Source organism: Schistocerca serialis, chromosome 7, assembly GCF_023864345.2.
Source record: "Schistocerca serialis cubense isolate TAMUIC-IGC-003099 chromosome 7, iqSchSeri2.2, whole genome shotgun sequence".
Classification (NCBI taxonomy): domain Eukaryota; kingdom Metazoa; phylum Arthropoda; class Insecta; order Orthoptera; family Acrididae; genus Schistocerca; species Schistocerca serialis.
The window spans coordinates 410,670,470-410,814,648 of NC_064644.1; the positions used below are offsets into that span (position 1 = coordinate 410,670,470).

The 144,179-nt window shown below is 40.5% G+C and overlaps 1 protein-coding gene across 2 annotated transcripts; it reads right to left on the reverse strand.

The window, feature by feature from the left end:
- Positions 1-8,441: 8,441 nt before the first annotated feature.
- Positions 8,442-80,545, reverse strand: LOC126412340 (integrator complex subunit 3). 2 transcript variants are annotated; one of them, XM_050081888.1, is made up of 16 exons: positions 80,381-80,545; positions 78,864-79,294; positions 77,086-77,357; positions 75,285-75,430; positions 64,789-65,020; positions 63,816-63,895; positions 57,676-57,868; positions 53,583-53,855; positions 52,652-52,778; positions 45,347-45,493; positions 44,981-45,145; positions 36,285-36,375; positions 26,879-27,246; positions 21,973-22,309; positions 16,775-16,954; positions 8,442-11,745 (listed from the first exon to the last, which is right to left on the reverse strand). In XM_050081888.1, exons 1-16 carry the CDS (start codon positions 80,453-80,455, stop codon positions 11,671-11,673), a joined length of 3,192 nt encoding a protein of 1,063 aa, XP_049937845.1. In that variant the 5' UTR covers positions 80,456-80,545; the 3' UTR covers positions 8,442-11,670. The 2 variants fall into 2 exon arrangements, with proteins under 2 accessions (XP_049937845.1, XP_049937844.1); XM_050081887.1 differs by having other exon boundaries at positions 57,619-57,868.
- Positions 80,546-144,179: the final 63,634 nt, after the last annotated feature.

Genomic DNA, 144,179 nt, shown 5'->3' on the forward strand with positions numbered 1-144,179 from the left:
AACTGAACACAGTCTCCTCATGGACCTTAACATTCTTGTACTTGTGTGCCAATACATTTTTTGGTACATATATTAGGATTTTTATCTGTCAGTTTCCAGTTCTTTATCTTATGGCGATGTTTATTATCGCGAAAAATGCCAAGTTGCGATGTAGTTTGGAGTCCACATTAAGCTGTAGCACTCCCTGTAACTGGCTTGATCAGTCAGTTCAAACGCTGCAGTAAGGCACACCACACTTTATCACCTCCAACAGGGCCACGCCAAGTACAGCACTATTATGTTTGAACCAATATTCAAGTTGATGACAGTTTTACTTTCTTTATTTGTGGTGAAATGAGTATTTGTGAGTGAAGTCAGTATGACGTTGAAATTTTCAACCACAATTCTAGAAATAAAGTAATTTCACAATTATTATTTTTTTTTCATATTGTGGGGCCACAGTCATAATATATTTCTTTAAAGTCAGTACTGCCATTAGACTGTTGTTTATTTACAGAGTAGTATTTACACTTACACAATCATGATTTCGGCTTCAAAGTGCCATCTCCTACACAGTATATCTCTCATGATAATGGCACTTTGAAGATGAAATCATGATTGTGTAAGTGTAAACATAACACAGTAAATAAAAAACAGTCTAATGGCAGTACTGACTTTAAAGTACTTTCCTTATAGGCTGTGTATGTCAGCACAGAATTTTATATTTTGACACAGAAGTCTTTTAACAGGTTGCTGGCAGACAATAGACTGGAAAACCTCAGATCTGGAGTAAACAATCAGCTTATTAATATCTCTATTATTTGTAGCACTTGAACTTCACCAGTATAAAGGAAGATGACACTTCTACGTAAAGTTATGTAAGTGTTTAATCTGGAGTAACAGATAAAAACAGTGACATAGTAGTGTAAGATTAAGAGCAGCAGTTTTCTCAAAGTATGTCCTTTTCTGCTTTTAAAGTAATTCCCATAAATATTTTGCTTCCAGTGTTTGAGTCCAACTGTCCCATTCACGGACAAAAAGGGGAACGTGGTATATCCTGATTGTGGTCCTACAAGCATACCCAACACTTTAAAATCACCACACACCATCCAATTGTCAAGTGTAGTAAATAATATCTTCATGATGGCATATGTTTCCTTGAGGTGCACTGAATGGCCGGCCGCATACACGTTACCATTGTGCAGCAGAACTGCCTTCTTTAGATGAGTCAATAAAGAGTCTGCAGTCACCTGGCGCAATGTTGAACTGATCCATAAAACCTTGTACAATAATGCGGTATACTAACAAGACGTTTTGAGCAAAATACTGTGTAGATTAGATTAGATTAGATTAATACTAGTTCCATGGATCATGAATACGATATTTCGTAATGATGTGGAACGAGTCGAATTTTCCAATACATGACATAATTAGGTTAATTTAACAACATACTTAAGTTAATATAACAACTTTATTTTTTTTGTGTTTTTTTGTTTTCCTTTATTTTTTAATTTTTTTATTTTATTTTTTCTTAATTTATATCTAAAAATTCCTCTATGGAGTAGAAGGAGTTGTCATTCAGAAATTCTTTTAATTTCTTCTTAAATACTTGTTGGTTATCTGTCAGACTTTTGATACTATTTGGTAAGTGACCAAATACTTTAGTGCCAGTATAATTCACCCCTTTCTGTGCCAAAGTTAGATTTAATCTTGAATAGTGAAGATCATCCTTTCTCCTAGTATTGTAGTTATGCACACTGCTATTACTTTTGAATTGGGTTTGGTTGTTAATAACAAATTTCATAAGAGAGTATATATACTGAGAAGCTACTGTGAATATCCCTAGATCCTTAAATAAATGTCTGCAGGATGATCTTGGGTGGACTCCAGCTATTATTCTGATTACACGCTTTTGTGCAATAAATACTTTATTCCTCAGTGATGAATTACCCCAAAATATGATGCCATATGAAAGCAATGAGTGAAAATAGGCGTAGTAAGCTAATTTACTAAGATGTTTATGACCAAAATTTGCAATGACCCTTATTGCATAAGTAGCTGAACTCAAACGTTTCAGCAGATCATCAATGTGTTTCTTCCAATTTAATCTCTCATCAATGGACACACCTAAAAATTTGGAATATTCTACCTTAGCTATATGCTTCTGATTAAGGTCTATATTTATTAATGGCGTCATACCATTCACTGTACGGAACTGTATGTACTGTGTCTTATCAAAATTCAGTGAGAGCCCATTTACAAGGAACCACTTAGTAATTTTCTGAAAGACAGTATTGACAATTTCATCAGTTAATTCTTGTTTGTCAGGTGTGATTACTATACTTGTATCATCAGCAAAGAGAACTAACTTTGCCTCTTCATGAATATAGAATGGCAAGTCATTAATATATAATAAGAACAACAAAGGACCCAGGACTGACCCTTGTGGAACCCCATTCTTGATAGTTCCCCAGTTTGAGGAATGTGCTGATCTTTGCATGTTACGAGAACTACTTATTTCAACTTTCTGCACTCTTCCAGTTAGGTACGAATTAAACCATTTGTGCACTGTCCCACTCATGCCACAATACTTGAGCTTGTCTAGCAGAATTTCATGATTTACAAATTCAAAAGCCTTTGAGAGATCACAAAAAATCCCAATGGGTGGTGTTCGGTTATTCAGATCATTCAAACTTTGACTGGTGAAAGCATATATGGCATTTTCTGTTGAAAACCCTTTCTGGAAGCCAAACTGACATTTTGTTAGTACTTCATTTTTACAGATATGTGAAGCTACTCTTGAATACATTACTTTCTCAAAAATTTTGGATAAAGCTGTTAGAAGGGAGATTGGATGGCAATTGTTGACATAAGATCTATCCCCCTTTTTATGCAAAGGTATAACAATAGCATATTTCAGTCTATCAGGGAAAATGCCCTGTTCCAGAGAGCTATTACACAGGTGGCTGAGGATTTTACTTATCTGTTGAGAACAAGCTTTTAGTATTTTGCTGGAAATGCCATCAATTCCATGTGAGTTTTTGCTTTTAAGCAAGTTTATTATTTTCCTAATTTCAGAGGGAGAAGTGGGCGAGATTTCAATTGTATCAAATTGCATAGGTATGGCCTCTTCCATTAACAGCCTAGCATCTTCTAATGAACACCTGGATCCTACTATATTCACAACATTTAGAAAATGATTATTAAAAATATTTTCAACTTCTGACTTTTTGTTCGTAAAGTTTTCATTCAATTTGATGGTAATACTGTCTTCCTCTGCTCTTGGTTGACCTGTTTCTCTTTTAATAATATTCCAAATTGTTTTAATTTTATTACCAGAGTTGCTGATTTCAGACATGATACACATACTCCTGGATTTTTTAATAACTTTTCTTAATATAACACAGTAGTTTTTATAATTTTTGATAGTTTCTGGGTCACTACTCTTTCTTGCTGTCAGATACATTTCCCTTTTCCAGTTACAAGATATTTTTATACCTTTAGTAAGCCATGGTTTGTTACAAGGTTTCTTACGAGTATATTTAACTATTTTCTTGGGGAAGCAGTTTTCAAATGCATTTACAAAAATGTCATGAAATAAATTATATTTTAAACTGGCATCAGGTTCACAGTACACCTCATCCCAGTCTAACTGCTGTAGGCTTTCCCTGAAATTTGCAATTGTTAAATCGTTGACTGAACGTACTACTTTGGAGGACTGTTTAGTATTGCTGAATGGAGCTATGTCATATATTGTAACTAGCTGTGCACCATGATCAGAAAGACCATTCTCAACAGGCTGAGCATTTATCTGGTTAAACTTATCTTGGTCTATAAAGAAGTTATCTATCAGTGAGCTGCTATCCTTTACCACCCGAGTAGGAAAATCAATAACGGGTGTCAAATTGAAAGAACCAAGTAATACTTCAAGGTCATTTTTCCTATTACCCTCTTTCAGAGAATCTACATTGAAGTCCCCACAAATAATAATTTGCTTCCCCCTGTCTGACAGATAGCACAACAAGGAGTCCAATTTTTTCAGAATTAGATGAAAATTTCCTGATGGGGACCTATATCAAGTCCCTTTCTTTGTAAAATGTAACAGATGTTCCAGCTGCTAACAAAGGTCTTTCATATGGTCTTGATCCTAGGAGCTCTGCTTTATCCTCTATCAATACCGGATCATGACCTAAATCATTTAGATCCGGCTGAGTGAACAGAAGAGTCTCATCTATGCCTACTTCAGTCAGTATCATCTGTCTCTTACACAGTATCTCTGTCATCCGTATTTGATGCTGTGGAGTCCGTGGTACATGTATATCCACCAGGCCCAAGGAACAAGACGAAGTGCTGAGCGAATGTTGTTTGGATACTCAATAGTCTTCTTGTTGAAATGAGTAGTCTTACATGAGCAAACGTAGGAGCTGTTGGTACAATTCTGTTGCTCCTGCTAGATCATAGTGATGCCAAATTGTAATGACTTATTTCCTGCCATCCAGCTTCTACACACATGCCCTGTGGAGCCCATGCTTTATTGCTGTCATCTAGTTTCACTCTGAAATAGGCATGGTAGACCACAAATATAACAAAACGTGTTAGGAGAATTAACACAGCATCAGCTAGACATTGTACACTAACACTTACTTCCTTCCATAAACACAACACAGTGATGGACAGACAGCGCCATTTGCAATGTGACAGTTTGCTGTGTGTCACTAGAGTAGAAAGTGTTGAACAGTTGAAAGCTACACACCGCTTTTGAGCTCCATTATTGAAAATGTGCATGACTTGTGGGAAAACAATGGGTGATATGATATTTTGAGTATCATTTTAGAATTCAGGAGGTCAAAATGCGCAAAGAATGCCTACATTTAAAAAAATGATTTTTGTGATCTTGCAGTTTGTTGCATTGTGTTATTGTAGTGAAGGTGAATGTGAAGTCAACACCCTCCACAGTTGAAACCCTCTGCAGATGATGGAGAAACTGAAATCATGTGTAATGAGAGAAACGAAATTACTCAGACAGTCAAAGGAAATGAAAATTTAAATGCGATGGGTGAATGGAATTTGATAGTAGGAAAAGAAAGAGCAGGAAGAAATGTAGAACATGGACTGGGGGAAAGGAATGAAAAATGGCACTGCCAGAACATTTGGTTTAAGAACTATGAGAGAAGGTTGTGTATGTGGAAGAAACTTGGATATATTAGAAGGTTTCAGATTCATTATATAATAGTAAAGACACAAATTTTGAGACTGGGCTTTAAACTGTAAAACATTTCCAGAGGCAGATGGGGACTCTGACTGCAATGTATTAGTTATGAACTATAGGTTACAACTAAATGTATTGCAAAAATATATCAATTTACAGAGATGGGAGCTGAATGAACTGAAAGAACCAGAGCTTCTTGAGAGCTGATGAGGGAACAGTAGCAATGTTGGACTGTAAGAGGGGAATGAAATTCAATAGAAGATGAATGAATAGCTTTGAGAGATCAAATAATGAAGGCAGTCAGGAGCATGTGGAAAATGGCTACGCAGAAATGGCTGGTGAACAAATGCAAGGCTGTAGAAATGCACATGGCTAGGGGAAAGATAGATGGTGCCAATAAGAAAATTAAGAGAGCTTTGGAGAAAAGAAAGTGTTATGCAAAAAAAGAAAAGAAGACAGAAATACATAGAAGGGTTATATAAGGGAAACAAATTTGATGGCAATCTTATGGAAAGAGAAAAGGAAGTAGGTGAAGATGAGATGGGAGATATGATACTGTAAAAAAATTGTGACAGAGCATTGAAAGACCTAAGGGGAAAGAAGGTCCTCAGAATTGTTGAGATCTTTGGGAGAGCCAGTATTGAAAAAACCTCTTTCACCTGCTATGTAAGGTATATGAATAGGCAAAATAGCGTCAGACTTCACGAAGAGTGTAATACTACGAGTTCCAAAGAAGACAAATGATAATAGATGTGACTGCTACTGAACCACCAGTTTGACAAGTCCTGGTTCCAAAATACTAATGTGATTTATTTACATAAGAACACAACTTGTACAGAAACCACAGTGCAGTTATTTGAGACAAAGGAAGCTGTCACCAAGAACGTGGTGGGTCAGGGTTGTAGCCTATTTTCCACGTTAGTCAATCTGCAATCAGTAAAGGAACCCAAGGAGAAATTTGGAATGTGAATTATATCAGAAGAAAGATTTATATTCATATTAAAATTGTTATCTCCTGTATCTGACAACAGATTGTAGCTACCTAATATTCTTTATTTGAATTGATAGTTTTTAGCATGGCTGGATTCTGATCAAGCTGTGAGACACATCCAGTTGCAGTTTGGGACTGGAGAGGGCTACTATTTTTTTTTCTTTTTTATTTTCATTTCCAGGTATGGAGCTGAATTGGGAGAAGCCATTTTTGTTATTCCCTGGTGTGTTCAAGTAGAAATTATGTTTCATGGGTGAGTCTTCTCCTTCCTGGGACAATGTCATTTCTTAGTGCAACGAATTTAGAGATGAAATAAATATTCTTGGGTGTCCAGTATAGCTACTAGCAAGGTTAATGCATTTTGTGTCTGGAGAATTACTCCACCTGAAAGCATATTGAGTGTATCCTTAGAAGTGTATCTCTCAATTTCTTTGAGCCAAGTCCTCATTATCGAATGATGCTCACGCTGTACAACTGATAATCAAAATACTCCGTATTTTGAGTTCTCTCAGCAGATGCTTCATAGATTGCCATTTCAACAATTACAATCAAAATCTAGTTCTCCGGTATTTCTGTCTTTGCACAAAAGTGAAGGGACACAATTCACAGAAATTACTTTGTGTCCTCAGGTGTGACTGCCACTCCCTTTTCTGGGAGAAGTATCATAGAGATAACGGTACTAAAATCTTTGAAATGTTGCAACAAGATGACACTTTAAATCTTCTGAACAGTCATTGTACAAAAGCTTAACAATAGACTGCCTGTTCTGACTTGACCTGTTGTTGTCATGAGTAAAAGAACATTTACTTGAGTAGCATAGAAAAAATTGCCAAATTTAGTACTACGAACGTCAGCAACAGTGTTGCCTCAAAAGTCGCTGCATGCTGTCATGATGTAACTGAACAAATGGCATCATCGCAAACAATCAATGTGTGAACTACGGAACATTGCATGCTACTGAATGACTAAGTTACTGCAGCAATGCTTATACATCAGGCTGACCTCAAGTGCTCACATTTGTGCAACAAGATTGAATAGAGTCATTTGTAATTGGTAGATCATAGTGTAATCCAATAAGCTCAACTTCTTGTTCTGCAAATAGGCAAGTCTTATCATATGGCAAGAAACAGTGGAGAATGAACGCATCAGAATTGCTGGTGACAGGACCAGTATGTGATTGAAATACTACAACATAGAGGCAATCTTATACCATTCTTCGTTCCCTTAGTCTGTGATAAAGTCAATTTTGCAGTGTGTACAATCTCAGTGGCTCATCTACAATGGATAGTATAAAGGGCAGTGTAAGATGTCTAAAAGAAAATGTCCAACAATTCTTGTAAGGACACAAATTATTTATTGTAATTGAACTTATTGACAAAGCCCATTGAATAAGAAAATACTGAACGGCTAATAAAGATTCTTATTTTTTCAGAACTGTCATTCCATTGAAAGCAACCGAGCAACTACATGTCAAACTTCACTGTGGCTGTTCTGTGAATTACTGAGAGACAGCCTGCCCCCTCCGTCAGCTACAGAGTGTAATTTCAACAGCTTCATTCCACATTTATTACTATTTGCCAGCAAAAAGTGCTCATCTACCTGTTGTTCATGCTGAAAACTGGGGCTACACTGTAAATTAAATAGCAGTGTAAATAATGTATTTTGACTGTGCAGAGCAATGCATTAATAGATCATGTTTGCTATTTCTACCAGATCAGGGGCTTAAGATAATGCACATGTAGCACAGTGTATTCTGTTCATTCTGACACACAACTAATCAGTACTATATGCTGACCATCCAGTTCTGATTTTGCTCTCACAAACATGAATAATAATTGTTGAAGAGCAATGTATGGAACCTGTTTTAAAATACTGATTGTCTATTAGAAGGATGGACTAAAAATCAGTGATAAGTGATGCACAATGTAGTAACAATAATGAAGAACTGATTATCTTACAACGAAAACTGTATGAGTGTTGCTTTACATTAATTTTAAGACCACAATTCTTGTTGGGTGTGATCTCTTGAAAAAAGTGTGTGTTTCTCAGCTTTAAGTAAGAATGTTATTGCTGGCATAAGTAATGGCTCCATTGATTTGTAAATCTTCTGGGAGTTTTTTTTAGAAGGTGGCAAGGACTGAAAAAAATAAAGAACAAAAAACTGAAGTTCATTAATCCTATTTCACAGCCATCAGTTCATAAAATACAAAGAAATAATATAAATTTTTTATCCATATTCTGATGAACCTTTTCATCCTATAATTAACATTTATCTACATTTTGTACTATCTCACTGTCATTAAGGCAATCAATCAATAACCAAAAAACATAGTACTAAGATATAACATTTTCCTGGTAATATATGATTGCACACATATTAATTACAGAATACCATGCATTATTAATGTGGAAAAGGGTCAAAAGGCTAACCTTAAGACTATGCCACATCAGCAGCACACAATCAAAATAAACCAAGGGGCTAAGCTGCAATTATAACAACAAAAGCTTCTTGCCATAAAAGTCTTCAATTTACACAACAGGGCAGACATTCAAGGTGGATGTGGAATTTCAGAATTCAAAAATCATTAGTCCAGTCATATACGTGTTACACAGTTTTTTAATTCTCTTCAATTTTTTATACGCAATAAAGGAGTTGAGAATCTTCCTGACTCAAACCCAGCTCTTTGTTTATTATGGGCAAAGTAAGCAGAACTTCTTCGAAGCTTGGAAAGTATACAAGAAGTGCTGACTAAATTGAGCCTAAATAAAAAGGCAGTGAGTTCTGCCTGAATAAAATGATTGGTAAGAGCATTATCCACAAAAGCCAGGGGTCTGCAATCTAGTTTCTGTTTGACATGCAGTTGTATGTAACAGGAAGTTTCACAAATCTCACGCTCTGGTGCAGACTGGAAGATTAATTTTGGAAACACAGGAGATGTTTACTGAATATTTTACAGAAATTATAAATCACACCAGACCATCGCAAAACAAATGGATTTCATATTATTGTGCACAGTGAAAAGCAAGTGGTATTACATAATTTTATGGTTGTAAAAGAAATCCTACTCACAAGTAACAATTCTACAGAAAATTATCAGTGTCCACAGTTTTTAGAATCTTTTACCACATTTTATGAGTTATTTTAACCCTGTCATCAATCTGAAAAATAATAAATCAACTATTAGGTACAAAAATAAAATATGTGAAATGTGATCCAAACAGGTATCCTATTGTAATTATTTTCCATTCAAAATTAATTGCAATACTGTCATGCTGCACTATGAAATTCATTTTGTTTATCATTCAGTCCTAATAAAGTGAATGTATACCTCTTACCTGTAATGTCAGTAATATGTTCATCACAAAAAGGAGGGAGATAGGTTGACTGTAATGGAGGGCAGGGAGAACAAAAGCAAACAGTTTGTGCAGATTAACATATGGAGGCACTGTAAATCAACTGAGGCAGCTACATACCAAAAAAATTCTTCCACTTGTCATTTTTTCTGACGCCTGGCAAAAGTTTCATATATTACTCTGAAAACAAAGTGTAAGATACCAAGTTTTTTTTCATTTAGGTAATAAACTACAACTGTGTTTAAAAAATATTTTATCTTCTAACACCTGTATCACAGGTGCAGAATGCCGAAATGGAGTTTTTCACAACATTTCAAATGTATTCACAATATATTTACACAAAAGTAATGAAAATAAGGAGGTAATTAAAACTCTCTAGTTTTTGGCTGCCAAATGCAGCCATATTAAAAATGATAAAATTCGTGATCTGTCCGTGTATGACAAAATTACTATACATTTCAACAGTTGTCCGATACGAAACATTAATACAAAGATAATTTTTGATTCATCACAAATATCACAAATACAAAAATTTCACAATAATGACAAGGTGGAAAATGTACTGTACAATTTGAACAAGAAAAATTTCACTGTAATTTTTCCTCTTACTAAGTTAATATTTACAATAATTACACTGTAATAAATAGAGCTACAAGTTTCACACGGCAAAGAAATTAACAAAGTAGTAAGATCATATAAATGCAAGGTATGATCTGAATAACTTCATTTTATACAATTCTCTTATCTCACTTGCTATGAGTTCATAAGGAAATATCCAACAACTAACACAGTGCAGATAAGTGACAGTTTTAACAGGGAAGGCACACAAGTTGCACTGATTTTTTTATGATGATGCCCTCTCATTTTTATTCACATCTCAGTGGAATGCACGATTCTCTTGTGTAACTCCTCTGTCTTAATGTTACATGCATCTTTATCACAATTTAAGTTTCTCTTACGACGTTTACTTCTATTTATTCCAAATAAAGATAGAATTCTGCACATATACATGTACATATGTAGCCTTGGAACCAGTCACAGTTTGTGAGGTTTTATCTGGAAACATACTGACAAGGTAACGCTTACTGACAGCATGTTTAATTTTTCTTCATAAAATGCTAGACAGTATAGTCTTGAATTATCTCATTTCCATAAGATTATTAGCTCTTACCTGTCAGCAATGTTTAATAAATATAAACTACATCGTGGAGAAATTCTTTATAGCAGCAGCAAAAATCAGGATCTAGCACGCTAGTAAAAACTACTGCATTCTTATTTACTGCTTTGCAGTCCATGCGAACTGCACCCGTATAATAACATTGTTAAAAAAAATATTTGCAATTTCTTCAGAAGCTCAAGTTCTGAATTTAAAATGGTGCTACTTTTATTAAAGCTTGCCAAATGCTATTCCACATTCTGTCAATCAAGGCACTTGTAATGATTATTTATCTAAAGGGAATAGCTGCATGCAAATTGTGACTGTTCACATACATGTTTCAAACTTACAGCTTATATTGTTTCCGTGATGAAATGTTTTCAGTCAAAATTAACAGCACACTGAACAGCATCGTACTCCAGACAATGAAATGAGCCACTCTAAGAAGAGTGCTTGACAATGTAAATATATACAATAAACCACTCTTCATAAAATATAGTCTATGTTCACCTAGTAGAACAACACTACAAGGTGCAGGAATGAATGTGTCCTCTGGAGTGGCAATATTTTCATGCCAACGTTCTGCCGTCATAAATTGTAACTATAAAATCTGTTAACACTCTGAACACCAAATCCAGTTTTTCACTCGCACGTTACACATAAACAAGGGTCAATGTTGTTGCCGTCTGGGTCCAAAACAACACTAAGACATGAGGGTTTTCACTGACACACGAAATGGTCAGTTCATTTATTTACAAAAGTATGTTACTGTACACACGATCAAGTTTACCCTGCAAAACAACTCGGAGAGGAAGAGCACCATAAATCTATGCCCATCAAGAGAATATGAAGTCATAACAATACGCCCTTCTTTGACAACACCAACTTTATGGTTTGGCCACCAATTTGTCAGTCATACAGAAGGGCACCATTGAGGTTCTGTCACCAGCTCCAAACACTTTGTTCACCATAACTGTGCGGTCAGTCACTGTCCGAGCCTACTGGGTTAGTCTTTTTCCTCTTTTTCGCTTGCTTTGGCTTCACCACCTCCTCTTCCTTTATAAATAAAACAAAACAAAAATCAATGCATGCATTAAACACATTTAGTGAAGAAATTATGTTTTATTCTACAAAGCTTATTTACATTACCAGGAAATTGTTAATAAATGTGCTATTGCAGAAATTGTTTCATTCATTACTTGATACACAATTAACTAGATCATATGTCAGTCTACAGCAAATGAACCTGTCTTCTATATCTGGCAGGTCATCATTTATGTCATATTCTCTTGTTTCTTCTATTTTCTCACTCTTAATCAAGAACACTGAAACACAAAAATTTTCCTTCCCATTCTATCTAAACATTTCCTGCATCTCCTCCATATTCAGTTACAAACAATGACTTTTCGATGATCCTAGTTAGGCAGTCATAGTTTCTATATTATGAACCTTTATATGTTTGCAGGCCTTATGCTCTATACTCTACTGGTCTTAATTATTTCTGTTACTTTGCTATACAGAAACACAAGTAGTATGAAGCTATATTACGATTATTCTGATAACATTCAGTTTATTGATCTTTAATTTAAAAAAATTTAATTCTTGGAATAGAGAGACAGCCTATTCAGTACCCCTGAATGTTAAAAAAAATGGTTCAAATGGCTCTGAGCACTATGGAACTTAACATCTATGGTCATCAGTCCCCTAGAACTTAGAACTACTTAAACCCAACTAACCTAAGGACAGCACACAACACTCAGTAATCACGAGGCAGAGAAAATCCCTGACCCCGCCGGGAATCGAACCCGGGAATCCGGGCATGGGAAGCGAGAACGCTACCGCACGACCACGAGCTGCGGACCTCAATGTTAAATTCAGTTCACTTTTAGCCTCAGCCAACCTCCATCCCCCCTCCCCGCTTTTCCAGTCCAGGCCTTTTGTGATACCTTCTTTACTTTTATTTATACTAGCCACCATAACACCCTCCCCCCCCCCCCCCCCAAAGTTCTTATTTGCGTAAGCTTCTACTCTCGACTTTTATCCCTTTTCCTGTGTAGTCTCATAGAAGATTTTCAGTTTTATTGCGCCATTCTGCTCCTAAATTGCTACACTCTTGCTTATAATGAAATCTTTTAGTCAATGAATATCATAAACTATTCTGGAATGAATATTACAGTTTTTGCGCCATTAACTGACCTATATATACCACCATTCCACACCTTCTTGGTATATTTCAACCCAAAGTGCATCTAGTTTAAAGTTATGTGTTAACAAAGACATTATGAAACAAGTTGTCTCATGTTTTACACATGGAATACCAATACCTATCTAACATACTGACAAAGGCTGATTTCTAACCAAGAGAATTTTGTATGAAAGCAATTAAATTATTTAATCTGCAGGTGTGCTTAGAATATTCCCTGCAGAGGTTTCAGTATTCTCCTTTTGTATTTTGTAGGCATGTTACATAATGCCTGTCCTCCTCCAGCTGAGATTTTTGAATGTACTGACAGTGTGTCAGATTATAGCACAAGTGGCTTCAGTTCTCAGTAAAAGGTTGGTTGCAGTAGTAGCAGTCCTACCTGTGGCTCTGCAAGAGTGACAGGCAATCGCAAAAAAAGAGGAGACACTTTACAAATGAGTAAACAAGTGTGTTACATAACTTGGCAAAGCAAGCTGTACTCCTGGCCATGTCAGGAACTAACTTGGTCACATTACTAGGCACAGCCACAGTCTGGTTCAAAGAAGTATCTCATAGCCCAAGTACAGACTGCGAGCTCAGGAAATGCCTTCATGAGCAGCTACAACACGCTTGCTGTTAGCATCATAAATTCACTGATAATGTGATGGAAGCAAGAGTGACAGCATAGAAGGAAAAAGTGACAGAATGTGCACTCAAATGGAGTAAGTCAATGGTGTGGAAATTACATTAGGAAGGACATGACACTGAGCATAATGGAATTCAGGTATCTAGAAACGAAGTCCACATAATAAATATTCCACTGACAATATGTTTAACTGTGTTATTAGACAGCAGTTTCTGTATATTATCAACAGTGCGAAAAGGAAAGCCACCTTTGAGAATAATTCATGGCCAACAATTCGAAGTCAACAAGGAAACTCTGAAAAACAAAATTTTCGAATCTATGGGACTGGGTTTTAAAGACGTTACAATAAACAAGTCTTCATGGGTGAGCAATATGACATACTTTCCTAAAAGCATATAACATTAGATTTTTATACAAAATGAACCATCATAGTTGAAGAGGTCAGAGGTGTATATGTGTAGCGACAGTTCTACACTAGTACAAATATTAAAATGTACACTATTAATATTTTCCATCTCATTTTTCTTAGGCATGGAAATAATACACATGTAGAAAAAGGGTTAGCAAACTTCCTAGATGAAAACAAACAAGAAAAAATGATATGGGTATTATCCAGATTGTAGGATAAAGTACTTCTAATTAGTGAAAGTAGATCTAAAAATTGTCTTCCAACATAATATATAAAATATATTTCAGAAAACATATATTTTCTGCTTACTTACCTAAATACAGTAGCAAATAGATATTTTTAGTATCTCAATAGAAATAAAGGCCATTATACTACGAGGGCACCCAGAAAATAATGCCACACATTTTTCCCTCAGCACACAACAATTTTGTTAAAGTGAGACATTACGTATGAATTCTTTGAAGCTTCCTTAGGGTGAAAGCAAAATTTCCAGTTCCTCTGACAAACACTGTAGCTGCAGCAATGACACTGGTTCAAGATGTACACGCAGTATGACATCATTGAATTTCTCACTGCACACAAAGAAACTGTTGCGAATATTCAGGAACATTTGTTTTAAGTCTGTGGAGCATCTGCAGTCGAGAGCAGTACAGTGAGTCATTCGATACAGGGGGGTGAGGCCATCAGAAGGCAGTTTGCCAGAGTCCCCTGATTCACAGCAACCAGAGAGACCGTCCACAGCTGTCATGCCAGACACATAACAGACCAACATGCTGATGATCTCATTCTCAAGGATCACTGCATCACGTCTTGGCATTGGGTGGTGCTGCTGCTGCTGCTGCTGATCAGCAAATTCTCGGATACTCAAAGGTTTGTGCACGATGAGTTACATGCTGTCTTGTGCAACACAAAACTCGGAGAAAAAACATTTGCTCCGAGTTGTTGCAACATTTTGATGCTGAGAGGAGGCTTTCTTGCTCCAGACTGTGATGGGTGATGAAACCTGGGTTTACCATTTTCAGTGCAAAAGAAAACTCAAAGCTTCTGTCAGTAAGACTGTGTTTTGGGACTGTGAGGATGTGATTCTCATTGATATGATGCCACAAAGGCAGTACCAACAGTGCAGAAGCATATGTGAACACATTAATCACACTAAATGTTTATACTGACTTCAGTGCCATAACCACCCTGTGAATGTTTCAGTTCAACACAATTATGCTTGGCCTCACACAAGTTTGAGGACTTCTGAACATATCGCGAAATACTGTTGGACTGTGTTATACAGCCCACCCTACAGCTCTGACCTAACTGCCTCACACTTCCACTTTTCATACCATTAAAAGATAGCATTTGCACAAGACTTTTTGAGGGTGACAAGGACATGATTTGTGCAGTGAAGAAGTGGCTTCGTGACCAGAACAATGACTGGTACCAACGGGATGTACGTTTCCTTTTGTCTTTCTGGAAGATAGTCATAGATCTGGAAGGAGATTACATGGAAAAATTGGGTGGGTAGATAAAACAACATTATTTCAAGTGTGTAATATATAATTGTATAACAAAAAAATGTCAGACATTATTTCCTGGGTGACCCTAATATAATGAAGACAGAAAAATGTACTACACTTTCAGGCCATTAGTAAGTTAAAAAATTTCACATGGAAGTTCAAACAATGGAAACTGCAGGTTGGAATACCAACAACATAAGGAAAAGACAGATTGTTACTCACTGTAAAGATGACACATTGAGTTGTAGACAGGCACAACAAAAAGACAGTTACACATCATCTTTCAGACAAAGCCTTCTTCAAAAAGGAAACACACACACGTTCATTCACACAAGCAAGTACATCTCACACACACGACTGCCATCTACAGGAGCTTGGACCCGTTCAAGCTGCTGCAGATGGCAGTCATGTACGTGTGAGATGTTCTTGTATATATATATATATATATATATATATATATATATATATATATATATATATATATATATATATATATATGTCTAAAAAGAAAGATGATGAAACTTACCAAACAAAAGCGCTGGCAGGTCGATAGACACACAAACAAGCACAAACATACACACAAAATTCTAGCTTTCGCAACCAATGGTTGCCTCGTCAGGAAAGAGGGAAGGAGAAGGAAAGACAAAAGGATATGGGTTTTAAGGGAGAGGGTAAGGAGTCATTCCAATCCCGGGAGCGGAAAGACTTACCTTAGGGGGAAAAAAGGACAGGTATACACTCGCGCACACACACACATATCCATCCACACATACACAGACACAAGCAGACATTTGTTGGCCTTTAAATATGTCTGCTTGTGTCTGTATGTGTGGATGGATATGTGCGTGTGTGCGAGTGTATACCTGTCCTTTTTTCCCCCTAAGGTAAGTCTTTCCGCTCCCGGGATTGGAATGACTCCTTACCCTCTCCCTTAAAACCCACTTCCTTTCGTCTTCCCCTCTCCTTCCCTCTTTCCTGATGAGGCAACAGTTTGTTGCGAAAGCTTGAATTTTGTGTGTATGTTTGTGTTTGTTTGTGTGTCTATCGACCTGCCAGCGCTTTTGTTCGGTAAGTCACCTCATCTTTGTTTATATATATATATATATATATATCTGTGTGTGTAGCAGACTATCTTTTCCTTATACTGTCATATGGACATTCATCTCCCACCACCATGGTGAGAACTTTAAGAGCAGTGTACCGGGACAACTACATTAACCACAGTATTCTATGAAAAACATGCTGACAAGATCAGTTCCAACTCCAATTATGTGAGCACAGTTGTCTAGATTCACACATTAAAAAACTTTAAAATGTACAAGGTTTGACCACTTTCTTACCTCACTAGAATCTTCTGAGGAATCAGATGGTCGAGTTGCTTGCCTCCCTTTCCCTCTTGGTTTACGACCACCCCCTCCCCCACCTCCTCTCCGACCCCGGGGTTCCAGTTCCTCTACTTCAGCAAGGGCAAAGAGGTCAGAGAAACGTTTCCTCTGTGGATCACTGCACTGGGACTGTGCCTGCAATTAGAATATAGCACTGTAGTGTTAAAACTTCAACTGCATAAATAACTAAAACAACTATTGGATTATACGCTGCTCTAAATTTCTGAATACAAATTACACTACAGAAAATTTGTATTTCTTTTTGTTAAATGTGCTAATCATTTGGTAAGATTGAATGCAACACAAACAATAAACACAGTTTACTTGGTATCATCCATGTCAGATATGAGGTGGTGGTTGTTAAAATCAATCTTAAAATGTGTGTTCAACAACCTTTCAAAATGCAAAAGCACTAAAATTGACGCACTTCAAAAGAGGAAGCCTCTATCATCAGAATTATTTTGCAAGAATCCTATGAAAGCAATAAGGATAAAGATTTATCACTTTTATTGGATACCAGTGGAATAATTCTGACAATGGTGGCTAGCCCCTTTGAAATACATCAATTTTGGTGCTTTTACATTGTGAAAGCTGGTTGAGCCTACATTTTAAAATTAACACCATTTATTCTTAATCATAATAATCATAATAAATAATATTAACTACACACCACTGGAAAATGTTCATTTCATTGTATTTTAAGTAGAGCTGATGAAGTTGATGATGAAACCAAACCCAGAACTTCATACATGATGGTGAAAAATTATCTGAAATATTTATACAATGGTCATGGATACAGATAACACCGGAGTTAATAAGTGTCTTCCCACAATCTTCAATGTTGTAGTAATGTTTGTCTCCCTATCTTGGGAAACAGCAGTGTCTTATAACTGAGCCCTGTTCACTCCCCAAGCTGTATATGAAGTGTTACTTTTGAGCAAAAATGTTTAGAAAGCAGAATTTCAGTAATGCTGAACTGCAAAGTGGTTTCATGTTTATCGGTTGTGCAACCAATCTATAAGGGGCAGTCAAATGAAAACTGAACACCCATCACAATGGGCCATGGAATGGTTCCATTCACATGTAATCACCACATGTGTAACGACATCCACAACCTCATCCACTCTCGCACTTTCTTGTCCAAGTGAAACTGACGTCCACTCATGTCTTTCTTCAGCTCGCCAAAAGTATGAAAAACATATGATGGAAAACACAGAATATATGCAGGATGTTGCTGTGTTTTCCAATCAAATCTCTAAATTATAGCCTTCATCTGATTGGCAGTGTGGGAGGACGGGCATTATTGTGCAACAGAAATGGTTCCATCTGACACCATTCCTTGGTGTTTTGACAGTGCACTGACAATGGTTTCACGCTCAAGGAACTCAACAGCTGAGGACCCCTGCAGTCAAAGAAGAAAGTTATCAGGGTCTTACTGGAACTTGTGTGAATAGCTTTGGATTTGTTTGGTGGGTGAGATGTTTCCACTGCTGGCTTTGCTGTTTGCCCTTAGGCTGTTGGAATGCTGTTGGATGGAATCATCCTGTTGCATGATAATGCCCACTCCCACACTGCCCATTAGGCAAAGGCTAGAGATGAGGGATTTGGTTGGGGATCACTTCAACATCTTCCATACAGCCAGGATCTTTCACTGTGTGTTTTTCACTTCTTTGGCAAGTTGAAGACAGACATGCATGGATGTTGGTTTCAGTCTGGCGAGGAAGACAGGAGTGGGTGCAATTGTGGATCTGTCAGCAGCAAACCGTGTTCTACAAAACAGGAATTGACTGTCTTTTCTCCCTTTGTGATAAATGTCTTAATGCATGTGGTGATTATTTTTGAATGGAATCATTCCATGGTTTCCTTACAGCAGGTGTTCGGTTTTCATTTGACTGCCTTCCATAACTGTGACAGTGACATGCACAGGTGAATGTGTCCACAAAAAAAAAAAAAAAAAAAAAAAAAAAAAAAAAAAAAAAAAAAAAAAAAAAAAAGGAGAGAGAGAGAGAGAGAGAGAGAGAGATATGGAGTGGAATAGTGCATATAAGATAAGCAGAATTTAAATTCATTACACAATTTAAGTGAAATCGAATATTTGCCATGTATGAGCCTGGTACACAGCAAACACAATCCTTTCTACATATACATTTCATGCAGAGAAGAACTAGTTCACTGTGGCCAATAGGAGATTCTGATTCCAGTCAGGTGATTTCCATTTCAGTCACAGTCGACATTCCCACACAGAGGAGCAGTTAGGATCAGTTTATACTTCTTTGCTCCCTCATAATAATACTGCGTAGTACTAATATTAACAATTACTATTATGAGGACATAGTTATTACCTATTGACTGCAATTTTGGTAGAGTACTGAAACTTCTATACAAAGGACAATTTTTGTAACATAAGAGGAATGTAATGAGCTCTACCAGTCAGTGGGTGAAGTAAGAAACCTTGTTAAAGAATGGAGAGCAATAGACATTAAATTCCTATCAGAGGGCCTATGAAATTTAGATCACAGAAGTGAAAGGAAATGAATTTTCACATACCAGTATGATGCTATGTGAAACACTCATATTGATATGGAAGTGATTGCATCCTAGAGGTCTCAGCATTATGTACAAGGGCAAAAGTCTCTTTAGAAATGCAGATGGACAATTACAAATTTCTTCTCTTAACCACGAGCTGCAGTACTTCTCAGCCACACAATCTCAGATGACAAGAAGAAAGATGTTGCTAGCTTGCTGTAAACTACTTTTAGAGATGACTGGCAAAAACAACAGGACATAAGTTGGTATACATCTATCATTTACAATAGTCCCATGTTGTTCAATACAGAGATAGAGAAAATTGCTTGTGAATATGTAGATGCTTTTGGTTTATATGTTTAAGTGTAACAGTTACCACAAAGAATTGTTCTAACAACAGGAAATGCCACTGTTACATCACTGTATTCTGTTATAGGTGATTTGAAGCATTTTAAATAATTGCGAAGGAACGATAAAATCAGAACTTTTACTAAAACACTGAATATCAATGTTACAGTTGGCAGTTTATAATGTTACAGTTGGCAGTTTATAATTTTTTCCCATGATATCACATACTAAATTGTTACAAATATGATGTAGTGTAAGAAGCATTATACAATAGGATTTAAGTTGTTTTCAGAAAACAACACATTCACTTTTGGAAATCATTCAGCATTGAACATGTCCAAAATGTTTCGGCAAATGAGAATATGTCCATATTTAAATGTACTTGTTAAAGCAATATTTTCAGTGTAGACTTGGTTTACAGATATGAACTGCCTTTTAGTACAAAAGTAAAGGCATTTGCATTGCAATATGTTGTTATTTTCATTCTTACATGTGCCTCAAATAAGATTTATGTTGATTGTATAAAACTGCAGTTAGTGGGCATGTTCATCTTTGCAGGTCACTTCCTCAGTTACAAATAGGTTTCCTGTATTACCTTACTGGATTGTAACAAAGGAGATCCATAAAAACAACAGTAGAGGGACGTTTATTACACTATATATAGTCCTACGTGGATGCATCAACAAAATTGTCACCTTGGCTACGACTTCCTGAAGTCCCAGTACCAAACTAGATCCTTGCTACACATTATTTTCCTCCGATCAACTCTTATAGCTTTTCCTCACTCTCTAAATCCATAAAACCTTAAATTTCTTCTCAGTCATTCCTATATTTCTATGACTGTCTTCAAAGCGCAACATCTCCTAGGCTACCTGCTATCAATGTCTACTCCCAATTGACTCTAAATGAGCCTTATAAATGGAAACTAACAAAAAGAGCATATTTTGAAACAAAACAGCAGAAGCTGTGATTACTTCAAAATGTAGCTAGTTTTTCCTGCATAGAAAGTACTCCAGAATAATAAAGGAAAGAATAACCTTAGCATGTGCCTGTAACTGTCAGTCATTCAGCCCTAATTTGTGCCTGTTCCTCCTGCTGCTGTCTATTTTTTTCTCCCTTTTCAGTCCCATCTCCCCTTCTCTAATTTATTTCCTTTGCAAACTTCCCTCTCCTCTGCTATCTACATCTCAGTTTTTCCAGTCTTATTTTTGTGACACTTTATTTTTTATGTTTGTTTTTGGTTAAGTGACATCCAACAATAAAAAAGGGACCTGATAACCCTGGAGTTAACTGGTACCCCATCCCATCCTCCTGTGTCTCTGTGTTTCAAAACATACTTGACATCACTGTAAAATTATTGTAAGTGCCATTTTTCTAATAAAATCAGAAGGAACCTGAATTTCATAAGTAACTTTCAAGCTGTTACTACATGATTAAGTAGGTCTTAGCTATTAACAGTAGATCTTACTTATACAGAGAATTCATTGAACAGTTGACAGTACATAAAAATAAGTGATTATTATTGCTAAGCTGTCATACTTAGTTTTCCAGCAGCTAAGTAATTACCCAGTAATACTTCTGTAGAATGAGTGTGTGCTACTCTGCATACATGATTTTAATTCTTCAAATATTTATGAAACAAGACATACTGTTCATAGTGTCAGTGATTATACACTGACTTATACCTGCTTCTTTTCACAACCACAACTAATAATTTTGCAGGATTCACAGCTTAAATTTACTGCAACCATCATCAGGTCTGTACAAACAGGGAAAAATACATTACTGACTAGCCCATACTCAGAAAAATGAAGCTGTCATATAGCACAATCTGTATGTAATGTTATGTCATGTTGTGCTACATGACAGCTTCATTTTTCCTTCTCTGATGCCAGTAACATTGCAAAGTTAATTATATCACAAGGAAAATTCAATTGAGAAAACTATTAAATGAGACAGAGTTTATGGCCAGCACTTAGCTTCAGAAGGACAGCTACAGTTGCATCCTCCTCTTCCTGGAGCCTGAGTAGCTTGCCCTTTCGCAACCTATTCTTCTCTCCTCCCCAAGGAAGAAACTAATGGTTCTGAGAGCTCAGTGCAGCATCATGTACTTTTATTTTTATACATATCTATATCAGCAGTACTAAATATTTTGCCCCCTGAAGGTACATACTGGTCAGCATTCTGTCTTTTACATTACTAATTGCAGTTGAGACTGTGAAAAATAAAAAGTTATTATTTGCAAAACTTGAATTGGTTGAACACCAAAAGTCTCTCACCTGCAACAGGGCTCTTTGTACCACCTCTGACCCATACAGTCGGCAACCATTTTGTTTGCAGGATTGCCGTAAATGGTCGAGATGCCCGAGTACCTGCTCTACAGGAGGGGTACCACTACTCGGTGATGGTTTTCCTCCTGGTTGCTGATTCCCACCACCACGTTTTCGTTTCCCAGGTGATGAATTTGTTCCTCCAACTGGTGTCAGTAGCTGAGCAACAAGACGACATAACAATTCCTCGTGCTCACGGCACCAACATCGTAATGCTGACACAACAAACATATCCCCACCTCGTACTTCTCTTGACAGAATTACCCGAAGGAGTTCTTCTGTTGGCCTGGAACAATGTGAGTACAGATTATTTTCAGAAAAAAAAACAACAGAATAAACATAACACTCAAATTTTATTACATAACTCATTTACACAACACACAGTGTTCAAACAGAAGAAAAGAAATTTTAATTGTTTTCTTCTGTAAACTTAAAAAATAGTTACAGAAGAATAGGGAACTGAAAAGAAAAAAAATAAAACTTTTTTTGCAACTCTTGTTAAAAGCAAGACAATATAATTAAAAATGTGAACCATGGCAACACTTCAACAACATATTTGTTGCCTTTTAAAGAAAAATTTTGGAGAAGAGAGAAGCAGAAAACTTCAGATACCAAGTGGCAGAAAAAAGAGGGCTGAAAGGTGGAAGGAATGTATGGGAGGGCTATATAACAGAAAGTAACTTGAAGACAATATTATGAAAAAGGAAGAGAAAATAGATGAAGATGTGGTGGGTGGTGCAAAACTGTGAGGAGAATTTTTGGGTAACTGATACACCCAACTTAAGAAGGGGTGCAATACAGTTCCCTGGGACATGTCTGAAGTTACTTCTACACCTGTCAACAATTCTCCATCCAAATAACAAGTTATGCCCTCACTAGTAATGATCCAACCTTTTTTAAAAATAAACAATGATACAGTTCTGAATCAGATGCTTTTTGGAAATCAAGAAATACTGCATCCACCTTATTGCCTTGAGTCCACAATCCATCCAACCTATGAAATGTCCTTATCTCTCTTTGCGTTACACCTACTCCCACCCTTTTACCACACGGGTTATATCCCTGTGGAAGACCCAAGTGCAAGATCTGTCCTATGCACCTACCCAGCACATCCTATTTCAGTCTTGCCACAAGTATATCTTATCCCAGCAGTAGCAGGGAGAGACCTGCGAAAACAGTCATTTCATATTTGCAAGGCCTTTAATGTGGGCATGAATACAATATGTCCACCAGAACGAATGTCCACTGCCAAACTATCTGACACCCAGCAGTAACACACAATGCTGAGCACAACATGGTCAACTTCAATGGGCACAACCTGTGCCATATGGAACACCCTCTCCCACAAAATACCAGCTTCTATGAATTACAAAGATGGTAATTCACTCTCAAAATCTTTCTAATATCTAGCTCCACAAGACTCTACCCCTCTCACCTACCTCCACATCTGTGCCCCCAACTCTGCCCCATTCCATTCAGTCTACTTAACACTCACGTATCACTCTCCACATTCTCCCTCTTCTTCTGTTCCATCCCCCTTCCAATCCACTGTGTGCCGCACCTGACTCCCTGTCCCAGCTTGTGAGTGATCTGACATGTGACACATTCCTATCCCATTCCTTTGCTGACTCTACCTCCCAGCCCTCAGTCACTCTGTTCTCGTGTGCTATGGCTGAATAGTTACCTTTATTTTTTTTCATCATTTAAATCATTAGTATACTGAGTCTATACATGGCTATCATTTCAACTGATTTCTTTTCAACTGTGGAGCTGTGTCTTTTCTTCTTGATCTTGAGAGGCTTTCCACTTTTATACTCAGAATGATTATCTTATAATTCTGCTCTGCTTGTGTTTTGGTTAAGGTGTCTTACTCAGAACTATCAGAACACTGGTCATTTATTGTTTTCTGGAATACACTTGATTGCCCCTTCAAGAATGAATAATAAAAAACCTGCTAAAACTTGAAAAGTATCTTGAGGAAAAGAAGCATTGATCCCTGTCTCTTTGAATCTTCAGGGGATGCATGGAAATGATAAATCGGAATGTGAGACTGGGACAGAAAATTGTTTTCATTACTTTAGCAATGCTTTAAGTAATTTTGATTATCAGCAGCCCTGTTTATGTCAACACATAATTAAAGACAGTAGAATTGAAATACCATATTTCACTGTTTTCAAACTCTACTTTGTGAGGACCTATTGGTTCTAGAGTAGTTTTGTCTCCCATCCATCTTCCTAGATTTTCTCTCTCACTTCTTTTCTTTGTAGAGAGAGGTGTAACGCTGTTCAGAAAGGTTAAAGGTCAATAAATAATATTTCTGGAGAAAGGTAAGGGCCCTTGTTTGACTCCTGTGTAGCTTAGCTTAAAAAGTGGATTTTCATCTACTTACTTTCAATATAAAGAGAAAATACAAATCCAAGGATCTCAGTTAGAGCAAAAATTTTGACCTTTTATTTTGATTAATTATAGTGCAAATTATCAACACTCAAATTTTAAGTTAAGATGTGTTTTTGCTCTATGCCCAAGTCATTTTATGTCGAATACCAATAATAAAATAAGTCTACACATAAAAACAACAACAAAATATCACTGCAACCGTGTTTTGAAATGAAAGCCGCTTCCACCATAAAGGAAAACAAAGTTATTAAAAGCTAGGGATAAGAAGCTGCTCTATCCTCCTACTAGTGCGTGTGTATGTGAGTACGCCGAGTGTAGTGTCATCGTGAGTGTGTGTGTGTGTGTGTGTGTGTACTTAAATCAACTGCCAAATGTATTAGCTTAGGCTGGCCACTACAGGCTGCCTTCTGTGTATCGGTTATGTTGCACCTTCTGTGCAATTCTTTTGTCTTGTTACATGTGGAGTCACAAGAGTCTTATTTCCATTACTGATCAGAAGTTTATGATTAAAGCCATATTTGTGTTACTTGGATATGTTTCGTGTTCTACTTGATTACTACAGATGTGTTGATGGGTTAAGTCACATATGACCAAGTATTGAGCTGCTTCAGGTTTATGGGACAATTTAAATCAAAAATTAGATGGGGCCAAAACTACTTACCTCCTCCTTTCTATTTTTTCAGAGTTGTTCAGTTAACCATAAACTTTTCACATTCCAAGTTGGCACTCATCTTATTAATTTAATTATGAAGACTCCTTTTAAAATGAAATCACAATATGTTGGTAAGTATTGTATATATAAGCTCAACACTAGTTGCCTTCATTTGGAGCAGCTGAAGTTATTTCTCAAATTGCTCTTTTGCGGACATGTTTATGATGCTGTACAGATAACAATGAAGCACAAAAGTTTGTTACTCTTTCCCCTTCCTTATTCCTTTTCCTTATTTTCTAACATTTAATAGAGAGTGTTTTACATACAGCATAAGCACTGCATCCAAAAGCTCTGCTCACTACCTATGCTCCAGCCGACTCCTCAAAGTTTGGCAGGTGCCATATTAGTTTTAGCTGAACTAGACAAATTAGGAGCAGCCCTGGAAATAAGTTTGAGAAAAACATTGTGCCATTTAATACTTCACACTGGTGTGTAAGTAGCATCTGCACACACAGATGAGACAAAATTGAACAGAAATGTAATAAAGAAATGGTAGTGCATTGACTGACTAATTGAGATGCCAGTCCATTTGTGACAGAGAGGTTGAAACGGAAAGGCTTCTTTCTCCTGATAAAGCATTACTTTATTTCGGATCGAGACTCAAACTCGGGACTTTTGCCTTTCATGGGCAAATGGTCTACTACCTGAGCGATCCAAGCACAACTCGCAACACGTCCTCACAGCTTTGATTCCACCAGGCAGTACCTTAGATCCTGCCTCCCAAACTTCACAAAAGCTTTCCTGCAAAACTTGCAGAACTAGCACTCCAGTAAGAAAGGATACTGTGGAGACATAGCTTAGCTACAGCCAGGGGGATGTTTCCAGAGTGAAATTTTCACTCTGCTGCAGTGTGTGTGCTGATACAAAACTTCCTGGCAGGTTAAAACAGTGTGCCAGACTGAGACTTGAATTCACAACCTTTGCCTTTCATGGACAAATGCTCTACTGACTGAACTACCCAAGCATGACTCATGACCCATCCTCACAGCTTTAATTCCTTTAATTCTGGCATTACCTTGTCTTACTTCAGAGAAGCTCTCCTGTGACACTTGCAGAACTAGCACTTCTGGAAAAAAGGATATTGTGAAGACATGGCTTAGCAACATCCCCCAGGCACCTCTTGTGATACTGCCAAAGTCCAAGAAATGAGGTAGAGTGTACGTGATGATCAGAGTCTGCCTCCTCAGTATTGGTTCCCAAGCAGTAGCAGGCACCAGCACTTGCATCATACATGAAACATCCTGTACATCTGGCTTTTATCTTTTCTATCATATTATTTTTGTGACATGGTTATCTTTTGGGCAAATCTGAATTCCAGTTATTAACCAGCAATAATCTGTAGTGTCTCAGTCCCACTTATTAATTGTTTTTTTCCCTACTGCTTCCACTTCTCATTGCATTTTACCACAATCACATCAGCAAGGATTTGACAAAATCTAGACTACTTTTATGTTTTTGCAGCTACTGCAGATGGTTTGTCTCAAAAGCCTAAGATATCTTTCCCTCTTCACTGTTCCATTACATAAGGTTTCAATACATTTTTCATAGTTACAGTACAATAGAAGGACTAGTCATATGGGTTGATAAGAGCATCAACTACGTACTAATGCTGAGAGCCACATAACAGCTGATGTTTCTGGATGCGTGTAAATAATATATAAACCAAGTTTTGATGTACAATATGTAAAAAAATACAGAAACAAATAAAAAAGTGGCTGCGAATTTACAGAAAATGTGGGAGATTACCTTTCCTGCTTCAGCATTAAAAGAATAGAAGTCAAAGCCTCAGCGTGTCTTGTGAATTCCAGGCGTGGCAGAATGGGTAGTATGTAGTCAACTGGAATGCCATGTGCTGCTACAAGCTGCCACAAACAGTACTGCTCGAAAGTCTCCCACGAAAGTGATGCAGAAAGAAGAGCACGAAATCCATCATGTCGAAACATTACGAGGCGTCCTTGGAGAATATGACAGACAAGTTCCTGTAACTGCAAGGCATCTACTGCAGATACAACTAGTTGCAGCAGTTGAGCATTGCCCACGGCGACTGCAGGAAACTGTGCATATACCTCAGGCAGCAACCACACAAGTAATCTCACATCTTCTTCCTGGCATAACTGTAAGCCACCAAGAAATCAAAATTAATTGCAAGCAACAAATATCAGGAATAACATTTAGAGTAATGTGAGTTGCTGATACAACTCTGAAATCCGTCATTTACATGACAGTTATCTACAGTAAACTACAAACATGGGTACATTTCTATACAAAGTATTGATTAGGTTTCAAAAAGTATTTTAAGAAATAAAAAATTCTATATGAGAATCAAAATAATTTACTCGGTATTTATATTTTCTTCACAGTGCTATATTGATAGTGGAATTGTTAAATAAGTAGTAGTAATAATCAATACTGTTTATTAGAGTTTGCCTGAATAGGTTACTATGGGTAAAGTGTAAGAAGGAAGGACTGTGGTGAGTGAAAAGACATGTGCAGGGCACTAGGAGGTGGTGGGAAGCATTGGGAAGCAGCAGAGAGGGAGATAGATGGCTCACAGCAACCAAATTATGATAAATTCAGTAAATACTTGATAAAATCAATTATAGCATAAAATTCATTAAGCAAAAACCAACTCACACCTCTAAACCAGTGGCACCAGAAAGAGGTCCCATTTGTAGGGTCCTAAGAATGTGATGAAGCATACAAGGAGATTAAATGATAGACCTGGTGATCTCACTCAAAAGAAGGCTACATGAGCTGAGAAGCTCAAACGTAATCATCATCTCTGTTTCACACTGACATGACTTGCCAATCCGGTCACGTATAAATAAAGATCCTAAATATGGGCATAAGATCCAAAAATGTTACATTGTGGACATAAGCTGTGTAGGAAGAAGACTTGACACATTCCATGGCTTACATCTCAACAGACAAGGGAAAGATTTAGTTACAACACGGATCCAAGAAGTAATTAACAGCTAAATGAATGTGCAGTGTGCTACAGAGCCCATCCCTCTCAAGGATAAAAATAATGAATACTTGGGAGAATCAACCATGAAATGCCAGGTCAGTAAAACAATACATCAGCAGGACTAGAGCAATGTTTTTTTAGTACAATAAAACCTTCCACCAGTGCGACACCAGATGCAAGAGTAAGTGTTTCATATGTGTCTCAAACAGACTTCAGTCCACACAAGAATAATTTATCACTTTTACATTATAATGTACAGGGTTTTAGGAAACAAAATAGATGCTTTTGAATCATTTATCACAGTACTATCTCCACATGTAATAATAGTTACAGAACACCAGAAAACAATGGACAACATTCAATATTGCAAATTTAAAGGCTGCAACCTAGCTACTTTCTACTGTAGGACACACAATAAAGGTAGTGATGCCATCTACACAAGAAATTGTAAATTCACAAGCACAACAGAAAAAGTGCTATGGGGGAACAATTTCTGTGATGACAAAGATTTCGAAATTGCAATTCTTAAACTCACATTTTGCAATGTTCCTTTCTATGTCATAGGTGTATATAGATCCCCCCGTGGAAAGTTTGATGCTTTTCTGAAATCACTTGATGGAGTTTTAAGTAAATTAATGTCACACTGTAGAAGTGTAAATCTTGTCAAGTACCCACAAGAATAGCTAACACACATAGTAGTTCAATTGATCATGTTATTAGACATTATGACCACATCATTTCAACAGATGTCATAAATTGTCACCTCTCAGATCATTTAGGTCAAACACTAGTGCTAAAATGTAAAACCAAATTCAAACCAAGAAAAACGTACGAGCACAGGCGAATACTATCTGCAAACAACATTGCTACACTAAGACACTGTTTGAGCCAGGAAACATGGGAATCAGTTATGACTACCATTGAGGTCTACAATAAATGGAACATGTTCACAGAGGAAGGGCCGGAGCTGGAGTTTACAATGTCTGTCCAATTCCAGGACATATTTAGCAATTTCAAAGCATTGCTAGGTTTGCTAGTAGATTAATATGTTTACAGGTGAAGCATTGACAACTGTAGTCACATAAAGACTTATTTTTAGGGCTGGGCAAACGATACCTGCATTCAAACGGGATTGAGATTTTCCAATAAGCCACAGTGCTCTATACGGTATTGAGTATTCTCATACAATCACTTGACATTTGATGTGGTGTCGGTGACCAGGAGGGAAATTACAAACAAGCCACAACAACAAGCTATAGCTCTGCTTAAAAATGGACAGTTTCACAAAACACAGTTGGAAATAGCACTAAATCCTATCACCTGGATTCTCTTGTACTTGAAGAAATCCCCAAACAGTGTTGCCATGTATGCACATATAAATAATTACGCTGACTTTTAAGTAAAGCTACCAGTCAAAAGTAACGATGTTGTTCTTCGAAAAATATTACTTGACTATGAATCTGGTGCTATATTTTATTTAGTTATGACAGACTGTAATGATTTACCACATGGACTGAAAATGAATATTTCAATCCTTTTCCACATTTTATGTTAATGATTAACAATGTTACCACTTTTAATCAATTTAGAAACAAAATTGTAAAATTTACATGAAATAAGAAAGAAATTTAATCAAACAAGAAATCCCTAATAAACAAAATAAATCATATTAAACTGACAGTAATTTCTATCATGAGAATAAATTACAGCAGCTAGACCCATGCTACAGATAGTAGAGTGCCAGATGTGCAAAAGACTGGAAAGTTGCACAGGTCACACCAATACTCAATCAGGGAAGTACAAGTAATCCAATGAACTACACATCCATATCACTGACGTCAATTTGCATGATTCTGGAACATATACTGGGTTCGGACATTACGAATTCCCTCAAGGAAAATGATCTGGTGACACATAGTCAGCACAGATTCAGAAAATATCATTCTGATGATATACAAGTAGCTCTTTATACTCACGAAGTAATGAGTGCTATTGAGAGTGGGTCTCAAACTGATTTGATATTTCTAAATTTCCAAAAGGCTTTTGATACCATCCTTTGCAAGCAGCTTCTAATCAAACTGCATGCCTGTGGAGAATAATCTCAGCTGTGCAACTGGAAAGTCATTGAATAAAACAGAAGTGATATCTGGCATTTCCCACAGAAGTATTATAGGTCCTCTGCAGTGTCTAATCTATATATATGATTTAGGAGAGAGCAGCCATCTTACACTGTTAGGACATTATGCTGTCATCTACCATCTAGTACACGCATCAGAAAACCAAAACCAATTGCAAAATGATTTAGACAATACATCTGTATTGTGCAAAAAGTGGCAATGGACCATAAACAATGAACAGTGCAAGGTGACCTACATGAATACTAAAGGGAATCCCTTACATTTCGCTTACATTATAACACACACAAATTTAAAGGCTGTCATTTCAGATAAATACCTGGGAATTACAATTGCAAACAACTTAAATTGGAATGACCACATAGATAATGTTGTTGGCAATGCAAACGAAAGAGGTTTTATTAGCAGAATACTTAGAAAATGTAACAAGTCTACTAAAGAGACTGCTTATGCTACTCTTGTCCTGTTATTTCTAGAGCAATGCTGTGTAGTATGGGATCCTTATCAGACAGGGTTGATGGAGGACATCGAAGAAGTCCAAAGAAGAAGGGCAGCTCACTTTGTATTATCGCGAAATAGCGAAGAGAATGTTACAGATATGATAGGCAAGTTGGGGTGGCAGCTATTAAATCAAAGACGTCCTCTGTTGCAATATGAATTTTTCAGGAAATTTAAGTCTGTAACAATCTCCTCCGAATGTGAAAATATTTTGTTGACACCCACCTACACAGGAAGAAATTGTCACTCTAATAAAATATGAGAAATCAGAGCTCGCACGAAAGATTTAAGGGGTTGTTTTTCCTGCACGCTGTTCGAGAGTGGAATGGTAAAGAAATAGTGTGACAGTGGTTGGATGAACCCTCTGCCAGGCACTTAAGTGTAAACTGTACAGTAGCTGTGTACATGTAGTTATTATTGTTACATATGACCTGCATCCGAGACACTGCAATTTGTGTTTAATACAGTTATTTTTGTTAATAAAATCCACAGTATGTTAAAACAATAAGACACGTCTTGATAGAGATAATACCAACAGAAGTCACTAGATCGCAAAGTGATCAAAAGATTTGAGCAGAAAACAAGACTTGTTGAACTGTGAAGAAAATTACTCAAGCAGCCAAATGAAGCTAAAAAACACCACTATTTATTTTAAAAAAATTGTAAGGGAATGAACGGGGAACAGTGATACCAGCTTGCCTGAGAACTTGGAAGAATGTGGGGAGGGGAGTGGTGAAGCGGCACCAAATGTCATCAAACTCCCAACCAAGAGAATTTGTACCATTTACCTCAGCTTTTTATGAATACCTATCAAGTTAAAACTGTAGTTTGCCTTACCCCATTTGTAGTCTGAATTGAACTAACCTTAAAATTGGACGAATAATCAGCTATAGTATGCATTTATTTCTACAGGAGACTGTGGTGTATTGCAGCAACTAGAGTACTTCAGGAGGAGGTCAAACAGACACAACACACTAACATGGTAAATACTTAAATTTGGAAACAATTAGTGGTCATACAGATGACTTGTATTTGATTCTATCGCTGACACTTATAACATTACCATGGCATTCACCGCAGAATCAGAGAATCACAACAGAGTACAGCTGTCTGTAACATGATATGAAATTCAGAATAACTGTTCTATCTGCAAACAGCTGGATCTGTGCTATGAAGATACTGTCATCATTAGTGATGATTACTAGTATGTGCTGATTACATAGACACAGGGTGAGCAGCACTGCACTCGGACATAAATACTTTCCAGCTGTGGCAGCGTAAGGAAGCGCATAGGGGTGTGTCTACGCTGACGTCTCTGATTGATTGATGCATCGGCATTGACTATCTTTACTTGTGGTGCCATTGTGAGGTACCAATTTTCGCGTGAGACATTGTTCTGTGGGTGACACCACAGAGATGGTAAAAGTTTAGATAAGGGCCAATTGCATACTTATGTATTTTGTGCAGTAATGTTGTCAAGGTATGAAAGGAACAAAAGGGGTTGTATCACCTGCTGGTTCTACATAGACAATGAGAGAGCAGCTGGCAGATGACATGTTTGGAAGCAACAGACGAAGGAATATTGTCACACTCTCATATCAGTATACATACAAAATACCCTATGTATTCAGTGAATACAGCTGTTTTCTCACAAACTTAATCGTAATGTCAGAAATTGAAACATATTCAGATGTAACAGCTGAATATTTGTGACAACAGCAAAGAAAGGAAGGGTTTGATTTTCACCGTTGAAAATTCACTGCCTCTTTTCTCACCTCTTATCAGTTACATCAACAAATGGCATAAGTTTGGAATGGATACATTGTTAAATTTTAGGCAGGTACTTTACATCAACAAAACACTTTGTAACTTTGACAATATTATAAAAAGGATAGATTGCTACTCACATAAGATGGTACGCCGAGTTGCAGACAGGCACAAAGAGGTGGGAAGAGGGAGGAATATCAGGGTACAGGTGGGGGAGAGTCGTCAGCATCATCACTGGCTGGTGGAGCATGCAGAAACTGGGTGACAGGACAAGGCTGCCAGGTGCAGAGTCTGATGTCTGTAGGAGAGGGAGGGGTGTGGTGGGGTGAGGGGGGGTGGGGGGGGGGGGTGGGAGAAAAAGAGAGGAGCAGAGAAGGGAAAAGACCGGTTGGTGGAATGGCAGAGAGCAGTGTGCAGTGAACATGAGGGGTGCGAATTGGGAGGAGGTGATAGGACAGAGGAGATGGGAACTGTTGGGAGTAGTGTGCAGGAACAGCAGGTTACCATAGGCTGAGGCCAGGGTAATGTGTTGTAAGGATGAGTCCCATCTGCACAGCCTGCTACAGTCATCGCACAGATTTTTTATATTGATATGACTACCAAACTGCTGTCCACCAGGACAATGGCCACTACCAATTTCTGGCCAAGAGCAAAGTGGACAACCCCGGGGCACAACAGGCAGCTGAACATAACATGCTTAATTTAAATGGCTGCTTCATGACCCGGGCCATCTGGATCCTCACCTCCATCACCAGCTTTTCTGAACTGCGCAGATGGGAGTTAGCCTTACAACATATTCTCCACTCCCCAAATCATACCGACCTCAACCTACAGCACCCTACTGTCCCCATGCCATTCACCGAACAGTTTCCGCCCCTCTGTCCTATCAACTTCTCCCATTTCAAGTCCCCAACCTCTCACTCTGTGCTGCTCTCTGCCAGTGCATTCACTGGTCTTTTCCCCTCTTTGTTCTTTCATTTTCCGCTCCCTGTTCCTTCCCCCTCCCTTCCCCACAGCCTGCGAATCCCATGCCTGGCAGCTTTATCTTGCCACCTAATCCCTACACACACTGCCAGGCAGTGCTCACTCCTCTGACCCCACCTGTACAATGCTATTCCTCCCCCTTCCCCATTACACTCCGGATTGTTGCTTCTGATTGACGTGACACAGATGCATTCTGGTCAGAGCGGCTGGAGATAGTGATTACATTTACTTGCTTGTGTGAATGAAAGTGCATTTTCCTTTCCGAAGAAGGCTTTGGCTGAATGTGTAAAAGTCTTTTCATTGTGCCCGACTGCAACTCAACGTGTCATTTTTACAGTGTGTACCAATCTATGTTTCATAATACTGTTGATATTCCGACATGGACTTCCCATGTTTTGAGACTGTAATTTTGATTAGTCAGAATATGTTAGAAAATAAATTTTCTCAAGCAGCCTCTTAAGAAACAGGGGGTCATCTTATGCTCAGGTAAATATGGTATTTAGTTACTCTATGCTGTGTCTTCCAGATGTTACAGGATACAGCTTACATACAAGACTGCCAAGCTGCCTATGACTCAGGTGCAACATAGTTATGGTTGGACTCCAGAGAGGGTACACATGACAGGGACTATGTTACACATCTGCCTTACATCACACAAATAGTTCCCAACTGGACATCCACCTGGCCAACATGTGCATACATTTAAATAACAACTCTGCAATTCACATTTAAGTGCCTGGCAGAGGCTTCTTCGAATCATCTTCAGGCTGCTTCTCTACCATTCTGTTCTCCAATAGCACATGGGGAAAATGAACACTTAAATCTTTCTGTACAAGCTCTGCTTTTTCTTATTTTATTACAATTTCTCCATATGTAGGTTGGCAACAATAAAATATTTTCACATTCAGAGGAGAAAGTTGGTGACTGAAATATTATGAAGTCACCTTGCCATAGTGAAAAATGTCATTGTTTTAATGACTGCCACTCTAATTCGCTTATCATAGCCATGACACCCCCCCCCCCCCCCCCCAATTTCACGAAAATATAAAATGAGCAGCTCTTGTTCTTTGGACATTTTTGATGTCCTCCATCAATCCTACCTGGTAAGAACCTAATACTGCACAGCAATGCTCTAGCAGAGGATGAATAAGTTACTGTAAGCAAGCTCTTTAGTAGACCTGTTGCATCTTCTAAGTGTTCTGTCAATAAAATGCAATATTTGTTCTGCCTTCCCCAAAACATTATCTACTTGATTGTTACCATAAAAGTTGTTTGTAATTGTAATTCCTAGGTATTTTGTTGAATTTACAACAGACACACAGCTCCACTAAGTAGCATGTACCACAAGACAGTGTCAGGACAGAGTCTCTGCGAGCGTCTCAGTTGTCGCAAAGGAAGATCAAAACTGAACATTATGGAAGTGATGTTTGTCATCGAGCATTGGATATAGGACTTTATCGGTAGTTAAAGACAGATCAGTGCAAGTGAAAATTGAATCTTATTGTCATTTGAAATATTCATATTCCAGTAAAGTATGGTAAAACTTCTTTCAATAAGTCACTGCAAATTGTTGATAATTTGGATTACAATCTATGTTTTTGCTGTAGCTGTTGTCTAACCCTGTTTGGTTCTGTTACAAAGCTGTTCAGTTGCTGTGTGCAAGCAAGCCACCTCATATAACAGCAACTACTTCGATAGTAGGGGGTTCTCCTCCTGCCTCATTTATATGTTGACGTCAAGTGAATTTGGAGAAAACAAAGCTTTACCTATCTGTTTACTCTTCAGCAGTCTTCTGTAAGACCATATTTTCAAACTCATATTCACCTCTTATCTGTACAGCTTATCGCCTACATTTTACTTTCACGTAATGCTACGCTCTGGATAAATACTTCCAGAAAACACTTGCTATGACTTAAATTTACAGTTGATGTCAATCTCTCTTGTTGCTACTGTCAGTCTGCCACCATATCCTATTCCCTATGACCATCATCAGTTATTTTGCTGTTTAAGTACCAAAAGTCATCAAATACATTTAGTGTCTTATTTCCTAATCTAATTCCCTTGGCATCACCCAAGTTAATTTAGCTACATTCAATTAACCTTGTTTTACTTTCAAGACCCTATTCATTCCATTCTGTTGATAATATAAATACTTTGCAGTCACATACAGAATTACAATGTTATCAGCAAATCAATAAGTTTTTATTTCTTCCTCCTTCACCTTTCATTCCTCTTCCAAAATTTCTCCCTGGTTTCCTTTATTTGCTTGCTCAGTGTATATACTGAATAAAATGGGAGATAGACTGCTACCCTGTTTCACCTCCATTCTGATTACTGCCTCTCCTCCTTATCCTATGACTATACAGACTGCACCACAGTTTCTGCAAAAGTTGCAGATAACCTTTGGCTCCTTGTATTTTATTATTGATATCTTCAAAACTTCAAAGTAAACATTGTGAAAACATTAGAAATATGAACATATAATGATAAATGTGATTAAAAAATTGAACAGCAACATTAAAAAGATTATATAGTTTTGGCCTCTGTTCATACTTCAGATAGGCTCCTTCCACAATTGTGTGTCTGCAGAACAGATGTTTCCATCAGTCAACCACATGATTTCATGACAATAATGAGAAACATATCTTAAATTCACTGAAACTTTCTCAGTTGTTAACACATTGTTCATTTAACTTTAGAGATGCATGTACATATCCAACTGAATGAACAATTCATTATTTACAAACATTAAAATCTAAAAAGTGTAAAAATTGGTTGTGTTATTGAACTGTTGTATTACCCTAAGATCTTCCAGGAGGCAATCTTCGAGTTTTTTGTCCATGGTCTGGCAGAAATCCTTGTAGACTGATGCCTTTCCATCATTCAGTTTGCTAGTAACATATAAGAAGAAAATATGTTATACATTACACTGCTTTATTTCATAAAAACATTACAGTAAAACAATTAAATACTTCATAACAATCCACAGAGACTAGCACCTTTAGATACTGAAGAGAAGTATTAAAGACAATGTTTTGGCATTTTATGGGATGTATATAAATGTAATCATCTATTTTATATTCTGTTTCAGTACACAGTCACACTTATTTAAACTACATTTATTTTGCTGAGGACTGTAATTAATGCTGAATTAATTTTCTTCATCAATGAAATGTGAAAATTCCAAACAATACAATTTTGCTACTAAAAAGAGATCACAAATAACATTATGCAAACCAAGCAGATGTATGTAATTAGGAAAAAAAGGCCAGACCTGCAACTTAAAGCTTTCTACTTCAATAATTATGCTTTTGTGGACAAATGAAACAGAAATTGCACTAATATGCAAAGAATTAACTCAATTATAAATCAAATCATGTTTTGTGCTTTCTGTACTCAGTCCAAAAAGAACATCTGAAAGCTGACTATTCAGAGCTATTTAATCATGATCTATCTCACACCATTATATGAATTCTGACCAGAAACCACACTTGGTAGAGCATGTTTAACAGGATGGAAATATTTGGTATTTTCAGTGGAAATGTTGGCTTGTGCAGACTGCTTATATAATCAAACTGAAATTACACTTTAGTGATACTAAATGTGAATCTGTGGTTAATATACAGCATTGTTAACAAATGATTGAAGTGGTATCACCAATGTACCATAGCTATTTTTTTTATTTCTTTGGCTTTATATTGCAAAACTTTGCAGTCACAGTGAGAAACTCTATAAAGTGTGTCGAGAGCAATTACGTGTAAAGTCTGTTGGAAGTCACAAAGTGTGCTCATTCTCAAATACTGGATGCATAAAGTCCAGTTATTTCTGCACCATCAGTTACTCTGCTTCAAGAAAGAAAAAAAGAAAAACACATTTTCTAACAGCAATACTTATCTTACTGTGTTTAACTTTAAACACAAGCTTATACCTCTTACTGAATAGATTATGATAGCATTTAAAATTTTTAAATTTGATCATCAATTATGCAAAATACTGAAAATCAAATTTCTGTTGCCCCTGGAAGCTGTTAGACAGCAACCTACAAATGGTACTAGGTTCTGGGATAGTCACTTAGTAATATGGCTATGTACATATAAAAAGAAACAGAGAGATAATTTACTAACAGTTCACTAAAGAAATGGTCAAGAGACTTGCCTAAGCAAGTAATACAAAACATTGAGAAGTACGAATATATACAGTTCCCATATGGCAATGTTTATCCTAACAGCTGGTGAGAAAACAAGGAATTGGAGAGCTGTACTATGACCACAGATGAAGGAGCAGAAGTACTGCATTATATGCCAGCAAAATTTTAAAAGTTGTGAATTTCTGCGAAAGAAGTCCTAGAGGAATGCTCAAACTATTGGAAGATTTGGAGCTTTCTGGCAGATTAAGGCTGTGTGTTGGACTTGAGACTTGAAGCTGGGACTTCTGCTCTTTGTGGCCAAACACTCTACCAACTGAATTATCTCGGCATAACTTATGACTTGCCGTCACAAGAATACTAGTCCCACAAGGTGAGCAGGTGAACAATTTAAAATGTAGGATAGCAGTCAGCAGAGAATTTGCCTCTGAAAAGCAAGTTCTGGTCTGATGCACAGTTTGAATCTGAAAGGAAGTTTTAAATCAGTACATATTCTGATACAGAGTGAAAATTCATTCTGTTGCAAGGTTATTCATATTTTACATGTAACTAATGTTCCTTTTACATGTTCAGCATCATGTGCAGACTATTGAAAGGTAAGTGTTAAAAGTACAAGCATTGGAAATGAAAATCCATAATACCAATATTCACTGAATAACTCAGAAATCCTAAGAAAATTAAACAAATCTCTACAAATCTTATAGGTGATTTTCATTATTTATATACATGACATGTACAGAAAGGCTGGTTTGACTAGTCTCACCCAGAAATGAATAATGATTATGAGAAACATTAAGGACATTTAATACGTTTAGGCAAATTTCCTTAGAGAAACTAAAAGAGATGAAGTGTCTCATCACAGTTACAAAGGCAAAGTAAACAGAGCATAGCCATAAAAATTCAGATTCACAATGAATTAATCGAAATAGTTCAGGACTTCTCATTCCTTGGCTGTAAAAGTTACTGCAATGGGAATGTAAAATTAGAGAATCTTTTCATCTGTTTAGCCGTAATCAATTTAGAATACACAATAAAAAGTAAGGAGATCAATAACTGATCCATGTACTTATTAATCAGTTCTATCATTTGCAGAATGTGAAGGTAGAAGAATGCTAATAGATAAAATATTAATGCATGGAACTTGGTTCTTCGCGATTTTGACTGGAAGCAATAAGGGTATCCAAAACTTTTAACAAACACATTTAAGAATAGATCACACAAAATACTATTGCTGAAGGTAGGATAGTGCGACTGAAGTCCTGCTTTTGCTACTTCATAAAAAAGTTTTTCACTGTAAGGATTTCATGTTAGACATAGGATTGGAAGAAAAAAGATGTGGTAGACACCTGTAATAAAATACAAATTCCTTGTGTAATTACAATTCAGGGCATGACTATCTCGTGTTGGACACTTGTGTGGAACTTAAAAGTTGACTCTAATAGTAATAAATTCAGGAGGGTCAATGGGCAACAGTAGAAACTTTAGGGAAGTGAGGTTCAAGGTGCATTACCCATACTTTGATGGAAAAGTCCACAATTCTCAGCTGAACAAACGCAAGGACATAGTGTTTCGTGTATCTGGGATTGTAAAACAGTTACGATCCTTAGATGCCACGAAGGCATCTGGCCCAGACGGTATCCCCATAAGATTATATGTTGACTTTGCTACCAATATAGCACCATTCTTATCCATCATCTATCAGGTATCATTGGAACAGCGGAAAGTTCCACGGGACTGGAAGAAGGCCCAGGTCATAGCAGTCTATAAAAAGGGTAGAAAATCGGTCGCACGCAATTACTGGCCAATTTCACAGACATTGATTTGTTGCAGAATCATGGAACACATTTTGTGTTCAGACATAATGACCTTTCTAGACTCTGAGAAGCTCATCTGCAGAAACCAGCACAGTTTTAGGAAACAGTGGTCATGTGAGACACAGCTGGCTCTCTTTGTGCACGATATACAACAGGCTCAAGATACCGGCTCCCAGGTTGATGCCATATTCCTTGACTTTCGAAAGGTGTTTGACTCAGTTCCGCACTGTTGCTTGCTCCAAAAAGTGCACGCTTATGGTCTATCCAATGACACATGCAGTTGGATAGACAGTTTTTAACAGACAGAGAGCAGTATGTCATTCTGAATTGGGAGACTTCAGCAGAAACAAGCGTAACATCAGGTGTGCCCCAGGGTAGCGAATAGGTCCGCTGCTTTTTACGATTTACATAGAAAAATCTGGTTGCAGGTATTGACAGCGGCATTAGACTGTTTGGAGGAAAGTACAAGATGTACAACTTTGCTTCCACTGTTTGCCGATAGGTGGCGACAATGGTAAGTAGTGGTCGAAAGAAACAGATCACAGACATCAGGCAGTTTGCTTGGACTTCAGTCAACATAACCTCATTCAAACATTGTGTTTGCATCATAAAGTTCTTCTTGATTGAAAATGTCAGTTTACGAGCCTAATTCTCCTCATTTGCACGAGGTGTTCCCGTTTTGTTTCAATATGAAGAAAACAGCAGCTGAGTCTCATCGAATGCTCTCAAGTACGTATGGTAAGGACGCTATTAGTGAAAGAACGTGTTGTGACTGGTTTCAATGCTTCAAGAATGGTGATTTTAACATTGTTGACTAGCATAGGGGTGGAAGAGAGAATGTTTTCGAAGATGCAGAATTGGAGACATTGCTGAGTGAAGACTCGCATCAAACTCACGAAGAATTGGCACAATTAGTGGAATTGACAAAGCAAACCATTTCAAAATGTCTCAAGGCTATGGGCATGATTCAGAAAGGAGGAACTTGGGTCCCGTATGAGCTGAAACCAAGAGATGTTGAATGGCTTTGTGTGTTTGTGAACAGTTGCTTCAGAGACAAAAACGGAAGGGATTTCTGCATGGTGACTGGGGACAAAAAATGGGTTCATTGCAATAACCCCAAATGCAAAAAATCGTGGGGATATCCCGGTCATGCTTCCACATTGACGGCCAAACTGAATATTCATGGCTCCAAGATCTTGCTTTGCATTTGATGGGACCAGCTCAGCGTCGTGTACTATGAGGTTTGACCCCACGTTGCAAAAGACGTCAAAATGTACTTGGAAATGTTACATTGGGAAGTCCTATCCCATCCACTGTATTCTCCAGACATTGCTCCCTCTGACTATCACCTGTTTAGATCCATGGCGCATGGCCTGTCTGACCAACACTTGTGATCTCGTGAAGAAGTCACACATTGGATTGATTCGTGGATCGCTTCAAAAGATGAACAACTTTTTTGACGCGGGATTGGTACACTGGCTGAAAGATGGGAGAAAGTAGTGGCCAGTGAATGAAAATACTTTGAATGTTACACGTGTAACCAATTTGTTTCATCAAAGCCTTAAATGTTGGGGGAAAAACGGTGGAAGCAAAGCTGTACACCTTCTAGTATCACACGAAAGTTGTAAACAAATCAATGAGGATTTGCAGAAAATAAATGCGTGGTGTAATGACTGGCAGTTATCTCTCAATATTAGCAAATGTAACCTACTGCGTATAACAAAGCGAAAATCTCCATTAATGAACGAGTACAAAAAAAATGCCCAGTCTTTGGAAGCGGTAACATCAGTCAAGTATCTGGGTGTGACTATTCGAAATGATATCAAATGGAACAATCAGATTACACAAGTAAGGGTTAAGGCGAACTCTAGATTGGGTTTATTGGTAGAATCGTTAAGTGATGCAGTTCTTCAACAAAGGAAATTGCTTACAGTACTTTAGTTTGTCCAGTCTTAAGAGTATGGGACCCTTACCAGTTGGGTCTGATTCAAGAAATTGAGAAGGTCCAACAAAGAGCGGCAAGATTCGTGACTGGTACATTTAGCCATCGTGAGAGCATTACAAATCTCATAGAAAGTTTGAAGTGGGACACACTTGCAGATAGACGACACGCTAAACAGAAGGGGCTGCTCACTAAATTCCAAAATCCGATCTTCGCCGAGGATGTAGAGCATATGTTATTACCACCAACTTTCAAATCGCGCTATGATCGCCATTCAAAGATTGATCCGGGAGTGGAACAGAGAGGGGGGGGATTGGACTTTGGCACAAATAGTGCCCTCCGTCGCACACCGCTTAGTGGCTAACAGAGTATATATGTAGATGTAGAATGGATGAGATAATGACATATCTTTCACACTGCAATTATAAGATCACAACTATCCTCATCACCTACTGGAAAGAAATATACTCTGCACAGAAAGAATGTAAATTTATTCGAATTAAAAATGAACAGGTTTGTACTACAAATATTTCCTCCTTTGATGTCCTCTTACTTTTAAATTCTTGAATTCAGGAGAACACAGAACAATAACTGAAAATGAAAAAGCATTAATCAAAACTGTTATAGTTGTTGACTGTTAAAACCATAGCTCATCTGAGCCCATAAGGTTTTATTAAAAGACAAAACTCATTAATTATGATGTAACAAAATATTTTTCGTTTTGAAAAAAAAAAAAAAAAAAAAAAAAAAAAAAAAAAAAAAAAAAAAAAATTTAAAATTCAACAAGTTCATAGCAGCTGTGCAACTAAATTACTTGTTGATTACCAAGTATACATTTAGCTAAAACAGCAAATTTACATTATTATAAAGAAGAACTTTTAGTTATTACAGGGTGTCCCAAACCTTAATGATCAACTTTATATAGATAACAGAGGATACAAAGATGAATACTTTGGAATAACATGTCAACACCTGGAAATAAATAAGAGAGAACTGCTGGCCAGTACTTATCTTTACGAGGCAAAATTTGGAGTATTGCTGACACACAGAAAAGTAAAAGTGACACTCTGCCTAGCTTTCAACAACTAACATTTTCTTCCTCGGAGAGAAGAGGGAGAGAGTGGAGAAGGTTAAAAAGGGCAGGTTACTCAGGCTTGAGTATGGGAGGTGCCCACCTGAAATTAAGAAGAAGGCAGACAAACATTAAGGAGGAAGTGTCAGAGAAAGGAGGTCAGAGATGCTACACTATTAAGCAATGTGCCAGCTTCTGTCTAGAAACAATAAGGACAGAGTGAGAAGTTTACTTCTCACTCTGAGAAATGAACAGTGGAATTAAGAACTGGGGAAAATTTCATAATAAATACAAAACATATAATAAAAAAGTGTAAAGAGGGGGGGATACGTAACCAGAGATAAGTCCAGGAGGATGTCGGGCTGCAAGGATGTGTTGGAGGGAAAGTTCCCATCTTTGGAGTTCACGGAAACCAGAATCAGGTGGGAGGGTGCAGATAGCATGCATGGTGTAGAAAGTATTCAGGGCTTGAGTCACGCTGCAGAGCATGTTCACAAGCAACTGGGTGCTGACACTACTTCTATGCCTATTCATGCACTCAGTCTGTTTAGCAGTGGTCATGCCTAGATAAACTGAGCAATGGGCTCAAGTTAGTTCATAAAAACATGCACTGTGTGGGATTTACCCACTAGTAGGCAGGAGCAGGTGGCAATGGGTGGTGCATGGTGCAGATTTTACAGCAGCGTCAATTGCATGGACAGGAGCCTTAGGGTAGGGTTGATTAGGATGTTACAAAGGTTAGGAGGACAACGGAAGGATAAAGTAGTTGATGTGGAGAGGATATCGGGGAAAGAGGATCTCATATTTCGACTTGAGTTGAGGAAGTAACCTTTGCAGAGTAAAGTTTCAAATGAATAGGCCTAGTGTACTGGGTGACAAGAGGGTGTTTCTGAGATTTTTGGATGTGGAAACTATTAGTTGGAGGGTGAGAGGAAGCTGTTGCCAGGGAGATTTGGTAGTAATAGGAGAGAAAAGCCTGAGGGATGTTGTTGATTCTTGTGGTGAAACTTTTCTCTCTCAATGTGTTTTATCTTGTTGAGGGATTCAGTGTCACAGCAGGTATATTTGCTGTGCATGTCTGAGCTGTTTGGAAGAGATTGTTGGATGTGTAAGGATGGCAGCTGTCAAAGTGTAGGGATTGTTGCTTATTGGTTGGTTTTATATGAACTGAGGTCTGGATGTGGGTTTCAGTGAGGTGGAGGGTAACATCAATAAGATTAGGTCTGAGCAACCTGCCCTTCCTTTTTGACCTTCCCCATTCTATCACTCACTCCTTTGCTGGGAATGAACTATTAGTTCTGAAAGTCAGGTAGCATGTCACTTTTTATATGTATCTATTTGTATTAAACATTTTGTTTCCTGAAACTACACAATTGCCAGAAATTCTGTCTCAATAAATCAGTTTTCACGATTAAATTTTCCTTTCATACAAATAAATATGAAGTTTTTAAAAGAATCAATAACACACATTCCAACAAACTTAAGCTCATAGCAATTGCTCCAAGAGGCAAATGCCAGTCTCAATACATACCTGACAAAAACCCCTAAAAATTTCCTATAGTCTCTAAGATTTCCCTACTGTATAATGATACAGACAGCTAGGACTCTTAATAACTAGCTCTTCTTCAATTTTGCTGGTTTTTCACACACCAATGTGACTAAAAATAACCTCACAGCAAAACATCCATTGCACAGCAATTCAGTGATCACACTAGATGTGGGACAGGACCCCACCCTCCAAACCAACAATGAGAGTATCTTTTCTTCAAATGCTCCCAGATATTAATATCAAAATGAGATAGTTCACTAGCATATTGAAACCACATCATCTCCTGGACAAAAAGAGGTCCAGACTTCAATGACTGTGGCAAACATATCTAATGAGCACCTGGTAATGTGCTCCATTGCAACGGAATGGCGACAAGTAACTTTCTATTATTTTCTATTCACTGTAAAAATGTTTCTTGCAGTAAGGATGATGCATGTTGTGAAACTTTTCCTTCTGCATTTGCTTGATTTTTTTGAGCACTTCATGCTGCTGCACAATACATTAAATACAAATCAGCAAGTTCAAGTAATGAGTACTAACTATCATTGACAGCCAGTCATGAATTGTGAACAATGGTACACTTTACTGAACATATCACAGAAGACTGTGTACTGTTTTTCAAGTATTGCTACCAATGTTGATGCAGCAGTAAGAAAACATAACCAGGTTCCACACACTGACTTCAAACACACTGCTAAGTCATTATCTTGTACCAACCTTTTCCCCCCACTTCATCTCAAAATACTCAGTTTAGGAGCTTCTGTTGCATGTACCATTTTCACTCTATAGCTTTGGTATAGTACAATATAACTACAATCTTCCATTAAAAGCCAGAGCACTATCATCAGCATAATTTGATTATTGGAAGTGGATATATATGATAAACACAACTGTTTCAAAGATCACTGAACTCACAATCAATCTTTGTCACATCACTGTCTCACAATTAACATAACAACAGATGGTTGCACTCACCAGGCCTTCAGGAAGTACAGGAGTAAGTAGCCAACACGTTGTGCTTGGGGTGCCAGTTCTGCAAGGACTGCTAGCAATGGTAACCGCCTGCTATCATCTTCAGGCAACTGAATAAGATTCCGTAATAGTACAAATAGTGGCTTCCCAATACTGTCCTCTATGTTCCTGTAATGTCAGAATTACAACAGTCAATTTAATGTAAATAAAGAAAAGAACATGCAACCACAAAATTATTGTACAAATTTATTACTCGTTCATGGCTGTAATTTTCAGCATTTGTAGTATTATTTTAATTTTATTCTTTTAAAAAAAACTGTACAAATAATTAAGATTATTATGAGCATTCATTACACACTGAATACTTACTCATCATTGACTTCCTCAGGGAAAACTGTTCCTTCAAATTGCTCTTTTAATACAACAGCAAGACACTGCCCCAGAACAGCTGTGGTTTCAGAATCAATGTCATCTTCCTGGACTATCAGCTGCACCAACCGTTCCATTGCCTGGCATCTGCAAAAATATATTTTGCACTTTTGGGTTCAGGAAGACAAGGGATATACTGTATTTACTCGAATCTAAGCTGCACCTGAAAAATGAGACTTGAAATCAAAGGAAAAAAATTTTCCAGAATCTAAGCCACACCTAAAATTTGAGACTCGAAATTCAAGGGAAGGGAAAAGTTTATGGCCGCACCTCCAAATCGAAACAAAATTGGTCCATTGTAATATGAGACACAATTTAGGTCGAATGAATGACGACACAGCTGCAGTAGTTCGGTTCGAGTCGTAAGCTTAGCAGTCAAGCTTTACCAGGTAGCCATTGCTATGCTTCAGACGCGTATTTATACGGGTACCGGTATCCTTCCTTTTTCAAGTGCTTCGTCTCGTTTGATATATATATATATATATATATATATTTTAAATATGTCTGCTTGTGTCTGTATGTGTGGATGGATATGTGCGTGTGTGCGAGTGTATACCTGTCCTTTTTTCCCCCTAAGATAAGTCTTTCCGCTCCCGGGATTGGAATGACTCCATACCCTCTCCCTTAAAACCCACTTCCTTTCGTCTTCCCCTCTCCTTCCCTCTTTCCTGATGAGGCAACAGTTCGTTGCGAAAGCTTGAATTTTGTGTGTATGTTTGTGGTTGTTTGTGTGTCTGTCGACCTGCCAGCACTTTCATTTGGTAAGTCAAATCATCTTTGTTTTTAGATACATTAGCAAAACAATGGCAAGAGACTGCTATTTGTTGTTACTTACACTGCTGCTTTCTTTGATAATGATCAACAAGAACGAAATAATAAACTGCGTATGATAAAAGATTTTCTGAACGAGAGTTTAGAAAAAATTTTTCTAAATTTCAAAATCTTTGCAGGCACCTCTTTAGTACATTACATTCTACATAGAAATTAGTCATCTTAGATTTAAAAATCTAGTCAATTGCTGTGCTTCATTTCTGACTGTATCACTATTAGGCATAAGAATAATACGGATATAAACATGAAATGATATGTATGTTCTTCCGCGTTTGCTGTTGTCTCACTCTAGTTTCGTAGTTTATTAGGCAGACAGGATTTAAATGAGATAATAGCAAACACGAAAAAATACATGGCAAAATGTTTATATTTGTATTATTCTAACGGTGAAGAGAATACTGCATGTGATTCACAATTCATAACAGTTCCTGTTAGCAACCATCTCTTCTCATAGGTAGGAAAAAATTCAGAACGTAGAGTTGGCCATTTTGATTGACAAACATCCCAAACAGTCTTGCCAGTGGATTTTCGTAGTACATCAAAATGCTGCTACATTCGACAATGAACAATGCGAAATTTGTATTTACTTTGTTGGATAATGCATGAAAATGCAGTGGTCGAAACTCGGCGCGGAGAAAAAAGCTCGTCTTCCACCTTTTTTTAAAATTTATTTACTGACACACAGATTTTGGTGCCAGTATTTATCTTTGTGCCTGCATAGCATGCCTGTGTAGCGCTACATACATTCGACGGCAGATGTTAGTTGTGGCGGCACCTACCAACATTTTTCAGAACTTCCGCTTGATTTGCACTTGATTCTAAGCGGCAGGCAGTTTTTTTGATTACAAAAACCGGAAAAAAGTGTGGCTTCGATTCAAGTAAATACGGTAGCAAAAATTGGAAAAAATGGAAAATTAGACCAACCTAATAAAAAGCCCAGTACTTCTGTCTATACCTACAAACCTAAAAGAAACAGAATATAAGCTGCTACATCCCGATCACATGCTGTATTGCCTGTGTTACAGCTGAGAAATTGCCCGTCTGATCCTTTCTTCTACCAACTGTAACGTTAGGTCAGTGCTAAATTTTTTGAGATCACTAAACTTACCACATACTGAATTCATTGCCTGATCTGTGAGGTGTATGGGCTAAACATCATAAGGAGTAGATTATGCATTGCTCCCTCATTAATGACAACCTCAAAGAGAAGGCCATGAATTATGATTACAGAACCCTGGAACCATTCCCTACAGGGTTCCCAACCCTTGTTGCCTATTGAAATTTTCCATTAGACGATTATTGCAATATCAATCAAAAAAGAGTTGGCACGATCCACATCACTGCTCACAGCATATGGCTCACAGAACAATGTTTTGCACTACTTATTCTGGAACCCAATAAGTACCATATTTAGCCAATTATAAGACAAGGTTTTTTGCCACATTCATCACTTGAAAAATGATGCAGATCAATCTACTGCTGCTGTAGGCAACATTTTTACATTATTTAACAGACTGATACAGCGGCCACCTTACATTTATAAATGGAACTTTTGCTACTAAAATCACATGCAGATTTATTTCGAAGAATTTGGATGGGTAAGTTGGACAAACGATACCCGCCCATGAACAAGTTCGAGATTTCCCGATATGCTGAAGCACTCAACACGGTATTGACCTTCCCTGAACATTCAAGTGATATTTGACTAGCGTGGCACTAGCGCAAGGAATACGCAAGAAACTATGAACAAGCCACTACAACAGTATACTGATTTTATTAAAATTTGACAGTTTTGTGAAACACAGGAAGACTACATTAAATTCTGTCATCTTACGAACTATTGTTGTATTTGAGTAGTTTTGCGATAAAATTTCTCATACAAACACGGATACTGTATGCAAACATTTATACTATTTCTTAAATAAAGGTTACACTGGAAGGTGAAAATTTTGTCCTTCAAAAAATATTAACTGATTGTGAACCTAAGTCAATATTTTATTTGGTTAGATACTGTAATGATTTACCAAGTAGGTTGCAAATGAGAAATTTTGTCACTGTCCACATATTATAATACAGGGTAAAAATGTTACCAACTTTTAGCCAGCATTAGAACAGGATGATGACATTTAAATGAAAAAGACAAAAAATTAATGCAAAATTGACTGTCTAAATATGGAAAATGACTGTAATTGTTGTTGTGAGAGCAAATTTCAGTGGCAAAACCTGTCATGGAGACAGCACTGACAGACACCACTGGATCATGGGACTTTTCAGAATTGGCCTGAATCATGATGGCAATCTTTTATTTATATATTAGTTGGTGTTGCATATGACCTGTACCTTAGAAGATATTACAGTCCATGTTCCACAGCTGCTCAAGCACAGCACTAAGGAATGGTTGGAGGGGGAACAAAGATATCAGCTTTGCTGAGAAATACGATGAGTGGGGGAATGGGGGTGGTGAATAGGAAGCTAATTTCATTGTGCTGCCAACCCATGGACTGTATACCGCATATTTTTGTTCTTTATGAATGTCTACCATGTCTAAACCAGTTTGCCTGAATCCATCTGAATTGACTGGACAAATATACAATAGTATAGATTTCTGCAGAAGATGGTAAAAATCTGGATAAGAGCCAGTGACATGCTTGTTGTCGACACTCACTATGAGGCATGACGGGAACGAATGGGAGTGTGTCAGTAGCTGATTCTATGCAGCAAGGAGTGAGCAGTGGGCAAATGATATGTTTGGAAGTAAGAAACATTGTACCATTCACATGTCAGTATAGAAGCTAAGTCTGCTACATATTAGACAAAAAAGAGCTGTGTTCTCAAGTACCACCATAAACACAACCTCAGAAACAGCAACATATTTGGCAGGAAACAGCCAAATGTTTGTGACGACAAAGATATAAATTTCACAGCTGTGCTCTTAGGTTCATGGTGGTGATTAAAAATATTGATACCGCAAATGACAAGTATAGTAAGCAAGTAGGAAAATGAAGATAAAAATTAATGTAAACCACTTCTTTTTGTTTATTTTGTTTCTCTCCATATCATCAAAATACCACGAAACCCCTATTTTAAATTTTTGTGTGGTCCAGACCTAAAAAACACAAAATCGAGGAAAGTGTAGAATCAGGGAAAACATTGAAACCTCCTAAATATGAGAAAAAACATATGTGATGGTAATATACGATTAAAAATTGTAATCATCACCAATAAACTGTAAAAAATCTGTATAAGTGAAGGAAATTAAATATTCAATAGAATGATTATACGTAAACAGCCTTTCCACAGTGGTAACACTGACTCATGTCGGATCACTGAAGTTAAGCACTGTGGGGCTTGGTTAGCACTTGGATGGGTCACCGTTCAGGCTGCTGAGTGCTGTTGGCAAGTGGGGTGCACTCTGCCCTTGTGAGGCCAAATTGAGGAGCTACTCGACTGAGAAGTAGCAGTACCAGACACAAAAACTGACAATGGCTGGGAGAGCAGTGTGTTAACCAGATGCCTCTCCATACCTGCATCCGGTGATGCCTAAAAGGCTGAGGATGACACAGTGAGCTGTTTTCAAATGTGCTGCAACCATGAATTATATATCAAAAACTGCATTTTTGAGAGATGTTTCCTTTGTGCTCACCCAGAAAGTAGCCATTGGCAGTGCAGCATACTCTGGTGATGCGAGTGCAGTGACTTCTAGTGTACTGCTTGTAAACTTTTCCTTGTTGATTGTGCTGAGTAGCTGAAGTGGCACATTTTGCAGTATTGCCAATGTGTGCCATTTGCACTTCGAAATCATCGCTTGCTGTAGTGTAAACACAGCAGGTTTCATGAAAGCACATATATACACACACAAGTTTTCCATCACACATGGTATTTATTTATAGCAATGAATATGAAATAAAGTTAAGCCTGTTGTGATTTCAGAGTTACTCTGTTCCAGCAATATGTTACATTTATAATGCTCTGTCTGTACTATCAGAATGCATTAAACACCACTGAGGACTGCAACAAAGACGAACAAGCCATCACACAACTGTTCACTGAACACATCCTGTTAATTATGGTGCCCCACAAAACAAATGGAGTAGCCTACATTGGTTGCAGTCGGTAGACAAACGATATGTTCTGGATTCAGTCGACAGGTTCCAAGAAGAACTATTGTAATTAAAATTAAAGCACAATAGTGCAGGGCTTATGAGGTAAAACTCCATAAACTGAACCTATGTGGAAGCCGTGATCATTCCATTTGCTACAGACCGATCACATCAGCAGTGGTTTGGAACAAGCCCCCAAGTAAGCTGGTTTGGAACAAGCACCCAAGTAAGCTTGCTGTTTATCACTCTATATGCTAGAAGCCACTGCATTAGTGTGACGTCACCATTTGCGTGATGTCACCACACCATACAGCTATTGACTGCAAGTGGAAAACAAACATCAAGATGTTACAAACATCCAAAACATTGTAATCTCGCAGTTTTCACTGTATTTCACAGTTTTCATTTCATTGCACCATGTAGGATATAAATTTTTGCTATTTTCAAGGAGAACACAAAATGAAAGAAACCTCAAACTGCATGTTTTAAGGAATAATTTGTGGCAGTACTGTGTTTGGAAATGGCTCAATTATCTCGTACATCATTAGCAAAAGTCATAGTCGTTTAATTTACATGCCCTAAAATATTACTAGTGGCAAAACCCACGTTTTTTTTTCCTAGTAAGTCTATTACAAGACATAATGTTTTAAAAATTATTTCTTAGTTGTTCATGGATCTGTGATTTGGTTATGTTGGTTGGCATTATGAGTATTGGTAAAATTGCTACCTAGGAGGAGAAGAATGAAATTCTCGACTTTGATTTGTATCTTGTGTGCCTGTTTGTACTTTATAGTCCAGTACTTTAGGAACTTCGAATGTTTCAGAGGCTACGTTCTGTACACGTATGTATGTTATTGTGGTGTGGTGGTTGTGCGGACTGTTAGGTGATGTAACAATTCAGCAGCCAGCTTCTAACCAGAAATAGCTGTTTCTTTGAGCGTATTCTTTGAGACTCTGTGGTTGAATTTAAAAGGTTGATGATTGAGCTTGTTGTTGAATACAGTATATCAGAAGTACACGCAAAAAGACAAGACTGGATTATAAGATGGTAGCTAGTCTCCTTCATCACGTATTAGCTCATTCTGGAGCACTTCGTGTCAACTGTCCTGTTTTTCCAATGCTGTCATAATCTAGCAGTAGTTGTATCACAATTGTGTGATGAAGCTAAACACTGTAAGTTGCTCTGGCAATGCCGATTGTGGATTACGTCAGTATTTCCTCTGTCACAGCTTCCCTCTTCGCAACAGCTTAAGATATTTTCTTAACTCCACCACCAGCCTTCGTGCAAACAGTATGTCTTTTGAACCACTTTTATAAATGTCAAGTAAGAATGCAGAACTGAGGTAAACCTTACTCGGAAGAAAAGTAAAATCAGGGAATTTTTAGCATGGGTTTTTCATGGTTTATGGTTTAGAATCATGAAAAATGTAAAATCTGTGAATGTAACATCAAAGTTCCACTGTATAGATAAACAATAAATGGTCTAAGTTCAGAATAAGTATAACTTTGATGTTTTAGGTAGATACTTTATCAATAAAATAATTTGTAACTTTGATAAGTCACAATATGTTAAAAAAAAAAAAAATCTCTCAAGAAGCCTTTCAAAAAATGGAGGGTCGTCTTGTACTCTGGTAAATGTGGTAAATCTTGCTCCCATTAATTTTCACATTTTCCAACACCCTAAGAAATTACTGTCTAGTCCCAACACACACGCACACACACACACACACACACACACACACACACACACACACACACACACTGGTGCATTTTATCAACAAAGTTGGCCAAGGACTATAAGTAAGAGGAAATTATTTCCATTTCCCATCTCAGTGGCTCGGTGGATGGAAATAGGTGAACCATTAATTACATTTTAATTCAACAATCCTTTACCTCATTCTCAACTGCCCAACATTCAATCTCAGTAACAGAAATCAAACAGTATAGCAGGGGACAGTACAGCGTCTTACAGTGTGTTTACTGTGAAGACGACTTCTATGCATTACTGGACTCTCCAATGCTAGAAGGGCTCCCTTGCTATGTAATTGCAAGAGAAGAAGACATTTTTAATGCTTTGAAGTATACTGTCAGTGTATTATGAGTGACTGAAGGGTAATTTTGCCACAGTTGGATCTTTGTCTGTTCTATTGACTGCTCACAAGCTGTATGTATTAAATTACCAGAAAATTATAACTTGTGGATACATTTGTCTCATATTTAGACAGTTTACAACTACATCACAGTAAAATCATACATTCACCAACATGTATTAATGACAGTATAGCACATTTACTATATTCAAAAATTTGTTTACCTGGCTTCGTTGTCTGTCTCGGTATGTAGAGACTCTACTGCTAACCGGAAATCTCCATCCAACTGCTGAATGATATCTGCATCTGCATCAGAATCTGCAGTTGGCTTCTCTTTGAGACGAACTTTTGCTGTGAAAAAAGTATTCTCAAATTTAATGTCCAGTGTGATAATTCTAAGTGCCTTGTATAATGAAGAAAATTAAAGTTAATACACTACTGATTTTTCAATAGTATTTTAGTGTCTGAAATTAATATATCAATGTATATAACATAAAATAGAAAATCCAGGATGGCATGATGACAATATTATGAAAAGGATAGATTGCCAATCACTATATATAGTGCAGATGTTGAGTTACAGAGAGGCACATCAAAAAGATTGCTAAAAATGTAAGATTTCAGCCAAATGGCCTTCTTCTGAATTAGACAACACACACACACACACACACACACACACACACACACACACACACACACACACACACAGAAAGTGGCCATTTGGCTGAAAGCTTGCTTGTTTAGAAGCCTTTTTGTTGTGGGTGTCTGCGAATCATCATCTCCACTATTTGGTAAATGGCAATCTATCCTTTTCATAATATTGTCATTAAATAACATAAAAGTAAGGGAATCGTACAAGCAAAGTAAAGTAGAGCAGCATGCAGCAGACTTAATGCTAACCCACACAAAAGATGGTTGATATGCCTATGCTTAATCAAAGCTATAGACAATATTTTATTACTTTTAGTGTTTCATGTTGGTAGCTCAGTTGTGATTTTCAAGTAGAAGTCAGAAATTCCAGCAGGTAGAATATGAGATGAACATTTTACTTTTGAACTAACTGAGAAACAAAACCAAACATCAACAGCTCTTCTAAATTTATAGTAGCAATAACTGGTGTTAAGTTCACAGATAAGTTTAAAGTTTCATTTTTACCAAGGGGAATGTCATCGTCATCTTCTTCGTCCAGAGAGTGCAGACGTGGTGCATGTGTACGACTGAGAACTGTGGCAGGTGTAAGTACTGGAGCAGAACTAGAGCCCTGTGGATCCTCATCATCATCACTAAAGGTTGGTTCAGAGCTGTGCTGGACGCTACCTGGAGCAGTTGGCCCATCACCATCCACTGCATCATCGTGATTAGTATCCTGGTCTGTCACGGTAGCTGACTCATCCTTCACATTGACTCCAGGTTCTTCTAACTTGACTCCTGTTGTTAACATATATTTTTTTTTAAAATTGTGATGTTTTCTATTGACTGAATGCATAAATCTAATGTTAAAAACCGTGCCATAAACAAGTTCTGAATTAAGTGGAAAATGAATGTAACAAGGAGCCAGCATAAAATTTGAGGTATATCAATGTTATTTTTGATGATGTCAAATTTAAGCTATTACAAAAAGCCGTTCTGAACACTATAAATGGTTATTTGTCTGATCGACGTTATTCTACGTTACAAGAAAAGCTTTCGTCGTCCATATACATCGCCTGACGAAACACGCGAAGAACTCAGAAGGCATGGTCAGATATGAATGTAACTTCATACACAACAGCACAGGGTATGTTAATGATCACAGCTGCAATTCCGTGTAACACGTACAATGGTCACCAGAATGCATTATTGTTGTTTGTGTTTAGTGTTGTTACCAGACCAGGTATGATGTATAAGGGCCATGAACAGCATCAGATGTAAAGCGATCGCGGGGAAGGACACGGAGATGCCGCCTACTCAAATACAACAGCGTCATCAACATCTGACAGAGTTTGGAAAGAAATTCATCATTGTGGGTCTTCATTCGGCCTCCTGGTCGATTTGTAAAATACCAAGATCTATGGGGCACTCAGGTGTGGCTGTGACCCAGTGTTGACCTGCATGGGAATTTGAGAGCAGGCATACTTGTCACCAAGGTGCTGGTCGACCATGACTGACCACCAAAAGAGAGCTCATACCCCACACCTAGTACAATGTAACCTTTTCACATCTGCACCTGCCACCCGACATCAATTAACAGACTCCCTGCAACATTCCGTGCCATCCAACATCACTGGTCATAGACCTTCCCATGCATATGGTGCCATTAACACCACTACAAAAACAGCTGCATTTGCACTAGTGCTACGACTGGAAAGTACAGATTGCTGATGAATGGCTTCACATTGTGTTCAACAATGAATCACAGTTCTGAACTTCCTTGGATGATCACTGACAGCAAGTATGGCAACAACCTGGGAAGAAGTCGCATACTTCCAATGTCTTGGAGTAGCACAGTGGTGTTTATGGCTGGTTTCATGGTGTACAGGTTTGACTTCCCGTCACAACTGGTAGTAATTGAGGTAACTCCGGAAACTCAACAGTATGTCACAGATATCCTGCATCCTCATGTGTTACCTCTCATTTGACAGTGTCATGTCATAAATTTCAACAGGACAGTGCTTGTCCACACACGACTAGTCTCTATGAACTGTCTGTGTGATGTTGAGGTACTCCCATGGTCAGTAAGAACCCCAGATCTGTTCCCAATAGAACATGTATAGGGTTAGCTTGGTTGTCAACTCTGTCCCAATGCCATTATCCAGGATATCAAGGGTCAGTTACAACAATTGTGGGTCACCTTGTCTTAGGATAGGATGCAACAACTTTGTGACACCCTTCCCAACAGAATTAGTACATGCATCCAGGCCAGAGGTGGTCATACTGCCAAGTTCTTTGTAAATTTGATTCAGTTTTGTATTTGCTAAAACAACATCACACCCCTCCTCAAATTGTTAAGTTTAAATTTGTTTCTTCCTCTCCTTCTGGGTGTTTCACTTTATTCGTCAGGCAATGATATTTCAAGAACTGTGTAAGGTAGCATGCAGGAATATCTGACGTGTATTAAAAATGAATGCAAACATCCACATGCCAACCTGTGCATGATTAGAGAATGGGTAAATTTAAGTATAGCAAAGAGGGAAAAAATCAAATGGGTGAGGTCTCTGAAAGATAAACTGCAATAATGTATACATTTTTTTACATGGTGGCAACTGGAAATTTTTTGAGTTCACACTTGGTAACTATGGAGTATTTAAAAAAGTGTTTATTTAATAATTAATAGACATCTCATCAAGACAGGCTTAAGTGAACTGGGCGGAAGAGTGAGGTTTAACACCCCATCACCAATGGGGCCATTAGACATGGAGCCCAAGTTCAGATTAAGAAGGCAATTGCCTATGCCCTTTCAAAGAAACCATCCTGGTATTTGCCAGTTTATGGAGATCTCTGTATACCTATATCTGGATAGTCAGATAACAAGTCACTGTCTTCCTGAATAAATTCTGTGTCTTACCACTGTGCCATATCACTCACCGAGTGAGTTTGGAAAAAATCAACTATGACAGCTTAATGGAAAATATAAGGTTACATACTATGTTGACAAGAGAAGTAAGGACCAAGAAAGTTTGGAGCCTGGTATAGAAAAGATTTGTAATGTGTCTGTGTGTTGTAGTATTTGAAAAATGTGAATTAAAAATTGCTGAGGCAAACAGTATCAAGATGAAAGAAGTATTGTTTTATGTCTCTAAACAAATAACAGAAATACTGATGGATTTGGAGAAAAGAAAATGTGTGTGATAAACTGTTGGTTAAGTAATAGAGACAGTATGGCACTGAACTTAATGCAAGTACAGAAGGTGAAGAAAATAATCTTTAATAACTATACCAGAAGAAACGGAGTCTGAACAACATAGGACTTGTGCTGAGGAGCAGTCAAGAGTAGATCCTAGCTGCAGTTACACCATTGGAAAGAAACAGAAGTGTGTGAGATGGAACTTAATGGAAAAAGATGTGGATATCTCAAAATAATCAAATCAGAGGAAAAATTAGTACATGATCAATACTCAGAAAAGAACAGTGAAATAAACTAGACAGTGCACATAGGTATGAAACAGATGTGGGAAACTGGATAGGATAACGAATATAAAAGTGTTACCAACTCACCACTTTCTTGAAACATACCACTAAATGCACTCTTTTCTTCTCAGTGTTCCCCAAATGTCAAAAACAGCAATTATAGAACTATTTACTGTAGCACTAGCACAGAGACAGCCACATTAAATAATGATACACAAGTTTTCTCCACACAGTTAACATACCAGTATGAAGTTCCTGGCAGATTGAAAGTCTGTGCCAGAGCAGTACTCAAACCTAGATCCTTGCTTTTACTAACTGCCCTCTCCAGACACGAGTCACAACGTATCCTCACAACTTTACTTCTGCTAACACAGCTTTCCTACTTTCCAAACTTCACAAAAGCTCTCCTGCATATCTTGTAGGAGAGCTGGGCCAAAAGCTACAAATCCAACTCCTTGCTTGTGTGCCTGTCCGTTGCTTGGCACCTCTTCAATACAGTGAGTGGTTATTGTCAGTCATTGCACTGTTTATATTGGACCCAGAATTTCCATTGTAATGTATTAAAAATGTTCACATTTAATTTTTCTAGTACAGTTTGAAATATTACTGGGGCTAAAAATAATAACAAATTTTAAAACTGCAGCACAGGTCAAAATGATGTATTTTATAATATACACAACACCATTATATATATACATAGTTAATATTCTTTCCAATAAGACTAGTGTTTCTCAAACTGAATTGTATATGAACGAAAAAAGTTTCCCCACACCCACCCTCTACACTTTCATTGTGTATTCCATTGAAGAAGAGAAGGAACCCATGTCCAAACGCCACTAATAACATTTCCTAATTCAACATGGCTAACACAACACTGGCATAGCATTTTCAAAATTCATATACTTTCATCTTCTGAAAATGACCCAACAAAACACACATAATAAAACACAAAACCTGCAGCAGACTGTAGGCATCATTTGACAGCAGTCTGGATTGTAATAAATAAATTAAAAGCATAATTCTGAAGCCTGAAGCCTTCTCGGTTGTCAACGCGAGCATCTCACACAGCAGATATACCACTTGCCTGGCTGTATCCATGCACGCCTAGAGACAGAGTACAAGGAACGTTCTGAGCCAATACCTTCTGAAGAAGGTGGCAGGCAGAACTCCCTGAAGACATCGTGGACCATAGCACGCAGCTCTCCATCCAGTTTGGGGTTATCAAACAAGGGAAACAATGATGGCAGTACTCGTTTATCTAGGATCTGACGGAGGGATGCATAGATGCCAGCACGCACTTTCTCTGCCAGTGCAGGATAAAAGTTGGGCACAATCTGTAAGTAATCACAGAATATTTAGTAAAATTATATTTCACAAACAAAGAAAATTAACTTCAAAATAAAGGCAAAGAGGTAGATGACGAGACAAGAACAGATGACAAAAATGTTAGCCTTCAGAACTTGTGATTCAGTCATCTGACAACTATAAAAGGTTTAAGTAGAAAACCCTAGTTAAAAGGTGTAAGCTAGCATTGTGGTCTCCTACCGTTCATCTGAATGTTTCTTGTCAAGTGGTAAGTATAAGGGGCAGTCAAATAAAATGAGAGAGATTGGAAAACAAAGTGAGTAAACTATTTATTATTTCTAAAGTAATCACGACAATTGTTAATACATTTAGCCCACTGTGAGACAAGACGGTGAATGGTTCACGAAATAATATTTGCGGTTGCCTATGGAACCACAACTCTACCCAGGTTTGCACCTCTTCATCCAAAGCAAGTTGACGACCACGAATGTCTTTCTTCAGTGCTCCAAAAATATGGAAATTGCATGGGGACAGATTGGGGCTGTATGGAGAATGTGTAAGAACTTCCCAACAAAACATGTTGGTGGGCCTACATGTTGTCAATATTGTTTCGAGTACACTACAGAAGGTTCGCTGGAAAGCAATTACACATTCTTCATACAGTCCCAATCTCTCTCCCCATGTGATTTCCACATATTTTGAAGCCCTGAAGAAAAACATCGCCGTCAATTTGTTCAGGATGAAGAGATGCAAGCCTGGGTAAAACTGTGATTGCGTAGGCAACCACAAACATTTTTCCATGAAGGTACTGTCTTTTAACACAGTGGGTTAAATATATTAACAGTTATGGTTATTACTTTATAAAAATAATGAACAGTTTACTTACTTTTTTCCATCTGTGTTGTTTTCATCTGACTGTCCCATATAGATGCCTTTTCTATATTTATCTGACTATGAATGTATTGCTTTAATATTTTCCATGGATTGAAATGAAAAACAAAGTTCTAAAAAATACTTTTTGTAACAAAGTAATTTTTTTCAGCATTTTACATTAGGACAACATTTCTTTATTTTCATCTTTTTTAAATTTTTGTCGCGCACACTATTCTTCAAACACAGCACCCTTTAACAATAATATGTATTTGCATTCTGTTCACTGAATAAGTTGTTTGTTATGTACTACAAGAGAAAAATGTGTTTCAAAATCTAGCACATGGAAGAAATTCAATTACTTATTACATTAATAAATTAACCCTGTATCAGGTATGGAGATAGAATGTACAACCAAACACATTGTAAAAATAACACAAGTAACAAGCCAAATGTGGACGGATATCAACTAAAGAGACACAAAATGCAGACATTTTCTTTCAGAGTTGTTATGTAGGTGGCAGTGACCTGCAGCATTTCAGTAACATTTACAATATAGCTATGTCAAAAGGCAAAGATATCAAATAATCAAATATAAACCAAACTAATCTATTCTCAAAAGTGTAAGGCTTCCTACCTTTAAATGGACCATCACATGAAAAATACATAAATTTACTTAAAAGAAAGGGCCCTAGTAGGGGGAGATGGGAGAGGAATGGTATGCAAGACTGATGGAAAGACGGTCGTCTATAAAAATGATGAAAGGCAGTAAGAGAGGCAAGAAGAGAGACTGAAGGAGAAAGTAATGTTGAAGGAAGTGAGAAGGAAATCAAGTACAAACAAAATATGCAGAGAGAGAGATGCCTAGGAAGACTGGCAAGAGATGGACGAAAGGTAAGTGGTTAGTGTCTGCATCGGAAGGGGAAGCAGGAAGAGAAGTGGGAGAGGATTATTAAGGTCTTGCACCTGGAACTGATTGAGATGGGGTGAAAAGGGAGAGTGTTGTGTAGCAAGCAAAATCTACATCTGAGATATTATACTCTGATTATTAACTTTTTGCCTGGCATATAGAAGTGGCATGGGAAAGGTTGGGGAGGGGGTCTATGTTGACGGCCTGCTGCTATCCATGCCCATGCTAGACAAGGCCCTATGTGTGTCATTTGAGAAAGAATTATGAATACTTTGCAAAATGACAGTGGAGGTCAGTTCCTGGCAACACTCACTATTACAGACTGACAGATTTGAGTAATTATTCAAGGAAGCAGTTGAACATTTCACACCAATAGTACATGTTTTGGATGTTATTGCCAAACAGTACCTGCAAGAATAGTTCACATACACTTTCACAAAGTTGGTTTTGCATGTCAGGTCAGCATAAGCCTAACACTTACAAACTAGAGATGAAAATTTTTACAGTAATCATGGGTGAATGAGAATTTAACTTATTAGATATGTAAATCCAACTTGTCTGTGTGATATCGACCACAGCCGGTTGACTGCATTTTGAAATATGTGGGATGCTAGTCGCCATTGTGCTTCCTAAAAGCACCACTGTGGCAAAAGGGATGCTACGTCAACACTGTTACACTGTCGCCAATAATCTGCAAGGGACCTACCACGCCGAGGTCCAGTGGCAAATATATTTAAGTACTAAATGGCTTCTCCTGTGCTCACTTGTGACTTCTTCTTGTATGTGCTATTCATTGCCCTTATGTACTTGTTGACCAGGGCTTACAGACTTCTGCAATTATCATTTATAACATGAAGTCTGACTGATAATTCAGAACTTGTGCATATGTCTTCACAAGGAACGTTTACAGTCAACTGCTACCAGAAAGATACATATTCATTCTTTTCTTAACGTTACAAGTACTTAGAATAAAAGATAACTGTCTGTGTTTATGTTAACAATGCATTATGCTCTATGCTCCCATCAACCAATTGAGGACCCACATGTGCATAAGACGAGATACAACAGTCTGCACAGAAGTCGTGTCTTCTATGTGCAGTGGGCTGACAAAAAACAGTGTGGTTCCCCACCCATATAATATCACTGAAATGGCATGGTACCCAAGTGGACAGGTGTTTGTATAACATGATATCACTCTTGTAGAAGGCGTAGACGTACTTTCACTTCTTCATGGGACTGTGACTGACAAAGGCCAGAGAAATAAGGATGATATCAAAGATCACTATGTTAGACAATTTACACAAGAATGAATATATCAGTTTGTCTTACAACATGACAATTATGATACACACAAAGAAGATCTTGTCAGTCAATGTTTGGAGGTGCACCATAAGTAAAAAGTGGTGTGCTGGCAAATTCTCCCAAGCTTAATATTACATGACATGAGAGACATTCCTAATCTATCTCCTGCTAGCCTTGTTCTTTCTTCTCAAATCCTGTAAGATCTCCAGAAAGCTTTTCAGAGACAACTGTTGTCAATACAAAACAAGTTGCATCACACCGATTCATAACATGCAGCTGCTGAGAGGCCAGATTACAATTCTGTTCGATTTTGCAAGAACATTTGGTCCATTTTGACATCATTACCATCAGAGATCAGGTTGCCAAGACACTGTATTCTTTGGTAAATTCTATATGGTTATGTTGTTTAGACTGATGCACTGGTTATCCATCACTTCTGTCTAGCTATAAGAAAAACCAACTGAACTAACCTTTGTCAATTTTCAGTGCATACTCTTATTTATAATTATTTGTTCTTTAAATCTTGAGAGTTTTAATGGATCTCTGATGACAAAAGTTTGGTGACAACTGTATAGGGCATTTATTAAGAAATATGCTTCAATGATCCACAGGCAGCAAGATCAGATTAATTTTGAAAAAGAAAAGACAGGATTTACCATTGTTATAAGGCCACTGAGTTATGTAACATATTGAGAAACGAAGTTGGGGGAAAAAATAAAACTGAACAAAAATGTGGCCCATATTTACTAAGTGAACATTCTACTACTGTACCACTCACGCAGTGAATTAAGCTTTCATCAAAAGAATAACCTGTATATATTCATAAGTAACTTCACTAAACACAGGATAAAATCATCTTGGTTTTCAAGCCGCATCAATTCGAATAAAATTCTCGAGTTTTTGAAAGGAAGCAACAGCGGATGCTTACGCTTGCAGGGAGGCAGGATCAGCAGTTTCAAATGTGGCGCTGGCCCCTTGCACCACGTGACATCACTCGGTCGTGTGGCAGGCTGGAGCTGCTCAACTTGCCTTCCAACACTCGTCATTTCAGCCCCCTCGGCAGTCAGTAGTTTTACTCCTATTGACGAAGATGGAGCTAGCCATCGAAAGCTTGAGAATTTTATGGGAATTGACGAAGCTTGAAAACCGAGAACATTTTATCCAGTTATGCTGCCATGAAAGACTCTGAGGATGCATTAAACAAATCTACCTAGTAGTGTATATAACCCTTTTTTGTCTTGATTACAGCAACAGCATATGGTGTCTCACAAACTTCACAAAACAGTGAAACGATACACAGACATCCTGATATGTGAATATGTAATCACCACCCACAACTCATGAAGACTGCCTGAGCTGGGTAAGAGCTGTGCCTGTCTGCCTCAGTGGCATCTTAGATATGCTCAGAGGTAACGTGTGGTGGAGAGTAATACAACACACTCAAACCACTATAAAACAACTTGGGTGCAATAGGATAATGCATTTCTTGCAGAAAGTACATGTCAGCTGTAGAATGCTGTAGGTGAACAAGCAAATGTTGATGATCAGGTAGTAGGATCTTCTATCATTCACTGGTGCAAGACTATGGCAGACGTACGAGTAGCCCATTTCAGTCCCTGTAAACGTCCAAGATAATACTAGCATCATTTGCTCAACAATATTCTCTTGGCAAGTAGAATACATTGTCTTGGGTATTTTTCAATATGCAACCCACCACTGATACACAACAATGTGTAACATAACTCATCAGTTCATGTGACAGTTCTTCATGTTTCGGGTATCCAATTGGAGTGTTCCTGCACCACACTAATCTCTGTGCCTGGTAAGGTGCGTAAAGTGGAGATAAACAGATGGTATTGTGACTTCTACATCCTAAAGTGAGGTGATGGTCCTGGTTGATGGTTCAACTCCTCACCAGTTTTTCTCTAGCACTGGCAAGTGACAGAGTTCTGTGGCCCTTCCATCAATAGCTGAAAACTGTAATAGTAAATCGTGACTATCGAACAACATTACTTATGGCAGTTAACTTGAGTGGCAGCTGTTTTACACACCCAAAATGATGTACTCACAATATAACATCAAGGCTGCCAATTTGGCACTCTTAAGATCACACCGACAGCCTGTACAAGGCACGCTGACACGTTCCATCTGTTGTGGTGTGAGGAGGGCTCTCTCTCTTCCCATCATAAATACAATTAAATTTGTTGACAAATATAAGAGTTCAATAATTTAGTGATCTTCCCCCTTGTGGTATTTTGCTCTGAAAGGGAAAGCAAGATAGAGAATTAAAACACATTATGTTTATTTGTTACCAGTGTTCTTTTCCTCTTAGTGACCAAATGCATTTCTGTCTTAAGATGATTACAAGTTTCGCTTAACTTGTATCCCCTCCACAAACGCACCTCACGTTTGGCATCACATTTGTTCCTGGCCTTCCTTTTTTACAGTTTTGTTAATTTTTTATTTAACTTTGCATGTTGCATTTTTTGCTCTTTTTCCTCCGACTTACATTACTTTTCTCTCTCTCTCTGTCTAATATAATGAGTTATTATTTACTAATCTGGAGCATGAGTTTTTAGCTTTTCTTTAAATTATTACTTTCAGCTTCTGTTCTGTATTGTGGGAGACCTCCTTAAGTTACTGCAATTAAACACTTATCCTTCTTTTCATTGTCTTCACATTAATATTGACACTTCATCCAGCAGTTCCTTCCCCTTCATACCTCAGAGAGATGCACTGTAAATTGTGTTACACTACTATTAATCAAGTCAAGTCTTCTATCCTCTAAACTGTGGATTTATTATCTAGAAGTACATATCCATCCTTGAAAAAGGAAATGTACAACATGGAATATTATGATTTAATTCCAAGCAGAGAGGTAACAAAGAACTCACCCTACACAGGAAGTCAAGTAGAGTTGCAGTTACAGCTGGATGGGACCGCATTGAGTTGTTCATTACCAAAATTGCTGGTTCTGCAGAAAAAAGACAACAGATTAAAGAACTACAGACGTAATCAAACAACATTATAAGAATTAAATGATTAGAAATACAACATTAACTGCAAAAATCACCTGTACATTATGCTCATCAAATAACTGGTCACAGACGAGCACAAATGGATAGCAAACCAGTGATACATGACGAAATACATCTAATACAGTAACAGGCTCCAAGCAGCAGTGAATAATGGGTATTAAGAAACTCTGACAAGTAACTTTAACAATTATGTACAGAAACAGAAAATATTCACAATAGGATGAATCATGTCACCTAAACAACAACAAATGCAAATACACCAATACAAAGCACAAAAAATGCAAAAGATTAAGAAGGAACACAAACACTTAACGGAAACACACATCGAAACATGAACACAAAGTGACATGACAAACAGGAAACCCTTTTAGTGCTCTCTATCGCAGTCATGACAATCAACACATTAAAAAATTAACTAACCAAAAAAGGTTTGTGTGTTAACTGAAAGCCCCCCCCCCCCTGCCACACTCATAAGTTGTTGCGACTTGGCTGAAAGAGCCAAGCTCTGGAATGGGTCAGTGGATTGGATTCCAAAACAGATCATCTAGCCCTTGAATAGAACACTAACAAATAACTGTGGTATCTCTATTATCAGTATATCAGTTTTGTAAAATTATTCAAGGGGAAAAAACGTTAAATACTGAACAACTACTAGAATAAAAATAAATACAAATTAAAAAATAACCACGTTATTTGACAAGTGATATAATTCAGAAATGAATGTCACAAAAAGAAGCATGTGGACAGAGTGAAATATATACAGATGTTCAGCCACACATCAGTTATTCACAACTTATCTAATTTTGGTCACACACTGAAACAGACATACCTATATTCATTATATTGTCCTTGTCCGAATCAAAGAACAACCAGTCATAGAATAATGCCAATTTCGTATTCGAAGCAGTCACAACAGATGTGCATGTTGTAAGTAGCCAACCAATGACAGCCCATCGTGGTATGATATCAGAACACAGTAATTCATTTGTCGGATGAATAACACCAACAATAAATCGGATAAGGTCACAGCGTAAAGACTGTGATTCAGGTGTTGCCAGGTACTGAAACAAAAATTTACGAAGATAAGTCCAACGAGCCACAGTATTCTTCTCCTTGCCTTAAAAACAGAACCTGCTAATTTAGGTATCACCAATAAAAAATGGAACAAAATTAATTTGTGGTATTTACAGTTCTATTAATTTTTAGGATTTTTAATCAATAACCTCAATAATAAACCTCTTTCACCAGCCTTGCTCTCCTGTTTCTCCATTTTTGTGGCATACAGGTATAAATGAAATAAAAACCATTTAACAAAAGACAAGAAACTACAGTAAAAAAAAATACATATATTACAAAATTAATGATGATAACTTTGAAAGCAACACCAGAAACGAATATCTAAATTCAAAAGAGGAACCAACTGTCCTCAATAACTACAGCTCAAACTGGTTAAATGTTATTTGTGAATTTTGTCCCTGTGTCCTACTTCGCCTGTCTACTGCCCCATTGAAAATAGATCCGATAATAAAATCATTATCAACATGATTCCTCATATAGCAAACATTCAGTTTTAATGTATGCCTTATTTGGACTCTGAGCATGAAACCTCTTTCCCATTTCCTCTCATTTACATATTTTCTTCTCATTTCATTATTCAAGTTTCTTTATTAAACATTTGTCTAAAAAATGTGGTATTTTTCAGTTCCTAATGGACAAATCCTACAACCAAGTAGGTTGATCGATAAGATTTCTGAGATCTTCCCAGAGCATCTCTATGTGTCAGAAATTATTGTATACTACACTAGGAACTGACTACTATGGAACTATTGTACTGTGTGTGCTTACATATGCTATAAATGAACATAACTGAATTAGCTGGAGAGCAGTGACCATGAGCGGAAAAAAATGATGTTTCTTCTGTTCTACTAACAAGGGAACCTCCCCATCGCACCCCCCTCAGATTTAGTTATAAGTTGCCACAGTGGATAGGCCTTGAAAAACTGAACACAGATCAATCAAGAAAACAGGAAGAAGTTGTGTGGAACTACGAAAAAAATAAGAAAAATATACAAACTGAGTAGTCCATGCGCAAGATAGGCAACATAAAGGAGAGTGTGAGCTCTGGAGCGCCTTGGTCCCGTGGTTAGCGTGAGCAGCTGCGGAACAAGAGGTCCTTGCTTCGTCTTCCCTCAAGTGAAAAGTTTACTTTCTTTATTTTCGCAAAGTTATGATCTGTCCGTTCGTTCATTGATGTCTCTGTTCACTGTAATAAGTTTAGTGCCTGTGTTTTGCGACCGCACTGCAAAACATGCCTCTCCAATGGGAACCGAAAACATTTGATTTGCAAGGTCATAGGTCAACCGATTCCTCCACAGGAAAACACTTCTGATATATTCTATACAACACTGGTGACGGCATGTGTGTCGCATGACAGGAGTATGTTGTCGACCCACCTAACTTGTACACTTGGCGAATAGGTAAAAAGATTCTTCTACCTTGCCCGATTTAGGTTTCCTTGTGGATGTGATAATCACTCACAGAAAAGCGCTGTAGTAGACTGACGATGTGTGTTTCGATGTTTGTTTAGGTGTAGCGTCCCCATACTACGGCGCAGTTACCTCGCATCGGATGGACGGACGGACAGATAATAATTGTCTGAAAATAAAAAATTAAACTCGAGGGAAGACATGAACCAAGGTCCTTTCGATCCACAGCTGCTCACGCTAACCACGGGATCACGGCGCTCCAGAGCTCACACTCTCCTTTATGTTGCCTATCTTGCGCACGGACTACTCAGTTTGTATATTTTTCTTATTTTTTTCATAGTTCCACACAACTTCTTCCTGTTTTCTCGATTGATCTGTGTTCAGTTTTTCAAGGCCTATCCTCTGTGGCAACTTATAACTAAATCTGAGGGGGGTGCGATGGGGAGGTTCCCTTGTAAGTAGCTACTGGTTTACAGTTAGCTTAATGTTTACAGGAGAACACTGATACCAAAGAACATAATTTATCTATATGCTGTGAGAACAGATGTTCATCCATTTTGGAAATTGTTACTTTTCAAGCTACTAACAGATATTTCAGATATTTTTGCTCCTGGGATCTATATAACTTAGAGAATTTGTGTGGTTAGTGAATGAGATTTTTTAAAATTGTATTTTGGATTTGCTGGAATTTCCAAATGTTTATTTTGTATAGTCTGTTAAAGGTCTTTTCTTGAGAACATATGTCTCACATTAAACCCCAGACAAGCAGAGAAAGTGTACTTGTATATTATTTTTGTGCCTTATATTGTGAAAGTGTTAATAATTGCCCATCTGAAGCAGCTTTTTATTATTAGCTACAACAACCATTTAGCAGGGAACACATTGCGTAGTGAGTGTAGGAATTCCAAGTTCCTTGAAGACACCATTCCAAGACGTCCATTTATCTGCTTTACACAATATCAGGACTGCTTCATTTTGCTAAATAAACATTTCATTCACATCAAAAAGGACACTACCTAATGCTTTTGGTTTCTTAGGCCAGCTTCAGGTGACAACTGAATGTCGTAAACACAAATAAACATGATGTGCAAGGTACATTTTTGCATCCAACAGTGATTCGGATTTCCCACCTAGCACGGATGTGGACACATCAGAGGTACTAAGGCCACAAGTGGCAGCTGCGGACCACTCCTGTAAGCAGAGCAACTGCCGATGTATTCACCTGACTTGGCACTGCATGGTAGTGACTGCCGATGAACCTGTCGCCTGGGCTTGTGGGTCACTGCTTGTTGCACTCTGTAGCTGTTTGTATTGTGCCACTGCACAGCGAAGTTGACTTAGTTTGTTTCTGATCTACAGTGCTTACTGATTTGGACCTGTCATACTGGTATGTCAACTTGTCAGTGCTTCATTCACTTCATGAACTCAGACTCACGTGGACTTACAGGAACGAGTGTTCATTTCCCTGTGGTTTGTTGTAGCCTCCTCAGCAAGTGACTATAAATAGTTCCTAGTCCGGTGCCATGGGATTCAGTAGTTACTACTTCCTCACCCTCCCCACTGATGATATGCAAAGACAGAAGTGCTTAATCCACTGTTGGCATGTCCCAAAGTGAGCTATGGCTCCTGAAGAATTTTTCTCCAGTCGTCGTATGAGAACCCCAGCACAAGTTTTGATGGCAAATCGTGTCCCGAGTGCAGCTCTCATCATCACTAGCATCACTGCCCAGGTTGGTGGGTGTCAACTTCAGCTGCTAGCATGCTATCCTGCCACTGCCAGGGACAACATCAGATGGGATGCAGTATATCAAGCGACGGGGTAATGGTAGTTTTCCAGCTGGACACCAGCACAACCACCTCCATAATTAATTGGGATATTTACTGGTGCATTGGCTCCCTGCCACTGCATGCACTGTAGTGCAAAGTGCTGATGTACAACGGCCATTCAGTTCCACTATGGGGTGCAGGCTAAATACAGAAACATAGCTCAGAACTAACCTTGCCTGCAGTTAATTCTTGGACAACTACTAACATTTTTGGTCTCAATTCTTTCGCGCTTTTCGGGTTCCAAATTCAAGATCAGGCGAATCAAATTTCTAATGCACTTCAATTCGGAACTGCATGTGTTGTGTGAAAATTTCAAATAGTTGTTTGAACCTACCTTAGGTTGTGCTACGAATTTTCAGGCACACATGTTGTTGTAGCATTCGGCTGTGACTAAATTCTCTAGAGCTCATCTGATACCTTTTACCATGAGCAAACAAGTTAAGGCATAACTAGACAAGCTGTAGAATATGCATGTTATCTCTCCAGTGTCGTCTAATCAATGGGCAATGCCTATGGTTATTGTACAAAAGCTTCATGGGTTACTTCATATCTGTAGCATTTTTAAGCTTAACTTTAATGCACAAGCAAACGTTCATTTGTACCCAATATTTTCCAGAAGTTAAGCTCACTGACGCATATTTTCAGTTACCTATTGGTTAGCCTACAAAACAGTTTCTGGTGATTAATAAGCCATTTGGCACACACAGATATATCAGATTGGCTTTTGGGATCACTAGCACTACAGCAATTTTTTAGAGGTATCTAGAACAACTCATCCAGAGTATCCCTAATTGTGTCAATTATTTGGAGATTTGTTAGATACGGGGGCCATAAGGGAGCAGCACTTGCACAATTTATGACTGTTTTTTGAGTGGCTGCAAGCCAATGACCAATGTTGTTGTCTTGCCAAGAGTAGTTTCTTCCAGCTGGCACTCAAGTATTTGGGCCACATTTTAAGTAAGACAGGCTTACATTCACACAAGACCACGAGACTGCCTTTATTAATTTATTGGTGCCTTAGAATCTTTAAGAACTGCAATCCTTTCTGGGTAAAATCAATTATTATGCTAAATTCATTCCAAGTGCTGCTCTTATTTCTCACCCACTTACTCCAGTTACGTAAAAAAAGGTGGTTTGTTTATGTGGTCAGAGGCGTGCCAACGGGCGTTCGTGCGATTCGGAAAGAGCCTCAGGTTGGTCCCTTGATTGGTGAAGTTCCAACCGGGTGAATGGTTAACACTGGCCAAGGATGCGTCTGATTGTGGTGCTGGTGCTGTCCTGTCACATAAATTTGCCTACAGCACAGAACAACCTTTCCAATTTGCTTCTAAGACACTGAACTCATTAAAGTGAAATTATGCACAGTTGGAAAATAGGTGTGGCCATCATCTTTGGTGTCCAGAAATTCCCTGTCTACCTCTATGGTACGAAGTTGCAATGATTATGAACCACAAGCCTCTCTTGTCATCATTTGGGCCCCAAGCTAAACTCCAAACAAAATGGTTGCAGCGGTGGGTGTTGTTTCTTAGTAACTACACTTATGACACCTAGCCCTCTAATGCTGATGCCTTGTCTCATTTGCCATGTGGTTCTGACGCCAATTTTGACAGACATGAAATGCTGTGTTTTGCATTGGACACAAAGCAACAGCACAAACTTGATGAGTTCCTTATTAAGGTGGGCAATGGGGCGGAAGAGACAAGCTGGGACGTGCTCCTATACAGGGTGTCATCCACAGTGCAGCAGGGCTGGTCTGAACATTTGCTTAAAGACACGGACCCAGAATGGTACAGTTACTTTTCCCTCAGGCAAAGACTTAATGTTACAGACAGGTTCTTTATGTTAGCCACAGACAATACAGAATGTTGGGCTGTTATCCCTCCTGTGCTCCACGAATGTGCCAAATGAAAGCAATAGTGCAGCATCACATGTATTGGCCAGGCATTGGTGCCGCCACTGAACATTCCATCTGAAACTGCTACGCCTCTGTGTATAGCCAACTGGCCGCAGCACAGCAGTTTAACTCATGGCGCCACCCTGACCACACATGGCAAAGAGAACATGCAGATTTTGCCATTCACCAGCCCTATCCAGGAAGCAGTATTGCTCTTGTTCACTGATGCATTTTAAAATATCGCATATGTAGCGTGGCAGTCTAAAGGCTTCCTCCAGGTCCATGGCCTGGCCTTTATCTACTACCTTTGCTATAGAAGGAGCCCTAGCTACAGTGGTTTCTGACAGTCCACAATCAGAGTTTCAGCAGTCGAGGATTTTTGTAGATATAATGGTACTGAACATACTGCCACTGCCCTGTTTCACCCAGCATCCAGTTTGGAATCCAAGCTGCTGTTCAGGACACTCAAGTCGCAGAGGTGAAAACATTTTGAAATCAGTGAACTCAAGGAATGCACTCAGCAGCTTCCTGGCCATGCCTGTCAATGGACATAGTCCAGCCATGATTTTGCACAAGCACCTACCACTTTCATCTGGCAGTGCAGCCTCTCTGCTCCACCACATTACTGTGCTGGCTCTCGCATGGGGGCCTGCACATTTGGCCAGAATCCCAGGAGGCATCTTAGTGGGCATAGGGGGCGACAGATGTTCAAGATGGGGTCAGCCAGTAGTGGCTAGTCCGTCACCGGAATCAACTCCGCCTACAGTGTTATGTGCCAATCCCGAATCGTCCTCAGCACCACTGGACTTAACCCAAAACCGCACCAGCCTCCGGGTCTGCTTCTTTCCCCTCTACCCTCTGACCAAGTGCAAGGCATCAATGAGAAGTAGATACTGACAAGTGATGGGGGTGAATTGAGAAGGATCACCTCCCTCTCACCCTATTGGGTGTGTGGTTCCTGTCCCTATAGCGGGCGGGTGCCACCTGCTCTGAATGATCACAGGATAGTGCGTGTTCTAGGGACGAGGTGCTGATGAGACCGACCCATTGGCACCACCCTGTCACACACGCAACTTCCACTTCCCTGTGGGCCAACATGAGCTGCACCCCGGAGATTATTACTGGCCTCAATCCATGTAATTGGTGTCACGTCCCATTCTGTCCGCGGGGGTCGTGCCACTCAAACCATTAGGGGAGATTCCAGTATTGCCCCACTGTATCTGACACAGATGCTTCCAAGCACAGATGCAGACTTGTCAGTACTAAGGTTGAGTGGCGGCTGCGAGCCACCATTGAAAGGGGAGGCACCACCGATATATGTGTGTCTTGTGGTGCTACCTGGTGGCAATTGTACACCGCTGAGCTTGTGGCCTGCACTCATGGCATGCGTCATCCCTTGTAGTACTTTGTAGCTGTTTGTATTGCACCACTGCACAGCCAAGATGACTTTGTTTGTTTCCAGTCTCAAGTGGTTACTGATTTGGAATTGTTGTGTTGCTATGCTGACTTTGCTAAATCCTGGACTTGTTAGAGTGTGTTCATTTCATGAACTCAGTCTACTGGTGACTTATACGAATGTGTGATCATTTCCCTATGGTTTGGTGTACTCATCAGAGAAAGTGATGATAAATGGTTGCTAATTATGCCACACAGGAAAGAATATAGACAGATATTATTTGTACACAAGATACAAAAATGACGCAGAATGTTTACATAGGAAAACATTTAGGAAAATATTACACTTTTTGTCATGTAGAATGTTTTCCCATGTAAACACTGGTGTCCTTTTCGTATTTTCTGTAGAAATGATACCTTTATACATTGAGTAGCTTGCTTATCTGTGTTTGTGACATGTACCTGTCACCTGAACATGGCCTGAGAAGCTTAAAGCCGGTTTGTGACTAAATAAATATAATTTTGCAGAACATTAGGAAGTTTTTTCCTCTTTTGACATTATCATCATTTTCTGCCATGCACCAACGGAAAATTCAGTTAAATATTTCATTAGTTTTAGCTACACTTTCCAGAAGATAATTCCATGTGACAATAAAGAGTGAAAATACGTGAACTACTTGTTTACCAGTCAACACAATAGCAGACATTTCAAAAGGCAAAATAAGCCGAACTGAATATATTCACCCACTCATCAATGAGCTGAATCCATTTTTGTTCATTATACACCTGGAGAACATGAAATTTCACACAGTTTTTCATTTAGTAAGTAACAATTAATAACACCTATTTACAGAAGGACGGTTCTGAGCAAGTAAGACTTAAAACTGGTATTGTAACCCATTGTAGGTGATCTGGCTCTGCCTACACCAGAAGGAAGCCATTAATTCCTCAATACATAAGTTTTCAGAGTAAATTTTATGATCCACACAAAGTCTTTAACTAGCTCACTGAAAACAATAGCAGTACATTTGTTCTTGTTAAGCTCAGAGTTTCAAGGAGAGCATAAGGGAACAATTGACAGGAATGTGGGAAAGAAATACAGTAGAAGAAGAATGGGTAGCTTTGAGGGATGAAGTAGTGAAGGCAGCAGAGGATCAAGTAGGTAAAAAGACAAGGGCTAGTAGAAATCCTTGGGTAAAAGAAGAAATATTGAACTTAATTGATCAAAGGAGAAAATATAAAAATGCAGTAAATGAAGCAGGCAAAAAGGAATACAAACGTCTCAAAAATGAGATCGACAGGAAGTGCAAAATGGCTAAGCAGGGATGGCTTGAGGACAAATGTAAGGATGTAGAGGCTTGTCTCACCAGGGGTAAGACAGATACTGCCTACAGGAAAATTAAAGAGACCTTTCGAGAAAAGAGAACCACTTGTATGAATATCAAGAGCTCAGATGGAAACCCAGTTCTAAGCAAAGAAGGGAAAGCAGAAAGGTGGAAGGAGTATATAGAGGGTCTATACAAGGGCGATGTACTTGAGGACAATATTATGGAAAATGAAGAGGATGTAGATGAAGATGAAATGGGACATATGATACTGCGTGAAGAGTTTGACAGAGCACTGAGAGACCTGAGTCGAAACAAGGCCCCGGGAGTAGACAACATTCCATTAGAACTACTGACAGCCTAGGGAGAGCCAGTCCTGACAAAACTCTACCATCTGGTGAGCAAGATATATGAGACAGGCGAAATACCCTCAGACTTCAAGAAGAATATAATAATTTCAATCCCAAAGAAAGCAGGTGTTGACAGATGTGAAAATTACCGAACAATCAGTTTAATAAGTCACGGCTGCAAAATACTAACACGAATTCTTTACAGACGAATGGAAAAACTAGTAGAAGCCGACCTCAGGGAAGATCAGTTTGGATTCCGTAGAAATATAGGAACACATGAGGCAATATTGACCCTACGACTTATCTTAGAAGCTAGATTAAGGAAAGGCAAACCTACGTTTCTAGCATTTGTAGACTTAGAGAAAGCTTTTGACAATGTTGACTGGAATACTCTCTTTCAAATTCTAAAGGTGGCAGGGGTAAAATACAGGGATCAAAAGGCTATTTACAACTTGTACAGAAACCAGATGGCAGTTATAAGAGTCGAAGGACATGAAAGGGAAGCAGTGGTTGGGAAGGGAGTGAGACAGGGTTGTAGCCTGTCCCCAATGTTATTCAATCTGTATATTGAGCAAGCAGTGAAGGAAACAAAAGAAAAATTCGGAGTAGGTATTAAAATCCATGGAGAAGAAATAAAAACATTGAGGTTCGCCGATGACATTGTAATTCTGTCAGAGACAGCAAAGGACTTGGAAGAGCAGTTGAACGGAATGGACAGTGTCTTGAAAGGAGGATATAAGATGAACATCAACAAAAGTAAAACGAGGATAATGGAATGTAGTCGAATAAAGTCGGGTGATGCTGAGGGAATTAGATTAGGAAATGAGACACTTAAAGTAGTAAAGGAGTTTTGCTATTTGGGGAGCAAAATAACTGATGATGGTCGAAGTAGAGAGGATATAAAATGTAGACTGGCAATGGCAAGGAAAGCATTTCTGAAGAAGAGAAATTTGTTAACGTCGAGTATAGATTTAAATGTCAGGAAGTCGTTTCTGAAAGCATTTGTATGGAGTGTAGTCATGTATGGAAGTGAAACATGGACAATAAATAGTTTGGACAAGAAGAGAATAGAAGCTTTTGAAATGTGGTGCTACAGAAGAATGCTGAAGATTAGATGGGTAGATCACATAACTAATGAGGAGGTATTGAATAGGATTGGGGAGAAGAGAAATTTGTGGCACAACTTGACTAGTAGAAGGAATCGATTGGTAGGACATGTTCTGAGGCATCAAGGGATCACCAATTTAGTATTGGAGGGCAGCGTGGAGGGTAAAAATTGTAGAGGGAGACCAAGAGATGAATACACTAAGCAGATTCAGAAGGATTTAGGTTGCAGTAGTTACTGGGAGATGAAGCAGCTTGCACAGGATAGAATGGAGAGCTGCACCAAACCAGTCTCAGGACTGAAGACCACAACAACAACAAGCTCTGATATAACTTCATTCGAGAGGCATCACAATCCAGTTTACTGTTACAACACCAAGAGCATAAATTCTTAAAAGTGTGGACCAATAATTGCTTCTTCCAATGTATATCTCATAAAAGCATGAAGGTAACATTGGAGGGATTCCACCTCACTTGGGGGTTTGCATACAATAATTCTTCCCATGGAACATTCACAACTAGAACAGGAAAGAGAGAATGGGCAGTTCTAGACAAATTACCTTTGCTACTAACACCAGAAGATGGCTTGTGGAGTATAAACAAATGTGAGAGTTTTTACATGGATTTCTCTTCTTCCACTGTAGGCAGTTCTTTATGGGAGCTGAAGAGCAACTAACAATGAAACTTGCAGGATAAGTAATGTTATCACCCCCCCCCCCCCCCACACACACACACGAACACAATATTCTTTCTTTGATTCTGGAGACAATAAATAGTTTATCTGATCACAATAGTCAAACATTAAAGATAAAACTTGTCAAGAAAAATACTGTGTAAAAGGATAGACATTAACAAATTAGACACAATATTTAGAGAACTTATAAACTGTGTCAGGAAGAAAGACATCAACCTAATTCAGAAAACTGGCTATAAACAAGACTCACCTGCCTTTGAAACCATTCTTGATACCGTTTGTGATAACCAAATCTAACTTGTGAAGTGAGGAAGACCAGCTTTCTCTCCATATCAGGTGTAAGACGTGACTGTAAAAACCTCCTTGAAGTCCTGGACTGTAGCAGCTGAAGGACACCTGCCCAAAAATCCAATAATTACTCACAAATTTGTGTACAAGCAACACACATATGAAAACTGAATATTAACTGTTTTTACTCTGGCACAACAAAGCAACACACAAAACATATGTCTTTCATGAGATCACATATCATGACAAATATAATTAATTTTAAAATGAAAGTTCCATTAGTCTTAAATGTTATAAAAGCAAACTGTCAAATATGACTGTTAATGAATCCCACTAACATTTTTCTGAAATTTGTGCGATTAATTGGGGATTCCTTTTTATCAGATCATATAGGTACTATATCCACATCAGAGCTGACATCATCAGCACATTACCTGAGGACTCATTTGGTCTATCACAAATGATCATGACAAACTGATACATATTTGTCTTCTATAAGTAACTTTATAATGGGAGATAAAAACCTTATGGCAAAGGAACTGAATGTATCATTATACCACAATGTACTGCTTAGTAACTACAAAATTTGTTCTAATTTTCTTTTCTTTTTATTTATCTTCATACTGAAGATCCTTTTCAAACACAGTCACCATAACTGTGATACCTATTGAACAAGAATAAATTCAGTATACTACCATCTCATGCTGTGTTCACATACCCTTTAGAAAGGTACATTTATTACAGATATATAATTGGAAAAAAAGTGTTTCTCATCTCAAAAATGAGAACAAGTTTATGAAGTTCAGTGAATCATTTTTTCCTCCAGTTTTGTTTACACATTCGAAAAAATCTTTCAATCATGACCCAAATATTTTCTAACTGCAACACTGCCAATTTCACATTTGTGTTGTGTGCAGAGTTTTCCACATTTTCACCAAAATGTTATGAGACATACTGGTGAATAATTGTGTCTTGGTTCAAGTTTGTTTGTGTAACCAATAGGTGACCATATTAGCAAGACGAGACCAAGTACATGTTAACTCTTTGATTCTCTGATGCTGGGCTCAACAAAAGTATGTATAAGTCCCTGTTTTATTATTCTTATATTAAGAAACTAGCACTGAACTTACTAATTTCTAGATGTAATCTAATATACCTTCTTGAGTAGTATTTACACATTTTTCTTCCTTTAGAAGATTACACTGCAGATAAAAGTATACTTTATATCTGGGTAACGCTTTATAATTTCAGCTGTTAAGTCATATACTAGTGTGTGTGTGTGTGTGTGTGTGTGTGTGTGTGTGTGTGTGTGTGTGTGTGTGTGTGTGTGAAAAGGGGGGGGGATGGGTAAAAAACACTTAATTGAACAGGACAAACATCTAAATGGTTGCTTCTGGGTCTAAACATTACCAACTCATAAAATATTTTTAAGCAAACAGCGACTGCTGTTAAACCATTGGTAGGTTGATTTTGGGGAAGGGACCAAACAGCAATAGGAGTAGGTAAGAATGAGGAAGGAAGTCGGCCTTGCCGTTTCAAAGGAACCATCCAGGCATTTACTTGAAGTGATTTAGGGAAATCACGGAGAACCTAAATAAGGATGGCCAGACGGGGGTCCAGTGTGCTAACCACTCCGCCACCTTACTCTGTGTGTTAAACAATTAAACAGGAATATATTGAAGAGTGGAATTAAAGTGGCTGTGGGAATAATTTAATTTTTATCTTATTTCGGACAAGAAGAAAGGAAAAGCTGTTCTACAGACCTGTGAATGTTGGGCACAAAGAGCGTGGGTTCAGCAAAATATCCTTCCACAATTGCTCAACTTCTGGAATTCGTGCAACGTTTTGAAGCAATCGTACAAGATCACGGCCAATGGCCAGGCAATCCGAGAAACGCTCTCGTAACAATGTCACAACGAATGTAACTTCACGCTGCCGCAGGGCAGCCAGTGATGGTGAGAAATGGTCCTCTATAAGGCGCAAAAATGTGTAAGCAGCAGCAGCAGTCAGCAGCGGAAACTTATCCAGCCATGCCCTAAGGAATGAAAATATAGAATTTATTTTAAGAATTACCAACAGAATAAGACCACAATTTGTTGCCTTAATGAGAAGTGAATACGAATTTCTCAGTATATTTCAACTGACCACATTGTTTTAAAGTTAATGTAAAGCATACGATTTATTATTATTACAATATTTTTTTCCCTTTTGATTATTAAACAAGAGAATGTATCTGTTGCAATGAACACAGCTGAAAGAAAATGAACTACAGATTTAAGGCAACATGCATAAAGCACATTATTCAGACATCATCTTTACAATCTTAGGATGAAAATCATTACCTCCCATACTGTGGTACCAGTGATGTCTAAACTAGATGTAAATGACAAGGGTAATGATTAAACATTCCTTAGTGGTTTGACATTACTATCTTTGGTATTCATTTTTACAACAAGGGAAAAAAAAAAAATTCTTTTCGCTTTTCAGGTGCAACATGAAATCAAAATGGTTTACATAATAAGCTGCAGCTGATAAATAACATACACGAAAATAAGCAAGGAGGTACAAAGCCAACACAATCTTTTGGCCTAATAAATTGTGTATATACTCTAACTTACAATTTATTCATTGATACGTTTTGTGGAAACAGTCAGCATTACAGACTGGGTTCTACAGCCTCACGAGGTACATGGCTTTTTCATACTACAAGCAAAATATATTTCTTACAAAATAGATGTTTTTTCCTCTCAAATGTCCTAGGCCTAAGCTATAAATTTCAGATGCAGAATCAAGACTCTTCTAAGTAAGTTTCATTTCTATTTCTGAATAATTACTTCAGATCCTACTCATATCACAACCTGCAATCGTAAATATTCACAAAAGCCGTAAGGTATTTGGAACTAAACATACTGGCATCAGGACATTTATAACTTCAGAAGAAACAGAAAATATTTTAGAGAACATGATATGTAGGAGTTCCCACATTAAAAAATGCAAGAGGCAAAAATGATACTGGTACCTCATAAGCAGATTTTATGACATGGGGTACATAAACCAGGAAAACTCCATTGTAGGCATATAGTCACAAAGTGATAATTGACAAAATGGTAATAATCCTCTAAAGAGTAAAAATATTTTTTGCCACATCACACCAGACAACAAATAAAAAATCTGATAGGTTCTACTTACAATTTGACAACAGTGACAAATAATTACTTGTGATATAAACAGAATAAAGTGCACTATACAAACACACACAATGCTGAAATAAAAGCTCAAAATCGACACTGGTTCAATATAGAGACCAAATATCTGATAAAAATGGTCTTTAAACAAAACCACTCTTCTGCTGTTACTTCACCATATTTTAAAACGAAAGTTATATAAGTATTAAAAGAGGTAGTGTTTAGAACCAACTTTACAGTAATCGCTGTGATATGCCTCTTACTTGGTTATGAATTTTAATTTTATCATTATATTTTTAACTTTTCTATAATACAATAGTAATCAATATGGTCATTAAAATAGTAGCTCGCAGTACCTGTTTTCGGTGTAGAGATCAAGCAGAGCTTCAACAAGAACAAGGTTACGAGGCGAGACATCTCCTCCTGCAGCATGCCTCTGCAAGCTCCAACAAAGTGAATCCACATTAGCAACAGAAGCACGGATCATTTCTCGAACAAGCCACAAAAGTTGGGAACGCGCTCTATCAGTAAGTCTGAGGTATCGTTCCATAACAAGATGAGTGAGACTAGCAAGCACATGTGCCAGTCCATCGCGGGTAACTAAAGTAAGATCACGATACCATCGAGGTGCCCGTTCAGGTTCTGTTAGTATTGCATACAGCAGGCCCAAAGAAAGCTCTTCATGTACTTTATCCTTGCAAACAGCTGCATTAAGTGCATTTTGTGCTTCCTTCTCAGAAAGACCAGACACCAGTGACTGCAGTGATGCATAGCACTTCTCATATTTCTGGAAATAAAAGGAACATACTGAGAATGTGCACATAACTACTTTAATAGAGGGGCATCAAATCTACTGACAACTCAAAATCAAACTCAAAGTACTGGTAACAATGTTTGTTGCATGAATTATGCTGTATAACATAACAGGTGGATATAAAGTTTTAGCCTCTCATTTATGTAAAAACATAAAATTTATCACATATTATCAACTATTTCTATTATTGTACTAGAAAATAGTTTTGTATTACTAACAAGAAAGAAAAGCAATTTCTTTTATTCTAATAGCAGTAAAACAATGGGATTTGCAATTGGAAATGATGACTTCAACATAATACACACCTTGGGAAAACTTTGTTTACATAGCTTTACATTGAAACGTATCCAATACTAAATTGAGGTGGTCTATATTCTGCACTATTTTGAGTCTTACATTAATGTGTCTGATACTGGTTAATTCAATGAAGCTTATGACTAAGAACTTACTCCATTTAGTGGCAGCTAAAATTCTCAGTTTCTTAAGCTCAGAACCCGAACAAAATCAATATTATAGAGGCAAACACTAAAAAGCATTTACAGTTCAAGTTTCAGAGTGTTCACTGGAGTGTGTACACATTAAAGCAACATATCAATGAAGGTGTCACACGAATTCCATCACTTCTGCTATCCACAATAACAACACTTACTGAAACAGCCAAACGACACAAGTTTTATAAATTAATTTCACGTACTCTGTGGTTATTGGCTGTTTATTTTTCCCATTCAGTAACCACACATAAATGTAAATTTTCAGAAGGCCTTCCAAAGTGAGTATTGTACTAACACGCATACATAAAACTTTCAAATCTAAAAGTTATATTGTTTCAACTCAAAATTTATATTCTTATCAATAAGTACAACATTTCACCATGTAGCAGTAACACAGCAGATGCGCACACACTTTTTTTCATTTATGGGATTTCATTCACAGGTATTCAAATAGCCCTCGCAAAGCACTACTAGCGCCATCAAACGACAGTTGAAGGAAGTAAAACCAGCAATCCATTATGGCCGCCTTGTACATTCTAACATGAATAAAACATGCAATTATTTTTACCTCCTCTAATTCATCCTTATTTTCCAAAACAGTAGAAATGAATAGCTTCTGCGGCAGCGGTTTAGTTTGCTCCATGCTTTTAAAAACGAATCACTGGGTCTACACAGCTACGAGCAATTAAGGTACGGTCTCTGCATTCTACATCATTTGCCTGCCCTCGAAACGCGTTCTGAGGTTAGCGGATGAATACATTCAGCTTGTCAGCTTGTAAACTTATACTTGAGCCAAGAGAAGTAGTGCGACGTATAGTCGTGGAATTATCAGTGTATCACCATCACACAACAGACGTGTTGGAATTGTGAATATGTTGCCGCTTATGGTCTCAGTAAAAATAATGATATTATTTACTGCGACAAAAGCAGCTCTGCGGCGGACTATGTACCCACGACTGTCAGATATATTTACGTATGCTCGACACAAATGTAATAGACTCGCTCGTCTCTTGTGAACACTGCAACGACATCGATTTGAAAGAGAATGTACGAACAATTACGAGTGGCGTGTAAAATAACAGCGGTAAGCTCAGTGTGAGCTAGGCGATTGCTGGAGGTGGGACGACAAGGAAAGGTTAAACTAAAGAGATCAGTGTTCCAGTGAGGTGTGGTACGAGTCTGTAGACGTTGAGAAACGCGTTTTAGCAGACATTGCGCTGATAAGTGTATCAAATGAGAAAGCTGTAAAGCCATGTGTAACCAGTTTCGGTCCCCTGCGTTAGATATAACAATATTTCTTGTGGAGAATAGCTGTGTTACGCACATACATTGAACATAATTTCTTAAGCTGTGTTAGAGAAATAAGTTTTTAATTTTCGTTGGCACGCGTTGACTATAACCTACATAACTTTGTTTATATGTGAGAAGAAAGAAATGATTGGAGGCGTAGGTTTTCGTGCGTGCTGTAGAAGAGGTGACGTATTAAACGTGGCATTGAAATTGTACATTTACGGGAGACAATTTTCCGTACGGCACAGAAAACGTGGGCTATTGAAACTTTTTCTCGCGCAAAATCAGCAGACTATCCGTATATAATTTGGATGGTGAATTCGATTAGGTAATATCAAAGGTGTTTGGTGTGTGATAACACGTAGTTCCGAACGAACACAATTTTAGATTGCATAAAGTTTTACTCCGTACCTTCCGTATACATTCTGGCCTTCTGTGGGTGTGAGTTTTCGTTCTCTGTGTGTTTTATCAAAATTAACGAAGCTGATACGAAAAAGATAGATTCACATAAAAAATTACAACAACGATTTTGAGTTGAATCCATCATTGTATGATGCGAGTTTTCGGAGGAAAACAAGTTTAGGCGGTATGAAAATGTGTTAACTTAAAGGCAACATATTAAGAAAGTAAGAGCGTACATTTCAGTATTATGTCATTGTTGAAGTTTTCTCCAAATTAAATCTTGTGGTTGGATGGAGTCAGGTTGCTGGCAAATCGGTGGCAACTGTTATTAGGAGAACTATTAGTAATGTAGAATTTCATTTGACGTCTTACCATTTAATAAAGTCATTATGCTTGTGCAGTCAAAAAGGCCTGTATTTAAGAAAGAGTGTGTGTGTGTGTGTGTGTGTGTGTGTGTGTGGGAGGGAGGGAGAGGGAGATTGAAATTGTGTATATGCTAAGTATACATTGAAGGATGTTTTTTCCTAAAAAATTACATTTTTGTTAACCCGTGTGAGTGTCGCTAGGAAGCTGCAGCCAGCTGTATTAAAATGTTCAAAATATATAAAAACTTTCCTTAAGAGTAAGGGTAATGAAGTGGAAGTTGGAGAGAGAACTCACTTTTAAGTTTTGCCGCGCTTCGTTTCAAAGTTTACTGCGTCGTTTGACATAATTTGGACGGAAATATGAACATAAGAATAACATTACTAAGAAAAGTATTGTCGTCCATCGACAGATACGTTTTATGGTTAATATTTTTCAAAGCAATGGCCTCGTGAAGTATATCTGCAACTAAACAAAGCCACGTTGCTGCATGTTGCAATGTGCGTGAAATGTCAGGGTGAAGAGTTAAAAAGTGAACAATGGTTGTATTGTTTCTTGCGGTTTGTTGTCCCACAAGACACGTCTGCGCTTTCTTTCATTTCATCTTCTAAGATCGATCTCTTGCATAGATTCATTGCAGTCAGGGTTAATTTCATTTACAGAAAACAGGGAGTGGGAGAGAGAAGATAATATTAGATGTGAACTTTAATGTTATGATCATTTCAATCAGTTTTACGGTATTTCAAGTTAGTAGTTCCAATTTATACGTCTTGACGTTTTTACTAACTATAATTAACTACTTCTGCCACTGAATATGAGTATCCTTTGTGAAATATAGGCAACAGGATTTTACGAATACATACGTACCACATTCTTCTGTTTCGTTTACCCTCCCCCTAAATTGGTAGCGTTCAAATCGTGCAGATAAACATTTATTGAAGGAAAGTTTTGAAGAGTTGATTTGTGATGCGTTCCTGTGTAGGGTCGCATTCATAAAGCAGCTTGGTTAATAAATTCTTCATTTACGGAAATGAAATAGAGAATACGTTGCAACGGGAATGAATATTCGCATCCGTACCGGTGATTGCCACTTTTCCCGTTTACATGCTCAATTTTTTCACGAGCTGCGCGTTGTATTGTTGCCACCAGTTTGCTCATTAATATGTGCTCCACAACTAAATACCAAGTTTTCTCTTGGGAATATATTTCCTGCAGATTTCTTTTTAGGCGACTGAGCTTTCAGCAAACATTTGAGAATGCGTTAGACGTGGGGCTGTTACTAAGAGACGAGCGATAATAACATTCCGCATACCGAAAAATGAGTCTAGTTTTAGTGTCTTAGGCATGTGAAAGGGGTCTGTTTGCACAGATGATGCGAAAGTTAAAAAACAGTGGATGTTTGAAAGTCCTTTAGTCTTAAAAAGGGCACACATCACCTCTTGGAAGGACGTTTTACGCAAAGAAAAAGTAAAAATGGAACGTAACCGAGGAGGCAGTTTTCGATTGCAGAAAGAAATGGTGAGGATACAGAAAATTTATGGAGGGACTGTTAAGTGGGAAATCAAAAAGGTCAAGCTGAAACATTCGAATAAATAGTTAAGGAGCGCATGCTTGTGCGTAGCGTACGATCAGTACAAAAAGTGGTGAGAGAAAAAAAAGCTTTTGTGTTTCTCGCAAAGTTCGTCAGGTTGACGAAGCATAACAAAGCTGTTAAGTCTGCAAATTATTTGGTTCCGAAATTTCTGACAAAAACTCTGCGGGACCGGGACTAAAAACATGTTGCCTTTGTCTGACGCGATGAGCGTACTCACCTTTCACGATTCTACTAAACTCGTTAGGGATAAACGGCTGTATCGACACATTGAATCAGTGACTCGGGACATGGAGATCACTAGAGCTTGCGTTAATGGCATAATTTGTAGAATTAAAAATGCCTGGATTTACAGACATTAAAACTGTCGAAATGGTTCACACACACACACGGCTGCACGAGGACTTACAATCTACATCCACCGTATTTGTAAAGAAGTCGCAGATCGGTATCCAGTATTATACCATTTTTGCAGTGGTCGAAGAGAAAAGTTTGAAACAATAGCGATTATTATCGCAGCAACTAGAGGGTATGTCAGATTGCATTGTATTCTGTCTCGGTATTTATGTTTTGTAGCGATAAAATTGAGTCAAATCAATTTCGCGAAGTGCACACTCGCGCTTAATGTGCTGCCATTAAGCGACCAATTAGATACATCTACATCTACATTTATACTCCGCAAGCCACCCAACGGTGTGTGGCGGAGGGCACTTTACGTGCCACTGTCATTACCTCCCTTTCCTGTTCCAGTCGCGTATGGTTCGCGGGAAGAACGACTGTCTGAAAGCCTCCGTGCGCGCTCTAATCTCTCTAATTTTACATTCGTGATCTCCTCGGGAGGTATAAGTAGGGGGAAGCAATATATTCGATACCTCATCCAGAAACGCACCCTCTCGAAACCTGGCTAGCAAGCTACACCGCGATGACTTATATCAGTCTGCCACTTGAGTTTATTAAACATCTCCGTAACGCTATCACGGTTACCAAATAACCCTGTGACGAAACGCGCCGCTCTTCTTTGGATCTTCTCTATCTCCTCCGTCAAACCGATCTGGTACGGATCCCACACTGATGAGCAATACCCAAGTATAGGTCGAACGAGTGTTTTGTAAGCCACCTCCTTTGGTGATGGACTACATTTTCTAAGCACTCTCCCAATGAATCTCAACCTGGTACCCGCCTTACCAACAATTAATTTTATATCATCATTCCACTTCAAATCGTTCCGCACGCATACTCCCAGATATTTTACAGAAGTAACTGCTACCAGTGTTTGTTCTGCTATCATATAATCATACAATAAAGGATCCTTCTTTCTATGTATTCGCAATACATTACATTTGTCTATGTTAAGGGTCAGTTGCCACTCCCTGCACCAAGTGCCTATCCGCTGCAGATCTTCCTGCATTTCGCTACAATTTTCTAATGCTGCAACTTCTCTGTGTACTACAGCATCATCCGCGAAAAGCCGCATGGAACTTCCGACACTATCTACCAGGTCAACGAGAACAATGTTGTAACTCTGCCGTCTTTCGCTGTTATGGATAATAGTGATTAAATGCTGATCATACACTATCTGATCAAAAGTATCTGGACACCCAGTGGACATCAGTATGGCGCGTATCCACCCTTCGAATTTGACAGCTTGAGCTCTGCTGGCATCACTATCAATAATGTGGCGGAATGGTAGCAGGTTCTTCCTCAAGAACCGAAACCAGAGAACATAGGCTTCATTGTAGGCCGCTGGGGTGTGGAGCGACGTTCTAATTCAGTTGTCGTCAAACCTTTTTGCTTAAGAGCCAATACTGGCGTTTTAGGGCGACACGTCGGGCCGCATAAGAAAAGGGAGGGGAGGGGGGGAGGGAGTGTGAAGTGGTCACTCAGACATATTCAGTTTTCACCAAACCATGGTTACTGAATGAAGCTTACCACTTTCACATTTTCAATCTACATATTGTAAGGTATCACACCAAATATAAAAAAGAAAATATTTCTGAATTATATGCGTTTTTCTCAAGGTTTACGTAGTGACAAATTTCCGTACCTAAGCAGGTACTGTGGCCAGTGCCATCGCAATAGGATCTCATGGTTTTTTTTTCTGATTCCGGGTACATTCTCTAAGCATCTTCATACCCTAGTGTCTGAACGAATACCGAGCGTCTGTTTGCAGCAGACCGTTTACAATCGGCGTATTGTATTAGGCCGAAAATAATAGAACAGAGACAGTTTTAAGTAATATAACTTAATTAATTCAAAGGCAGACGATAGCTTTGTATATGAAATGGTTTTAGAAGTCAGTTTTATCCACGGTATTGTTTGCTTTTTTTGAAAGTAACCAACTTTTATTGGGGTGAACACCTTGGCCTCCAGAAGTGGCCGAAGTGGCGCTGCAGTCTGGAACCGCGAGACCGCTACGGTCGCAGGTTCAAATCCTGCCTCGGGCATGGATGTGTGTGATGTACTTAGGTTAGTTAGGTTTCAAATGGTTCAAATGGTTCTGAGCACTATGGGACTTAACATCTGTGGTCATCAGTCCTCTAGAACTTAGAACTACTTAAACCTAACTAACCTAAGGACATCACACACATCCATGCCCGAGGCAGGATTCGAACCTGCGACCGTAGCAGTCGCGCGGTTCCGGACTGAGCGCCTGAACCGCTAGACCACCGCGGCCGGCAGTTAGGTTTAACTAGCTCTAAGTTCTAGGGGACTCATGACCTTAGAAGTTGAGTCCCATAGTGCTCAGAGCCATTTGAACCATTTTTGCACCTTGGCCTCTTTTTCTCGATGCGAACTGTGCCTTCTTTTCCCAATCGGACGTCATGTCCTCATGAGTGATCCACAGAAGGACCTGTCAAATTGAAATAAATAACAAAGAACTACATGTGCAAGCCAAAAGGCGTTATTTAATTATTGATATGATAACAAATTATTACTCGCCATGAAAGTGAGGTAACGAGAATAATATAAATGACTTATATCAGGCAACTAAAAAATAAAATCGTTTTTACTAAAAAATAACTGAACAAGCTTCGTCTGTCTGTGTCACTGACAACAATGGCGATGTATATTAGAATTAGTTTGACCACTTCCTGGTAGGCAGCAACGCTGTGGGCAAAAAATAGGTATTCCCGCCGTGGTTACTTTACCACCTTCTCCTACCATTCTTACTATTAACCGGTAACCTCCACAAATTAACTAATAACAGTAACTGCAGTTTGAGACACAATCACAAATCCTTACTAAATGCTTTGAATGACATTTTTCTTTTACTCATTGAAGTGTATTACAGGATCCCTAATTTGATTGCATATTATTTACTATAAATACGTACCACATTTGAAGATGATCGTCTGTATAATGCGTATTCACGAATCCATGTGATTTCCGCTTGACATTTATACCATAGTAGTTGATCGGTGATAGTTGCACACGCTCGTGAATCGTCAGCACTGGAAGACAAACAATAAAACATTCCCCCTCTCACTTCTATTAACCCTGTAACGGCCGCACTGCATATCATTCTGCCCCTGACGCGCAAACTTTACTTAGTTCACGGCCGAATTCACCGACGTCAATTAAGACTGAATCTCATCTTTAAAATATCACTCTAAGTATTTTGTTCGTTACTGGGCAAGAAAGGTACACTCTTAAGAAGCTCTGAACGTTAGTTAACGTTTATGGATTTGGCTGTTAGTTGCTAGACGGATGTTACAAAATACGCCTAAGAACCGCTGGGCTCTAGACTACTGGAGGCCGTGCGGTTCTACGCTCTACAGTCTGGAACCGCGAGACCGCTACGGTCGCAGGTTCGAATCCTGCCTCGGCCATGGATGTGTGTGATGTCCTTAGGTTAGTTAGGTTTAAGTAGTTCTAAGTTCTAGGGGACTGATGACCTCAGAAGTTAAGTCCCATAGTGCTCAGAGCCATTTGAACCATTTTTGAACAAGCCATCGCCTCACAAACGCTGCTTTAAAAGAGTGCATTGTCACTCTGATACAGTCATCGACTCCAGACTGTTGCTCTACTGCACGCAGTTCACAGTGCCGTAAAAAGTGTTCACACCCTTTCGTATTTAGCGTTTTCTTAAGCACAACGAGTGAACCACACACTAAACACGAAAAGCGCCTTCATACCATAACACCACCTCGTCCGTACTTCCATGTGGCACTACACATGTCAGATGGCATTCTCCAGGCTTGCATCAAACCCTTCCATCGGACTGCTGTAGGACAAGGGTTGCCAAACTTTTCCTCTGACGGAATGCTGGTACTTCGCCAGAACGCTGTATTTTCAAGGTTGGCCAAATTTTTAAAAAATGAGGAAAAGTTGTTTAATGCAGTGATTTTGAGTCGTAACTAATAGCACAGAAACCACAATAATATTTTAAAAAATAATTAGTATCGTCAAATTGTGAAAAAGAAAGTCAATGGCGGGTAGAGCACTTGCCCTCGAAAGGCAAAGGTCCGGAGTTCGAGTCTCGGTCCGGCATACAGTTTTAATCTGCCAGGAAGTTTCAAGAAACGCGATGTTATTAATAGCACTTACTCACTTCCTGCGAAACACACTGCTGTAGAGTAGACGGTAATTCAACACTCCAGATCACTCGTATCCAGTCATCAACTGCACAATGGCGTCGTTCTTTATGAGGGTGGTCGAAAAGTTTCTAGCCTAACAAACAAAGAATGACAGAAATTTCATAATACCAATTTATTTTTAAATATAATACTCGTGTACACTTATACAATTGCGGGCAGGCTCAGAAACGTTCTGCGAACCATTCAAATAAAAGGTCTTCGATTTCGAGTCCAACCAAGCGTTCACAGCATCAACCACTGCATCATCATTGTCAAATCGTCCATTGAGGTCTTTTTTTATATTTGGGAAAAGAAAAAGTCTGATGGAGCCAAATCAGGAGACTATGGCGGATGACGTAATTATTTGAACCCGCAGCCACGCAGTTTTTCCAGTGTTGCGAGGGCTTGGTGCGCCAGTGCATTGTCCTGATGAAAAAGAATTCCACGCGCCAATTTTACGCGCCTTTTTTCCTTCATCTCTTCACTCAAACGGCACAGAAAGGTGCAATAGTATGATGCATTGATATTAACTACCTTTTGCACGTAATCAACCATAATTACCTCTTCTGCATCCCAGAAGACCGATGACGTCACCTTACCGGCTCATTTTTGCACCAGGAAGATTTTTGGAGTAGGGGATGAAGGATGTTTCCATTGTTGTGAGGCCGGCCGGTGTGGCCGAGCGGTTCTAGGCGCTTCAGTCTGGAACCTTGCGACCACTACGGTCGCAGGTTCGAATCCTGCCTCGGGCGTGGATGTGTGTGATGTCTTTAGGTTAGTTAGGTTAAAGTAGTTCTAAGTTCTAGGGACTGATGATCTCAGATGTTAAGTCCCATAGAGCTCAGAGCCATTTGAACCATCGTTGTGGTTGTTGTTTTGTTTCAGGAAGAAAGCCGTGATCCCACGTTTCGTCCATTGCCACATACCTTGCAAGAAAACCGTCTTCATCCGTTTCAAATCGTCGTGTGATTTCTTCACAACAGTTCGCCCCGATAGCTGAGTGGTCAGCGCGGCGGTTTGTCACACCAAGGGGCCTGGGTTCGGTTCCCGGCTGGGTGGGGGATTTTCTCCGCTCAGGGACTGGGTGTTGTGTTGTTTTCATTATCATTTCATCATCTTCAGTGGAAGGCAACGGGAAACCACCACTGGAATCACTTCCCTAGACGCTCATGCGGTGGACCTCTCTGACGAGGCCTCCACCATGGCAAGACCTACCGCAAGGCAGAACACAAAGTTTCAAAGTTTCTTTTCCTCACAACACTGCAGGCGCCCCCGTCTCTGACCAGCATTAAAGTCTTTCGGCACCCACCAAGACGAAACTTTCCACATTCCAAAAATATACACAATAATACCATGAGCACACCCATGGGAGATTCCAAATGCGGTTTCAATGTGCTGAAACGTTGTTTTCACGATCCTGCAAAATCGTATCGTGTATTGCAGTCACTGTTTCCTCATTGACAGGTCTTCCGCTCCTTGGCGCATCTTCCACATTCGTTCTTCCACGTTTGAAGTCGGACACCCATTTTTTAACTGTTGTGTAAGACGGAGCACTGCCATTAAATGTATTCCGCATGCACTCTGCAATTTCCTTGGGCCTCATTCCCTTCAAATAAAGATATTCAATCACAGCACGGTTCTCCATTCTCTCGTTATTCGCCATTTTGCTTGCACGATGGTATACAACGCATCCTAGCGGCAAGACTAACGAAGCTGGGGCCGCGAAATTTGACTTGCTTAGGCCGGTATTACACTATCAAATTTCTTTGTCAAATATCTTTGTCCAATATCTTTGTCAAAGATATTTGATGGTGTAATAGGGAATTTTGTCAAATGTCATCCAATATTTGATCAAATCTAGGGCCTCGCTGTAGATTTGATCAAAGAAGTCGCTTGTCTTCTGTTCACTGCAATGTGACATGTTACCACATGCATTCTGTCGTCTGTAGTGTTTTTATAAACATTGTCGGTAAATACAATTGGTGTGTGCTGACAACTACAAAATTAACAGAGATGTATGAAGTTGATGAGGCGCTTTACAACATGAGGCACGACGAATACAAAAATAGATTAAGGAGATTGGAGACCTGACCTGACCTGACCTAACCTAACCTAACCCAACCTTCTCGGAATTGGAGTGTTACAGTGAGCCTGTCTTCTGCAGATGTAGCAATTCTTAAGTGAATATTGTGCTTTGTGATATGAGGATACACTTCATTGAGCACATACAGAAATATATGCTCATCCATTGTTAAGTAATTGATGTACGACTTCACATCCTCCACTATAAGCTCACATAAAAAGTTTTGTTGAATGCTTTTATCGTGTCGTCGTAAAACCCACGGCTTCGCCCAGGTATGTATGCGATTTTTGCCTTTGGGGGTTCATAAAAGGATGATGAGTGTATGCCTTCGCTACCAGGTGATGTATCCGACTTCAGAAATAGCACTGTTACAACAATTTCTATAGGCATAGTGATCAAGGTTTTGGAAAAAGTTGCCTATCGACTCGATGTGTGACGATGGTGAGCACATTGAAAACTGCTATAGTTGCTCTTTCATGTGATGTATTATTTATATTTGTAAGTTAAATGTAATAAATGCTACAAAGCCTTAAAACCGTATATTCATTTTGAAACACCCTGTATATTAATAAACCGTTGGAGCTTACGTTTTAAACCAAATGCTCAAATGGTTCAAATTGCTCTAAGCGCTATGGGACTTAACATATGAGGTCATCAGTCCCCTAGAACTTAGAACTACTTAAACCTAACTAACCTAAGGACACCACACACATCCATGCCCGAGGCAGGATTCTAACCTGCGACCGTAGCAGCAGCGCGGTTCAGGATTGAAGCGCCTAGAACCGCTCTGCCACAGCGGCCGGCAAAGCCAAATGCGCAACATCTCCTTAAATACTGGTGAGCCCGTGTCTCGTGACATCTAATCTGCCAGTTGCGCATTACATAAGACTTTCTTGATAAATTTGATCATACTGTATGCCGAATATACACTCCTGGAAATTGAAATAAGAACACCGTGAATTCATTGTCCCAGGAAGGGGAAACTTTATTGACACATTCCTGGGGTCAGATACATCACATGATCACACTGACAGAACCACGGGCACATAGACACAGGCAACAGAGCATGCACAATGTCGGCAATAGTACAGTGTATATCCACCTTTCGCAGCAATGCAGGCTGCTATTCTCCCATGGAGACGATCGTAGAGATGCTGGATGTAGTCCTGTGGAACGGCTTGCCATGCCATTTCCACCTGGCGCCTCAGTTGGACCAGCGTTCGTGCTGGACGTGCAGACCGCATGAGACGACGCTTCATCCAGTCCCAAACATGCTCAATGGGGGACAGATCCGGAGATCTTGCTGGCCAGGGTAGTTGACTTACACCTTCTAGAGCATGTTGGGTGGCACGGGATACATGCGGACGTGCATTGTCCTGTTGGAACAGCAAGTTCCCTTGCCGGTCTAGGAATGGTAGAACGATGGGTTCGATGACGGTTTGGATGTACCGTGCACTATTCAGTGTCCCCTAGACGATCACCAGTGGTGTACAGCCAGTGTAGGAGATCGCTCCCCACACCATGATGCCGAGTGTTGGCCCTGTGTGCCTCGGTCGTATGCAGTCCTGATTGTGGCGCTCATCTGCACGGCGCCAAACACGCATACGACCATCATTGGCACCAAGGCAGAAGCGACTCTCATCGCTGAAGACGACACGTCTCCATTCGTCCCTCCATTCACGCCTGTCGCGACACCACTGGAGGCGGGCTGCACGATGTTGGGGCGTGAGCGGAAGACGGCCTAACGGTGTGCGGGACCGTAGCCCAGCTTCATGGAGACGGTTGCGAATGGTCCTCGCCGATCCCCCGGGAGCAACAGTGTCCCTAATTTGCTGGGAAGTGGCGGTGCGGTCCCCTACGGCACTGCGTAGGATCCTACGGTCATGGCGTGCATCCGTGCGTCGCTGCGGTCCGGTCCCAGGTCGACGGGCACGTGCACTTTCCGCCGACCACTGGCGACAACATCGATGTACTGTGGAGACCTCACGCCCCACGTGTTGAGCAATTCGGCGGTACGTCCACCCGGCCTCCCGCATGCCCACTATACGCCCTCGCTCAAAGTCCGTCAACTGCACATACGGTTCACGTCCACGCTGTCGCGGCATGCTACCAGTGTTAAAGACTGCGATGGAGCTCCATATGCCACGGCAAACTGGCTGACACTGACGGCGGCGGTGCACAAATGCTGTGCAGCTAGCGCCATTCGACGGCCAACACCGCGGTTCCTGGTGTGTCCGCTGTGCCGTGCGTGTGATCATTGCTTGTACAGCCCTCTCGCAGTGTCCGGAGCAAGTATGGTGAGTCTGACACACCGGTGTCAATGTGTTCTTTTTTCCATTTCCAGGAGTGTATATTAAAGGTCGAATGAGTAAGGGTATCTCTGCTTTGTTTACCTGGTCTCTAGCCACTAGATTAATAAATAATACAAGGGCGTGCTGAACATTAATGCCTCTGAATTTTTTATGTGAAAACTCTTAAAGCTTGTTAAATAAAACAAACGTTATTAACGTTCAACATCTTTGTTCTTCATATCTACGTGTTTGCAGCGCTCTGCCGCTAGACTCTGAATTGTTGCGCAAAACAGGGCGGTATGTAACGTAACGGTGTGTATGCGTGATCCTTCAGCATGACAATGTCAGACTACAGATGAGCGTGACATCTGCAACAGCCTTGGGTTCATTGTCATCGATAATCCTCCATACAGTCGCGACTCGGCGTCATCCGATTTTCATCGTTTCAAAAACTTAAAGAATGCCTTCGAGGGCTTCACTTTGGTAGTGAAGCAGTGGTGCAAGCAGAGATAAGGCTATGGCTCCGTCAAAATACCCAAAACATTCTACATTGACGTTACAACGAACTGGCCTATCGTTGGGAGAAATGTGTTCGTCGCCAGCGTGACTATATTGAGAAATAAGTACAGGGTGTTTCAAAAATGACCGGTATATTTGAAACGGCAATAAAAACTAAACGAGCAGCGATAGAAATACACCGTTTGTTGCAATATGCTTGGGACAACAATACATTTTCAGGCAGACAAACTTTCGAAATTACAGTAGTTACAATTTTCAACAACAGATGGCGCTGCGGTCTGGGAAACTCTATAGTACGATATTTTCCACATATCCACCATGCGTAGCAATAATATGGCGTAGTCTCTGAATGAAATTACCCGAAACCTTTGACAACGTGTCTGGCGGAATGGCTTCACATGCAGATGAGATGTACTGCTTCAGCTGTTCAATTGTTTCTGGATTCTGGTGGTACACCTGGTCTTTCAAGTGTCCCCACAGAAAGAAGTCACAGGGGTTCATGTCTGGCGAATAGGGAGGCCAATCCACGCCGCCTCCTGTATGTTTCGGATAGCCCAAAGCAATTACACGATCATCGAAATATTCATTCAGGAAATTAAAGACGTCGGCCGTGCGATGTGGCCGGGCACCATCTTGCATAAACCACGAGGTGTTCGCAGTGTCGTCTAAGGCAGTTTGTACCGCCACAAATTCACGAAGAATGTCCAGATAGTGTGATGCAGTAATCGTTTCGGATCTGAAAAATGGGCCAATGATTCCTTTGGAAGAAATGGCGGCCCAGATCAGTACTTTTTGAGGATGCAGGGACGATGGGACTGCAACATGGGGCTTTCTGGTTCCCCATATGCGCCAGTTCTGTTTATTGACGAAGCCGTCCAGGTAAAAATAAGCTTCGTCAGTAAACCAAATGCTGCCCACATGCATATCGCCGTCATCAATCCTGTGCACTATATCGTTAGCGAATGTCTCTCGTGCAGCAATGGTAGCGGCGCTGAGGGGTTGCTGCGTTTGAATTTTGTATGGATAGAGGTGTAAACTCTGGCGCATGAGACGATACGTGGACGTTGGCGTCATTTGGACCGCAGCTGCAACACGGCGAACGGAAACCCGAGGCCGCTGTTGGATCACCTACTGCACTAGCTGCGCGTTGCCCTCTGTGGTTGCCGTACGCGGTCGCCCTACCTTTCCAGCACGTTCATCCATCACGTTGCCAGTCTGTTGAAATTTTTCAAACAGATCCTTTATTGTATCGCTTTTCGGTCCTTTGGTTACATTAAACCTCCGTTGAAAACTTCGTCTTGTTGCAACAACACTGTGTTCTAGGTGGTGGAATTCCAACACCAGAAAAATCCTCTGTTCTAAGGAATAAACCATGTTGTCTACAGCACACTTGCACGTTGTGAACAGCACACGCTTACAGCAGAAAGACGACGTACAGAATGGCGCACCCACAGACTGCGTTGTCTTCTATATCTTTCACATCACTTGCAGCGCCATCTGTTGTTGAAAATTGTAACTACTGTAATTTCGAAAGTTTGTCCGCCTGAAAATGTACTGTTGTCCCAAGCATATTGCAACAAACGGTGTATTTCTATCGCTGCTCGTTTAGTTTTTATTGCCGTTTCAAATATACCGGTCATTTTTGAAACACCCTGTATGTAGGCATGAAGAAGAAAGATGTAGAATAATTGTTTCTTCTACAATGACGGAAAAATAACACCATGAAGGAGTTCTGCGATGTAAACGAAAGTTGGTAGGCCTGTTTCCCCTCGTCTATTCAGATTTGGCGCCAGTCACGTAAGAGTGACGCTAGTAGCACCACTGTGAGGATGCAAATTAGATTTCCTTTCGAAACACGCTGTAACGGACGTGAGCGTTAGTTACCTTTGAGATTCGACGTGGGGAGTTGATGTTAGTCAAGAATGTCTTTAAGGCGACAAAGACGCCATTTTCAACACCCCACTGAGTTTGAATGAGGTCGTGTGATAGGGCTACGAGAAGCTGGATGTTCCTTCTGTGGTACTGCAGAAAGACTTGAAGGAATGCAGCCACTGTACATGATTGCTGACAGCGGTGGTCACGAGAAAGCACGGTCGCAAGAAGACTGGGCTCTGGTCTACCATGTGGTACCACCGGAAAGGAAGAGTATGGTGTTCAGCGTAAGGCTCTGGCGCATCGTATTGCATCTGTAGCAGCAATTTGAGCAGCGGTTAGCACTACAGTGAGCACAACGAACTGTTACAAATCTACACTACTGGCCATTAAAATTTCTACACCAAGAAGAAATGCAGATGATAAAGGGGTATTCATTGGACAAATATATTATACTAGAACTGTCATGTGATTACACTTTCACGCAGTTTGGGTGCATAGATCCTGAGAAATCAGTGCGCAGAACAACCGCCTCTGGCCGTAATAATGGCCTTCATACGCCTGGGCATTGAGTCAAACAGAGCTTGGATGGCGTGTACAGGTACAGCTGTCCATGCAGCTTCAACACGATACCACAGTTCATCAAGAGTAGTGGCTGGCGTATTGTGACGAGCCAGTTGCTCGGCCACCATTCACCAGACGCTTTAAATTGGTGAGAGATCTGGAGAATGTGCTGGCCAGGGCAGCAGTCGAACATTTTCTGTATCCAGAAAGGCCCGTACAGGACCTGCAACATGCGGTCGTGAATTATCCTGCTGAAATGTAGGGTTTCGCAGGGATAGAATGAAGGGTAGAGCCACGGGTCGTAACACATCTGAAATATAACGTCCACTGTTCAAAGTGCCGTCTCTACGAACAGGAGGTGACCGAGGCGTGTAACCGATGACACCCCATACCTTCACGCCAGGTGATACGCCAGTATGGCGATGACGAATACACGCTTCCAATGTGCGTTTACCGCGATGTCGCCAAACACGGATGCGACCATCATGATGTTGTAAACAGAACGTGAATTCATCCGAAAAAATGACGTTTTGCCTTTCGTGCACCCAGGTTCGTCGTTGAGTACACCACCGCAGGCACTCCTGTCTGTGATGCAGCGTCAAGGGTAACTGCAGCTATGGTCTAGCTGATAGTCCATGCTGCTGCAAACATCGTCGAACTGTTCGTGCAGATGGTTGTTGTCTTGCAAACGTCCCTATCTGTTGACTCAGGGATCGAGACGTGGCTGCACGATCCGTTACAGCCATCCGGATAAGATGCCTGTCATCTCGACTGCTAGTGATACGAGGCCGTTGGGATCCAGCACGGCGTTCCGTATTACCCTCCTGAACCCACCGATTCCATGTTCTTCTAACAGTCATTGGATCTCGACCAACGCGAGCAGCAATGTCGCGATACGATAAACCGCAATCGCGATAGGCTACAATCCGACCTTTATCAAAGTCGGAAACGTGATGGTACGCATTTCTCCTCCTTACACAAGGCATCACAACAACGTTTCACCAGACAACGCCGGTCAACTGCTGTTTGCGTATGAGAAATCTGCTGGAAACTTTCATCATGTCAGCACGTTGTAGGTGTCGCCACCGGCGCCAGCCTTGTGTGAATGCTCTGAAAAGCTAATCATTTGCCTATCATAGCATCTTCTTCCTGTCGGTTAAATTCCGCGTCTGCAGCACGTTATCTGCGTTGTGTAGCAATTTTAGTGGCACTATTGTATTACTTCAAGTGCAGCTCCGCGCCAGACGCCCTGAGGCGTGCATTCCATTGACCCGAAATCACCTCCATTTGCGATTTCAGTGGTGTCAAGCGAGAGCTCATTGGAAGGCAGGATAGAGGTCTATTGCCTTTCCTGATGAGAGCCGGTTCTGCCTCGGTGCCCGTGATGACCGTGTGTTGATTATCAGGGGGCCAGTTGAGGGCTTGCAACTAACCTGTCTGCTAGCTAGACACACTGGACCTACACCTGGAGTTACGGTTTGGGGTGCATTCCGACTGCAAATTTGTATGCCAGTCTGGTTAGTCGACCTGTTATGTTTCCATTCGTGAACAGCATCCAATGGGGTCTTTTCCAACAGGGTAATGTTCGCCGACATATCGCTGTTCTAACCCAACATGCTCTACAGAGTGTCGACGTGTTGCCTTGGCCTGATCGATTACCGGATCTATCTCCAGTCGAGCACGTATGTGACATCCTTGCACAACTCCAGTCTCATCCACAGCCAGCACTAACCATCCCTGTATTCACCGACCAAATGCGACGGGCATGGAACTCCAGCCCACAAACTGACATACAGCACCTGTACAGCACAATACATTCTGGCGGTTATATCGGCTGTTAATGTACCAGCATTTCACAATTGCAATGACTTATCTCGCGCTTACATTAACCTGTGCTATTGCAGTGTTAATCATTTAAATATGTTACCGAGACGAATGTATTCCCGAAATTTCGTTACTCTACGTTAATTATTCGATTTTTTCCCCACCAGTGTATATTAAAGATTTAAGAATTTTCATGTAAAAATTTCGGAGGCATTGCTTTTCAGCACGCCCTCACATAATTTTTCTTGGGGTTGTAGCTTTTTTCTGAGACTGATTGGCGTCAGTGTGAGTAGGGCAGATGTGTTGTTGGTGGTTGATAACAGTGGAACTTTAGAAATGTAACCCATAGCTTTGAGACAAGGATGTGGCGGTTATTTAGAAATATCACAGAAAAAAAGAAAATCAACTATTGATATTGATATGGCACAGTAAAGAGTCAGTTTTTAGTTGTTGGTAAGGAAGGCCACAATAAAATTTACGAGGGCGTTTGAAAAGTTCGTGCAAAAATAAAAAGTACTTACGTGTTTGGGGTAAACTTTTTTTATTTTTCGACATAGTCTCCTTTTAGACTTATACACTTTGTCCAACGCTGTTCTAATTTTTGATCCCTTCTGAATAATAGGAATTGTCAAAGTCTGCAAAATAGCTATTAGTTCCTGCAATCACCTCCTCATTTGAATAAAATCTTTGTCCCGCCAGCCATTTCTTCAAATTGGGGAACAAATAGTAGTCCGAGGGAGCCAAGTCTGGAGAATAGGGGGGATATGAAACGAGTTGGAATCCTATTTCCAATAGTTTTGCGACCACAACTGCTGAGGTGTGTGCTGGTGTATTGTTGTGATGGAAAAGGACTTTTTTTGCGGTCCAATTGCCGGCGTTTTTCTTGCAGCTCGGTTTTCAAACGGCCCAATAAAGATGAATAATATTCATCTGTAATAGTTTTACCCTATTCCAGAAAGTCGATGAGGATTATCCATTGCAAATCCCAAAAGACAGTCGCCATAACCTTTCCTACTGAAGGAATGATCTTCGACTTTTATGGTGCAGATTCTCCCTTGGTAACCTTTTGTTTAGATTGGTGTTTGGTGTCAGTAGTAATGTATCCATGTTTCATCCACAGTGACGAAACGATGCTTAAAGTCCTGCGGATTCTTCCTGAACAGTTGCAAACCATCGTTGCAACACTTCACACGATTCCGTTTTTGGTCAAGCGTGAGCAATCATGGAACCCATCTTGCGGATAGCTTTCTCATGTCCAAATGTTTATGCAAAATATTATATACCCATTCATTCTAGATGCCCACAGCACCACCAATCTCACACACCTTAACTCTTCTGTCATCCATCACCATATCATGGATTTTATCAGTGATTTCTGGAGTCATAACCTCCACAGGGCGTCCAGAACGTTCAACATCACTTGTGCCAATATGGCCACTCCTAAAATTTTGAAACCTCTTACAAATTGTTCTAATTGAAGGTGCAGATTAACCGTAATGTTTATCAAGCTTCTCTTTAGTCTCATGAGGCGTTTTGCCTTTCATAAAGTAATGTTTAATCACCACACGAAATTCTTCTTCGTCCATATTTTGACAATCACTCGACTTCCTTGATTCACACGAATGCCAAACACAAAGAAATAGACCAATATGGCTGAAACTTGGTGTGCGTTCTTTCCAAAGATGCTGCTAACTAAACATGACCTAAATATACGCCGGTGGTCCCAACTCTCGGACTCTGCACGGATTTTCCAAACGCCCCTCGTATTCTTGTGCTGAAAGACATGTTCTTATTTACAATAAGGTATCTCACAGCTATAACAAACCCTTTTATACAGAAGAGACGACTGTTACCAAGCTATCTGATTTACACAAGTGTTAGGATCAAAACCTAGTAACGCCTCAGGGTAATACGTGTAGAAATCGTTTAAAAATTGCAATATACTGTTGAAGTTACTAATTATGAGTTGAAAAAAAAAACGTTATTGAGAAAGGCACTCTTATTTGGATTGTCCTACGGGCTGCTATCAAATCCAGGGCTGCCCCTCTCTCCCCACCACTGTTCTCCTCACCGCGCAAACGACGTGCTCATATAATGTTTCTATGCTTGAGTCGCAAACTCTCTGGACCAGTGGCCGTCAAACATTTTAGCCCAAGAGCCAATACTGGCTTTGTGGAGCGGCACGTCGGGCTGCATATGTATACAGATATTATAATTAATACGTAACCTAAATAAATTAGTATGTTTTGAGTCCCCAATATACTAGACATAGCAAGGACGCGATAAGTTGGCTGCTGACCCCTTAGTACTGATCGTTAAAAGTCAGCGCTATTCGGAACACTTTGTCTCGACTGTTCTCTGCCATCCTCAATGATCCCAAAGTTGTGACGCCCTTAAGTACCTTGGCCTGCCATCACTTAAATTGCCGACCCCACACAAAGACTTCGAGAACATAAACATTTAGTTCAAATCGGATTTTTTTCCCGGACACATGCAGTCTGTCGACGACAAGTTCGGCGATTTCCACTGTATGTGGCGCTACCCTTATTTTCAATGCAAATGGTTGCTGAACAAATTCTGCAGACTGCTTCCCTGTCATGATACCCCTTTTTAACACTGGATACTTATTATGAAAATCACAATTAAACATGAATTTTCATTTTGGCTTTTCGCATCTGGAAAGAAGATTAGACCGTTGTTATTCAGGTTTTATGGCGCTTAACCGCGTGATTATTAACACGCGTACAATGAAAAGAAATAGGCAAATGAAATTATGACGAGTAAAAAATCTTAACGAACATAAATGGTACAAACTTACGTAAGTCGGTGTACTGCACGCTCTCGGTTGAGGCACTGTGTGTTGTACCGGGAGCTTTCCCTATGGGTACTATAATTCGCCACAAAGCAGCGGCCTAATGACTCGAGAGAGGAAGACACGACAAAATATGGGAAATAACTGGACAAGACATAACCGACAAACGGAAATTAGACAAGTGAAGAACTGACATACGGCAGGCAGAATGGGACACAGCTGACAACGGAAGACGGGTCTACTTTCTTCCCCAGTATTCGAGAGCGAATGAATTTGAAGTACATAAACTTAACACGCGGCATGGTGCACTTTCTCACGGGCAATGGCCGGTATTCTGTACATCTCCACAGGTTTGCCCTAAAGTGGACTCACACTTGTGCCTGTTGGTGAGTATGGCTCACCTGAAAACACAGTGCTCATCTGCGATGCCCTAGGTTATGGAACCAATAAGGCGCTGCAGTCATGGACAGTGCGGCTGATCCCAGCGGAGGTTCGAATCCTCCCTCGGGCATGGATGTGTGTGTTTGTCCTTAGGAGAATTTAGGTTAAGTAGTGTGTAAGCTTAGGGACTGATGACCTTAGCAGTTAAGTCCCATAAGATTTCACACATATTTGAACTTGTTTTTAGGGAACCAAGACATAGGACAGTTAATATGCAGACAGGATGACTGGAATTCTATAAACAACATCGCAGATGAAGTATGGCGTGCACTACGTACGGTGTACAAACAGGGGAGGTCATACTTTAGAATAAGACAGGCTCCACATCTGACAGATCTTCAGTACATAGTAAACGACTCAGATCCAAACACAGACACTTACTCAAATGCTATATCACACACAGGATGTTAAGACGAGACACACATACAAACCTAGTAAAAATAAGTTAAGGTTTTACAACATTAAGCCGAATCAGTCCGAAAGTGTAACTCTCTTAGTACTTGTTTGTTATACCATTTCATAACATGTAACATATCTTCTTCCTTTGCTACCTCAGGTGTGACTGGCCTTAAGTTTTACCGGGCACTTGCGCCTGACGCAGCTGAGTATGACATATTAAATAAATTACAAGTCTCCGCTGTTATCTGACGTTCGGATGCAGATTGTAACCTAATTAATCAATACTTTATTAATAAATTATTACCACTCTCAAGACAACATATGTAACAAATGTATACCAAACACATGTTGTTGTTGTGGTCTTCAGTCCTGAGACTGGTTTGATGCAGCTCTCCATGCTACTCTATCCTGTGCAAGCTTTTTCATCTCCCAGTACCTACTGCAACCTACATCCTTCTGAATCTGCTTAGTGTATTCATCTCTTGGTCTCCCTCTACGATTTTTACCCTCCACGCTGCCTTCCAATACTAAATTGGTGATCCCTTGATGCCTCAGAACATGTCCTACCAACCGATCCCTTCTTCTGGTCAAGTTGTGCCACAAACTTCTCTTCTCCCCAATCCTATTCAATACTTCCTCATTAGTTATGTGATCTACCCATCTAATCTTCAGCATTCTTCTGTAGCACCACATTTCGAAAGCTTCTATTCTCTTCTTGTCCAAACTATTTATCGTCCATGTTTCACTTCCATACATGGCTACACTCCATACGAATACTTTCAGAAATGACTTCCTGACACTTAAATCAATACTGGATGTTAACAAATTCCTCTTCTTCAGAAACGCTTTCCTTGCCATTGCCAGCCTACATTTTATATCCTCTCTACTTCGACCATCATCAGTTATTTTGCTCCCCAAATAGCAAAACTCCTTTACTACTTTAAGTGTCTCATTTCCTAATCTAATTCCCTCAGCATCACCCGACTTAATTAGACTACATTCCATTATCCTTGTTTTGCTTTTGTTGATGTTCATCTTATATCCTCCTTTCAAGACACTGTCCATTCCATTCAACTGCTCTTCCAAGTCCTTTGCTGTCTCTGACAGAATTACAATGTCATCGGCGAACCTCAAAGTTTTTATTTCTTCTCCATGAATTTTAATACCTACTCTGAATTTTTCTTTTGTTTCCTTTACTGCTTGCTCAATATACAGATTGAACAACATCGGGGAGAGGCTACAACCCTGTCTTACTCCCTTCCCAACCACTGCTTCCCTTTCATGTCCCTCGACTCTTATAACTGCCATCTGGTTTCTGTACAAATTGTAAATAGCCTTTCGCTCCCTGTATTTTACCCCTGCCACCTTTAGAATTTGAAAGAGAGTATTCCAGTCAACATTGTCAAAAGCTTTCTCTAAGTCTACAAATGCTAGAAACGTAGGTTTGCCTTTCCTTAATCTTTCTTCTAAGATAAGTCGTAAGGTCAGTATTGCCTCACGTGTTCCAGTGACCAAACACATAGAAGGTATAAAAGGAAGAACTGTCACATGATATCTAAGTAAAATTTATTGCCATCTCTCATATTTTTCGTTAAATACAATTAATTTTAACTTAAAATACATTTACAACTCATCATGCATCTTATTTATTATTGTTATCTATGTTAGCAACATATTCAGATAAAACTGTTTATAGGGTGATCCATTGATAGTGACTGGGCCAAATATCTCATGAAATAAGCATCAAACGAAAAAAACCACAAAGAACGAAACTCGTTTAGCTTGGAAGGGGTAAACCAGTTGGCGATATGGTTGGCCCGTTAGATGGCGTTGCCATAGGTCAAACGGATATCAACTGCGTTTTTTTTAAAAATAGGAACCCCAATTTTGTGATAGATGGCACAGTAATAGTCACAAACGTATAAGTACGTTGTATCAGGTAGCATTCCGCCATTGCGGACGGTATTTGCTTCGTGATACATTACCCGTGTTAAAACGGACCGTTTAGCAATTGCGGAAAAGGTCGATATCGTGTTGATGTATGGCTATTGTGATCACTATGCCTAACGGGCGTGTGCTATGTATACTGCTCGGTATCCTGGACGACATCATCCAAGTGTCCGGACCGTTCGCCGGATAGTTACGTTATTTAAGGAAACAGGAAGTGTTCAGCCACATGTGAAACGTCAACCACGAATCGGGAATTTCAAAAATGTCGGTGTTGTGAATGCCACATCAATATCGATTGCACCCGTACCATATTTCTATGCACCAGGAATTGCATGGCGACGACTTTGAACGTCGTGTACAGTTCCGCCACTGGGCACAGGAGAAATTACGAGACGATGACAGATTTTTCGCACGCGTTCTATTTTTGCGACGAAGCGTCGTTCACCAACAGCGGTAACGTAAACCGGCATAATATGCACTACTGGGCAATGGAAAATCCACGATGGCTGCGACAAGTGGAACATCAGCGACGTTGGCGGGTTAATGTATGGTGCGGCATTATGAGAGGAAGGATAATTGGCCCCCATTTTATTGCTGGCAATCTAAATGGTGCAATATATGGTGATTTCCTACGTAATGTTCTACCGATGTTACTACAAGATGTTTCACTGCATGACAGAATGGCGATGTACTTCCAACATGATGGATGTCCGACACATAGCTCGAGTGCGGTTGAAGCGGTATTGAATAGCATATTTCATGGCAGGTGTATTGGTCGTCGAAGCACCACACCATGGCCCGCACGTTCCCCGGATCTGACGCCCCCGGATTTCTTTCTGTGGGGAAAGTTGAAGGATATTTGCAATCGTGATCCACCGACAACGCCTGAGAACATGCGTCAGCGCATTTGTCAATGCATGTGCGAACGTTACGGAAGGCGAACTACTCGCTGTTGAGAGGAATGTCGTTACACGTATTGCCAAATGCATTGATGTTGACGGACATCATTTTGAGCATCGTGGTATTTACAGGTAATCACGCTGTAACAGCATGCTTCTCAGAAATGATAAGTTCACAAAAGTACATGTATCACATTGGAACAACCGAAATAAAATGTTGAAACGTACCTACGTTCTGTATTTTAATTTAAAAAATTTACCAGTTACCAACTCTTCGTCAAAAATTGTGAGCCATATGTTTGTGAGTATTACAGCGCCATCTATCACAAGCGAAAAAAGTGGTCCAACTAAAACATTCATATTTCTTTACGTACTACACGAATATGTAATAAAAAATAGGGGTTCCTATTTAAAAAACGCAGTTGATATCCGTTTGACCTATGGCAGCGCCATCTAGCGGGCCAACCATAGCGCCATCTGGTTTCCCCCTTCAATCTAGACAAGTTCCGTTCTTTGCAGTTTTTTCGTTTGACGCTTATTTCGTGAGATATTTGGCCCGCTCACGATCAATGGACCACCCTGTACATACATTTGTACTTCTTTCTATTTTTCCCCTTTTTTCTTTTCTTTTTTTTCTCTAGTTTTATCCTTTTATAAAGTTCTCCAAAAATGTAGCAGTAATAAAACTTAATCTGTTCGATATAGCACATAAAATTACAAAATGTACGGCCTGCTATATAACAACAGGTAGCAGGTCTTTGCCCGAGAAATAAATAAATGTACTGTAGTATCGAGACATTATGTTTGCGGCCCAGACATGTGGAATGAAAGGTACACTTGCACAGAGCACAGCTGGCTCGTCTGCGCACAACTTTCTAGTGGCCGAGGCGCCGGCGCCGGCGCAGCGCATGCGATAGTCGGAGTATCGAGTACTCGTAAGTATGTAGGAGGGCGACTAAGCGTGCTTGCTGTCTTTTAAACGAACGGAACTACTCATGCGCCAGTTCTCAAATGGTTGAAATGGCTCTGAGCACTATGGGACTTAACATCTATGGTCATCAGTCCCCTAGAACTTATAACTACTTAAACCTAACTAACCTAAGGACACCACACAACACCCAGTCATCACGAGGCAGAGAAAATCCCTGACCCCGCCGGGAATCGAACCCGGGAACCCGGGCGCGGGAAGCGAGAACGCTACCGCACGACCACGAGTCGTCAATGAATTTAAACAAAGATTTGCTGAAATTATTTATCTCGAATCAGTCGAATTTTCCCTGACGGAAAAAAGGTCCGGATCTACACTCCTGGAAATGGAAAAAAGAACACATTGACACCGGTGTGTCAGACCCACCATACTTGCTCCGGACACTGCGAGAGGGCTGTACAAGCAATGATCACACGCACGGCACAGCGGACACACCAGGAACCGCGGTGTTGGCCGTCGAATGGCGCTAGCTGCGCAGCATTTGTGCACCGCCGCCGTCAGTGTCAGCCAGTTTGCCGTGGCATACGGAGCTCCATCGCAGTCTTTAACACTGGTAGCATGCCGCGACAGCGTGGACGTGAACCGTATGTGCAGTTGACGGACTTTGAGCGAGGGCGTATAGTGGGCATGCGGGAGGCCGGGTGGACGTACCGCCGAATTGCTCAACACGTGGGGCGTGAGGTCTCCACAGTACATCGATGTAGTCGCCAGTGGTCGGCAGAAGGTGCACGTGCCCGTCGACCTGGGACCGGACCGCAGCGACGCACGGATGCACGCCAAGACCGTAGGATCCTACGCAGTGCCGTAGGGGACCGCACCGCCACTTCCCAGCAAATTAGGGACACTGTTGCTCCTGGGGTATCGGCGAGGACCATTCGCAACCGTCTCCATGAAGCTGGGCTACGGTCCCGCACACCGTTAGGCCGTCTTCCGCTCACGCCCCAACATCGTGCAGCCCGCCTCCAGTGGTGTCGCGACAGGCGTGAATGGAGGGACGAATGGAGACGTGTCGTCTTCAGCGATGAGAGTCGCTTCTGCCTTGGTGCCAATGATGGTCGTATGCGTGTTTGGCGCCGTGCAGGTGAGCGCCACAATCAGGACTGCATACGACCGAGGCACACAGGGCCAACACCCGGCATCATGGTGTGGGGAGCGATCTCCTACACTGGCCGTACACCACTGGTGATCGTCGAGGGGACACTGAATAGTGCACGGTACATCCAAACCGTCATCGAACCCATCGTTCTACCATTCCTAGACCGGCAAGGGAACTTGCTGTTCCAACAGGACAATGCACGTCCGCATGTATCCCGTGCCACCCAACGTGCTCTAGAAGGTGTAAGTCAACTACCCTGGCCAGCAAGATCTCCGGATCTGTCCCCCATTGAGCATGTTTGGGACTGGATGAAGCGTTGTCTCACGCGGTCTGCACGTCCAGCACAAACGATGGTCCAACTGAGGCGCCAGGTGGAAATGGCATGGCAAGCCGTTCCACAGGACTACATCCAGCATCTCTACGATCGTCTCCATGGGAGAATAGCAGCCTGCATTGCTGCGAAAGGTGGATTACACTGTACTAGTGCCGACATTGTGCATGCTCTGTTGCCTGTGTCTATGTGCCTGTGGTTCTGTCAGTGTGATCATGTGATGTATCTGACCCCAGGAATGTGTCAATAAAGTTTTCCCTTCCTGGGACAATGAATTCACGGTGTTCTTATTTCAATTTCCAGGAGTGTATCTTAGACAATCGTATAACTCCTCCCCCCCACCCCTCCCCTCCTCACCCCAGGGCACCCCTGGACGCCCACGTACCAACTTACTTAAATCTTGGTAACCAGCCATTGTAGAAGCAGTAACCGATCTAACATCTGCACCAGACATTTTCTGTCTAATATAGGTGTTCCAACCGCAGCGCCGTATTCTGGCTCTTTGCATATCTCTGTATCTGAATACGCATACCTATACCAGTTTCTTTGGCGCTTCAGTGTATATAAATGCGTGGAGACTGTTCTTCTGGACATGTTCGAAAGAGCAGACTCCACACACCCATATAACTGATTCGCCTCGATGGGCAACGAATACACAGCCTTCACTGCGGGTGCACAATATCGTTCGACTTCTGGCGAAAATCTAAAAGAGAGTATGGAGAACGTGGTCGCGGACTACGGAGAGGTGACGCTACGTGGGAATGTGAGTCGGCCGGAGAGCGTGCCGAGGTATTCTGTGCATTTGCGATGAACACTGTGTCTAAAATGATTCAAATGGCTCTAAGCACCGTGGGACTTAACATCTGAGGTCATCAGTTCCCTAGACTTAGAACTACTTAAAACCTAACTAACCTAAGGACATCACACACATCCACAACCCCTGCGACCGTAGCAGCGGGGCGGTTCCGGACTGAAGCGCCTAGAACCGCTCGGCCACAGCGGCCGGCTACACTGTGTCTACTTGACGCAGTGGTTAACGCAACTGTCTAGTAAGCAGGAGATTCCGGGTTCGAGTACTGGTCTGTCACAGATTTTCATCGTCGTCGCCGATTCCGCATAAATGCCCCGATGCAGCTGATATCATGAGTTCCTTCCCTTTCCTTTCTTCGTCATCCAACTTCAATTTACATAATTCTTCAAAGGATCAAATTTCCATGTACTAAACAGCTCCAAACGTATGATGATTTTACAAGTGAATTAATGTGTTAAAAATTTGACGTGAAGCATGTAAACGAGCAAAAGTTTACAAAAGGGTTGAAGATATGTTTAAAGTTTATCGGGTGTCGCTAAGTACTCTCAGTATCAAACACTGGGTGAGCATAATAGGGGCAATTTGCGCTTTTTTTCAAGTAAAAAATGGTTTTTGCACGCATCTCAATATTTATGACGTCATATCTCCTGAATTATTTGTCGTACAATGATACAGTTTTGCAGGTACTGTTAACGGTGTATGTGGGTATTCTCTGCAAAATATATTGTGAACAGAGATAGTGGTAAAGTCGTAATAAATTATAGCGTCATGCCTGGTGATGAAGTTTTCGTGTGCTGACATGTTAGTGTGTAGTTATTTTGCTGCGTTAATCTGTGCTTTATTCGCATGAAGTGTTGAGTGGCCGAGCGGTTAAAGGCGCTACAGTCTGGACCCGCACGACCGCTACGGTCGCAGGTTCGCATCCTGCCTCGGGCATGGATGTGTGTGATGTCCTTAGGTTAGTTAGGTTTAAGAAGTTCTAAGTTCTAGGGGACTTATGACCACAGCAGTTGAGTCCCATAGCGCTCAGAGCCATTTTTTTTTGAAGTGTTGAGTGCCATTGGCAAGGGATTTCAGATCTTATTCGTATTTCTGGATTTCCGGAAGTATTTTGACACTGTACCACACGAACGGCTCGTAGTGAAATTGCGTGCTTATGGAATATCGTCTCTGTTATGTGACTGGATCTGTGATTTCCTGTCAGAGAGGTCACAGTTCGTAGTAATTGGCGGACAGTCATCAAATAAAATAGAAGTGATTTCTGGCGTTCCCCAAGGTAGTGTCATAGGCCCTTTGCTGTTCCTTATCTATACAGGGTGTTACAAAAAGGTACGGCCAAACTTTCAGGAAACATTCCTCACACACAAAGAAAGAAAATATGATATGTGGACACGTGTCCGGAAACGCTTACTTTCCATGTTAGAGCTCATTTTATTACTTCTCTTCAAATCACATTAATCATGGAATGGAAACACACAGCAACAGAACGTACCAGCGTGACTTCAAACACTTTGTTACAGGAAATGTTCAAAATGTCCTCCGTTAGTGAGAATACATGCATCAACCCTCCGTCCCATGGAATCCCCCTGATGCGCTGATGCACTCCTGGAGAATGGCGTATTGTATCACAGCCGTCCACGTCCGCCCCGGTAGCTGAGTGGTCAGCGTGACAGACTGTCAATCCTAAGAGCCCGGGTTCGATTCCCGGCTGGGTCGGAAATTTTCTCCGCTCAGGGACTGGGTGTTCTGTTGTCCTAATCATCATCATTTCATCCCCATCGACACGCAGGTCGCCGAAGTGGCGTCAAATCGAAAGACCTGCACCAGGCGAACGGTCTACCCGACGGGAGGACCTAGCCACACGACATTTCCATTTACAGCCGTCCACAATACGAGCACGAAGAGTCTCTACATTTGGTACCGGGGTTGCGTAGACAAGAGCTTTCAAATGCCCCCATAAATGAAAGTCAAGAGGGTTGAGGTCAGGAGAGCGTGGAGGCCATGGAATTGGTCCGCCTCTACCAATCCAACGGTCGCCGAATCTGTTGTTGAGAGCGTACGAACACTTCGACTGAAATGATGCTAGTACTGTAGAGCAATGAGTCGCATGTCAACACAAGAACCGAAGTCAACATTACTTTCCTTCAATTGGGCCAACTGGCGGTGAATCGAGGAAGTACAGTACATACTGACGAAACTAAAATGAGCTCTAACATGGAAATTAAGCGTTTCCGGACACATGTCCACATAACATCTTTTCTTTATTTGTGTGTGAGGAATGTTTCCTGAAAATTTGGCCGTACCTTTTTGTAACACCCTGTATAAACGATTTGGGAGACAATCTGAGCAGCCGTCTTCGGTTGTTTGCAGATGACGCCGTCGTTTACCGACTAATAAAGTCATCAGAAGATCAAAACAAACTGCAAAACGATTTAGAAAAGACATCGGAATGGTTCGAAAAGTGGCAGTTGACCCTAAATAACGAAAAGTGTGAGGTCATCCACATGAGTGCTAAAAGGAACTCGTTAAACTTCGATTACACGATAAATCAGTCTAATCTAAAAGCCGTAAATTCAGCTAAATACCTAGGTATTACAATTACGAACAACTTAAATTGGAAGGAACACACAGAAAATGTTGTGGCGAAGACTAACCAAAGACTGCGTTTTATTGGCAGGACACTTAGAAAATGTGACAGATCTACTAAGGAGACTGCCTACGCTACACTTGTCCGTCCTCTTTTTAGAATACTGCTGCTCCGTGTGGGATCCTTACCTGATAGGACCGACGGAGTACATCGAAAAAGTTCAAAGAAAGGCAGCACGTTTTGTATTATCGCGAAATATGGGAAAGAGTGTCACAGCAATGATACAGGATTTTGGCTGGACATCATTAAAAGAAAGGCGTTTTTCGTTGCGACGCAATCTTCTTACGAAATTTCAGTCACCAACTTTCTCCTCCGAATGCGAAAATATTTTGTTGACACCGACCTACATAGGGAGGAACGATCACCACGACAAAATAAGGGAATTCAGAGCTCGTATGGGGAGATATAGGTGTTCATTCTTTCTGCGCGCTATACGAGATTGGAATAATAGAGAATTGTGTAGGTGGTTCGATGAACCGTCTGCCAGGCACTTAAATGTGATTTGCCGAGTATCCATGTAGATGTAGATGTAGATGTGCTGCCGGTCAAGTTATTTAAAGGTGTGTCTAATACAAGCAGTGGCGACACTCTCTGATGTGAATGTTGGTTACCATTCGACAACGGAAGCGACAGTTGCGCTCAAAACGGTGAGAAAGCAGTTACCCACTTCGTAAGGACAGTGCTTGTTTTATCAGGAGACATAAATTACCCTTAAGTAAGTGTAAAATCAGCGGAATATTACTGCTTCAATTATATAAGCTACAACTTTCTGCACTGCAGTCTGGAACCGCGCGACCGCTACAGTCGCAGGTTCGAATCCTGCGTCGGGCATGGATGTTTGTGATGTCCTTAGGTTAGTTAGGTTTAACTAGTTCTAAGTTCTAGGGGACTGATGACCTCAGCAGTTGAGTCCCATAGTGCTCAGAGCCATTTGAACCATTCGTACAACTTTCTCATGAAGAAATACTTTCGAATGGGTATATAATTGAACCTTACTCCACTGAAAACAAGAGACTGTAAACATATTTCATCCATGAGAAGTTTATATTCCTGTTGTTCTCTGTTCTTATCACGATAGGAACTTTCTTTGATAAATAAAACTTTTTTACAGAGTCTAATGATTCGCCTATTCCTACACTTCGATTGACTCTGTAATCCGTGAATATTTTTGTAAATGCAATTAATTTCGTTTCAAAAGCGAATATGTTGAAGATTGCAGTAATTTTCGGGTTTGCAGTCTTCCACGATATTTCAGTCCAGATGCGTCCGGCCATCCTCAGGTGAATAGACAAAGTACTGCAGAGACCTGATGCAGTCATGGTATTTATAGCGAATTCCGCGCATGCGAATCGTGCTGGCGGTTTTTGGCGCATGCAGTGCGATTCGCATGCGCGGAATTCGCTATAAATACCATGACTGCATCAGGTCCCTGCAGTACTTTGTCTACTCACCTGAGGATGGCCGGACGTCTCTGGGCCGAAATATCGTGACAGAATGTTGATGGGATCCGGTTGCAAAAATACTGGAAGAAGTAATACGCCTGGAAAATTTCAGAAGTCACATGTTGGAGATTCTTGCCGTTTGTGGGTCAGATGTAGGAACGTGTTAGGAAATAGTTTCATTGCTTTTGACGTTTTATCATCATGTCTGTGTGGTTTTTCCTTCAGCTACAGGTATGTTGGCTTATTTTGTACGTTAAATAATGCAGGTATTGTATTCCGCACAGGTTTCCTACGTTCCTCATTCACTGATTTGGATGAAAGTGTAGCACACAAAACTTAACGTTGATGGGGTCTTTCTGCAAAAGGTCATTTCTTCCGGTGTTTACCAGCAGTTTTTTTGTTTTTAAAGCAGAACGACATTCTTCAGTAAATATCTGTACGTTAACAAGAGAATCAGAAATTAACAGTCCTGTAAGATGTCGTTCCACACCTCCCAGGGCCCTCAGGAAACTAAGGAATGGCAAAAGGGCTGTCATTTTTTAGTTACTGTCGATTTTTCTAGCATTACATACGCTCCATGTGGCATAAAGTATGTTACAAATCAATATGAACGACAGTATTGCCACTGATACCGCATTCAGAAGTGTCGCTTCCTGGCCGCTTTTACGCTGTTATCGCAGTGGGTGACGAAAAAGAGACGGTGTGTAGTGATTGTTGCGTTCATGAAGGTAAAAAAAGAAGGGAGATGACATTACATCACAAACTTGAAGCCGACGTCCGCCATCGTTAAGTAGCCCAAAACATTAGATTCATCGCGGCTATACTTCCCCGTGACGTCACTCTGGCATACCCATGCCCAGCTTTGGCCGCGTAGGGTGCTTTGAATGTGTGGATACGTAGTTGTTTCATCAAAAATGACAACTTGCGTTGTTTACGGGTATACTAATAGACCCGATCGTAATCTAAAGTTTAAAGGAATCACATTTCATTCGAAAGTGGAGCCATTCTCACAATATTTTCTTTCGTGTACTGAATTATGGCTGCGCTCTTTACTTTTAATGTAGTGGTTTTACTTCTGTCATTTGACTTTAGATTTGCCTTGCTTTACTCAGTGTCCACTCTTTCTCTTCTTCCCTGTGTTTTTCATTGCCTTGCAAATCGCAAATGCTCCGACATACGAGCTACACTGTAGCAACGGTCTCGTCCATACAAATGGTTCAAATGGCTCTGAGCACTATGGGACTTAACTTCTGAGGTCATCAGTCCCGGTCGCGCGGTTCCAGACTGTAGCGCCTAGAACCGCTCGGCCACCCCGACCGGCTCTCGTCCCTACAGAACACACGGCTACGTAATCGCGCTGATTGTTGGGGGAGCAAGCATCTCATGCCCTAAATTCCTCCCGCCCATAATTATTCATTGTTCACATTTCTTCCTTCTTTAAAAAAGATTCTGGCTAGAACAGCCGGAGGCAGCGGTCATGTGTGTGAATGTGTATGTGTGCTTTGCTTCCTTTCCGAAGAGGGCTTTGGCTGAAAACTTACGTGAATACTCCTTTCGCCGTGCCTGCCTGCTGCTCGGCATGTGAGTAGCAGTCTATCCGTTTCACAGTATAGTTGTCACGTCATAAAGTTTGCTGTAAATAATTCACTAATTTCAACAGCAACAATGATGTACATAATTACAATACCAGAAGATAAAAATGACATTCATTACGCCACATTACGATTGTACGTACCACAAACAGGGGTTCTCAAAGCTGCAGTAAAAAGTTATGATCACTTACCCACTGATATAAAATGCCTGACGGACCCTGAAGTAAAATTTGAAACTAAACTGAAAACGTTTCTCGTTGACAACTCCTTTTATTCCGCAGAAGGTTATTTATTACTGTAATGTGTAAATCATGATGGGTAGGAATTACTAACATCTGTCCGTCTTTAATTAAAAAAAACTAGTAAGTGATCAACATGGAGGCAGTTTTCAGTTTTCCAAAAAAAAAAAAAAAAAAAAAAAAAAAGAAAGGAACTGATGTCAGTATATAACATTATTGCGATTTATCGTGTAAATGATGCATGGGACATGAAACTAAGTAACTAACTGCTGATATATCAAAAAGCATGGTATAGGCTTATATACGTACTTTTAAAACCTCAAACTGAAATTCAAAAGTAAAATCTGTCAGTTGATCAAAGTAGACGTACATTCTAATTGTGCTGCGTCTGGTTATTCCTGAGAAATAGATTTCTGGCGAGAAATATTCCGGGAAAAGAAGCGAAAAGGCTGTTGATGGAAAGGTAGGCCTACATCTTACACAGATTAGGCTGTCATTACTAAAAAAACGTTACCCACACAGATATTAAAGCGAAATATCCAGTTTCCGGAGTCTTGAGCGTTTGAGACCATTCCCTTAATCACATTAATAGCATTCCACAATGCAGGAAGATGTTTAAAAAATTGTATTCTTTTTTTACCCTGTAAATTTCTGTTACTGGCAACACACTGAATGACTCATTACAGGTAGGATTTCAAACTGAGAATATATGCAAACTAAAGCGACACTAGTACACTGACAACCTAATAAAATAAGATTATTCTGCATGGTGGTATACCTCTATGCAACTCTCTTTCTTTTGACTTGGTTTTGTGCGATGTCCTTAGGTTAGTTAGGTTTAAGTAGTTCTAGGGGACTGATGACCATGGATGTTAAGTCCCATAGTGCTCAGAGCCAACTCTCTTTCTTTGACATTTCAATAATCGTTCAGTTTGTACGATAGCATCTCTTGCTTCTTTCCTTATTCCAAACGTTTATAGTTTAACAAAGCACGCGTAAGCAAGTTTCCTGCAAACGAGAACACTAAAATGTCTTACATACCAGCTGAAAGCTGAAAATGTAACGAACAAGAAGTAGTACCAGTCGGCAAACAACTACTGATTTCAGAGTTGCAACTTCATTGCGACAAAAACAGAGTAAAAGTGGAATTAAATGGATTGCGAAAGCATGTTTTATTCACATCACTTTCTTCTCTTCTTGGTTTCTTGAAATATATCACCAAAAGAGAAATTATATTAGCTTGGCAAAATGTGTCATATTACTAGAGGAAACAGGCATTCAAGAACAGAAAAACGTTCGGAATTGCCTTCCTGACGCTATGTTATTCATGTAAGCACTGTAATTTTCAGTATTTAAAATGGATATTGCACACGACAGAAATAATGAGCACGAAACAGTAAACTGTTCTTTGCTAATGTTTTGGGCTACTTGAAATGGTGGCAGGACCCTGCCACTCTGGCTTCAAAACAGGTTATGTTCACGGAAGTAACCTCTCGTCATAAAGGGTACGTCGGAATCACTGACCAGACTGAATCTCCTCTCGTCCAAGAAGAGCACATGGACCCACTCCTCCTCGGTTCAGCTCCTATCCTCTTGGAACCATCGCAAACGGTGCCGACGATGTGCGGGTGTCAAACGGAGTACAACAGAGCACGACGTATTGGTCATCGGGCAAAGAGATCACACCCACGCATCGCCGTGCCACTGTAGACAGTGAGATGGTGTGCCTTGGAGTCCTATTAAACGTGGTTGCAGCTGCTCCCTTTTGTTTGAGGTGGGTCCCCATCTACATCTACACTACTGGCCATTAAAATTGCTACACCACGAAGATGACGTGCTACAGACGCGAAATTTAACCGACAGGAAGAAGATACTGTAATATACAAATGATTAGCTTTTTAGAGTGTTCACACAAGGTTGGCGCCGGTGGTCACACCTACAATGTGCTGACACGAGAAAAGTTTCCAGCCGATTTCTCATACACAAATCGCAGTTGACCGGCGTTGCCTGGTGAAACGTTGTTGTGATGCCTCGTCTAAAGAGGAGAAATGCGTACCATGACGTTTCCCACTTTGAGAAAGGTCGGATTGTAGCCTATCGCGATTGCGGTTTATCGTATCACGACATTGCTGCTCGCGTTGGTCGACATCCAATGACTGTTAGCAGAATATGGAATCGGTGGGTTCAGGAGGGTAATACGGAACGCCGTGCTCGATCCCAACGGCCTCGTATCACTAGCAGTCTAGATGACAGGCATCTTATCCGCATAGCTGTAACCGATCGTGCAGCAACGTCTCGATCCCTAAGTCAACAGATGGGGACGTTTGCAAGACAACAACCATCTACACGAACAGTTCGACGGCGTCTGCAGCAGCATGGACTATCAGCTCGGAGACCATGGCTGCATCACAGACAGGTGCGCCTGCAATGGTGTACTCAACGGCGAACCTGGGTGCACCAATGGCAAAACGTAATTTTTTCGGATGAATCCAGGTCCTGTTTACAGCATCATGATGGTTGCATCCATCTTTGGCGACATCGCGGTGAACGTACATTGGAAGCGTGTATTCATCATCGCCATACTGGCGTATCACCCGGCGTGATGGTATGGGGTGCCATTGGTTACACGTCTCGGTCACCTCTTGTTCTCATTGACGGCACTTTGAACAGCGGACGTTACGTTTCAGATGTGTTACGACCTGTGGCTCTACCCTTCATTCGATCCTTGCGAAACCCTACGGTCCTTTCTGGATACAGAAAATGTTCGACTGCTGCCCTGGCCAGTACATTCTCCAGATCACTCATCAACTGAAAGCGTCTGGTGAATGGTGGCCGAGCAACTGGCTCGTCACAATACGCCAGTCACTACTCTTGATGAACTGTGGTATCGTGTTGAAGCTGCATGGGCAGCTGTACCTGTACACGCCATCCTAGCTCTCTTCGACTCAATGCCCAGGCGTATCAAGGCCGTTATTATGGCCAGAGGTGGTTGTTCTGGGTACTGATTTTTCAGGATCTATGCATCCAAATTGCGTGAAAATGTAATCACATGTCAGTTCTAGTATAATATATTTGTACAATGAATATCCGTTTATCATCTGCATTTCTTCTTGGTGTAGCAATTTTAATCGCCAGTAGTGTACGTGGATACTCTGCAATTCACACTTGAGTGCCTGGCAGAGGGTTCATCGAACCATTTTCGTACTACTTCTCTACCATTCCACTCTCGAATGACGCGTGGGAAAATGGAACACCTAAATTTTTCCGTTCGAGCTCTGATTTCTCTTATATTATTATGCGTAGGTGGGTGTCAACAAAATATTTTTGCATTCGGAAGAGAAAATTGGTGATTGAAATTTCGTAAATAGATCTCGCCGCAAAGAAAACCGCCTTTGTTTCAGTGACTGCCACCCCAACTCGCGTATCATATCACTGACACTCACACCCCTATTGCCCGATAACGCGAATCGGGCTGTCCTTCTTTGCACGTTTTCGATGTCCACCGTCAATCCTACCTGGTAAGGGTCCCACACCGTGCAGCAATATTCCAGCAGAGGACGGACAAGTGTAATGTAGGCTGTCTCTTTAGTGGATTTGTCGCATCTTCTGAGTGTTCTGCCAACAAAGCGCAGTCTTTGTTTCGCCTTCCCCACAATATTATCTATGTGGTCTTTCCAATTTAAGTTGCTCGTAATTGTAATTCCTAAGTATTTAGTCGAATTGACAGCCCTTAGATTTGTGCGATTTATCGTATACCCTAAATTTACCGGATTTCTTTTAGTACCCATGTATATGACCTCGCACTTTTCGCTGCCGCACAATATAGCTACTGTAATTGGCAGTGGTTGACCATTCAGAACGCTTCCCAAGCGCGTGAAACAATGCTGTCAGCAATAATAACCTTCTGGGATATACTCGTCACTCTTCGTCCTTCTACTAATTATCCAATCATTGTTCCTCGTGTGAAGATCACCAGTCGTTGTCTCCGGGCCGTCTTGTGAATTAGAGCAGCACCACACTGCACTGTAACTGCTCGCTGATTGCCTTGACAACACAGTCTTTTCCTGTTCCTCCAGCTGCCTCGTGTTGTGGGACCAGACCTATATGGAACCCGACTCGCGCCGACCTCTTGCCATGCGATATCCAGCTTTCCTTGCACTCTTGTGAGATATCTGGCAACATGTTCCTCCACTTTCATTTTATTGTAATTTCCTCCGAGTAGTTAATATCATTTTTTCTACCTCATCCGTAAGTTTTGCAGAACAGTGTAGGAAGTGTTACATCATAAAGTGCGATAACTACCAAACTTGGTAGAGATGTTCGCCACATAACGGACCATAGATGATTAAACTTTCATTCCATTCGGAACTGTTGTCCATCATCAGAATTAGTATGGAGTATGACACGTGGACACCAATACACTCTAGTGTTCATTGTGGCATGGAAGCAAACAACGTCTCAATGTCATATTGAGAAATTTCTTGCCATTTCTTGCCATCAGTTCATGAAGATTGCTGTCTGGGTAGTATGAAAGTATACATCTTCCTATCGCATTCCAGACTTGCTCTATGGGGACAAAGAGGGGACCAGACAGCCAGTCACGGATCTGTACATTCTTCAAGGCGTCAGCGGTGTAAACAGCCATGTAAGGTCATGCATTATCCTGCTGGAATGTGACATTTGGTATCCTGATCATGAAGGGTATGACAACAGGATTTACCGTTACAGCCACACTTAAACAATCACCAGATGAGTTCCAGTGTCATATACAGGAGCTACTTATATATTGTCATCGATCTGACCTCCACAAACTGCAGCGAGACTTGTCGCTAAACGTCACAGAATACCACTCACTCCCCAGTTGACCCTGACTCTGTACCATGCATGTCACTGTTGCCTGTAGTATGGCGTCAGTGAACAATACGTAATAACTCAGGTCCTCACCTCAGCCTCCAGTAATCTTGTCCCGACATGGTGGTACTCTGCCTGTGTCTTCTGTCCAGATTTCAGCTGTTGTCACCGTCTTTTCATCAGAGCCAGTCGAACAGACTTACGACCTTCTCATGGTGTAGCCCTTCTGGGATTACTCATCCCCACTCTTCTTCCCACACTGTTGTCCTGAGTCCATTTCATCACCACTTGTTCTGGCGTTATTGGTCATATCACAACAGTCTGTGAGATCTGTTGGTATGATGTTCCCTTTTCCTGCATGACGATGATTCTACTATTCACCAAGTCCAAAAGATGGTTGTAAGCTGCACTTGCATGTCTCCCATGCATACTGTGTTGCGATCTCCGCCTGAAAAGTTCAAGCAACGTTAGACACATCCAAAAGCCGTCATTTACTCACAACATTCTTCATAGGCGTGGCTTTTTTATGTACTGTAACTAGTGCTTTCCCTGGAGCTTAACCCACATATGCATTCAATGCATATATTGAACACATCTCCTCCTCCCCCTCTCTGTGGCAATGTCTTCCACCCTCTGTCTGTTCACCTCATTCTCCCACCTCTGTTTATCTCCTTCTTCTCATTTTCTCTGTCTTCATTTCCTCCTCCCCCTCGGTTTGTGCATTTCCTCCACTTCTTGTCTCTGACCATATCTTCCTCTCCTCTCCCTCTGACCATATCCTTGTTCCTCCCTCCCTTTCTGTCTTCGTCTCCCCTTCTTCCTTTTCCACCCTCTCACTACCCCTCTACACCCCCCACCTGCCTCATGCATCTCCCCTTCCACCTCTGTCTCTGACATTTCTCCCAACCCTCTCTCTGTTCATTTCTTCCTCCCCTCACTCTGTCCATTCCCTCTGTAGCGGAAGGAGTTGGGAGCAAGTGGTAAGGCGCTGGGCCGAAATTACTTTATACTTTTTATCAAAAAATAATTTATTATACAGTATGAAGATTGGATTACAGGATTACAGTTTCTAATATTACAAGAACAAAAGCTTAACAGCTTGACTGCAGTGTACATGAAATCAGACTCAGATTGCAAGTTTTGCACACTGACTGTAATTCAGGAAAAGAAGATTTCAAAACTGATAACAGTTTCACAGAGCTTAGATAACAACTGTACATGTTAAAGCCTGAATTAGAAAACGTAGCCGTGGTTTCGCAAATTTTCGCACAATCCGATTCCAGAGGAATGAACTGGCAATCAACACATAAAGTATTAAAACTTGTAAAAGGTGTTATAGCAAAATTCACTGCAGTGTACAGATTTTTAAAGGGCAACAATAATTACATAATTTTAACTACTGAACACTTTAAAATTTAAACTTGAATACACAAATACCAAATAATGTACACCTCAGCCACAGAGCCTTTTCAAACAGTATCTACCAATAGGAGCAGATGCATATCTTTAGAAACAGTGGTAATTCCAAGAAAGCAGTGGTTACAGCTTAAAATTGAATAGCGATTTTTATAACAAACACCAAGTAATAATTATCATTGACTAGCTTCCAACATGACACAGTAAACCTTGACTAGCTTACATGACAAATTAAAACCCAGATCAGTTAGCTTAGTAGCCTGGCTCCAAATAATAACAGGCCCCACCGTCAAATGGCTGATTTGTGGTTATTAACAAAACATGAGTCATTAAGGTGGTCTTTACAATGTGTTAATGAAGAAGAACATTTGGGTAGAGGTACTTGAAAGTGAGATTTGCTACCACAAGCAACCAACATGACTAAAATATAAGGGATGGTACACTGACGCTTGTTACACGCAGTAGCTATTGACATGATTGTTAACAGAGCACAGACAAATTGAGGTCATGACACTGTTCAATGTTGACATGAGAATAAATATAATGTGGCTTTCGATTTTAACCAGGGCATGGGAAAAGTATAAGCAGTACAAATATTCTCACCTCTTTCTGGAGGATTCAGTAAAAGATAACCAGTAGCGCATAGCTCCCTTGACCAGCTGTAATTAACACAATGATGATAAGGTACCACTGTAAGATAAACTGACAAGACTTCCGCAGAATGACATAAGTTCTTTGCAAGCTCCACAAAAGCCCACGTAACAGAATTCCAAAATACCACACAGTCTTCTGATCCACTCTTCAGGATACTGATAGAGCTCTTTGAGACACACGTGCCTCTGGCAGGGGGAATCCAGACCATGCTTCAACACAAGTAACAGCCACCTTAGACACGCTACAGCCGATAGCCTGGTGTCTGTCATCAAAATTTGTGCCACTTGCAGCACCTCACAGGGACCTGCCACACAACCCACTGCATTACTCTCCAAACGGAAAGTGCAGCAATGTGCACAAACCCAAACAGCCTTCTGCTCGCTGCGCAATAAACACTCTGACGGGAAAATTTCGAGAGAACAATTAAATTACACAAGAAGTTAGAAGCCACATCAAAACCATCACAAAAGAATTTGATACAGCAAGCAGGATGGCTCACCCTTCTTTGTCCATCTCAACCTGCCCCCAGCCACACTCATCAACACTTGTAGCCCCTACAATACGATTCGATAAAGCAAGCCAATAATACACCCAGAACACGCCTGTCATGCAGGACAGGCTACACATCTGTGGCTTGAAAATTAATTATTTTCCCCTGAAGAACAGACCACCACGCAAACCATAAAGCAGTTTGATACTACTCCAACAGAACATGCCTGTCATGCAGGTCAGCTTGCATTCCAGGGCCCAGAAAGCTGTTTCTTGGCCCTCTTGTAGGCTGCCCTGCAAAGCAGCTTGATCGGCCAAGCCAGCAGGCCAGTACTGTTCCTGCACAACATACTCATCATGCTGGATGGTCTATGCCTATGTCAGGGGTTGTAAAATCTGTTTTTGCTCATATCTCTACTTCTATTGAAGGGAGGAGGTTATAAACGCCATAGTGCTGATACTTGCGAGGCCTGCTGTCATCATTATATACACATGTTACGAAATATCTGGCGGGAACTGGAATACTACCTCGACATTCTCTGAGCTACCAAGGAAGCACATGTCGAGGTTTACTAACGTAAGTGGTCTTAAAAAAAACTAGTAACACTAACCTATGTAACGGCATCAATGGTAACTCCTCGATTCACCGCCAGTTGGCCCAATTGAAGGAAGGTAAAGTTGACTTCGGTGCTTGTGTTGACATGCGACTCATTTCTCTACAGTACTAGCATCAAGTACATCAGTACGTAGCATCAACAGGTTAGTGTTCATCATGAACGAGGTTTTGCAGTCAGTGCTATGTTTACAAATGCGGAGTTGGCAGATGCTCATTTGATGTATGGATTAGCACGGGGCAATCGCCGTGGCGCGGTATGTTTGTATCGAGACAGATTTCCAGAACGATGGTGTCCCGACAGGAAGACGTTCGAAGCAATTGATCGGCGTCTTAGGGAGCACGGAACATTCCAGCCTATGACTCACGACTGGGGAAGACCTAGAACGACGAGGACACCTGCAATGGACGAGGCAATTCTTCGTGCAGTTGACGATAACCCTAATGTCAGCGTCAGAGAAGTTGCTGCTGTACAAATGGTGCAAATGGCTCTGAGCACTAAGGGACTTATCTGCTTTGGTCATCAGTCCCCTAGAACTTAGAACTACTTAAACCTAACTTACCTAAGGACATCACAAACATCCATGCCCGAGGCAGGATTCGAACCTGCGACCGTAGCGGTCGCACGGTTCCAGACTGTAGCGCCTAGAACCGCTCGGCGCTGCTGTACAAGGTAACGTTGACTACCTCACTGTATGGAGAGTGCTACGGGAGGACCAGTTGTTTCCGTACCATGTACATCGTGTGCAGGAACTATCAGCAGCTGATTGGCCTCCACGGGTACACTTCTGCGAATGGTTCATCCAACAATGTGTCAATCCTCATTTCAGTGCAAATGTTCTCTTTACGCATGAGGCTTCATTCCAACGTGATCAAATTGTAAATTTTCACAATCAACATGTGTGGGCTGACGAGAATCCGCACGCAATTGTGCAATCACGTCATCAACACAGATTTTCTGTGAACGTTTGGACAGGCATTGTTGGTGATGTCTTGATTGGGCCCCATGTTCTTCCACCTACGCTCAATGGAGCACGTTATCATGATTTTATACGGGATACTCTACCTGTGCAGCTAGAACATGTGCCTTTACAAGTACGACACAACATGTGGTTCATGGTGCTCCTGCACATTTCAGTCGAAGTATTCGTACGCTTCTCAACAACAGATTCGGTGACCGATGGATTGGTAGAGGCGGACCTATTCCATGGCCTCCACGCTCTCCTGACCTCAAACCTCTTGACTTTCATTTATGGGGGTATTTGAAAGCTCTTGTCTACGCAACCCCCGTACCAAATGTAGAGACTCTTCGTGCTCGTATTGTGGACGGCTGTGATACAATACGCCATTCTCCAGGGGTGCATCAGCGCATCAGGGGGATTCCATGCGACGGAGGGTGGATGCGTGTATCCTCGCTAACGGAGTACATTTTGAACATTTCCTGTAACAAAGTGTTTGATGTCACGCTGGCACGTTCTGTTGCTGTGTGTTTCCATTCCATGATTAATGTGATTTGAAGAGAAGTAATAAAATGAGCTGTAACATGGAAAGTAAGCGTTTCCGGACACATATCCACTTAACATATTTTCTTTCTTTGTGTGTGAGGAATGTTTCCTGAAAGTTTGGCCGTACCTTTTTGTAACACCCTGTATATATACAATAATGGAAATATGCTCACATAGGGATCAAATTTTAGTAGACACAGCCCACAGGCATGGAAATAATGTAGTATGAGTTTGATAGTGTTCAGAGAATATGATAATGGTGTAACACGTTCCATTTCTATCAATACATTGTTATACACATTTCATGAACGATATTTTCACTCACTTTTCAGTCGACGAACTTAAGTCTAGGATACAAACTACTGTGGGTACTGTGACAGAACACATGTCATGAAACATCTGGCGGGAATTGGAATACCGCCTCGACATTCTCTGAGCTACTAAGGGAGCACATGTGGAGGTTTACTAACGTAAGTGGTCTTAAAAAAAAAAACTAGTAACACAAACCTATGTAACGGCATCAACTGTAACTTATTACATCAAACGGTTATTCCGTTATCAATTTTTATAATCAGGTCAAGACTTTGTGCTCAGCCTGTACTTCTGTATTAAGAAATAGTCTCTGGCAGCTATTAGCACTCCGTCTTCAGGCCACGAGTGGCCTACCGGGACCATTCGACCGCCGTCATCCTCAGAGGAGGATGCGGCTAGGAGGGGACCGCTCTCCCGGTCGTTATGATGGTATTCTTGACCGAAGCCGCTACTATTTGGTCGAGTAGATCCTCAATTGGCATCACGAGGCTGAGTGCACCCCGAAAAATGGCGAAAGCGCATGGCGACCTGGATGGTCACCCATCCAAGTGCCGACCACGCCCGGCAGCACTTACCTTCGGTAATCGCATGGGAACCGGTGTATCCACTGCGGCAAAGCCGTTGCGGCAGTTATTAGCCGTGGTTGCAACACTTATCAGGCTATATCATGCTGTTGCAACGATTGCACCACTTCGCTGCAAGCTGGTTTACCAAGGGCAGATATTACGAAGCCTCTGGCGTATTATTTTAATCAGAGATGTGAGGAATTTGTGCAAGTTGTTTCTGGCTTCACTTCCTCATCTACCCTGTGCCGGACGAAGCAAGCCTCAGACTTTTTATCTGTTATTCTTGTAAAAGGAGAGCAATACTTAATCATCATGTACTGTGAGCAAGTCTGTTTTTTGTCAGTAAAGTGACATTTACATCTAAAGTTTGTGATTGTTTATTTTCAAGTTCCTATTCTATTTTACTTAATTCCTGTTTTAAAAGTCGGCATTGCCGTGCGTAACAGCAACTACAATAGCTGCAATGTTGCAGTTAAATTTAAAGAGACATGCTGCTATTCCCTTTTGATTAATCGCTTTCTCGTAGTATTTGAGTAACATTTGTTTGCAAAAAATGACTTTCTTAAAGTTTGAAGAGTAAATTAACTTCATTCCAATGACAACTATTAACTTTAAAGGTTCCTTAAAAAGCCTTAAAGTAACGACTCGAAGTTCATAATATCTTCTCAATTTCTTTCTGGTTCTAAATATAAAGTTGACTGGACAGATTTACATTCTAAAAATTTGTTCCATCAGAACGTGGTTCCGAAATAGGAAATACTCTAGTTAAATTTCAGGGGGAAGTACTCAAGGCGAATTTAGTTGCGATTTCTGTTCCAGTGGCGAATGCCGCCACTGTGTTTAGTCGAGTACGTAAATTATCGAAACGATAATTCAAGGTATGCAGTGAAATTCCGTTGGTACTTTGTTGCTACATACAACGGCCCAATAGTTTGTTTACAAACCGCTTCAGAATGGGCTCGATAGCCAAATTAAAGTTCAGTCAGGTAAACATGCGGTCAGATATTGGTCAAAGAGTACAGGATAATTTAACATAGTATCAAAAGTGTTAATATTGTTGCTTCGGTTCGTGGGTCCGAAGTCAGGCACTACGGAAGATAGACGAAGTCGTAGCAAGGTCAGACTGCTTCACAGACGCGACCAGACTCTCGTAAATATGGAAGTATACAGGCTGGTCCATTGGTAGTGACTGGGCCAAATATCTCACGAAATAAGCGTAACGAAAAAACTACAAAGAACGAAACTCGTCTAGCTTGAAGGGGGAAACCAGATGGCGCTATGGTTAGCCCACTAGATGGCGTTGCCATAGGTCAAACGGATATCAACTGGGTTTTTGTAAATAGGAACCCCCATTTTTTATTACATATTCGAGTAGTACGTTAAGAAATATGAATGTTTTAGTTGGACCACTTTTTTCGCTTTGTGGTGGATGGCGCTGTAATAGTCAGAAAACATATGGCTCACAATTTTAGACGAACAGCTGGTAACAGGTAGGTTTTTTAAAATTAAAATACAGAACGTAGGTACATTTGAACATTTTATTTCGGATATTCGAATGTGATACACGTACCTTTGTGAACTTATCGTTTCTGAGAACGCATGCTGTTACAGCGTGATTACCTGTAAATACCACATTAATGCAATAAATGCTCAAAATGATGGCCGTCAACGTCAATGCATTTGGCAATACGTGTAACGACATTCCTCTCAACAGCGAGTAGGTCGCCTTCCGTAATGTTTGCACATGCATTGACAATGCGCTGATGCATGTTGTGAGGCGTTGTCGGTGGATCACGACAGCAAATATCCTTCAACTTTCCCCACAGAAAGAAATCCAGGGACGTCAGATCCGGTGAACGTGCGGGCCATGGTATGGTGCTTCGACGACCAATACACCTGTCATGAAATATGCTATTCAATGCCGTTTCAACTGCACGCGAACTATGTGCCGGACATCCATCATGTTGGAAGTACGCCGGCCGAAGTGGCCGTGCGGTTAAAGGCGCTGCAGTCTGGAACCGCAAGACCGCTACGGTCGCAGGTTCGAATCCTGCCTCGGGCATGGATGTTTGTGATGTCCTTAGGTTAGTTAGGTTTAACTAGTTCTAAGTTCTAGGGGACTAATGACCTCAGCAGTTGAGTCCCATAGTGCTCAGAGCCATTTGAACCATTTTTTTTTGTTGGAAGTACATCGCCATTCTGTCATGCAGTGAAACATCTTGTAGTAACATCGGTAGAACATTACGTAGGAAATCACCATATATTGCACCATTTAGATTGCCAGCGATAAAATGGGGGCCAATTATCCTTCCTCCCATAATGTCGCACCATACATTAACCCGCCAACGTCGCTGATGTTCCACTTGCTCAGCCATCGTGGAGTTTCGGCTGTCCAATAGTGCATATTATGCCGGTTTATGTTACCGCTGTTGGCGAATGACGCTTCGTCGCTAAATAGAACGCGTGCAAAAAATCTGTCATCGTCCCGTAATTTCTCTTGTACCCAGTGGCAGAACTGCACACGACGTTCAAAGTCGTCGCCATGCAATTCCTGGTGCATAGAAATATGGTACGGGTGCAATCGATGTTGATGTAGCATTCTCAACACCGACGTTTTTGAGATTTCCGATTCTCGCGCAATTTGTCTGCTACTGGTGTGCGGATTAGCCGCGACAGCAGCTAAAACACCTACCTGGGCATCATCATTTGTTGCAGGTCGTGGTTGACGTTTCACATGTGGCTGAACACTTCCTGTTTCCTTAAATAACGTAACTATCCGGCGAACGGTCCGGACACTTGGATGATGTCGTCCAGGATACCGAGCAGCATACAAAGCACACGCCCGTTGGGCATTTCGATCACAATGGCCGTACAACAACAAGATGTCGACCTTTTCCGCAATTGCTAAACCGTCCATTTTAACACGGGTAATGTATCACGAAGCAAATACCGTCCGAACTGGCGGAATGTTCGTAATACCACGTACTTCTACGTTTGTGACTGTTACAGCGCCATCTATCACAAAGCGAAAAAAGTGGTCCAAGTAAAACATTCATATTTCTTTACGTACTACACGAATATGTAGTAAAAATGGGGGTTCCTATTTAAAAAAAAGGAACTTATATGCGTTTGACCCATGGCAGCGCCATCTAGCGGGCCAACCATAGCGCCATCTGCTTTCTCCCTTCAAGCTAGACAAGTTTCTTTCTTTGTAGTTTTTTCTTTTGACGCTTATTTCGTGAGACATTTGGCCCGTCACTGTCAGTGGACCACCCTGTAGAGAACGCTGTATATGAAAATAGGAAAGAGGGTGATAGGGTCGTTGTAAGTGTAAATGTGCATTACTGTATATATTAAACAAAAGACAGTATTTATTTAATCGTATGGCTAGGGCCCCCCATCGGGCAGGCAGTCGATGAGGATGATAGCATGATGATGAGGACAGCACATCACGGAGTTCCTGGGGGGAGAAAATTCCTCGACCGAGCCGGGAATCGAACCCGGGCCCAGAGGATTGACAATCCGTTACGCTGACCATTCAGCTACCGGGGGCGGGAAACTAAAGACAGTAACTATGATAGACACATATTTTACGCAGTAACAAATCTTTCCACAACCTCTACTTATCTCTTATTGACCCTCTGCCTTCAATTGTGTACATTAACTTTTACTGTGTCTTAGCTGTAGCAGACGTATTTTTTCCCAATGAAAACCTTAGGTACAGATTTGTGAATGTTCAACCTTTCCATCACGTGCAAGTGCTGCCAACTGTCGGGTATCACTGAGAAAATATCAGCAAGTCACTGTAGCAGTGCGCAGCAGCTCGTGACCACCACAATACACGGATGTGGTTGGTTCGCTATATACCGCAGTACATCTGAATAATGTTACTGTTATTCTGTATGGTAATTATTGAATCAACATTTTACTACTTATTATAATAGATAATATTTCGTCATTAGTTATTTTAGTCCATAAAATGAAGCCAAGTATACGTGGTATATTTTGCAAACGGGTACATATGGTTGTATAAATCTTGCATCCATAATCATTAAAAAATCACCTACGAGCATTACCAGGTAAAGAAAAATTTTCCATCCTCCAGAAAAAAATTCAGGTCTGAAAGGGTTAACTTACAGGTGAACCTATTGTCCTTTTATAGTGTTACAACTAATACTGCTATACTGGCGCTTCGTCTGCGATTGTCGGTGAAGATAGCGTATTACGACTGTGACATGAGACTGCATTAGATTAAATTACATGTCCTTTTCGTTCCAACAGATTCATAGAGAAGGGGTCCTCCAGGGTGAAAACATGTCAGAAAACAACACTGCGCACCAAATATTTTCAAAGAAAAACAGATTTGCTAATGTATCTTCGATAGAGCACAAGTGAAATGGTCCTCATACATTTAGAATAAGCCGAAAAATATTATACATATTTTCATTTAAAAGGCAATAACAAACTAGTCACAAAACATGTACATCTTCAACAAGACCGTGAATAAGCTACACAATACGAAAAATTAAGCACCTTCAGCGGACATCATATTAATGCCGGCTAACACTGTGCACAAGTTTCTTCGGGCGTTCGGTATCAAGCTGAACTCAATCAGTGATGATTGGATTACGAATTACGGATAAGAAATGTTTTGCTTTCAGCACCAAGGCTGCTGGATCGATGTGTGGCCGCTAAATTGTTTGGCTCTTGGTTGCTTTGTGCAATCATTCTGTTCCACTCAGTTTTAAAATACACTACTGGCCATTAAAACTGCTACACCAAGAAGAAATGCAGATGATCAACGGGTATTCGTTGGACAAATATATTGTACTAGAACTAACATGTCATTACATTTTCACCCAATTTGGGTGCATAGATCCTGAGAAATCAGTCCCCAGAACAACCACCTCTGGCCGTAATAACGGCCTTCATGCGCCTGGGCATTGAGTCAGAGTTTGTACGGCTTGTACAGGTACAGCTGCCCATGCAGCTTCAACACGATACCATAGTTCACCAAGAGTAGTAACTGGCGTATTGTGACGAGCCAGTTGCTCGGCCACCATTGACCAGACGTTTTCAATTGGTGAGAGATCTGGAGAATGTGCTGGCCAGGGCAGCAGTCGAATATTTTCTGTATCCAGAAAGGCCCGTACAGGACCTCCAACATGCGGTCGTGCATTATCCTGCTGAAATGTAGGTTTTCGCAGGGATCGAATGAAGGGTAGAGCCACAGGTCGTAACACATCTGAAATGTAACGTCCACTGTTCAACGTGCCAGAGGTGACCGAGACGTGTAATCAATGGCACCCCATACCACCACGCCAGGTGATGCGCCAGTATGGCGATGACGAATACACGCTTCCAATGTGCGTTCACCGCGATGACACCAAACATGGATGAGACCATCATGATGCTGTAAACAGAATCCGGATTCATCCGAAAAAAGTGACGTTTTGCCATTCGTGTACCCAGGCTCGTCGTTGAGTACACCATCACAGGCGCTCCTATCTGTGATGCAGCGTCAAGGGTAACCGCAGCCACGGTCTCCGAGCTGATAGTTCATGCTGCTGCAAACGTCGTCGAACTGTTCGTGCAGATGGTTGTTGTCTTGCAAACGTCCCCGTCTGTTGACTCAGGGATCGAGACGTGGCTGCACGATCTGTTACAGCCATGCGGATAAGATGCCTGTCATCTCGACTGCTAGTGATACGAGGCCGTTGCGATCGAGCACGGCGTTCCGTATTACCCTCCTGAACCCACCGGTTGCATATTCTGCTAACAGTCATTGGATCTCGACCAACACGAACAGCAATGTCGCCTATCCGCTGCAGATCTTCCTGCATTTCGCTGCAATTTTCTAATGCTGCAACTTCTTTGTATATTACAGCATCATCCGCGAAAAGCTGCATGGAACTTTCGAAACTATCTAATTCCAGAACATACCAAAAATGGCCCACAATGTCCCAGAACATTTCACAACATTCGCGAGTGTTCTGGAATGTTCCACAATCATCTGGGGTCATTTATATACAGGGTTATTACAAATGATGGAAGCGATTTCACAGCTCTACAATAACTTTATTATTTGAGATATTTTCACAATGCTTTGCACACACATACAAAAACTCAAAAAGTTTTTTTTAGGCATTCACAAATGTTCGATATGTGCCCCTTTAGTGATTCGGCAGACATCAACCCGATAATCAAATTCCTCCCACACTCGGCACAGCATGTCCCCATCAATGAGTTCGAAAGCATCGTTGATGCGAGCTCGCAGTTCTGGCACGTTTCTTGGTAGAGGAGGTTTAAACACTGAATATTTCACATAACCCCACAGAAAGAAATCGCATGGGGTTAAGTCGGGAGAGCGTGGAGGCCATGACATGAATTGCTGATCATGATCTCCACCACGACCGATGCATCGGTTTTCCATTCTCCTGTTTAAGAAATGCCGAACATCATGATGGAAGTGCGGTGGAGCACCATCCTATGGTACGTTTAGCTCCCTGCTTGCTTTATTCGTCGACTTACGCGGGCTACGCGTGAAACTTGCCCGCACGCGTTCAACCGTTTCTTCGCTCACTGCAGGCCGACCCATTGATTTCCCTTACAGAGGCATCCAGAAGCTTTAAACTGCGCATACCATCGCCGAATGGAGTTAGCAGTTGGTGGATCTTTGTTGAACTTCGTCCTGGCGTGCCGTTGCACTGTTATGACTAACTGATGTGAGTGCATTTCAAGCACGACATACGCTTTCTCGGCTCCTGTCGCCATTTTGTCTCACTGCCTTCTCGAGCGCTCTGGCGGCAGAAACCTGAAGTGCGGCTTCAGCCGAACAAAACTTTATGAGTTTTTCTACGTATCTGTAGTGTGTCGTGACCATATGTCAATGAATGGAGCTACAGTGAATTTATGAAATCGCTTCAATCATTTGTAATAGCCCTGTATATTGTAAAAAGCAATGGTCCCATAACTCCCCTGTGGCACGCCAGAGGTAACTTTAACGTTTGTGGACGTCTCTCCACTGAGAACAACATGCTGTGTTCTGTTTGCTAAAAACTCTTAAATCCAGCCACACAGCCGGTCTGATATTCCATATGCTCTTACTTTGTTTATCAGACGATAGTGCGGAACTGTATCCAACGCCTTCCGGAAGTCAAGGAAAATGACATCTACCTGAGAGCCTGTATCTAATATTTTCTGGGTCTCATGAACAAATAAAGCGAGTTGGGTCTCACACGATCGCTTTTTCCGGAATCCATGTTGATTCCTACAGAGCAGATTCTAGGTTTCCAGAAATGACATGATACGCGAGCAAAAAACATCTTCTAAAATTCTGCAACAGATCGATGTCACAGATATAGGCCTATAGTTTTGCGCATCTGCTCGACGACCCTTCTTGAAAACTGGAACTACGTGTGCTCTTTTCCAATCTTTTGGAACCTTCCGTTCCTCTAGAGACTTGTGGTACACGGCTGTTAGAAGGGGGGCAAGTTCTTTCGCATACTCTGTGTAGAGTCGAATTGGTATCCCGTCAGGTCCAGTGGACTTTCCTCTGTTGAGTGGTTTCAGTGAGGGAGAGATTACCTTTCACACCTAAGCTGCAATCTTCTTCCAAATAATTCTACAGTGTTCAGCACCACAAACCAAGTCGAAGAGTATCACCTACTGACCAGTATAGTTCACAGTTCACAACTGTTTGCTGTAAACCGCTAGGGTTCACGAAAATTCTGCTAAGTCCGGAAATTGTGCTTGTGCACCGAAGTATTTTAAGTTCAGCACTGCGGCATTCCATCCACCCAGAATCTGTCTCCGTAACTTCTATTATACTTTCCGACTCATATAACAGCCGAATCCCTCTCAGGTAACCCTGGTTCACACACTGACCCTCAACCTGTGTGTTAATTTCCTACACAGGCTATCTACGCCTCCATTCTGCCTCAAATTCCACACTTTTGCTCCCCCAAAAAAGAAAAATTAAGATAAAACCTACATTAAAACTGTTTTCAACACTGCGTGCCTCTTTCAAAGCTGCATTCACTGACATCATACACGGCAGTGTTCGTCTTTATTATATGGCTTCAGTAATCAGTATATTTTATATTATAAAAGTAAGAGTACAATGTGCGTGGCGCTAAAACTCAGAAACGAGTCCCGGTACGATCAAGGGAGTTATATGGTGTGTTAGCCCTCTACCCTTTCCGTGAGGAAGGTTCCATATTCATCTGAAGGGGGCGCTTTTGAAGATATCAGGGCTAAGGTGTTTCGCGCTCTAGAAATTTCTAGAACATTTCAGAACATTCGAGAGTATCTGAGAGCATTCCACAACATTCCACATTGTTCCGAAATGTTCCACAATGATCCGGGATGTTCTTGAATGTTCCGGAATAGTCTGGAACATTCAGGAAGATTTCAGAATGTCCGGGAACATCCTGGAACACCTCAGATCATTGTGGAACTTTCCAGAACACTCGCGAACGTTGTGAAATGTTCTCGAACATTGTGGGCCATTCGAAGCGTTTTTGGTATGTTCTGGAATTCGCTACTGGCGGGGCGACCTATTGACAGGGGTATGTAAAGCAAGACCCGTGGTGGATTCTAACGTCGGTTTCCTATCAGTGACGAAGGAACCGAAAAAGTAGTAGAGCAATTGAATAAAAACCAACAATGAATTTAAAACAATGAAGGCTTTCACGACCAGATGGTACTGTTGTTGATAATTCTTGCGGGTTATATGGCCGTGGTCCACGGAATTCTTCTATTCCTAACGTTTCGTCCAATACTACGTTGGACATCTTCGGAGGTATGGCTGGTCCTGCTGAGTCCTGAGTCGACAGGACAAACCTTTACGAAACTTTTTCTGTCTGACAGCCTCCATAAAATGATGAAAGCAAAAACGTTCATCGCTTACTACATTTTCGCTGTTCATGTTGTAAGACTTCCCCATGACGTATGACGCTTTAACTTATTAGTTCTTTACTACTAACTGCATTCGTGACATATTTTTAACAGCATATATCACAGAATCTGCCAGAAAAATTGCATCATTCTACTACGCTTAGTTCAGGAGACATGGTGTCATAAAAACTGGATGCATCAAAAGTGCTAGACGTTTAAATTTATTACTTCATTGTTAGTAACTCCATTCACATTTCACACACAGTAGGCGCGTATAGCGCTGGAGATAAATGCAAAACTATATCGTTGTATAGAGCATAGCTCATGACATGCGACGCCATGAAGTAGAAACTCCAGGGCGAAATTCGCTAGACGTGCAGGTAAAATATGTGTACAGATAGACGTGAAACATATTGAATATGATGAAATGATACTTAAATCAAGACCCTAAGCTGTCGACAGGCGTTGATATGCATCAACAGGGACAGTTGAAAATGTGTGCCCCGACCGGAACTCGAACGCGGGATCTTCTGCTTATATGGTAGACGCTCTATCCATCTAAGCCACCGAGGGCACAGAGGATATTGCGACTGCAGGGATTTATCCCTTGCACGGTCCTCGTGGGACCCACATTCCCAACTTAATGTCCACTCATTACATTCGTAGTGTCCCTGCCTATTGCACTCGTCACTCGCGGTAGACAATCTTACCGAGTCCCGTAAGAGTTCGGGCAATGCGTGTACATACAGAACAGAAGAAGAAGGTCAATGGCCGGTTAGCCTTAACTACATGAAGATGGTATCTGTTCTCCGAAAGAAGAGATACAATCTTCATATAGTTGTCCAAACTGTTACGGGACTCGGTAAGATTGAAACTTCCTGACAGATTAAAACTGTGTGCCCGACCGAGACTCGAACTCGAGACCTTTGCCTTTCACGGGAAACATCCCCTAGGCTCTGGCTAAGCCATGTTTCCGCGGTATCCTTTCTTTCAAGAGTGCTAGTTCTGCAAGGTTCGCAGGAGAGCTTCTGTAAAGTTTGGAAGGTAGGAGACGAGATACTGGCAGAAGTAAAGCTGTGAGGACCGGGCGTGAGTCGTGCTTCGGTAGCTCAGATGGTAGAGCACTTGGCCGCGAAAGGTAAAGGTCCCGAGTTCGAGTCTCGGTCGGGCACACAGTTTTAATCTGCCAGGAAGTTTCATATCAGCGCACACTCCGCTGCAGAGTGAAAATCTCATTCTCGGTATGATTGTCTGCCTCGAGTAATGAGTGTAATGGGCACGGACGCTACGAATGTAGTGTGTGGACATTAAGTTGGGAATGTGGGTCTCACGGGGAGCGTGCAAGGGATAAATCCCTGCAGTCACACTATCCTCTGTGCCCTCGGTGGCTCAGATGGATAGAGCGTCCGCCATGTAAGCAGGATATCCCGGGTTCGAGTTCCAGCCGGGGACACATTTTCAACTGTCCCCGTTGATGTATATCAACGCCTGTCGACAGCTTAGGTTCTTTATTTAATTATCATTTCATTCTAAGAGAGCTGCATGGTCACCGATGGTATCTGTTCTTTCGGACATGTCACCGATGGTATCTGTTCTTTCGGACATGTCCGAAAGAACAGACATCATCTTCATATATGCTAAATATACGTGAAATATATTTCATGTGCGTGTATGCGACCAAATAAACCGGTAAAAAGCTGATACTAAAATTCTGGAATGATTTCTATCAAATATGGTATACATTTAGAGTTAATCTGGAAAGAAATACTGTAGGGTTAAGGACCGCCAGCCTCCTATCGGGATGGGTGTGACAACGTGGAAAGAGAGGGGAGGACGAGAAGATGGGCCGCGGGAGTATGGGGGAGACATGCACAAATAGGAGGAGAAGGAGGTGGAGGCTGACATAAATAAGGGAGGGGGAAATGGACAAAGACTGGAGGATGGAGGAGGTGAACAGAAAAGGGGGGGTGGAGATGGGTAGAGGGAGGGAAGGTCGGAAGTGATGGACAGGGGTGGGTAGAAGGAGGAGGAAGGAAAGGTGGATAAAGAGAGAGGGGATGGGTAGAGAGAGAGGGGGAGGAAGAGGTGGATAGAGAGGAGGAAGGAGGACATGGACTCAAAGAGGGGGCGAGAGGAGATGGGGCGAGAGAAAATGCTACAGACATAGGAGGTAAGAACAAATGGATAAATTGAAGACTGAAATAAATAAATATCTGGGCAAAGCTGGGTTTCACAGCTAGTCATGTATTAAATTTTGGTACTTTCAACATGGCAGCCCAGCCAGCAAACGTGATAATCTAATATATAAGAAAAATCAGCCTCGATTGCGGTAATGAAACCAACCTTTACCTAGGTTTCAACCCAAATAATTGAGCCTTCTTCAAAAGATATACCTGAATCTATAATTTGTCTAAGAGGGCATGGTCTAGAAATAAAACTAAAACAGCCTATTCAAGCTTTATTTTCTTCAGTTTAAGAGATGTCATTCAGATGCACCAAGAGGCTACTCATTTCCAAATAATTTTTCCTGTTCTGCTCTGATGATGACCATTTCTTCCCAACTTCAATATTTCTTACTAAATATTCAGGTTGTGAGAGGTAGCCAAATGGGAACCGAACGCCCAACATAAAGGACCATGAAATGGTTCCATCACCACACGCGTTAAGACATTTATCTCACTGGAAGACGACACAGTCGTTTCCTGTTTCGTGGAACGCAGATGATCGCTGACGGATCCACAACCGCACCCACTTCTGCATTTCCTCGTCCGACTGAAATCGAAGTCCATGCATGTCTCTCTTCAGGTCGCTAAAGATGCGATAATCACACTGTGAAATATCTGGGCTGTTTGGAGGATACAGCAGTATTTCCCAACCAAATCACTGAAGCGTGGCCTTCATCCAATAGACAGTGAGGGGCGGGCGTTTCGCGTGCAACAGGACCATTCTGTCCAACAGCATTCCTAGGCGTTTTGACTTTATGGAGCGTCGCAGTTCCTGGAAAGTGTCTTCATAATGTTGTGCACTGATTGTGGTTCCACGTTCGAGGAGCTCGATAATGCACGCCTCCTCACTGCCAATTGGATGAAGGCTACGATTCAGCGATCCGAGAAATTATTCAGATAGATGAAAATTTAATAGTCATTGGGGACAGGAATTCAATAGTAGGAAAAGGAAGAGAAGGAAAAGTAGCAGATGAATATGGACTGGAGGAAAGGAATGAAAGAGGAAGCCGTCTCGTAGAATTTTGCACAAGGCATAATTGAGTCATAACTAACAATTGGTTTAAGAATCATGAAAGTAGGTTGTATACGTGAAAGAGACCTGGAGATACCGGAAGGTTTCTGATTGACTATATAATGGTAAGGCAGAAATTTCGGAACCAGATTTTAAATTGGCTATGAACTGCAGATTAAAACTGAAGAAACTACAAAAAGGAGGGAATTTAAGGAGGTGGGACCTCGATAACTTGAAAGAAAAGAAGTTGTAGAGAGTTTCATAGGGAGCATTAAAGAACGATTGACAAGAGCAGAGGAGAGGAATGAGATCGACAGGAAGTGCAAAATGGCTACGCAGGAATGGCTAGAGGACAAATGTAAAAATGTAGAAGCATATATCACGAGTGATAAAACAGATGCTGCACAGAGGAAAATTAAAGAGATTTTTATAGAAAAGAGAACCACCTGTATGAATATCAAGATCTCAGTTGAAAAACAAGTCCTAAGTGAAGAAGGGAAAGCAGAAAGATAGAAGGAGTATATACAAAGACTGTACAAAGGAAATGTACTTGGGGGCAATATTAAGGAAGTGGAAGAGGACGTAGATGAAGATGAGAAGGAAGCTATGATACCGCGTGAAGAATTGGACAAAGCACTGAAAGCCTTAAATCGAAACAAGGCCCCAGGAGTAGAACATTCCGTTGGAGCTACTGATAGTCTTGGGACAGCCAGCCATGACAAAACTCTTCCAGCTGGTGAGCAAGATGTATGAGACGGACTTCCGAAAGAATATAATAATTCCAATTGAAAAAGAAAACATGTGCTGACAGGTGTGATGATTACCGAACTTAAAATTACCAAATATGCAGCAACCAGTCGCAAAATCATGTTTTATTTATTCACTTTTGCAAATCGATTTCAACTAATTAACAGCCATCATCGGTGCTTACAACCAATATATGCCCTGAGTAGTAATACTGTCTTAAGCAGTGCAAAATGGCTAAGCAGGAATGGCTAGAGGACAGGTGGAAGCATGTAGAAGCATATATCACTAGTACAGCACAGAGGAAAATTAAAGAGATCTATATAGAAAAGAAAACCACCTCTATGAATATCAAGATCTCAGTTGAAAAACAAGTCCTAAGTAGAGATGGCTGTTAATCAGTTGAAATCGATTTTCAAAAGTGAATAAATAAAACATGATTTTGCGACTGGTTGCTGCATATTTGGTAATTTTATGGTTTACGGTCGCTGCACGACTTGGGAACCACATGGAGCCCACCATCCATAGATTACCGAACTATCATTTAATAAGTCACGGCTACAAAATAGTAACCCGAATCCTTTACAGAAGAATGGAAAAACTGCTATAAGCCGACCTCGGGAAAGATCCGTTTGGATTCCGGAGAAATGTAGGCACACACGAGGCAATAATGACACTACGACTTCTCATAGAAGGTAGGCTAAGGGAAAGCAAATCTACGTTTATAGCATTTGTAGACTTAAAGATAACTTTTGACTATGTTGACTGGATTACTGTCCTTCAAATTCTAAAGCGGGCAGGGGTAAAATACAGGGGGCGAAAGGCTATTTACAATTTGTACAGAAACAGATGGCGGTTATAGGAGTCGAGGGGCACAAATGGGAAGAAGTGATTCAGAAGGGAGTGAGACAGGGTTATAGCCTATCCCCGATGTTGTTCAGTCTGTATATTGAGCAAACAGTAAAGGAAACAAAAGACAAATTTGGAGTAGGAATTAAAATCCATGGAGAAGAAATAAAAACCTTGAGGTTTGCCGACGACATTGTAATTCCGTCAGAGACAGCAAAGGACTTGGAAGATCAGCTGTATGGAATGGACAGTGTCTTGAAAGGAGGACATAAGAACATCAACAAATGCAAAACCAGGATAATGGAAGGTAGTCGAATTAAATCAAGTGATGCTGAGAGAATTAGATTAGGAAATGAGACACTTAAAGTAGGTGTTTTGCTTTTCGGGAAGAAAAGATGATGGCCGAAGTAGGGAGGATATAAAATGTAGACTGGCAACGGCAAGGAAAGCATTTCTGAGGAATAGAAATTTGTTAACATCGAGTACAGATTCAAGTGTCAGGAAGTCCTTTCTGGAAGAAGGAATTGCTTGGGAGGACACGTTCTGAGGCATCAAGGAATCACTAATTTAGTACTGGAGAGAAGTGAGGGGGTAAAAATCGTAGAGGTAGACCAAGACATGAATACAGTAAGCAGATTCCGAAGGATGTAGGCTGCAGTAGTAATGTGGAAATGAAAGGGCTTGCACAGGATAGAGTAGCATGGAGAGCTGCATCAAACCAGTCTTTGAACTGGAGACCACAACGGCATCAACATTATTCCGTGACTGTGTATACCCCCGGATGTCTGATTTTCGCCATTTTCAAACACATTTCGGTTCACTCTGTTACTGAGTACTGATCAACTTTGGTTACTGTACGTAGTGTTGTCAATTGTTGCTGTGTGTTTATTGTTCATCTTCGTTTGTGTTTTGGTGTCTGTGTGTAGTTTAGTATACATTTGTTTTGTTATGTGTGTGTGTGTGTGAATGTTTGTTATTTTATTAGTGTCTGTCTCGGGAGATTAAGTTATTATTTAGTATGGTAATGTTCATGTTCTCCATCTTGAAGAGTTAACCTGTTTGGGGACTATATAAATGATTGAGAATGAAGCAAAATTTACTAGAGTTCTAACAACATTTATTTTTCAAAAGAAAAAAAGAAGACAGAAATTAAGCTAAACAAGTTATTTATTGAATACCATAAACAACTAACAGGTGGATTAAGATCACAACGGACAAGGATCCTGGTTGGTACAAGTGAGTCAAGTTCTCTGGCCCTAAAAAATGTGGATAACGCAATCTGAGTTGATTTGACGCTGAGCAGAATTTGATTGTTCAAATCTACAGAAGTTTGTCTACATAGGTGCAGCTGAGAGCAAGTGGCGATTGAGAGCTGTACGCCCTGACAATGCCGGAGTGGCAGTATGTTACCCTGTTTGCTTGGTGCGGCGATTAACTTGCAGCTGGCGGGATTTGTGCGGCGGAGTTGATATGTGGAGGCGGCACCTATGAATCGATCGCGGCCACGAAAGAAATGCAAAAATCTCACAGTCTAGCGGTCAGGCTGACGGATCGCAATTTAGTCTCTACCAGAGCCCTGAAATCACGGTAGATTTCAGTGTTTGGCACACCCATTCGCTGGTCGTACCGAGGACCAATTTGGCTCACTTATACGACAGAACACATGAGGATACCAAACGTCAAGACTGGTAAACCAAATACGAATAAGTGTGCCCTCGGCAAACGAGTAGTCCGAGACGTTTCAAGTCACACTGTCAGAACAGTAAGATCTTCACCACGGGCTCCCCAGTCTATACTACTCACCAGTGAAGTCAGCCTCAGGACAGGTCCCAGAGCTTCCACCAGAAGACCTTCTTACCAGACTGAAGTCCAGAGCCCGAGTGCCTCGCACCTCTTCAGAAAAAATTCCGTTTTCCTGCAAAGTGCACGAACGACACCGCCTTCACGCCGTCTTGAGCCAATCACAGGGCTCTGGAGGCGCTAAATCTCCCCTCCCACACAACAGCACAAACTCATATCGAACAAGGGCAAGAGTTACGAAACCGCATCTCTGTAAAAAACGGAAACCGCCAATTACTGGCTTTTATCATTTTTTGCGGAGGGGGAAGATGACTTTCTCTGAATCAATTTGTCTCCCACAGCAACAAGCAAACAGATCGTTATCTAAATCGCCTGTGCCTTGGAGATTGTTCGTCCTAGCTACGAGGTGTAATAAAGATTCTATCTCTGAACGTTTCTTAGACACCGCAGTTTCTTATATAACTGAGGTGGCTGATGGAAGTGGTTCACAGGCGTGTTTGCAGTATCCGCGAACACAAAAACTTGTGAACTTTTATTATGCGTGGATCTGCACACATTGCCTGGTTTATGTCACCAGGTGTAGACAAGTACCTTCAGACCATCGCCACCAGCCCAGGCTTCGGCTGGCGCCAATGCAGGTATCACAGCATTGTTCTCCTGGAGACCTGTCTCAACAAGGGGCTGCTCTGTGTCCCCTGTACAGCTGTGGGCCTGTCCAGCAAGGTTTACTGAGGGATGGGCTTGCCGCCAATTGCTTCCAACTCCCAACATGCTGTTTCTATGAGCTAAGAACCATAAAAATACCTCATGCTTTTAGCGCCCTACCAGGCTCCATCAATGTCTGCCCAGGCCATTAACTTTCTAGAGTCTTGTTCAAGGTGCGTCAGGTTGTAATAAAATCTTTAGTAATTTTCCATGTACGAAAAACAGGTGAGAGAGTAACTTGTCCTCTCTCAATCTCTGTTATTGTTTTAGGGGCTTCTGGTAACAGGATCAGTGAGTTGCATCTTATATTTCTGTATGAAAGTTTTCCTGTAATGTTAAAAGTTTTCTGTTGTAAATGTTCATTCTAATCATTTTCATATCCTGTTCCATCTTAGATGGTCCATGCCCATACTTTACTAAGTATTCAGCGAAGGTAGAATGGCTGTTTTAATACCTCCAGCTTCTTAGCTGTTCTGCGCATCTAGTTTTGAAATGTGTACACCATATCTACAGACACACCGATTTGCAATCTAGATATTCTAGCTGATACATAGCACCGCCTTGGTATCTGAATGGCTTATGTTTTAGTGCATGTAAATGTGAATGGAGTGTGCTTCTAGGGCTGTATGCTATTTGTAAATCTCCGGCCGGAGGGGCTGAGCGGTTCTAGGCACTACAGTCTGGAACCGCGCGACCGCTATGGTCACAGGTTCGAATCCTACCTCGGGCATGGATGTGTGTGATGTCCTTAGGTTAGTTAGGTTTAAGTAGTCCTGAGTCTAGGGGACTGATGACCTCAGAAGCTAAGTCCCATAGTGCTCAGAGCCATTTGAACCATTTTTTTTTGTAAATCATTTCACACGTAAACAGATCACAGATGCTACAAAAACACGTCAGTAGTTGCCGATAACATTCAGCAGTTGGCAACACCACCCAGAACATAACATCAAAAGCTGTGTTGAGTTCCTTGTGCAGTTATCAGACGAAGAACAGCTGTAACAAAGGAGTTCAATCACAGCATGTACTATATATCAACATCCACGAAATTTGTAAGTAAAGCGTTAAATTATCAATACATCATAGAAAAGAAAAAAGTACCAGAATTGATTATAAATCATATACAATGTCCTAAATGTAAACTAACTAGTGTAAACAACAAATGCACATATTCCAGGCCAATGAATATGCCTTCCAAAGAATAAAGACGAAAAGCATATCGCACAAAAGTTTGTTTTATTCATTTGTGGTTAGATGGTCCCAGAATAATACTTATCAGCGCGCTGTAATATGTGTAGTCCTTGTTTCTTCAGTGTATTTGCTGTTCTGTGTGTTGATTTTTGTTTGTATATTGAAGTGTACCATTTCTTTTTGCTAGTCACGTCATGGGCGTTCCTGTTCTGTGTGTCTGTGCTCATTATTCGCTGCCACGTAAGCGCTTCATCAAATGAGACCTTGATTAAAGTTGTGAAATTTTCTTATGAAGGTTATTAATATCCAAAGTAAATAATAAAATATGGTCATAACTTTTATCGTGACTCGGTCATTTATTATCCAATGACAAGCTCTCCCTGAAACGACATGTATATTTTTTCTTAGTTGAACGTTTCTTCCGTCTGTTGAAGACTACCTGTTGTGCTGAAGTTACGGTAGTCGACAGGTACAGTCTTGGACGGCAAACTTTCGGCAATTCCACTGGGCACTTTGCCAGTAACAACCCGCGCACTCTAGGTCCTGGCCAACGACATTGATGTCTGCCAGTGCCTTCGAGATAAATAAAGACCTTAGTACTGAATTTGCGGGAACACAACACGCTGTTCTATGAGTCGGTGGACTGTTCAGATGAGTGTACGTTTCTATATTCTTTTCTATTGGTGTAACGCTTAGAAGCTGTTGTGTCGCCCGCTGCAAATCTAATTATTATAAAGGGGAACATGTGCCATGTTTTTCTTTTCCTTCCAATGAAGGAAAGAGGAAGGTATGGATCAAAAAATTCCGAGGAAAAATCTGGTAGCTGCAAAGAACACAGGAGTTTGCAGCCTAAATTTTCCTGAAGATCAAATTACTCGAGAAATCAGAGCAACTCGAACTGCTATTATGAATAGCTTACAAAATATTTTGTAGGCTGAGGGAAGCAACGTTATTGGCATTGAAGGTAGGCTTATTCTTTTTTGGGTTGTTGGTTAAAAAAAGTCTTGGTTGCCGTAAATGTGAATGTATGCTTTCCCGGCGTATACAGCTGGCGAAGAGTTCTCGGGCTTCCAGCCGGGTGGCGGTGTCTTCAAACTGCGACGTTTCGACGAGTGACATACTCATCATCTTCGCCAGTCTTGGTTGCAATTTTAGTTTTTGTTTATTTTTCAACTAATCGTTTCGCCTTATTTAGGCATCTTCAGGTTATCTTAATTTGGTATTTCTTCGAAGGATCCTTTAGCCAGTGTAGCCAAAGGGCATCGTCGACTATATCAGGCCAACATCGCCTTCGTTAAACTCAGTAAAAACTTTTCTAGAAAGTTTCTTTTCTAGAAAGTTTTTACTGAATTTAACGAAGGCGATGTTGGCCTGATATAGTCGACGATGCCCTCTGGCTACACTGACTAAAGGATCCTCCTAAGAAATACCAAATTAAGATAACCTGAAGATGCCTAAATAAGGCGAAATGCGTAGTTGAAAAATAAAAAAAAGTAAAATTGCAACCAAGACTGTTTTTAACCAATACTGTTAAGCACTGGTTTGTTGTATGCCACATATTGATTGGAAGAATTTCTTTTTTGGGTTCCCTCGTAAATTGCTCGATTTGGAAAGTGATGCTGTTCCGTGCTTATTGCCAAATTTCCTGTTGTATCTGCTGTCTCTGTATGTTTCTTAGCGCACACAGCCCAGAGTCCAAAGAAAAATTTAGGGACTAGAAATAAGTGTTTATTTGCATCATTATATAGGAAGCAATGTCCGCAGGTCGTGGTCTCGCGGTAGCGTTCTCGCTTCCCGAGCACGGGGTCCCGGGTTCGATTCCCGGCGGGGTCAGGGATTTTCAACTGCCTCGAGATGACTGGGTGTTGTTGTGTCGTCTTCATCATCACCATTCATCCCCATTACGGTCGGAGGAAGGCAATGGCAAACCACCTTCACTAGGACCTTGCCTAGTACGGCAGTGCGGGTCTCCCGCATCGTTCCCCTACTCTCTGTCGAGGAGTATGGGACTTCATCATCATAGGAAAGCAATATTGATTTTAAATGCCACTTACTAATGAAATCACGTGGAGCATCTTTAGTTTGCGTTTATCCTCTATTAGTTCACGGCAGCTGCAAGTCTATACATGTCACGTGTCTTTAGAACTTGTTGCCGTTCCATAATCCTTATCTGCAACTTGGAGAGTACACGTATTTTAAACATATTCCGAATACTGTTTGAAAGTTACTGGTAATTTCGAATCAATTTGTCACTTAACGATACAAATAAATGCTTAATAGCCTTTTCTGAAAAACTGCCTTTTTTATCTGAAAAACTGCCTTTTTGACTTGTTTGTCATTTACCTGACGGCCTACATTTGTTAACTACTGTCCTATAAACTGTAAACCATATTTTTATGCTATATTATCATTTATTTTAATGTGTGCATGTATGCATGCATGTGTGTGCAATAAATCGTCTAATAACATGCAAACTAAGTACAAAGTAACATCATGTAATACAGTGTATCCTATGTGTGACAGAGAGCGGCATATCATATGTCATAGTATGTTTATGCTGTTAATTTCCAATGCAAATCGTTCAAAAGTACGAATATTTTAAAATACTTGGAAAGCAAGACCACATGAGTCGTGGTTAATTTTATATCAGAAAATACAATCGCACAAGTCGAATCTGATTTACGCCTGCTTATGAATGTGTCGCGTCCCTGCCGACTCAAACGTGACGTCATTAAAGCTGTGCTACGGCCTTGAATTCACGAAGGCAGTGCGTCAGCTGTCAGCTGGCTGGACTAACCAGCCGCGTCTACCTTCGCTTTAGGATCACATATCGTTAATACGGGAAACGCACCAGTTTGTTACGTCTCAAGATCCCGTAGAGCTACTGAATTGCGGGGTTATCGATTTATATGTTTCACTTGCTGTTCCAACATTTTCAATGGGATTAAGATCACGTAATTAAGGAGCCCAGTCCAGGTGGGATACCATGCCTGAATGTTCGTCAGATCGGGAACGTACGATGGGCGTTCAGTAAGTAATGCAGCACATTGTTTTCTCGGCCAGTCTGGGTAGAAAATATGCAAGAATTTGTTGTCGGACATCGTTGAGTATTTCTGCTTCAGACCCTCTAGTATCATGAATTTCCAACAGGTGACAGCAGTGTACGTAGCCTTTAAAATGGCGTCTGCAATGGTGGTGTGTTCTAAGCAGAGAGATATACTAGTTTCTTTTGTCGGAAAACCAAAACGTTGCAGATGATCATAGGAGCTTGCTGAATCTGTACAGAGACCTGACAGTGAACAAAATCATGTTAAGTCGTTGAACGAGGCCTCTGTCATCATCAAAACAAGGTCGCATAGAACGTGTGGACAATCACATGGGAGGTGATCACTATACCTCTGACCTTTAGGTTCTAAAAACCTTAAATTAGGTACCTAAAACAGGTTCTATCACTTACAAAAATAGGTTATAAAAACAGAAAATAGTTGACCACAATATGACATTTTACTGTCTAGAA

What these genes read in the sequence shown, in the direction of transcription:
- LOC126412340 (XM_050081887.1), bottom strand. Translation starts at nt 80,455, where the DNA reads ATGGAGCAAACTAAACCGCTGCCGCAGAAGCTATTCATTTCTACTGTT. An exon ending in AAGAATGGTTTCAAAGGCAG is followed by an intron (nt 65,021 to 75,284) that starts GTGAGTCTTGTT and finishes TTTTTGTTTCAG; the next exon opens with TACCTGGCAACACCTGAATC. An exon ending in CCTCAGAAGATTCTAGTGAG is followed by an intron (nt 11,746 to 16,774) that starts GTAAGAAAGTGG and finishes TTATTTATAAAG; the next exon opens with GAAGAGGAGGTGGTGAAGCC.